This window comes from Heptranchias perlo, unplaced genomic scaffold (genome assembly GCF_035084215.1).
Source record: "Heptranchias perlo isolate sHepPer1 unplaced genomic scaffold, sHepPer1.hap1 HAP1_SCAFFOLD_49, whole genome shotgun sequence".
NCBI lineage: Eukaryota > Metazoa > Chordata > Chondrichthyes > Hexanchiformes > Hexanchidae > Heptranchias > Heptranchias perlo.
Genome location: NW_027139505.1, coordinates 608,889 through 753,067, shown reverse-complemented (window position 1 = coordinate 753,067; position 144,179 = coordinate 608,889). Strand labels below are relative to the sequence as shown.

Sequence of the window (144,179 nt, the reverse complement as noted above, 5' to 3'; positions counted from 1 at the left end):
CTTTGTTCTATTTCCCCTTTCAAATACCTCCTGTTTCCAATTTCTCCTGTTTCCTTTATCACCGGGGAGAGGCCGTTTTACCAAACCAGCCCGTGTTGTTTTATCATAAGCAGTAGTACTAATCACATGTACCCACCGTGTTCCCATATCCCCTTATCCACTTTCCTTCAACCACCTATCACAGTATCATAGCATCATAGTACGTACAGCACAGGAGGAGGGCACTGGGCCCATCGTACATGTGCAGTATCTTTGAAAGAGATATCCAGTTAGTGCCATCCCTTCCTCTTTCCACTTATCCCTATAAATGTTTTCCCTTCAAGTATTTATCCAATTGCCTTTTGAAAGTCACTATTGAACCTGCTTCCAGCACGCTTTCAGGCAGTGCATTCCATATTATTACAACTCGCTGCATAAAAAAATGTTCCCTCAAGTCGCCTCGGGCTCTTTTGCCGATCAACTTAATTCTGTGTCCTTTGGTTACCGACCCTTCTGCCATTGGAAACAGATTCTCCTTATTTACGCTCTCAAAACCGTTCAAGCTTATGTACACCGGTATCAAAACTCTCCTTAACCTTCTCTAAAGAGAACAATCCGAACTTCTCCAGTCTCTCCACACAACTGAAATCCTTCATCCCTTGAAGAATTCTCGTCAATCTCTAAGGTCTTGACATTCTTCCTAAAGTGTGGTGACCAGAATTGAACACAGTACTCCAGCTGAGATCTAAGCAGTGTTTTATAAAGGTTTAGTACAACTTCCTTGCTGTTGTACTCTTTGCCTCTATGAAAGAAGCCCAGGATCACATATGTTTTTTAACAGCATTCTCAACTTCTCCTGCAACCATCAAAGATGTATGTCTGTGCATCCCCAAGTCTCTGTGTGGCTGCACCCCATTTAAATTTGTAACATTTAGTTTATATTGCCTCTCCTCATTCTTCCCACCAAAATATATCACTTCACACTTCTCTGCATTAAGTTTCATGTGCCATGCGTCTGCCCATTTCACCAGTCTGCCTATGTCCTCCTGAAGTCTGTTATTATCCTCCGCATTGTTTACTATTTTTTCCGAGTCTCGTGTCATCTGCAAACTTTGAAATTATACCCTCTATACCCAAGTCCATGGCATTAACTTATATCAAAAAGGGCAATGGTCCTAATACTGACTCCTGGGGAACACCACTGTATACTTATCTCCAGTCTTAAAAACAACCGTTCATCGCCACTCTCTGCGCTCTGTCCTTCAGCCAATTTTGCATCCACGCTGCCACTATCCCTTGAATTCCATGAGCTTTAATTTTGCTAACAAGTCTATTATGTGGTACTTTACCAAATATCGTTTGAAAGTCCATATACACAACATCAACCGCATTATCCTCATCTAGCCTCTCCGATAATTCATCAAAGAACTCAATCAAGTTAGTCAAACACGATTTTCCTTTAACATATCAGTGCGGACTTTCATTTATTGGCCCATACTTTTCCCAGTGCCAATTAATTTTGTCACTGATTATTGTTTCTAAGAGTTTCTGCATCACTGACGTTAGACTGACTGGCCTGTAATTGCCGGGTTTATACCTCTCCGCTTTTTTACACAGAATTGTAACTTTTGCAAACCTCCGCCACCGGCCCCATATCTAATGAGGGTTGGAAGATTGTGGCCAAACCCTCCGCAATTCCCACTCTTACTTCCCTCAGTATCTAACTATCTAATCGATTCTTAAATGTTGGCAATTTTTGATTCATTCTCTGATGTGACCATTTGCTGCCTTTCCAATTTGTCACGTGAAGATGGTGGTGGAACTTCTTGAACCGCTGGTTATAGTTTGATACAACTGAACAGTTTGTTAGGCCTCTTCAAGATCAGTTAACAGACAATTACGTTGATGTGGGACATAAGGCAGTTTGCCTCAGAACGGAATTTCCTTCCCGAACGGACACCAGCGAACGAATTGGAATTTTAACGAAAATCCAGCAGATTCACTTTTAATGATTCCAGCATTTTTTTTTTTCAATTGCAGATTTTGTTTAAAACTGAATTCAAATTCTCACACTACCTTGGTGGGATTTGAATTGACGTTCGCCAAATTATTAGCTCACACATCTGGGTTACCACTCCAGTAACAAAACTACTGCACGACTCTCCTCAATGCACACGGGTTCTGCCTCAATCACTAAACCTGAACCTGCATTCCATGACCTCACAACTCACTTTGCAATAAAAATTCTCCTTTTCTCCCTCCTCACTCCTGAGCATTAAATCTTATATCTATGTCCTCTCATGTCATGCTCTTGAACCAAAAGGAAAATCCCATTTCTATGTGCTCCGTGCAATCTTTTTTCATAACATGAAACATCCCCATTAAATTACGCCATAGTGTGTTCTGTTCGAACGAGAACAGGCCCGATTATTCATGTCATTCTTCGTAGTTGCATTTCTTCATACCAGGCAGAATCCGAATGAATCTGTGCTGTCCCCTCTCAATTGCCTCAACATCCTTCCTATAATGTGTAACCCAAAACTGCACACATTACTCCAGCTGCGGTCTCACTAATCCTTCACGCAGATTCACCATTACATCTGTAATTTTTTTTAGTCTATAACCTCTTGCCATAAAACCCAGTAGTTCTTTAACTTTGTAATGGGTTTATCCAGTTGACGTGATGCTTTGAAGCTCTCCTTGGAATAATCCTCTCCCCCACTCCCTCCAATCCCTCTGTTCTTTCAAATCATCCAGCTTTCCCCAACCAACGAATAATTAGTATTAATTCTTTGACAAATATGCCAGCTTACATTTAAAGACACTGATTTCCATCTGACCCTTTCTTTCCCATTCCGCCATCTTAACAATATCCCTTTACAGCTCCCTATATTTCTCAAATTGATTTACTGTTCTTTCTATTTTAGTATCCAGCACTCTCTCAAGCTCTGTATCCAAATCACTCTGAACGATCCGGATGGACGGCTTTAAGAGCGCTCCTGGGAGCACTGTGCGTCCATGGGAATGGGCATTGCTCCATGTTTTACCTTCACATCGTGATGATTGGAGTAAATCCAGTGTCAGCCCTAGCTCAGTGTAAAGCTTTCACAGCGTGATGATTGGGGTAAATAAGTGTCAGCCCTGTCTCCGTGTCGCCCTTACGCACCGTGATGATTGGAGTAAACACAGTGTCAGTCCTGGCTCAGTGTCGCCCTTTCACACCGTGATGATTGGAGTAAATGCAGTGTCAGTCCTGGCTCAGTCCAGGCGTTTCACACCGTGATGATTGGAGTACATACAGTGTCAGTCCTGGCTCAGTGTAGCTCTTTCAGACCGCGAAGATTGGAGTAAATACAGTATCTTTCCTGGCTTAGTGCAGGCGTTTCTCACCGTGATGACAGGAGTAAATACAGTGTCAGTCCTGGCTCAGTGTAGCCATTTCACACCATAATGATTGGAGTAAATACAGTGTCAGTCCTGGCTCAGTGTAGCTCTTTCAGACCGCGATGATTGGAGTAAATACAGTATCTTTCCTGGCTTAGTGCAGGCGTTTCACACCGTGATGACAGGAGTAAATACAGTGTCAGTCCTGGTTCAGTGTAGCCCTTTCAGACCGTGATGATTGGAGTAAAGACAACGTCAGACTTGGCTCATTGTACCTCAATCACACCGTGATGATAGGAGTAAAGACAATCTCAGGCTTGGCTCAGTGTCGCCCAATCACACCGTGATGATAGGAGTAAAGACAATGTCAGGAGTGGCTCAGTGTAGCTCAATCACACCGTGATGATAAAGTAAACACAGGTCAGGCTGGGCTCAGTGTCGCCTTTTCGCCTCTATCTCAGAAGGGGGTTGGATTCAAGCCCCACTCCAGAGACTTGAGCACAAAATCTAAGCTGTTGGAGCTGCGCTTTATCCGAAGGACTTGAGACCGGCGTTAACATGAATGACATCTCGGCAGGATGTTAAGATCCCACAGCACTGTGTGGAAGAAGACCACGGGTGCTCTCCCCTGCATCCCGGCCAATATTTATCCCTCAACGAACATCATTGAAGCAGATTATCTGGTTATTATCACATTGCTGTTCGTGGGAGTTGCTGAGTGCAAATTGGCAGCCGCGTTTCCTACATTACAGCAATAACTGCAATTCAAAAGCATTTAGTTGGCGGTAAAGCGCTTGGGACGTCCGGATGCCGTGAAAGGCGCTATAATGGAATAATACGAATAAAATACAGAACTGTTGTGGAATTGCATCGGACGGACACGCCTTACAGTGAGCATTTAATGAATGATGATGTGAATGAGGAGAGCTGGTACACTGAGCACTGTGGAGGAGCAACCAAACAAACAGAGGACTGATTTATATCATCCAATCCACATGACCTTTCAGGCTCTCATACCGCAGCTGTGAAGTGAACCAGTGAGGACTGACCCTGGGTACTGACCTGACTTCTCGTCACCCCTGGTAGAAGGGTAGAATCCACCGCCGAGAGCGGGGTGGAAAGGAACCACTCGACCGAGGTCCAGAGTAAAAGGACTTGTCCAGCAGGAAATGACATGGAAAAGTCACATTGTTCAACCTTGAGAGGTGGCGGAAGAACATATAAACAGGGAAATTCCCACAGGTAAAAAAACAACTGGTTCATCAAGCCAGCTCCAAAATCATGATGCCTGCAGCAACCCGACTAAACACTATCTACCTCTCCGAGCCTTGGAATTTCCTGGGTCGGGCAAAATACCAGAAAAATAAACGGCCAACAAGTGGAAAAGGGCTGGAATATCCCGCCTGCACCTCCTCAAGCGATGGAAACCAGTCCAGTGGATGACATGGATCAAGCGTACATTAACTGTTAATCCAATTACCTTCCAAGTGAAGCGATCTCTTCCCCAGCCAAGAACAAGTCCAGCTCCCTATTAAAGGTGTGCCGAGAGTCACCTCACACCGCACAAACTGGGAGCGCATTCCACAGGCTCACTACTCTCTGGGAAAAGTAGAGCCCCCGAACTTAAGCATAATGCAAATGCAAGTCCCCTCGTCCTCCCGAATCTGTCAAACTGAATTAATCTCTCACCAGGCAGGCTATCCAGTCCGTTCATTATTTGATATACCTCATTAAGGTGGCCTCGAACAATCTGGATCCTGTAGATTTAGGCAAAGCACTGGGAGGAGTAAACAAGATTTATCGGAAGCAGGATAAAGGTTAAAGAGGAGTAAAGGGCCAGGTCTTGGACTAGGAGACACTTCTTCATACTTGAGTTGACTGATACCTGAAGTGATATTTTGGGTTGGGGGTGGAGGGGAGAATGTCGAATCATTAAAGGAGCAGTCAGAGGTGGTGATGGAATTGTGGATCCCAGTGAATTGATAAGCTCGATGGACCGAATGTCCTGCCTCATCCTCACTTACCTGAGTGAACTCGGGCATCACCAGAACTCGCAGCACACAAAGGAGAGGTGGAACGTTAGCCATAGGATCACTGGTTATTGCACAGGACGTTGTAGTAAACGGCTAAAAAGAGGTTTGATTACAACTAGTTGATGAATAAACCTGCACCTCTAAGGATTAGCCATAATTTTGATTATAGTTGATAATAACTAGTTACTGTTTTGGACAGAGGACTGTGCTACATTAAGGATTAATACGATTTGTTCTAGTCTCTGTGAGCCTGGGCATTGAAGAATTAATCCTGGATTTCATTTTATCTTTTTAATTAAACACCGATTAATTAACAAAGACTTCAAATGTACCTAGTTACTGAATTCGACATGACAGTAAGGGGTTAATAAATGTTTGGTTACAACAAGCATTAAACAGAATATTGAGAACTGAACAACAGGTTTCGTTTCACCTGCTTCAATTAAACAGAACACAAAGCGTGTTGAACCCAGTCAGCTGCTGGAATGGGGCGCGGGCATTCATGGTCCTGTTGGACAGGGGCCCTGAGGGATTAAACAGATGATATGAGCCGGCTCGCACACATGCTCTGTCACTGACACATGGATTTAAAGCTCCACCTGCTTTACCGAGCGTGCCAGTATTTTGGTCTGGCCAGCTATGATCCTGCCTGTCTCAGGTCAGACTGAAGGATTCTGTGGTGCTCCCAGCACGGACAATGTCAGGAAGCCTGAGGCTGCGATCCTCTTGGAGCCCCTTGGAAAGTGGGAGCCTCTCCATTAATGAGAAGGTCCTCAGGGAAGGTCACTTGCGCCACACGGACTCAAAGCACGGTAAGCGTTTTGGGGGCAGTGTTGAGATGTATTTTCTACACATATTTACAGCGCACAATCCAGTCCCTCCCCGCGTATGTGAAAGGCAGCAACTGACAGGTTTATTTCCATGTTGCTGAGTCATTTGACTCTCAGGTTTCAATCAGCCTGAGTTGGCTCCGATTCAACTTTGAGATGTTGCTTTCAGCGTGACTTTTTCAGATCTATCTCTCAGAGCTCTGTTTGGGTGACACCTTTCTCTTTCAAACATATTTAAAATATCTATAATGCTTTAGTTCCATATATATATATATATATACATCATTTTTTATATATGTATCTATAATATACATTTGAAACCCAAGCTCACTGGTTTACTCCACCTTTAAGGATTATTTTGGCTGACACTGCACTGGCTCCCTCTGGGACAGGGACAGCAGGGCAGCAGAAAGAGGAAGGATCGGAGTGAAATTTACAGTGAGGGAATGGGAGTGAGATTTCCCGAGTGAGATAATGGGAGTGAGATTTACAGAGTGAGAGAATGTGAATGGGATTGAGATTTACAGAGTGAGGGAATAGGAGTGAGATTTGCAGAGTGAGGAAAACGGAGTGAGATTTACAAAGTGAGGGAATAGGAGTGAGATTTGTAGAGTGAGGGAATGGGAGCGATGTTTAGAGCTTGAGAGAATGTGAACGGAAGTGAGATTCAAAGGGTGAAAGAATATGAATGGCATTGAGAGAGTGAGGAATTGGGAATTGGACTGAGTTTGACCGAGTGCGAGAATGGAAATTAAATATAATGATATGAGGGCCTGAAGGGTAGCCTTTTTGCGAGAAGGCCCAGAGGTATAAGTCACATAAATACAGACCAGCCCACCTGTCGTTTCGTGGACCGACTTCCAGTATCACTCCTGAGTTCAAAATTGACGTCAGTGGTAAAGTAAATCGGATGGAGACCGAAGCGGGCTGCTGATTCACTATCGCTCGTTTTGTGAGCGTTTTCTGACGGTGAGACAGTTGGTCGCGGCAGGGGAAACAAGGAGTTAACGCAAATGGGGATTGCTTGGTTTGGAGAAGGGTTGGAAATGTTATACTCCAGGCGGCAGTACTGGGTCCGTCTTTGCTTTCGGTGCATAGAAATGATTTGGAATTGAACATAGGGAGTGCAGTCTCAAAATTTTCTGAGGAGACAATTCCAGCAATTTGGGAAATAGAGAAGGCACAGCGGACATGAATGAAATTTTTGGCACCGCATTACAGGAGTTCATTGAAACGCAGATTCACGAGTATGATGCATTCACTGTGAAGTCTTTTGCATTCGTTCATGGGATGTGGGCGTCGCTGGCGGAGCGAGGAATTATTGCCCATCCCTAATTACCCTTGAGAAGGTGGTGGTGAGCCGCCTTCTTGAACCTCTGCAGTCCGTGTGGTGAAGGTTCTCCCACAGTGCTGTTAGGAAGGGAGTTCCAGGATTTTGGCCCAGCGACGATGATGGAACGGTGATATATTTCCAAGTCGGGATGGTGTGTGACTTGGAGGGGAATGTGCAGGTGGTGTTGTTCCCATGTGCTTGCTGGCCTTGTCCTTCCAGGTTTTAGAGGTCGCGGGTTTGAGAGGTGCTGCCGAAGAAGCCTTGGCGAGTTGCTGCATTGCATCCTGTGGATGGTACACACTGAAGCCACAGTGAGCCGGTGGTGAAGGGAGTGAATGTTTAGGGTGGTGGATGGGGTGCCAATCAAACGGGCTGCTTGGGTGGTGTCCTGGATGGTGTCAAGCTTCTTGAGTGTTGTTGGAGCTGCACACATCCAGGCAAGTGGAGAATATTCCATCACACTCCTTCCTTGTGCCATGTAGATGGTGGAAAGGCTTTGGGGAGTCAGGAGGTAAGTCACTCGCCGCAGAATACACAGCCTCTGACCTGATCTTCTAGCCACAGTATTTATATGGCTGGTCCAGTTCAGTTTCTCGTCAATGGTAACACACAGGATATTAATGGTGGGGGATTCGGCGATGGTAATGCCGTTGAATGTCAAGTGGAGGTGGTTAGAGTCCCTGTTGTTGGAGATGGTCAATGCCTAGCACGTGTCTGGCGCGAATGTTACTTGCCACTTATCAGCTCAAACCTGGATGTTGTCCAGGTCTTGCTACATGCGGGGACGGACAGCTTCATTATCTGAGGGGTTGCAAATGGAACTGAACACTGTGCAATCATCAGCGAACATCCACATTTCTGCCCTTATTTTGGAGGGAAGGTCATTGATGAAGCAGCTGAAGATGGTTTGGCCAATGACACTGCCCTGAGGAACTCCTGCAGCAATGTCCTGAGGCTGAGAGGATTGACCTCCAACAACCACTACCATCTTCCTTTGTGTTACGTGTGACTCCCGCCGCTGGAGTGTTTTCCCCCTAATTCCCATTGACTTCAGTTTTACCAGGGCTCCTTGGTGCCACACTCGGTCAATTGCTGCCTTGATATCAAGGGCAGTCACTCTCACCACACCGATCGAATTCAGCTCTTTCGTCCATGTTTGGACCAAGGCTGCAATGAGGTCTGGTTCCGAGTGGTCCTATCGGAACCCAAACTGACCATCGGTGAGCGGGTTATTGGTAAGTAAGTGGCGCTTCATAGCTCTGTGGAGGACAACTTCTATCACTTTGCTGATGATTGAGAGTGGACTGATGAGGCGGTAATTGGCTTGATTTGATTTGCCCTGCTTTTTGTGGACAGGACATACATGGGCAATTTTCCACATTGTCGGATAGATGCCAGTGTTGTCGCTGTACTGGAACAGTTTGGATTGAGGTGCGTCTAGTTCTGGAGCACAAGATTTCAGCACGACAGCCGGGATGTTGTCGGGGCGCATAGCCTTTGCTGTGTCCAGTGCACTCAGCCGTTTCTTGATATCACGTGGAGAAAATCGAATTGGCTGAAGACTGTCTTCTTTGATGGTGGGGATATCGGGAGGAGGCCGAGAAGGACCATCCTCTCAGCACTTCTGGCTGAAGGTGGTTGCAAACACTTCACCCTTGTCTTTTGTACCCCCGTGCTGGACTCTGCCATCATTGAGGATGGGGATCTTTACAGAGCCTCCTCCTCCCGTTAGTTGTTGACTTGTCCATCACCATTAACGAATGGATGCGGCAGGCCTGCAGAGCTTTGAACTGATCCGTTGATTGTCGAATCGCTTGTCTCTCTCCATAGCATGTTGCTTCCGCTCTTTAGCATGCAGAGAGCCCTGTGTTGTCGCTTCACCAGTTTTGCACCTCCATGTTAGGTAAGCCTGGTGCTGCTCCTGGCATGCTCTAATACACTCCTTGTTGAACCAGGTTTGATCCCGTGGCTTGTTGGTAATCTAGAGTGAGGCCATGATTTGACAGATTGTGCTGGAATACAATTCTGGTGCTGCTGATGGCCCACAGCGCCTCATGGCTGCCCAGTTTTGAGCTGCTAGATCTGTTCTGAATCTATTCCATTTCGCACTGTGTTAAGCCATACAACACGATGGACGGTATCCTCAGTGTGAAGACGTGACTCCATGTCCACAAAGACAGCAGTCACTCCTACCAATACTGTCATGGAGAGATGCATCTGGGACAGGTAGATTGGTGAGGATGAGGTCAAGTAGTTTTTTCCCTAGTGTTGGTTCGCTCACCACCTGCCGCAAGGCCCAGTCTGGCAGTTATATCCTTCAGGACTCGGCATGCTCGGTCAGTAGTGGCGCTACATTGACGTCCTCCACCCAGAATGTATTCTGTGCCCTTGCTACCCTCAATGAGTCCTCCAAGTGGTGCTCAACATGGAGGAGGAATGATTCATCAGCTATGGGAGTGCGGTAGATGGTAATCAGCCAGAGGTTTCCTTGCCCATGTTTGACCAGATGCCATGAGATTTCATAGGGTCCGGAGTCAATGTTGAGGACTCCCAGGGCCGCTCCCTCCTGATTGTACATCACAGTACCGCCACCTCTGGTGGGTCTGTCCTGCCGGTGGGACAGGACATACCCCCCGATGGTGATGGAAGAGTCTGGGACGTTGGCTGCAAGGTATGATTTCGTGAGTATCGCAATGTCAGGATGTTGCTTGACGAGTGTGTGAGACAGACTCTCCCAATTTTGCACAAATCACCTGTTGTTGGTGAGGATGGTCGCCGCGTCGACTGGGCTTGGTTTGCCTTTGTCGTGTCCGGTGCCGAGTGGTCCGATGCCGGCTGGTCCGCCCGGTTTTATTCTCATTATGACTTTTTGTCGTGAGATTTGAACAACTGAGTACAATTATGAATGGGTTTGAGCGGGTAGACATCGAGAAAATGTTTGCGATTGAGGGCACATCCAAAACTAGGAATCATAACCATAAGATAGTCACTAACAATTCCAATTGCTCGTTCAGGAGAAACTTCTTCAGAAGCTCGAATGTGGAACTTGCTGCCACACGGAGTAGTTGAGTCGATTAGCAAAGATACATTTAAGGAGACGGCTGATAAGCACCGACGACCCGTCACGACTCTCGCTCAGTGTTGGGGAAGGTCAAATCAGATATTAACATGTCCGGAGTCAATAAGGGCCCGTGAAGGCAGAGCAGTGGCCCAGCGGTAATTCCTCAGAATAAAGAGCGTGGGTTCAACCCCTGATCGGTCCCCTGTCAGTTTGGAATATTTAAGGCGATGATTGCGCTGCACCCCCTCCAAGACCAATATATCCTTCCTGATGTCCAGTTCCCAATACCGAATGAAGTATTCCTGATGTGGTTTGACAGAGGCTCTGCACAACCGAAGCAATGTTTTGCTCCCCAATGTGTTCCAGACCGTTTCAAATAAAGGCCAATATTCAAGTAGCATTTTAGACTGGGCCGCAAGCAAGTTATTCAACAAACATCAAATCTAATGGGATCCTGCAGGCCACACGGAATTTATTTTTAGCGACTTTAAATGAAGTAGAGTGTGTTCGTAAGTGAGATTTCCACTGTGAGATTTCAATAACAGGACAAGTCTGCTATTTTATTATACTCAGGGCAAAGATAGCGGCTGAGAGATTCCGAATTAAAATATTATCTAAACCACTGAAATTGTTGAATTGTAGCTGACCTTAGCATCAGCGATTTAATTCCCCTTTACGTGGCAAACATTCAGAGGCCCCAGGAATATCCAGGACTTGAGTGTATGCGAGACATTACGGTTACTCCACGAGATAAGGTAAAAAATGACAAGCTGTTTCCCCTTTTCCAGAACAGTAGAACCAGAGGACACGACCTGCGCTTGAACTAATCGGCAGAAACAATATTTCAGTGAGCGAGTGGTCGATCTATGGAACAGGCTCCTTTCCCAATCTATTTAGTTAAAATTAGAGCATAGTGGAATTTAGAGGAACACAGTAACTGCTTGATTGGAAATAGAGGGCAGAGTAATTTAGGGGGACACGAGCTGCTGAATATTAAATGGGAATTTAGGTGGTAAAGTAACGGTTCAGTTAGAAATAGAGAACAGGGGAAGTTAGGGGAACACAGTAACTGATTAATTAGAAATAATGTACAGTGGAATTTAGGGGAATAGAGTACCTGTTAAATTAGAAATGCACAACAAAGGAATTTAGGGGAACTCAGTAACGATTAAATCGGTAATAGAGGTCAACGGAATTAAAGTGACGATGGCAACTGTGTATTTCGAAAATGAGGGAAGATGGAGTATGGGGGAACACAGTAACTGTTCAATTAAAAATTGAATAAAGGGGGAACACAGTAACTGTTCAAGTAAAAGAAAGAATAAAGTGGAATATAGGGGGAACACAGTAACTGTTTAATTAAAGATTGAGACCAGGGAAAATAAGGAGTCTAAAAGAATTCTTTAATTAGTAATGGGGACAAGCGGAACACAACAAACATTTATTTAGAAGTTGACGACACGGGAAGACTATAACTGTTTAATTCGAAATAGAGGAGACAGAAATATCAGAGAAACACAGTAATTGTTCAATTAGAAACAGAGAAATAGAGAAACTCAAGCGGGCACTTCATCACAATTAATAAATGAAGGCCATTCACATTTCAAGTACTCAGGCTATTGTTAGCGAAAGGATTTCAATAAGGTTCTTGAACATTGAAGTGAGGTGTCATGAGTTTATTAAGCACACAGTACATACAATAGCACTCATACATACACTTAAAAAGTTGTACTTCCGACCACACCTGATGATGGTTAGTTGGGGATTCAACCGTTTTACAGTTCTGAGCTCAGTATCTCAGCAATTTACAAATCCGAATACACATTACAAACAGGCAGTTTTTATACATTTTTCTTACTCTTAGACACATTTATGGATCACAGTTGTATCGAAGTTAAAATGGAACTCCACATAATGAAAACGGAATTGACTTATCCTTTATCTATAACGATAGGTTACTTTATAAACCGAGCTCATTTTCTATTTGGCTGACAAGTGTAATTCCCTTAATTCATTATCTCATCGATAGTTTCACTCTTGATCGATGAACATGCAATTCTACCTCTAATAATAAGTCCATTCTTGTTTCTTTATCACTCGTGCCAATTTAATTAGATATTTATGCCCAGATGTTTTCCTTTGAAGTCCTACAAGGTTTCCCACACTGTTCACAAATTATTAAATTTCTCTGAAATTTATGAATCAGTATGTAATGGTCCATCTTCAATTAAGTTTCCTATTATGTCAAACTGAAACTGACCATTGCTGCAGGGTCAGCCCTGGCCAAATAGTCCAGTGGAAGTTTACATTGACGTATACTTCCCTGCTTCATCGGCAAAGGCTAAAGGTTAACATTACCACAATATAATGAGAAACCAATACAGTATCACATTAGCATTCTTCAGAACATTGCGATTTACCATTTCCTTGCACTGCCCCATGTGTTGGCGTTAGAGTATTTAAGGCCAACTCTGAACAATATCTCATCAGCATTATGTATCTGTCTCGGTCTATTCTATTGCACAAATCTCTACTCATTGGTTTTACATATTATGCAGTGCCACCTTAACCATTTTATGTAGTGGTGTTGTCAGCGTGACTGACCATGTCTTGGATCCGTTCTTCAGTGCAGCTTCATCACAGAATTACATAGAATTATATGGAATATGCAGCACAGAAATAGGTCATTCAGCTCAACCGGCACATGGTCTTTATGGTTCACACGAACCTCTTTCAACCCCTCGTCATCGAACCCTTTCAGCTGAAACTTCTATTATTTCCTCCCTCATGTGTTTATCGAGCTTCCCTTTAAATGCATCAATGCATATCGCATGCTGGTTCCTTCACGCTCAACACGTCATTTCTGTGAACACAGCGATAAGTACATTCTTCTCATTGTTCATTATAAGCAAGGACACAAACTTTACCAAGAGTAAGATATCAATTGACTATCTTAACTACACTTTCCTTACTTTCATTAGATTGTGTGTTGATACTAGATTGATATCTTATGGCAAGTTGCGTCCTGGTGATTTAAGATAAGAAGGGACGGGGCCGGATAGATAGATGCAGAATGCAAACATTAGTTGAGGAATCAAGACGTAACAGCCAAAGATACTGGAATAAATGTAAGAGATTGAGAACTGAGGATGGGAGAAACCTCTGGTGGGAGAATTCTCTCTACACGTAGAGTTGTGAAGATGTGGAAATTACAGATTCAGAAATGATGTCAATATTCAAGATGGATGAATAAAAATAGGTTGAAGAGGTTTTGATACAGGGCGGATAAAGTGATTGGATCTATTTTCTCGGAAGAAGGGTAAACGCCAGCAACGACGGGTTGGGTCGAGTGATCTGTTTCCCTGTTAAAACATTCCAACATTTTGATGATCAACTGATATTTTAATAAATACTAATTAACAGAGATGCCTAACGTGACATTAAAAAGTCAAGTTCCTACTGTCTCCATCATTAGTCACTGAGAAGGAGACAGGGCCCCGTTCTTTTTGGCCAGGAGACAATGAGGATCGGTGTCTGATGTGGAGACCAGCGCCTCCAACATTCAAAGCAAGGTTGCAGAATAATTACAAATAACCAAGATGATAACACCCTTCATTGTTTCTGCACTAAAGAAAACTTTATCTATTAATTAAACAGGTAACGCTGACGCCACAGGTTCGACTCCACTGCTTTATCTCAATCATGTCTGTTCGCTTTGAATCTTGAGCGGGAAGTGCTCTGTTTTATCAGGAAATGATGCTGCTCACCTTGGGAAAGCAGCGGACATCAAACACGGGGCACACAATGGAAGATTTTTTTTCTGAACACTGTTCGTTTCCACAACAACAATCCATTTTCATCGTAACAGAAAGACGGCCATTTTAAAATGGAAACCGGACTGTAATTGAGCTCCAGTTAGGACAGGAAGCTTTGGTTTGACTTTTCATTTCTTTCACCAAAATCAGAATAAATGTCCAAGGAGATTTCACCACCTTCTTCAGCTCGTCCCTGAATTTCGTTTGGGTGACTGCATAAATACACGTGTTTGTACATGAACTGAATACATAAGCATATTTCCAATTTCAGTGGCGATAAATGCAGGAGCTGCATAATCGGGTTGGTGATACACGGTCAGACCGGCAGCTAAATTACTCAGGGCAGCTGTCAGCCACAACATTATAAAACATCCAGATACAGTAAACAGTTAAATAATAGATTTCCTTCGGTTCCTCATCTCTGGATCGCTCTGATTCTCACCGCTGTGACTCCGGAGGCCCCTGCGGGCTCTTGCTGGCCACGAAAATGCATCTGACTGTCAAACAAATAAAAAGTAATATTGAAGCAAATGCAATCCATGTAATTAAAATACTTTCGAGCCATGTGTACACAACACCTGCAGGCGATGTAAAAAAGGCCAACCTGGGGCGGAAACCGCACTGAACATCATTAATTATTTGTTTATGTTCAAATGCAAACCAATAGGGAATATTTTCTGAATAGATTAGCAGAGTGACCGTTATTATAACCGCAGCCGCAGTTCTCATTGTGCAATATTTTGTTTTAAACTTCTGACAACATATGGATAAAAATCGGTCAAATGTGAACGAGACTGTAAACCACACCGACCTATCCAGTTTGGTGCAACTAATGTACATCATGAACTTACAAACGGCAGTGTAGGACAGGAATGAAAGTGGAAAGAGATTACTGAACATTTCATACTCTGTCACATTGAAGATGATGACCAGCAGATCTGTTGTTGCCATGGCAACCATATAGATAGAGATACAATTGGAAAGTCCGCAATTTCCTCTGAAGAGAATCACAATTGTCACCAGGTTCGCTGTAAGAAAGAGGGACAAGAGGTAAGTAACGGGGATACTCAGATAAATCACAGAGCATATTGTGGGGAAATGTACCGATGTTTTCCTACTGAGATTGATGCTCGGGGATTCTTGTTTAATTTAGGCAAGCGATGACGCTATTTCCTTCAACGAAAGAAAACATTGAACACTCAATCCTCCGTTCTTCCAACATCCTTAAGTCAAACGTTGTCAAGGCAGCGGAAGGAGCGTCGCTCGGATTCAGTCTGGGGAATGGTAATGTCAAGCGATCCCACTACTACCGACACCCAGGAGATGATGTGTCAACGGGGGTATTTGGACTTTGGGCCAGAGTGTAAAATAGCCGTCCCTCATACATTTCTCCCGTTCATTTCCATCTCTATCGCCACTAACGCTAGATTGAGGTGCCACTCATAAGATAACTGTGCGGTCCAGGCTAACCTGCAAAATCTCGCAGGGACGGTACAGATGCAGATAAAAGCACCTTGAAGGGAAACCTTGGATGGTTCGAGAACTTTTTGATTTTCGGATGTCAATAAATAAATTTCCATCCATATATCCAAAGACACATTTCATTGAAGTGTTGAGCGCTGAAACCATCTCGCCATGAGGCTTGTACCCATCAGATGCACCGACACAATTTTACAAGTTACTGCTGCGGCGTCATTGGACAACAGATTGAAATTTACATTTAGTTCCTTCTGATTCTTTGGCGAGCGGTGTCTCGGGTCCTGCATCAGATGTCAGCAGCATTAAAAATAATTTCACACCAATTACTGGGAAGATATGAATTCAATAAAACATTCAGCTGAGACAAAAACTTCAATTCAGGTCTAAATTGTGACATTTTACTATTTATAATCGCCGGAGGGATCTGCTCGGTAACAAAGCGGCAACTGGTGTCGGTATCAAAGGACGGTAGAATTGTCAATGTTCAAAAAAGTGTCCAAGGATAAGCCCAGCAAGTACTGGCCAATCAGTTTAACCTCGGTGGTGGCGAAGCTTTTAGAAACGATAATCCGGGACAGGGAGGACTATAGTCATAGACTTCAAAAGGATAAAGACAGACTGGCAGAATGGGCGGACAATTGGCAGATGAAATTTAACGCAGAGAAATGTGAACAGATACATTTCAGTGGGAAGAATGGGGAGAGGCATAATAAACTAAATTGTGCAATTTGAAACATGGTGGACGAACAGAGAGACCTGGGGGTGCACATACACGAAGCTTTGACGGTTGCTGGAGACGTTGAGAAGGCTGTTAAAATACACATGTTGGATCCTGGGCTTTATAAATAGAGGCATTGATCACAAAAGCAAGTAACTTATGACGAAAATTTATAAAGCACTGGTTCAGCCACAACTGAAGCATTGTGTCCAGTTCTGGGCTTCACACTTTAGGGCGGAATTGAAGGCCTTGGAGAGGGTAAAGAGGAGATTTAGTAGAATGGTACCAGGGATGAGGAACTTCAGGTACGTGGATAGAATGGAGATGCTGGGGCTGTTTTCCGAAGAGCAGAGGTTGAGAGGAGATGTGATAGAGGTGTTCGAAATCATGAGGGGTCTCGACATGATAGATAGAGAGAAACTCTTGCCATTGGCGGAAGGGTCGAGAACCAGAGCGCACAGATTGCAACTGATTTTTTTTTTTATTCGGCCACGGGATTTGGGCGTCGCTGGCAAGGCCGGCATTTATTGCCCATCCCTAATTGCCCTTGAGAAGGTGGTGGTGAGCCGCCTTCTTGAACCGCTGCAGTCCGTGTGGTGACGGTTCTCCAACAGTGCTGTTAGGAAGGGAGTTCCAGGATTTTGACCCAGCGACAATGAAGGAACGGCGATATATTTCCAAGTCGGGATGGTGTGTGACTTGGAGGGGAACGTGCAGGTGGTGCTGTTCCCATGCGCCTGCTGCTCTTGTCCTTCTAGGTGGTAGAGGTCGCGGGAATGAAATCTTCGTCCACGGGATGCAGGCTCTGTTTGATTGTCCAGGTCCCATAACCCCCTGACCCTGTATTATTGCTGTCTGAATAATGGGCTGTACTCAGAAATAAAACTCACTGCATTGATCACTGTTTCGTATCCGTTTCTTCTTTCTCTTTGGGATCATTGTGTCCCAGGATGTTCAGACTATAATGGGGCTGGGAGAAGACGTGGGAATCGCAGGTAATGGGAAGAGGAGACCACATCAGGGAATCTCTGAAAGTGCCTGATAATACATTCAGAAAGGTACTGAGATAAGACAGGTCTCCCAGAGAGTCAGCACTCTGACCATTCGAGGTTCAAAATATCTCACTTCAACGGTTTTTTTCAGGCAGATTGCAAGGAGACTTACTTTGTATCATGCCCAGCAGACTGTTTGATGGAATATTTAAGAAGGAGCTTTTCTCTGCATCTAACTCATGTTGTACCTGCCCTTGGAATGTTTGATGGGACAGGGTAGACGGAGCTTTATTCGGTATTTAACTCGTATTGTGCCTGACCTGGTGGTGTTTGACCGGACAGTGCAGTTGGAGATTTACTCTGGATCTAATCCGTGCTGTGCCTGCGCTGGAACTGTGTGAAGGGACTGTGTGGAGGGAGATTGACCAGAGACCCATGTGAAGCTGTCAGTATAACTCGGTACTGCTGGATCAACCTGCTCTGACATCATTAACTCTCTCAAAACCACTACATGATAAATAAAACGTTATTGCTTTAAGGTCAGTGATTATAATCCAACAGCGCTATTATTATAGAAGAATAAATAATACAAGAAATATTGAACTTAATAGATACGCAGGAATAAAAAAAATGTCTTTGATTCCCATTCCATCTCTGCCTCTGTCTGAATCCCTCAGTCTCGTTTCTCTCACTCATTCGCTCTTTGACTCATTTCTCCTGTCGCAGCCTCGAAGGAACCCACAATTACTTTTGCTGCTCTCTTCTTTTTTACATACTTGTAAAGCTCTTATAATCTGTGTTTATATTTCTTGCTCGTTTACTTTCATAATATATTTGCTCCCTTCATGTTAATTTCCCAATCTAACTTTGACAACTCGCCCCTCATACCGATGCAATTGGCTTTATTTAAGTTAAAGTCTGCAGTTTCTGACTTCAGAACGTTACTTTCAAACTCAACACGGAATTCTCCCATATAATGATCACTCATCCACAGAGGTTCTTTTACTGTGAGATTACAAATTAACCCTGTCGCATTACATAATACAAGTCTCAAATAGCCTGGTCCCTGATTGGTTCCATGACGTATTGCTCGAGGAAACCATCTCGAATACAATCCGTGAACTCTTCTTCCAAACAACCTTTGCCTATTTGATTTGCCCAGTCTATATGCAGATTGAAGTCCCCCATGATGATTGCATTTCCTTTGTTACACGCTCTCATTATTTCATGGTTAATACTCTGTCCAACGGTATTGCGACTACGAGGGGCCCTATAAACTATTCCCGCCAGGGTTTTCTGCCTCTTGTTATTTGTAATTGCCGCGCAAATTGATTCTACTTCCTGATCTTCTGAGCCAATATCCTTCCTCACCACTGTCCTAATGTCATCCTTTATTATTAGGGCTACACACCCTCTCCTTTTTCATTCTTCCTGTCTTTTCTAAATGTCATGTACCCTGGAATGTTTCGTTTCCAACCTTGGTCATTTTGCAACCATATTTCTGCAATGGCTATTAGGTCAAACCAATTTATCTTTATTTGTGCAATTAATTCATCTATCTTGTTACGAGTTCTCCATGCATTCAGATAAAGAACCTTTAATTTTGCCATTTTACCATTTTTCCTGCTTTGACCTTACTTGTTGTTGCACTATTATTCGTAAACTCTGTCCCTTCCTGCCACACGCTGCTTATCATTCCCAAAGTCACTACACTGTTCTATTGTCTTAACTTTTCGAATTAGATTTCTAAATTTCCCTTGACCTGATCCCTCCCCCTTTTTAGTTTAAAGCCCTATCTACAGCCCTAGTTGTTCGAATCGTCAGGACGCTGGTCCCAGTCCAGTTCAAGTGTAGCTCGTCCCGTCGGAACAGCTCCCTCTTTCCCCAGTACTGGTGCCAGTGCCTCATGAAAGGAAACCCCTTCCTCTCACACCGCTCTTTAAGCCACGCATTTAACTCTATTATCTGTCTGTCCCGATAACAACTTGGATGTGGCTTAGGTAGCATTCCAGAGATTATTCCCTTTGAGGTTCTGCTTATTAATTTAGACACTAGCTCCTCAAACTGTCTCAGCAAACCTCATCCTTAGTCCTACCTATGTCGTTGGTTGCTACGTGGATCACGACAACTGGATCCTCCCCCTCATGCTCCAAGTTATTTTCCAGCCTTGAGGAAATATCCTTAACCCTGGCACCGGGCTGGCAACACAGCCTTCGGGACTCGCGGTCGCGGCTGCACGAAATAATATATATCACCCTGACTATATTGTCACCTATCACTACCACAATCCTTTTTACTCCTCCCACTTGAATGGCCTCCTGTACCACAGTGCCGTGCTCAGTTTGCCCATCTTCCCTGAGGCCTTGCTCTCATCCATACATGTACCAAGTACCTCATGCCTGTTAGACAAGTTAAAGGGCTGAGTCTCCTCCATCACTAGAACCTGGATCTACATGCCTGCCTCACTCGCAGTCACAACATCTTTCCCTCAACGCTGAATGAATCTAAACTACTACCTAATCTATGGGGTGCGACTGCTTCCTGGATCAAAGTGCTCGGGTAACTCTCCCCCGACATGAAGCATCGTAAAGTCTGCAGCTCGGACTCCAGCTCAACAACCCTGAGCTGAAGCTCCTCGAGCTGCAGACACTTACTGCAGATGTGGTTTCCGGGTATCATGCTGCTCTCCACCAACTCCCACATGCTGTAATTACCACACACCACTTGCCCCGTCATTGCTTGTCGAACCAGAAATTATTCATATACCTTATCATGCCTTTAATCTCTAGCTATTCTTAGTTTTATTTACTCATTAATTTATATCGTTGAATCTATTGATTTAAGTTCTTATTTAAGCCCCTGCCATAAGAGAATGAAAGAAAAAAAAGTAATAGTCACCAACCAATCACCGACCTGCTGACCTGTCACACTTTCAATTTCTGCCTGTGGTGAGTTGACTCCAACTGTGTCTCGCCTTCGCTCCACTCTCGGGCTTTCTGCTTCCGCCACTTTATCGTCTCTAATACACATTGCCTATATTAGACATTGTAGCAGAGGTTCGAGGATTTTCAGGCCTATTTCAGGCCTATTATCGGTTTCAGGCCTATTTTATACATTGTTGTACAGATTTGAGATGTTTCAGACCTATTTTAGATATTGCAACAGAGGTTCTCGATATTTCAGGACAAATTTATACATTGCTGTAGAGATTAGAGATGTTCCAGGCCAATATCAGTTATTGTAGCAGAGGTTCGAGATGTTTCAGGCCTAATTTCTGCATTGTTTTAGAGGCTAGGGATGTTTCAGGACTTTTTTAGACATTGTCGCAGAGGTTGGAGTAGTGTCAAATCTATTTTATACAATGTTTTGGAGATTAGAGGTGTCGCAGGCCTAATATGACAGATGTTTCAGATGTATGTTAGAAAGAAATAGGAGCAGGAAAAGGAAAAAAACAGCACCTCAAGCCTGGTCCACCATTCGATAAGACCATGGCTGATCGTTTACCGCAACTCCCCTCTCACGCTCTTTCCCCATATCTCTTGATTCCTTTAGAGTCCAAAAATATATTAATCTCAGCCTTGCATATATTCAGCGACAGCGAATCCACCGCCCGCTGGGTAGAGAATCCCAAACATTAATGAGCCCCTGAGTAATGAAATTCCTCCTCATCTCAGTCCTGAATGTCTGACCCCTGATCCTGAGCCTATGTCCAGTAGTTCCAGACACTCCAGACAGGGGAAACATCCTCTCAGCATCGACCCTGTTAAACCCTCTTAGAATCTTATATGTTTCAATGAGGTCACCTCTCATTCTTCTAAATACATTATTGTAAACGGTAGAGATGCTTCAGGTCTATTTTATGCATGGTGGTAGAGATTAGACATGTTTCGGTTCCACATTGTTGTTGAGATTAGACACGTTTCAGGCCCATGTTATTCATTGTTTTCGAGATTAGAGAGTTTTCCGGCCTATGTTACAGAATGTTGCAGAAATTACAGATGTTTCAGGCATATGTTATACATTGTTGCAAAGATTACAGATGTTTTAGGCCTATGTTCTACTTTTTTGTAGACTTCTTTGGTATCCCTCCCTTGTGTCACTGCATCTTTCCTTTTGTTTTACTTTGTGTCACTTTACTCTCTCAGAGTTAATGTTGTTTCCATTTGACATTAACTTGCAGAGGTCTCTGAACAGTCATTGCTTTGAAGGTGAGTGATTTTTCTTTTAGCAGGTTACAGTTGTTCATGAGATTCATTGTCTGAAACGGAAGAATCTGGGCTGGGAATCGATTTTGTTGTTTCAAACCCCCATTCAAAGCAAAACAAAGTGCGCTAAGGACTTTCTCTACCTGTTTCTTTTGCAACGGACTCGGACCGAGGAGCAGATCTCAGCTCCGCCGAAAGTCTCCTTTTTGCTGTAACAGACGGGGAAGCTGAATTCAAAGCTGCGCCGACGGCTCCAGGTGGTCGGGGAGGGGCGGAGAGTGGACGGGGAGCTCGGTTAGACGCATTACCCAAAGTGCCGAACAACTGATTCCTGCACCGGATATTGAACTAGCCCCTGTGTTTATTTTGCATTAACTGAATGTTGCAAGATGAAGAAATGCTCAGATAAAACGCAGCTGCAATAAAAGCTTTATTCTGAAACAACCAGTGAAATAAACGGCAGCTTTGAAAAGCAACGTCCGATGACAAAATGTGAGCAAATGGAAATTGCACTCTCACAAATCAGTTGGACAAGCAGCAGCCTTCTGGATTGTGCATTGAATTCCCCGGTATTTCCCTCCGGTACGGGCGAAATTATGATTGACAGCTGCTGGCTGTATACTGCAAGAAAAGTGCGGGGATTTATTGTTTACATTGTTGATACCACTGACAGTATCTGTGCTGATTATAGATTTGATATTACCGGCATTATCTGTACTGATTACAGAGCTGATGTTACTGACAACATCTACGATGATTATACAGCTGACATTACTGACAGTGTCATTGTTGCTTGTAGAGCTGTTCTTACTGACTGTATCTGTTCTGAATATAGAGCTGTTATGAATGACATTATCTGTAATGATTATAGAGCTTCTATTTCTATAGTTTATGGGCGGATTATAGAGCTGCCATTAATAGCAGTATCTTTGCTGAATTTCCAGTATCTTTTACTGACCGTATCTGTGTTGCTTGTAGAGCTGCTCTACTGGCAGTATCTGTGCTGATAAAAGAGCTGATATTATTGACAGTATCTGTACTTATTAGAGAGCTGATATTACTGACAGTATTTGAATTGATTATGGAGCTGATATTATTGGCAGTATCTGCACTTATTATCGAGCTGTAATTACTGACAGTATCTGTACTGATTATAGAGCTGATATTATTGACAGTATCTGTACTAATTATAGAGCTGATATTAGTGACAATATCTGTACTGATTATAGAGCTGATATTATTGACAGTATCTGTACTGATTATAGCGCTGATATTACTGACTGCATCCGGGCTCAATATAGCGCTATTATTATTGACAGTATCTCTGCTCAATATAGGGTTGATATTACTGACAGTATCCCTGCTCAATATATGTTTAATATTAATGACACTATCTGCATTGATGAACGAGCTGGTGTAATAAAAATTTTCATTCAATAACATAGAATTGTACAGCTCAGGAACAGCCCACTTTGCCCAACAGGTCTGTGCCTGGATTTATGCTCCACACGAGCGTTCTCCCACATACTTCATCGCACCCTATCAAATTATATTTCAATGCTAGCCCCCTCATGTATATATCTACCTTCCCCTTAAATGCACCTGCACTTTTCGACTCAACCATTCCATGTGGTAACGAGTTGCACATTCTCACCACTCTCTGAGTAAATGTCTCTCCTTAATCCAACCTTGGTTTCATCAGTAACCATTTTAAATTCATGGTCTCTAGTTTTGGACTGCCCCCAAGGTGAAACATGCGCTCTAGGTCTACCCTAAGGAACCCCTTCCGAATATAAAAAACATCTATCAGATCATCTATCAGTCTTCTCCCCAATAGAGAAAAAATCCACAGCCTGTTCAGTCTCTCCTGATATTGTTGCAGAAATAATGCATTACCAAGTGACGCCAGGAATGAAAGGAAATTATTGCCGGACAGGAACAATCCAGGCCATAATCTTCTCCCTTAGGACCGGATTAATGCAGGCAATCTCGGCACATTCCGGTAGAAGGGGTATTTAAATCTGCACTAATAAAATGTCCGGAGCCGGCAGGCTGTATTTGTATATTGCTGCGTTTAAAGCAGATCAGTTAGAAGGACTGCACTGTCAAACTCAACCTTCTGTACAAGTGTTGCCTTGTCCTGCCAGGTGGGTGCGGGAGAACTGCTGTGACTCGCCCGGCAGAGGCGGAGACTCCGAAACGGCGCCAGAGAGTGCGATGTCCTGACCTGTCTCACTGTTAGTCGACTGAACAAGTTTATTATGATAACGTGAGTTTTCGGGGACGAGGAGGTGGTGGGGGGGAGGCGCTTTGGTGGTGAATTGCTGTCCAGAATCCTGAACACATCAGGTTAGCATTTCGGCAGATACAAAAAGCATCAAATTCAGGAACTCAGCATTTAAAATCTGGAGATACAGAATCTCTTGAACTGAACTTTTAACCGTCCCCGAAATAAAGTTGGAGATTGATTACAGGGTTTCACTGTTTAATTCTGACTGGACACAGGGTGGAACAGTGGGTGTGTTTACCAAACTATATTTAACAAACTTTACCTTCCAATCTCTCGTACCGATTATCTGATCTTTACTCCCCTGGAATTCTGCGAAGTTCACCACACGGACTGCAGCAGTTCAAGATGGCGGCTCACCACCACCTTCTCAATGGCAATTAGGGATGGGCAATAAATGCCGGCCCTGCTAGCGATTCCCACATCCCATGAACGAATAAGAAAAATAAAGAACAGATGGAGCTCAGCCTTAAATAAAACCAAGCAGTCACAGCCCATTTGTTTCGGGTACAGTGTAGACACATCCGTCCGAGGAGAAAGGAAAGCCACCCAAAGCTACAATTCCCTGAATGACTAAAGGGATAGAGGTTAAAAGGAAACAGGAAACGGAGGCTTAAGACGAATGTAAGGTTCATGATACAGTTGAGAACCAGGCTGAATACAGAAAGAACAGAGGCGATCTCAAGAAAAGGGAATAAGAGGGGCAAAAAGATAGATTCAGTAGTAACTTTCAAAGGGGAATTGGATATAAACTTGAAGGGAAAATTTAGAGGGCTATGGGGAAAGAGCAGGGGAAAGGGACTAATCGGATAGCTCTTTCAAAGAGCCAGCACAGGCATCATGGGCCGAATGGACTCCTCCTGTGCTGTACCTACTATGAAACTACGATACACCCATTTAAATGCAACGTACACACCATCCAGTGCTGATGCCATTGGACAGAATCTATGGTTAACCGTCACTTTCATCAAATGCTGGAATTCATAATCCAGCACATCTGGGAACATAGGAACAGAAGTAGGCCATTCACCTCCTCGAATCTGTTCTACCATTTTGTTAGATCATGGCTGTTGTGTACCTGAATTCTATTTACCTGCACATTATACATTTCGCTTGATATCCTTACCGAAAAAAATCTGCCTCTTTCAGTCTTCAAAATTTCAGTTGACCCAGAATCCATAACTTATCGGAGGAAGGAAATCCACATTTCCAGTAAACTTTGTGTGAAAAAGTGCGTCACTATTTCACTCCTGAACGGCCGAGCGCTAATTTTAATATTGTGCCTCTTTGTCCTGGACTCCTCCATCAGAGGAAATGCCTTCTCTGTATCTAATGAGTGTGAGGTATTATAGTTTGGTTGGTAAAAAAGGGTCACATACTGCTTGGATAATAAGTGTCTAAATAGGATAGAGGAGCAGAGGGTTCTGGCGGTACAGATATAGAAATCACTAGCTGTTGCGATGCAGGTTAATAAGGCCATAAAAAAGCAAGTTATGCACTGAGTTTTTTTCTCGAAGGATAGACTTTTAAAGCAGAGACGTTAAATTTGTACAGAACCCCGGTTAGGCCACACTTGGATTATTGTGAACAGTTCTGGTCTCCATATTATAAAAATGACATAGGGGCACTGGAGAAAGTGCAAAAAATAACTACTCGGACGACACCAGAACTGAGAAGTTATACCTATCAGGAAAGATTGAGCAACATGGGGCTTTTTTTCCCTTGCAAAAGGAAGATGGAGTGGTGGCCTGTGAGAGGTCTTTAAGATTATCTAAGGGTTTGCGAGGGTGGTCGGAGAGAAGATGAAACCAGAACTCGGGACCATAAATATAAAATAGTCACCAATTAATATAACATGGAATTCAGCGGGAATGTCTTTAACCAGAGAGTGATTGGAATGTGGAACTCACTGCCACAAGGAGTAGTTGGGGCGACTGGCATTTAAACGAAGCTAAATAAAGTCATTGAGGCGAAAGGAATAGCGGGATATGCTGATCGGGGTAGATTAGGGAGGAGGTTCGTGTGGAGCATGGAGCTTTTCTGCCGAATGACCTGTTTCTGTGCTGCACGTTCTATATAATTCTATGAAATTGCATATGGAATCGTTTTATCATTATGGAAATTTCATTTAATGCACTCTGAATCCATGAAAACCCAGAATTGATCCAAATTGTGCATTTAACAATGTATTTAATGATATGTACTGTTCGTTTGAAGATTTTTGTTTGAATGAATAAAACTCCGCTTCAATCAGCGATAGATTGAAACAAGCTGTGGAGGGAGAGTTCACAAGAAGATAAATGTTGGGGATTGTTTGTTTCCGCCGCTTCAGGCTGTGTCTCCGGCCCGAATGAAACCTCAATCCTGGTCAAAAAACAAGAGTGGAATTCGTGAGAAAGGGGGAAATATCGCAATCTATACCTGGGATTGATCACAACAATCCGTCTCTCTGAATTATCACCACAATCTGTCCCTGGGAATGATCACAACAATCCGCCACTCGGAATTATCACCACAATCTGTCCCTGGGATTGATCACTACAATCCGTCCCTCGGAATTATCACCACAATCTATCCCTGTGTTTGATCACAACAATCCGCCCCTCTGAATTATCACCACAATCTGTCCCTGGGATTGATCACAACAATCCGCCCCTCGGAATTAACACCACAATTTGTCATCAAACACTTTCTCTCTTCGGAAACTTCCAACCCGGGGTGGGGCTATTTATTACTGTCTGTGAACCCCCTCAAAATGAGAGCAATCCAATCTTTACACCAGGAATGGTCCATTCCGGATTTAATAACGTAACTGGTGTATCTGCTGAATATTTACTGTGATCAATTTAACTGTTGAAAGTCAGTACTCATTCCCCCAGTGAATGAGGTGATTGATGCTCAACGATAGTTTAATTCGGCGGTTAAATTGTTAATGTCCTCACTTGCAGAAACAGCCTCTCCTCAGCTCACTGACGAAACACTGGCTCTTTGCCCCAGGGTTGAAGCCCAAATATTAGAAAATCGATGGATCTTCAGTAAACAATGTCCCTGATGCAAATATAACAATTTATTTCCAACAAAGTATCTGTTTTACTGAACTTCCCTGGAACAAGATGAGAAAAAGTATAATTTAAAACAGACTTTGTTCACAATTGACTTTGCAGCGAATTGTCAACTTGGTTCGATTTGATTCAACCAGAAAAGCCGCTCCCTGTTCTGAAACAAATGAGGAATGTTTGTGTTGAAATCCATCCTGATGTCTGGCAGCAGCTTTCACGGAGGGCGGAGCTCTGAATCTCACATAACAAGGATCAGTTCAAATTCCCAAGTTGTGAACTGCTAAAATGAAGCAAAGAACGTGTGCTCGATTGATTACAATGAAATAACAAGGATATAATTTGAAAATCTACACCGACATTGCGGGACGGAAAATACTTGCGGGGTCAAGGTAAGGTTAATATAGTGTCAATTTGTTTTTTAATAAACTTTTTCTGCCCCTTCCTCTTTTCTAAAGCCGATTTCCCGCGGTCAGATATGTTCCCTGGCGTCGGGAGCTCTCGATTCCTCGCGGATGGAACAATTCACTAATTGTTCGCTCAGACACTGACTGAAGGCCCGGTATTTCACACAGCGAATTTCAGGGCTTATCCCTTGATGCACCCCACCAATCTCCCCACAGACACATTTTAAAGCGGTTACAGGAGAGAAAGCCGGAACACGAACTCTGGAGATTTGCACCATCCCAGTCCAGCGGTGCCTCCACCCCATGTTAGAATTTCAATTTCAGTAAACAGGGGTGCGAAACTGTCCGTTCTCACTCTATATGCATTTATTTTTAAGTGTAACACTGGCTCTTTTTACTCACTGAGCTGTTTTGTGCCCGGGACAATTTATTGAACTGATCAAAGAGTGATCGAACACACAGTTCAGCTCAGGAAAGGGTTAACACATTCGCAATGGCCGATTCTTGCTCTCCGTCTGGCACCTGGAAAATCAGCCAATGGTTACCCGAGGCCAGGACTGAACGTGATCCAATCAGAGGATAGGAGCAACGTCGGAGCGAACACGTGTGCCTGATTAATTATAATTAATTGGTTTAATGCGAATTAGATGGGAGAATGGAGCAGGGACTTCTGCTTTCTCGAAAATATTTTATTGAGTATGTTAATTGTTAAACTGGCTCAATTGAAGAAGGAAAGGCCGCAACCTTCAGACAGAAACAAAGTTCAGGAATGTTTTAAAGGGAAACCTGTTCAGGGCTGAAACCATCTTTCACACAGATCGGTGCTTCCTGATCGTTAATCTTGGTAATTTGAGATGTTAATTTTAATATCAACAGTTCGGAGGGTCCGATCAGAAAACTTTAAATTAAAAAAAAACTAAATTTCCCAGCAGTCGGTAGCCCCATTACTAATCTTTATATCAAAAGTAACCACTGAAATTACCAACAGGGAGGAGAGTCCATCACTAATCTTTCCATAAAAAGTAACAACTCAGTTTACCAACAGGTAGGAGGGTCCATCACTAATCTTTAGATAAAAACTAATTACTGAAATTACCGACAGGTTAGAGGGCCCCATTACTAATCTTTATATAAAAAGCAACGATTGAAATTACCAACGGGGAGGAGGGTCCATCACTAATCTATATATAAACAGTAACCACTTACATTACCAACAGCGAGGATGGTCCATCACTAATCTTTATATAAAAAGTAATTACTGAAATTACCAACACTAATTTTTATACAAAAAAGTAACTACTGCATTTACCAACAGGTAGAGGGTCCATCATTGATTTTTTTTTATCGAAAGTAAACACAGAAATTACCAACCGTAAGGAAGGTCCATCACTCATCTTTAAATAAAATGTAACCACTGAAATTACCAATATGGAAGCGGGTCCAACAATAAACGTTATATAAAAAGTAACCACCAAGATTACCAACAGGGAGGATTTTCCATCACTATTTTTATACAAAAGTTTCAACTGGAATTACCAATAGGAAGGAGGGTCCATTACTAAACGTTATATAAAAAGTAACGACTGAAATTACCAATATGAAGGAGGGTCCGACAATAAACTTTATAAAAAAAGTAACCACTAATGTTACCAACAGGTAGGAGTGTCCATCACTAATTTTTATATAAAAGTAACAACTGGAATTACCAATAGGAAGGAGGGTCCATCACTAATCTTTATTAAAAAAGTAACAGCTGAAATTACCAACAGGGAGGAGGGTCCATCACAATTTTTTTTCTAAAAAGTAACTGCTCAAATTTCCAACAGGTGGAAGAGTCCATATTAATCTTTATATAAAAAGTAACAACTCAATTTACCAACTGGTATGAGGGTTCATTACTAAAATTTAAATAAAAAGTAACTACTGAAATTAACAACATGGAGGAGGGCCCATCATTAATTTTCATATGGAAAGTAACCACGGAAATTATCAAAAGGAAGGAGGGTCCTATACTTTTATTTCAAAGGTTGCAAGTGAGATTACCAACAAGTAGGAGGGTCCATCACTAATCTTTATACATGAAGTACAAAGTCAAATTACCAACAGGTCGTCGGGTCCATCACTAATCTTTATATATAAAGTATATGGGGATAGAGCAGGATAAAGGGTCTAATTGGATCGCTCTTTCAAAGAGCCAGCACAGGCATCAAGGGCAGAATGGACTCTGCTGTGCTGTACGAACGGTCATACTACAATACACACATTTCAAGGCACTGTACAAACCATCCAGTGATGATGCCATTGTGCAGAACCTATGGTTAACCTTCACATTCACCAAATGCTGGAATTCATAATCCAGCACATATGCGAACATAGGAACAGGAGTAGGCCATTCAGCCCCTCGAATCTGTGCTCCCATTGAATTAGATTATGGCTGCTCTGCACCTGAATTCTATTTACCTGCCCTTTATCCATTTCGCTTGATAACCTTACCTGAATAAAATCTGCCGCTTTCAGTCTTCAAAATTTCAGTTGACCCAAAATCCATAACCTATCGGAGGAAGGAATTCCACATTTCCAGTAAACTTTGCGCGAAAAAGTGCGTCACTATTTCACTCCTGAACGGCCGAGCGCTAATTTTAATATTGTGCCTCTTTGTCCTGGACTCCTCCATCAGAGGAAATGCCTTCTCTGTATCTAATGATTGTGAGGTATTATTTTTTGGTTGGTAAAAGAGGGCCACATACTGCTTGGAGAATAAGTGTCTAAATAGGATCGAGGAGCAGAGGGTTCTGGTGGTACAGATATAGAAATCACTAGCTGTAGCTATGCAGGTTAATAAGGCCATAAAACAGCAAATCAAGCACTGAGTTTGTTCTCGAAGGATAGACTTATAAAGCAGGCAAGTTAACTTAAATTTGCACAGAACCCCGGTTAGGCCACACTTGGATTATTGTGAACAGTTCTGGTCTCCATATTATAAAACTGACATAGAGGCACTGGAGAAAGTGCAAAAAATGACGACTCGGACGACACCAGAAATGAGAAGTTATACCTATCAGGAAGGATTGGGCAACATGGGGCTCCTTTCCCTTGCAAAAGTAAGATGGAGTTGTGGCCTGTGAGAGGTCTTTAAGATTATCTAAGGGTTTGCGAGGGTGGACGGAGCGAAGATGAAACCAGAACTCGGGACCATAAATATAAGATAGTCACTAATAAATCCAATATGGAATTCAGAAGGAATGTCTTCAACCAGAGAGTGGTTGGAATGTGGAACTCACTGCCACAAGGAGTAGTTGAGGCGACTCGCATTTAAAGGAAGCGAAATTAAGTCATTGAGTCGAAAGGAATAGAGGGTCATGCTGATAGGGGTAGATGAAGGGCGGAGGTTAGTGTGGAGCATGGACCTTTTCTGCCGAATGACCTGTTTCTGTGCTGCACGTTCTATATAATTCTATGAAATTGCATATGGAATCCTTTTATCATTATGGAAATTTCATTTAATGCACTCTGACTCCATGAAAACCCAGAATTGATCCAAATGGTCCATTTAACAATGTATTTAATGACATGTACTGTTCGTTTGAAGCTTTTTGTTGGAATGAATAAAACTCCGCTTCAATCAGCGATAGATTGAAACAAGCTGTGGAGGGAGAGTTCACATGAAGATAAATGTTGGGGATTGTTTGTTTCCGCCGCTTCAGGCTGTGTCTCCGGCCCGAATGAATCCTCAATCCTGGTAAAAAAACAAGGGGGGAATTAGAGAGAAAAGGGTAAATATCACAATCTATCTCTGGGATTGATCACAACAATCAGTCTCTTTGAATTATCACCACAATCTGTCCCTGGGATTGATCACAACAATCCGCCCCTCCGAATTATCACCACAATCTGTCCTTGGGATTGATCACAACAATCCGCCCCTCGGAATTATCACCACAATCTGTCCATGGGACTGATCATAACAATCTGTCCCTCGGAATTATCACCGCAATCTATCCCTGGGATTGATCACAACAATCCGTCCCTCGGAATTATCACCACAATCTGTCGCTGGGATTGATCACAACAATCCGTCCCTCTGAATTATCACCACAATCTATCCCTGGGATTGATCACAACAATCCGTCCCTCTGAATTATCACCACAATCTGTCCCTGGGATTGATCACAACAATCCGCCACTCGCAATTATCATCACAATCTGTCCCTTGGATTGATCACCACAATCCGTCCCCCTGATTTATCACCACCATCTGTCCCAGAGATTCATCATGACAATCCGCCCCTCGGAATTATCACCACAATCTGTCCCTGGGATTGATCACAACAATCTGTCCCTCTGAATTATCACCACAATCTGTCCCTGGGATTGTTCACAACAATCCGTCCCTCGGAATTATCACCACAATCTGTCCCTGGGATTGATCACAACAATCCGCCCCTCGGAATTATCACCACAATCTGTCCCTGGGATTGATCACCACAATCTGTCCCTGGGATTGTTCACAACAATCCGTCCCTCGGAATTATCACCACAATCTGTCCCTGGGATTGATCACAACAATCCGTCCCTCGGAATTATCACCACAATCTGTCCCTGGGATTGATCACCACAATCTGTCCCTGGGATTGTTCACAACAATCCGTCCCTCGGAATTATCACCACAATCTGTCCCTGGGATTGATCACAACAATCCGCCCCTCGGAATTATTACCACAATCTGTCATCAAACACTTTCTCTCTTCGGAAACTTCCAACCCGGGGAGGGGCTAATCATTACCGTCTGTGAACCCCATCAAAATGAGGGCAATCCAATCGTTATACGAGGAATGGTCCTTTTCCGGATTTAACAATGTAACTGGTGTAACTGCTGAATATTTACTGTGATAAATGTAACTGTTGAAACGCAGTACTCATTCCCCCAGTGATTGAGGTGATAGTTTAATTCGGCGGTTAAATGGTTAATGTCCTCACTTCCAGAAACAGCCTCTCCTCAGCTCACTGACGAAACACTCGCTCTTGGCCCCAGGGTGGAAGCGCAATCATTAGAAAATCGATGGGTCTTCAGTAAACAATGACACTGATACAAATGTAACAATTTATTTCTGACAAAGTATCCGTTTTACTGAACTTCCCCGGAACAAGAAGAGAAAAAGTAAAATTTATAGCTGACTTTGTTCACAATTGACTTTGCAGCGAATTGTCAACCCGGTTCGATTTGATTCAACCAGAAAGGCCGCTCCCTGTTCTGAAACAAATGAGGAATGTTTGTGTTGAAATCCATCCTGATGTCTGACAGCAGCTTTCACGGAGGGCGGAGCTCTGACACTCACATAACAAGGATCAGATCAAATTCCCAAGTTGTGAACTGCTAAAATGAAGCAAAGGACGTGTACTTGATTGATTACAATGAAATGACAAGGATATTGTTTGCAAAATCGACACGGACATTGAGGGATGAAAAATCTTGTGTCAATTTGTTTTTTAATTAATTTTTTCTGCCCCTTCCTCTTTTCTAAAGCCGATTTCCCGCGATCAGATATGTTCCCCTGGCGTACGGAACTCTCGATTCCTCGCGGATGGAACAATTCACTAATTGTTCGCTCAGACACTGACTGAAGGCCGGCAATTTTTCACCGGTAATTTCAGGCTTTATCCCTTCATACCCCACCAATCTCCCCACAGACACATTTTAAAGCGGTTACAGGACAGAAAGCAGGAACACGAACTCTGGAGATTTACACCATCCGAGTCCAGCGCTGCCTGCTCCACATGTTAATATTTGATATTCACTAAACAGGGGTGAGAAACTGTCCGTTCACACTCTATATGCATTTATTTTTAACTGTGACAATGGCTCTTTTTACTCACTGAACTGTTTTGTGCCCGGTACAACTTGTTGAACTGATCAAAGACTGATCGAACACACAGTTCAGCTCAGTGAATTGTTAACACATTCGCAATGGCCGATTATTGCTCTCTGCCGGGCACCTGGAAAATCAGCCTATGGTTACCCGAGGCCGGACTGAACGTGATCCAATCACAGGATAGGAGCAAAGGAGGAGATAAAACTTGTTCCTGATTAATTTCTCATTCATTCATTTAATGCGAATTAGATGGGAGAATGGAGCAGGGACTTCTGTTTTTTTCGAAAATATGTTATTGAAGATGTTATTTGTTAAACTGGCTCAACTGAAGAAAGAGACGCTGCTCCCTTCAGACAGAAACACACTTCAGGAATGTTTTGAAGGGAAATCTGTTCAGGGCTGAAACCATCTTTCACACAGATCGGTGTTTCCTGATCGTTAATCTTGGGAAGTTGAGATGTTGCTTTTAATATCAACAGTTAGGAGGGTCCGATCACAAAACTTTATATAAAAAGTAACAACTCAATTTACCAGCAGTAGGTCGCCCCATCACTAATCTTTATATAAAAAGTAACTACTGAAATTACCAACAGGTATGAGGGTCCATCACTGGTCTATACATAAAAAGTAACAACTCAATTTACCAACAGGTAGGAGGGTCGATTACTAATCTTTATATAAAAAGTAACGACTGAAATTAACAACATGGAGGAGGGTCCATCACTCGTCTTTATAGAAAAAGCAAATGCTGAAATTACCAACAGGGAGAAGGGTCCATCACTAATCTTTGACTAAACAGTAACCACTTTCATTTCCAACAGGGAGGATGGCCCATCATTAATCTTTATATAAAAAGTAATTACTGAAATTGGCAACACTAATTTTGATATAAAAAATAACTACTGCATTTGCCAACAGGTAGAGGGTCCATCATTGATCTTTTTAAAGAAAGTAAACACCGAAATTACCAACAATTAGGAAGGTCCATCACTAATCATTATATGAAAAGTAAGGACTGAAATTACCAACATTGACGAGGGTCCAACGATAAACTTTATATAAAAAGTAACCACTAAGAATACCAACAGGTACGAGTGTCCATCACTAATTTTTGAATGAAAGAAACAACTGGAATTACCAATAGGAAGGAGACTCCATCACTAATCTTGATATAAAAAGTCACTGCTGAAAATGCCAACAGGTCAGAGCATCCATCACTAATCTTTATCCAAAAAAGTAACTACTGAAATTACCAACAGGCAGAAGAGTCCACACTAAACTTTTTATAAAAAATAACAATTCAATTTACCAACAGGTAGGTGCGTCCATCACTAATCTTTAAATAAAAATTAAGTATTGAAATTACCAACAGGCAGAAGGATCCATCACTAATCTTTATATAAAAAGTAACTACTGAAATTGCCACCAGGTATTGGGTGCATCACTTATATTAATATAAAAAGTAACTCCGCAAAATACCAACAAGGAGGAGGGTCCATCACTATTTTTTGTTTAAAAAGTAACTGCTCATATAACAAACAGCTCGGAGTGACCATCACCAATCTCTATATAAAAAGCATCGACTGAAAATACCAACAGGTCGGATGGTCCATCATTAAACCTTATATAAAAAGTAACTATTGAAATTATAAAAAGTTAGGAAAGTCCATCAATAATTTCGCAAAAAGAGCAACTTCACAATTTAATCTGACACTAGTGTCAGCGAATAACTTCAACTAGTTTGAAGAAATTACTGACTGAGATTAATCGTTTTTACATTTCCACAGTGTGGTAACGATAATACAGTGACTGACTAATAGTTTGATTAGTTGCTCTTGCCTGTGCGCACACAGAGGGAGGCACACGCACAAGTGGACTATTATGATTGTAAAATTGCCGTCGAATCTACAACTTATATATTTGTGCTTTTTTCTGAGATTGTAAGACCCCTACAAACAGTACAACAATCAATGTGCAGCACCTGTTTAAAGTTACACAATTCATAACATTATACATTAGTGTTAATATTCGTAGAACGGTGGAAAATTCCTCACCTCCAACATTAATCAGGTCCTGATACCATGAGAGATATGGTAAATATATCCAAATGGAAGCACCAACCAAAACACATCTCCATGAACATACGGACAATGTCAGTACCCATCGAGAGCAGAGAAATCATACCAAGCTCCATTTGGGTGTGTAGATAGATATCAGGTTCATAAAATAACAGAAATTAATATCAAAACTCAACAAATCAAAAATATTTAAAAAACAAATCTGTGAATAAAATAATACAAAAGCGCCAGACTGGGTAAAACTGAGTGAAGGATCATTTAATTCATCACCTCGCTCCATATTGCCCTCCAGAATATTCACTTCCTCAGGAATAAGTCTGGTGCTGGCCTGCACCGTAAGTAAATCTTACTAAATGGTGCTCCCAGTGCAGAATCTCGGCCGTCGAGAACTGGGTTGTGGAGATCAGCGGGACTCATTGGGTTTCACTGGGCAGCTGTCTGCGCCGCACCTGATGTGGAGAGTTGATCGTAACAGTCGGAAAATGCTCGATCCTAGAGCTAACACCTGTTGTACTAATGGGGAAGGAGGGACTTGATATCACTTTTAACAAGGCAACGTTGCTCCTTCTCATTTTAATATTTCAGTCTAACCCTCCTATTAATATATTTATTACAGAGCATCACAATCTTGGAACGCCTGTCACCACCGAGGCTGAAGGTCCAAACAGGGGTGAAGATCCAACATCTTCAACAAGAATGAGAATAGAAACCGGTAGGCTAAGAACAATCTTTCAAATATCAATTGTGTCCTGATAAACGGTCCAGATCATGAACAAGATCCTATTGCTCAAACAAGAAGAAGAAACCGAGCATATAGAGTGCAGATAAACGAAAGTGAGTGAACTTCTACCGGGCCAGTGCAGACACAGTTGGAGGAATCTCATGACTGGAACTGTCCAATAGACACCTGATGTTATGGACTGTAAGGCGAATAGAAACAGTCACGCAGATTGGTCTTCCTGAGTAACAGCTTGAAACCAGGGAGCAGTGGGAGGCAGGCCGAGCGGGAGAGAGGTGAGAGGCATGTGGGGCACAGGAATAGGAGAGCGAGAGTGGTGCGAGATTCTATAGTCAGGGGAATAAACAGACTCTTCTGCAGCCGTGAGCAGGTCCAAATGATACGTTGCCGCCCTGGTGCCAGAGGGAAGAACTTCCTGGAACAGGTGTGACCATCTCTGGAAAGGAAAGGAGAGCGGAAAATAGTCATGGTCGGAATCAATAACACGGTTATAATTACGTTTTTAAAAGGAATATTAAGATTTGAGTTCTGTACTGAAAAACAAGGCCACAGTGTGGTGATCTCCGAATTGTTTTGCACTGGGCCCTTACTGAGGACAACATGAGTCTGGTGAATTTGTGGCAGCGGGGCTGGAGCAGGAGTGAAGGGTTCATGTTCTTGGGACACTAGGGTGAGTTCAGGAAGAAGGGAAGGGACGGTTACGATCTGAACCAACCAGCAAAAACGGTTTGACAGACTGGGTATATGGAGCAGTGGGAGGGTTTCACCTGATAAGACTGGAGCGTGTGAAATATCCGGATCTGAGACTAGAGAGTGGAAATAATAAAACTGTTGGAGCAGGAACAGATGATTTATGAAATAGTGAAAAGAGATCACCAAGAAAAAAGGAAGGAGGTATTTGAAGTAGTGACAGAAGATGTAACTTGATATCTAAAAATTTAAAAAAACGAGAACGTGTCAACATTCCAGTGAATTGGAGTTCAGATTGTGTGTTATGCCTGTGAATCTCAAATCATTCCAAACACGTTTGGAAAGTCAGACTCTTGAGGGATGTGATCTGGTATCTATCAGACAGGGTTGGATTGGATGAACTTTTGGGACGATATAAATTATTTTCTTCAGTTTCTAAAAATGATGGCAGATGTGAAAATGTTGGTTTCAATGAATCAAGGTATCACAGTAACAAACTAGCTGCAGTAAAAGTATTCCATACAAAGGTGTCGATACAGCATCTTCAGCGAGACTGAGGAGGATGTGGAGCCATATTTCGAGACAACTGTGGAGAAGGATTTGGCTCTGAATTTAATAGCCGAGGTGGATTAATCACTGAGCTCAGAGATAACGCACCCGAGGCTGTGAAAAGGAAGTGAGAGGGCAGATCTGAGGTACTCTGACCACAATTTTTCAAAACTCACAATTTTTGACAACACAATTGTTAATGAAAATATCCAGGTGGACTGAAAGAGACCAAGTAATGTCTGTGTTAAAACAGGGAGAATGTGGCAATCAGATAACTAGAGACCAATTAGACAACGTCATTTGTGGGCAAACTTCTCGAATCTGCAATTTCACGCCGAATCATTTAAGATTCAGTCATGGCTGGAACGGATTAACTGTAGACATTTGACATTGTCTTTGACAAATATGATACAGCCTTTTTGAGACGTGACTATATAGATCAATGGATTGTAAAACCTGCGGTATATATGGGTTTTCAGAAGGTATTTGATAACGTGGCTCACAGGAGGCGTCAACCGTTTGGTGCAAGAGGAAATGTAACCGCCCGGATAGAAGGTCGATAATGTGTTTAGTTTTCTCCATTGTTGTTCACAGACCGAACACTGCGATCACTGAGGTCTTGACAAAGTGCGACGGTTACCAACTGTTCCAGTTGAGGAAATTCTACCGGGACAGACCAGAACAGGCAGTTGAAGAAGGGATGGACGGAGTCAGCACATTGTCAACACTCGAAAGACATTTCAGTGGACAAGAACATCGGGTAAGTGGGAGGGGAACGGGAAGAGTTTGGATTATTTAAACATCACAGAACTAACAGGATATTAGAAATTAGAATCATAGAAGGTAACAGAACAGAAACAGGCCAAACGGTGAAGAAATGTATCAAACTGCAATTATAGTGAATCTGAAACAATGAAAGGCAGTGGTGAAAATGCCCAGCGGATCCGTCAGTATCTGCACAAAGGACAGGGTAATGGTTCGGATACAACTCTTGAGTGGACCGAAAAGAAAATGAAACTCTTTTAGTGGAACTGGGAAAAGGGCAGATCGGAGGCGACAACCAGGAGTCTGAGGGAATTTCATGATTTGACTGAACTGGAATGTAGTTCAGGAAATTAAGGATCTGAGAGGTGAAAAAAATCCCTGCGGAGTAAATGAGAGACATTTCAAGAACAAAAATGTTGAAATGGTTAAAATGTCTAAGATCCGAACAGGGAAACTAATCAAACAAACTGTGGAGAGCGCGAAACAAAGGCCGTGGAGGGTTTTGTTCTCCCCCATTCATCACCGGAGTTTAATTCTGCCTTCAGCGGACTCACAATCCGGGCAGTAGAACTTGCGGTGGAGCGTCACTCCCCGGGAGAGCACTTTAGCAAATTGCATTCCATCAGTCCATAATATTCTGTCAATTACTTTTAATGGAATCGAGGTAAATAGAAGTGAAAATGTGTCAGGATTGTAATGGACGGACGATCTGACACCACCTGCTGAAGGTGGAAATCGAGGCAACCGAGTCACAGAGTTGTGGTAAAGAGGAGCAGGAGGAGGCCATTCGGCCCTTCGAGCCAACTCTGCATTCAATAGGATCATGGCTTGTCCTCCATCTCAATACCATATGCCCGCTTGTCTAAATTTTTACAGTCCGCTTTTATGTTCCATGCAAGTTCACTCTCATAATCTATTTTTCCCTCACAATCAATGTGTCTATGCGCAATATAGCGCTGATATTACTGACAGTATCTGTGCGCAATATAGCGCTGATATTACTGACGGTATCTGTGTTGCTTGTGGAGCTGATATTACTGACAGTGTCTGTGCTCAATATAGCGCTGATATTACTGACAGTGCTTGTACTGATTATGGAGCTGATGTTACTGACAGTATCTTTACTGATTATGGAGCTGATATTATCGACAGTATCTATGCTGATTCTATGCAGCTTAATGACGACAGTATTTGTGAGAATTATCGGGTTCTTACACTGACGGCGACTGTTTTGATTATATAGCTGGTATTACTGACAGAATCTGTGCTTAATATAGGGCTGATATTACTGACAATACCTCTGCTCAATATAACCCTGTTATTACTGACAGTATCCCTGCTCAATATAGGGCTCATAATTCTGGCAATATCTGTGTTGATGAAAGAGCTGGTGTAATGAAAATATTCATTCAATTACATAGAATTTTACAATTCAGGAACAGCTCATTTGCGCAACAGGTCTTTGCCTGGATTTATGCTCCACACGAGCGTTCTCCCACACTATTTCATCGCACCCTATCAACTTATATTTCTATTGCTAGCCCCCTCATGTATTTATCTGCCTTCCCCTTCAATGCATCTGCACTTTTCGCCTCAACCATTCCATGTGGTAACGAGTTGCAGATTCTCACCACTCTCTGAGTAAGATGTCTCTCCTGAATACCATCTTGGTTTCATCAGTCAGTATTTGAAATTCATGGCCTCTAGTTTTGCACTGCCGTCAAGGTGAAACATGCTCTCTAGTTTTACCCTAAGGAACCCCTTCCGAATATGAAAAATAACATCCATCAGATCATCTATCAGTCTTCTCCTTAATAGAGAAAAGAGCCACAGCCTGTTCAGTCTCTCCTGATATTGTTAAATAAATAATGCATTAAACAAGTGACGACAGGAATGAAAGGAAAGCAATGCCGGACAGGAACAATCCAGGCCATAATCATCTGCCTTCGGACCGGATTAATGCATGCAATCTCGGCACAATTTCGAGCACGGTAGAGAGGGAACTTAAAAATGCAGTAATAAAATGCCAGGAGCCGGCAGGCTGTGTTTGTGCACTGCTGCGGTTGAAGCAGATCAGTTAGAAGGACTGCACTGTCAAACTCACATATTAATCAAAACAACCTTCTGTACAAGTGTTGCCTTGTCCTGCCAGGTGGGTGCGGGTGAACTGCTGTGACTCGCCCGGCAGAGGCGGAGACTCCAAAACGGCGCCAGAGAGTGCGATGTCCTGACCTGTCTCACTGTTTATCCACTGAACAAGATTATTCTGATAAAGTGGGTTTTCAGCGGCGAGGTGGGAGGTGTTGGTGGTCAATTGCTATCCAGAATCCTGGACACATCAGGTTAGCATCCCGGCAGATACAAAAATCATCAAATTCAGGAACTTAGTATTTAAAATCTCGAGATACAGAATCTCTTGTACTGAACTTTTAACCATCCACGAAATAAAATCGGAGATTGGATTCAGGGTTTCAGTGTTTAATTCTGACTGGACACAGGTTGGAACAGTGGGTGTGTTTCCGAAACTATATTTAAGAAAGTTTACCTTCGATTCTCTCGCACCGATTATCTGATCTTTTCTCCCCTGGAATTCTGCGAAGTTCACCACACGGACTGCAGCAGTTCAAGAAGGCGGCTCACCACCACCTTCTCAAGGGCAATTCGAGATGGGCAATAAATGCAGGCCCTGCCAGCGTTGCCCACATCCCATGAACGAATAAGAAAACTTAAGAACAGATGGAGCTCAGCCTTAAATAAAACCAGCCAGTCACAGCACATTTGGTTCGGGTACAGTGCAGGCACATCCAACCGAGTAGAAAGGAAAGCCACCCAAAGCTAGAGTTCCCTGGATGACTAAAGGGATAGAGGTTATAATGAAACAGGAAACGGAGGCTTACGACGAATGTAAGGTTCATAATACAGTTGAGAACCAGGCTGAATACAGAAAGAACAGTGGAGATCTAAAGAAAAGGGAATAAGAGGGGCAAAATGAGAGATTCAATAATAACTTTCAAAGGGGAATTGGATAAAAACTTGAAGGGAAAAATTTACAGGGCTATGGGGAAAGAGCAGGGGAAAGGGACTAATTAGATAGCTCTTTCAAAGTGCCAGCACAGGCATCAAGGGCAGAACGGACTCCTCCTTTGCTGCACTTAATGTCATACTACGATACACCCATTTAAAAGCAAAGTACAAACCATCCAGTGATGATGCCATTGTGCAGAATCTATGGTTATCCTTAACATTCACGAAATGCCGGAATTCATAATCCAGCACAGACACGAACATAGGAACAAGAGTAGGCCATTCAGCCCCTCGAATCTGTTCTCCCATTGAATTAGATCATGGCTGCTCTATACCTGAATTCTATTTACCTGCCCTTTATCCATTTCGCTTGATAACCTTACCTAAATAAAAAATCTGCCGCTTTCAGTCTTCAAAATTTCAGTTGACCCAAAATCCATGACGGATCGGAGGAAGGAATTCGACATTTCCAGTAAACTTTGTGCGAAAAAGTGCGTCATTATTTCACTCCTGAACAGCCGAGCGCTAATTTTAATATTGTGTCTCTTTGTTCTGGACTCCTCCATCAGAGGAAATGCCTTCTCTGTATCTAATGAGTGTGAGGTATTATATTTTGGTTGTTAAAAAAAGGGCCACATACTGCTTGGATAATAAGTGTCTAAATAGGGAAGAGGAGCACAGGGTTCTGGTGGTACAGATATAGAAATCACTAGCTGTAGCGATGCAGGTAAATAAGGCCATAAAACAGCAAATCAAGCACTGAGTATTTTCTCGAAGGACAGACTTGTGAAGCAGAGAAGTTAAGTTTAATTTGTGCAGAACCCCGGTTAGGCCACACTTGGATTATTGTGAACAGTTCTGGTCTCCATATGATAAAAATGACATAGAGGCACTGGAGAAAGTGCAAAAAATAACTGCTCGGACGACACCAGAACTGTGAAGTTATACCTATCAGGAAAGATTGAGCAACATGGGGCTCTTTTCCCTTGCAAAAGGAAGATGGAGTGGTGGCCTGTGAGAGGTCTTTAAGATTATCTAAGGGTTTGCCACGTTGGACGGAGAGAAGATGAAACCAGAACTCGGGACCATAAATATAAGATAGTCACCAATAAATATAATATGGAATTCAGCAGGAATGTCTTTAACCAGAGAGTGGTTGGAATGTGGAACTCACTGCCACAAGGAGTAGTTGAGGCGACTAGCATTTAATGGAAGCTAAATAAAGTCATTGAGGCGAAAGGAATAGAGGGATATGCTGATAGGGGTAAATGAAGGGAGGATGTTCGTGTGGAGCATGGACCTTTTCTGCCGAATGAATTGTTTCTGTGCTGCACGTTCTATATAATTCTATGAAATTGCATATGGAATTCTTTTATCATTATGGAAATTTCAATTAATGCACTCTGACTCCATGAAAACCCAGAATTGACCCAAATTGTCCATTTAACAATGTATTTAATGAAATGATTCGTTCGTTGAAGGTTTTTGTTAGAATGAATAAAACTCCGCTTCAATCAGCGATAGATTAAAACAAGCAGTGGAAGGAGATTTCACATGAATATAAATGTTGGGGATTGTTTATTTCCTCCGCTTCAGGCTGTGTCTCCGTCCCGAATGAATCCTCAATCCTGGACAAAAAACAAGGGGGGAAATAGAGAGAAAAAGGGAAATATCACAATCTATCCCTGGGATTGATCACAACAATCAGTCTCTTTGAATTATCACCACAATCTATCCCTGGGATTGATCACAACAATCCGCCCCTCGGAATTATCACCACAATCTGTCCCTGGGATTGATCACAACAATCCGCCCCTCGGAATTATCACCACAATCTGTCCCTGGGATTGATCACAACAATCCGTCCCTCCGAATTATCACCACAATCTATTCCTGGGATTGCTCAGAACAATCCGTCCATCGGAATTATCACCACAATCTGTCCCTTGGATTGAAAACAACAATCCGCCCCTCGGAATTATCACCACAATCTATCCCTGGGATTGATCACAACAATCCGCCCCTCGGAATTATCACCACAATCTGTCCCTTGGATTGAAAACAACAGTCCGTCCCTCGGAATTATCACCACAATCTGTCCATGGAATTGATCAAAACAATCCGCCCCTCGGAATTATCACCACAATCTGTCCCTGGGATTGATCACAACAATCTGTCCCTCGGAATTATCACCACAATCTGTCCCTGGGATTGATCACAACAATCTGTCCCTCGGAATTATCACCACAATCTGTCCCTGGGATTGATCACAACAATCCTTCCCTCGGAATTATCACCACAATCTGTCCCTGGGATTGATCACAACAATCCGTCCCTCGGAATTATCACCACAATCTGTCATCAAACACTTTCTCTCTTCGGAAACTTCCAACCCGGGGAGGGGCTAATCATTACCGTCTGTGAACCGCATCAAAATGAGGGAAATCCAATCGTTATACGAGGAATGTTCCTTTTCCGGATTTAACAATGTAACTGGTGTAACTGCTGAATATTTACTTTGAAAAATGTAACTGTTGAAACGCAGTACTCATTCCCCCAGTGATTGAGGTGATAGTTTAATTCGGCGGTTAAATGGTTAATGTCCTCACTTCCAGAAACAGCCTCTCCTCAGCTCACTGACGAAACACTCGCTCTTGGCCCCAGGGTGGAAGCGTAAACATTAGAAAATCGATGGGTCTTCAGTAAACAATGACACTGATACAAATGTAACAATTTATTTCTGACAAAGTATCCGTTTTACTGAACTTCCCCGGAACAAGAAGAGGAAAAGTAAAATTTATAGCTGACTTTGTTCACAATTGACTTTGCAGCGAATTGTCAACCCGGTTCGAATTGATTCAACCAGAAAGGCCGCTCCCTGTTCTGAAACAAATGTGGAATGTTTGTGTTGAAATCCATCCTGATGTCTGACAGCAGCTTTCACGGAGGGCGGAGCTCTGACTCTCACATAACAAGGATCAGATCAAATTCCCAAGTTGTGAACTGCTAAAAGGAAGCAAAGGACGTGTACTCGATTGATTGCAATGAAATGACAAGGATATAATTTGCAAAATCGACACGGACATTGAGGGATGAAAAATCCTTGCGGTATCAAGGTAAGGTTGATCTTGTGACAATTTGTTTTTTAATTAATTTTTTATGCCCCTTCCTCTTTTCTAAAGCCGATTTCCCGCGATCAGATATGTTCCCCTGGCGTACGGAACTCTCGATTCCTCGCGGATGGAACAATTCACTAATTGTTCGCGCAGACACTGACTGAAGGCCGGCTATTTTACACCGGTAATTGCAGGGTTCATCCATTCATACCCCACCAATCTCCCCACAGACACATTTTAAAGCGGTTCCGGGACAGAAAGCAGGAACACGAACTCTGGAGATTTACACCATCCGACTCCAGCGCTGCCTGCTCCACATGTTAAAATTTGATATTTAGTTAACAGGGGTGGGAAACTGTCCGTTCTCACTCCATATGCATTTATTTTTAACTGTAACAGTGGCTCTTTTTACTCACTGAACTGTTTTGTGCCCGGTACAATTTATTGAACTGATCAAAGACTGATCGAACACACAGTTCAGCTCAGGAAAGGGTTAACACATTCGCAATGGCCGATTATTGCTCTCTGCCGGGCACCTGGAAAATCAGCCCATGGTGACCCGAGGCCGGACTGAACGTGAACCAATCACAGGATAGGAGCAAAGGAGGAGATAAAACTTGTTCCTGATTAATTTCTCATTCATTCATTTAATGCGAATTAGATGGGAGAATGGAGCAGGGACTTCTGTTTTTTTCTAAAATATGTTATTGAGGATGTTATTTGTTAAACTGGCTCAACTGAAGAAAGAGGCGCTGCTCCCTTCAGACAGAAACACACTTCAGGAATGTTTTAAAGGGAAATCTGTTCAGGGCTGAAACCATCTTTCACACAGTTCGGTGTTTCCTGATCGTTCATCTTGGGAAGTTGAGATGTTGCTTTTAATATCAACAGTTAGGAGGGTCCGATCACAAAACTTTATATAAAAAGTAACAACTCAATTTACCAGCAGTCGGTCGCCCCATCACTAATCTTTATATAAAAAGTAACTACTGAAATTACCAACAGGTATGAGGGTCCATCACTAGTCTATACATAAAAAGTAACAACTCAATTTACCAACAGGTAGGAGGGTCGATCACTAATCTTTATATAAAAAGTAACGACTGAAATTAACAACATGGAGGAGGGTCCATCACTCGTCTTTATAGAAAAAGCAAATGCTGAAATTACCAACAGGGAGAATGGTCCATCACTAATCTTTGACTAAACAGTAACCACTTTCATTTCCAACAGGGAGGATGGCCCATCATTAATCTTTATATAAAAAGTAATTACTGAAATTGGCAACACTAATTTTGATATAAAAATAACTACTGCATTTGCCAACAGGTAGAGGGTCCATCATTGATCTTTTAAAAGAAAGTAAACACCGAAATTACCAACAATTATGAAGGTCCATCACTAATCATTATATGAAAAGTAAGGACTGAAATTACCAACATTGACGAGGGTCCAAAGATAAACTTTATATAAAAAGTAACCACGAAGAATACCAACAGGTAGGAGTGTCCATCACTAATTTTTGAATGAAAGAAACAACTGGAATTACCAATAGGAAGGAGACTCCATCACTAATCTTTATATAAAAATTCCCTGCTGAAATTACCAACAGGTCAGAGCATCCATCACTAATCTTTATCCAAAAAAGTAACTACTGAAATTACCAACAGGCAGAAGAGTCCACACTAAACTTTTTATAAAAAGTAACAATTCCATTTACCAACAGGTTGGAGCGTCCATCACTAATCTTTAAATAAAAATTAAGTATTGAAATTACCAACAGGCAGAATTATCCATCACTAATCTTTATATAAAAAGTAACCACTGAAATTATCACCAGGTTTTGGGTGCATCACTTATATTAATATAAAAAGTAACTCCTCAAAATACCAACAAGGAGGAGGGTCCATCACTATTCTTTGTTTAAAAAGTAACTGCTCATATAACAAACAGCTAGGAGTGACCATCACTAATCTCGAAATAAAAAGCATCGACTGAAATTACCAACAGGTCGGATGGTCCATCATTAAACCTTATATAAAAAGTAACTATTGAAATTACCAAAAGTTAGGAAAGTCCATCACTAATTTGGCAAAAAGAGTAACTGCACAATTTAATCTTGTTATCACACTAGTGTCAGCGAATAACTTCAACTCGTTTGAAGAAATTACTGACTGAGATTAATCGCTTTTACATTTCCACAGTGTGGAAAGGATAATACAGTGATTGATAGTTTGATGAGTTGCTCTTGCCTGTGCGCACACAGAGGGAGGCACACGCACAAGGGGACAATTATGATTGTAAAATTGCCGTCGAATCTACAACTTATATATTTGTGTTTTTTTCTGAGATTGTAAGACCCCTACAAACAGTCCAACAATCAATGTGCAGCACCTGTTTAAAGTTACACAATTCATAACATTATACATTGGTGTTAATATTCGTAGAACGGTGTAAAATGCCTCACCTCCTACATTAATCAGGTCCTGATACCATGAGAGATATGGTAAATATATCCAAATGGAAGCACCAACCAAAACACATCTCCATGAACATACGGACAATGTCACTACCCATCGAGAGAAGAGAAATCATACCAAGCACCATTTGGATGTGTAGATCGACATCAGGTTCATAAAATAACAGAAATTAATATCAAAACTCCACAAATCAAAAATATTTAAAAAACAAATCTGTGAATAAAATAATACAATAGCGCCAGACTTGGTAAAACTGAGTGAAGGATCATTTAATTCATCACCTCGCTCCATATTGCCCTCCAGAATATTCACTACCTCAGGAATAAGTCTGGTGCTGGCCTGCACCGTAAGTAAATCTTACTAATTGGTGCTCCCAGTGCAGAATCTCGGCCGTCGAGAACTGGGTTGTGGAGATCAGCGGGACTCATTGGGTTTCACTGGGCAGCTGTCTGCGCCGCACCTGATGTGGAGAGTTGATCGGAACAGTCGGAAAATGCTCGATCCGAGAGCTAACAGCTGTTGTACTAATGGGGAAGGAGGGACTTGATTTCACTTTTAACAAGGCGACGTTGCTCCTTCTCATTTTAATATTTCAGTCTAACCCTCCTATTAATATATTTATTACAGAGCATCACAATCTTGGAACGCCTGTCACCACCATGGGTGAAGGTCCAAACAGGGGAGAAGATCGAACATCTTCAACAAGAATGAGAGTAGACACCGGTAGGTTCAGAACAATCTTTAAAATATCAATTGTGTCCTGATAAACGGTCCAGATCATGAACAAGATCCTATTGCTCAAACAGGAAGAATAAACCGAGCATATAGAGTGCAGATAAACGAAAGTGAGTGACCATCCACCGGGCCAGTGCAGTCACAGTTGGAGGAATCTCATTACTGGAACTGTCCAATAGACACCTGATGTTATGGACTGTAAGGCGGATAGAAACAGTCACGCAGATTGGTCTTTCTGAGTAACAGCTTGAAACCAGGGAGCAGTGGGAGGCAGCCCGAGTGGGAGAGAGGTGAGTGGCAGGTGGGGCACAGGAATAGGAGAGCGAGATTGGTGCGAGATTCTATAGTCAGGGGAATAAACAGACTCTTCTGCAGCCGTGAGCAGGTCCAAATGATACGTTGCCGCCCTGGTGCCAGAGGGAAGAACTTCCTGGAACAGGTGTGACCATCTCTGGAAAGGAAAGGAGAGCGGAAAATAGTCATGGTCGGAATCAATAACACGGTTATAATTACGTTTTTAAAAGGAATATTAAAATTTGAGTTCTGTACTGATAAACAAGGCCACAGGGTGGTGATCTCCGAATTGTATTGCACTGGGCCCTTACTGAGGACAACATGAGTCTGGTGAATTTGTGGCAGCGGGGCTGGAGCAGGAGTGAAGGGTTCATGTTCTTGGGACACTAGGATGAGTTCAGGAAGAAGGGAATGGACGGGTACGATCTGAACCAACCAGCAAAAACGGTTTGACAGACTGGGTATATGGAGCAGTGGGAGGGTTTCACCTGATGAGACTGGAGCGTGTGAAATATCCGGATCTGAGACTAGAGAGTGGAAATAATAAAACTGTTGGAGCAGGATCAGATGATTTATGAAATAGTGAAAAGAGATCACCAAGAAAAAAGGAAGGAGGTATTTGAAGAAGTGACAGAAGATGTAACTTGATATCTAAAAATTTAACAAAACGAGAACGTGTCAACATTCCAGTGAATTGGAGTTCAGATTGTGCGTTATGCCTGTGAATCTCAAAATCATTCCAAACACGTTTGGAAAGTCAGACTCTTGAGGGATGTGATCTGGTATCTATCAGACAGGGCTGGATTGGATGAACTTTTGGGACGATATAAATTATTTTCTTCAGTTTCTAAAAATGATGGCAGATGTGAAAATGTTGGTTTCAATGAATCAAGGTATCACAGGATCAAACCAGCTGCAGGAAAATATTCCATACAAAGGTGTCGATACAGCATCTTCAGCGAGACTGAGGAGGATTTGGAGCCATATTTCGAGACAACTGTAGAGAAGGATTTGGCTCTGAATTTAATAGCCGAGGTGGATTAGTCACTGAGCTCAGAGATAACGCACCCGAGGTTGTTAAAGGAATGGAGAGAGCAGATCGGAGGGACTCTGACCACAATTTTTCAAAACTCACAATTTTTGAGAACACAATTGGTAATGAAAATATCCAGGTGGACTGAAAGAGACCAAGTAATGTCTGTGTTAAAACAGGGAGAATGTGGCAATCGGATAACGAGAGACCAATTAGACAACGTCATTTGTGGGCAAACTTCTCGAATCTGCAATTTCACGCCGAATCATTTAAGATTCAGTCATGGCTGGAACGGATTAACTGTAGACATTTGAAACAATGAAAGGCAGTGGTGAAAATACCCAGCGGATCGGTCAGTATCTGCACAAAGGACAGGGTAATGGTTCGGATACCACTCTTGATTGGAACTGAGAAAAGGGCTGATCGGAGGCGACAACCAGGAGTTAGAGGGAATTTCATGAGTTGACTGAACTGGAATGTAGTTCAGGAAATTAAGGATCTGAGAGTTGAAAAAATTCCCTGCGGAGTAAATGAGAGACATTTCAAGAACAAAAATGTTGAAATGGTGAAAATGTCTAAGACCCGAACAGGGAAACTAATCAAACAAACTGTGGAGAGCGCGAAACAAAGGCCGTGGAGGGTTTTGTTCCTCCCCATTCATCACCGAGGTTTCATTTTGCCTTCAGCGGACTCACAATCCGGGCAGTAGAACTTGCGGTGGAGCGTCACTCCCCGGGAGAGCACTTTAGCAAATTGCATTCCATCAGTCCATAATATTCTGTCAATTACTTTTAATGGAATCGAGGTAAATGGAAGTGAAAATGTGGCAGGGTTGTAATGGACGGACGATCTGACACCACCTGCTGAAGGTGGAAATCTCGGCAACCGAGTCACAGAGTCGTGGTGAAGAGGAGCAGGAGGAGGCCATTCGGCCCTTCGAGCCATCTCTGCATTCAATAGGATCATGGCTTGTCCTCCATCTCAATACCATATTCCCGCTTGTCTAAATTTTTACATTCCGCTTTTATGTTCCATGCAAGTTCACTCTCATAATCTATTTTTCCCTCTCAATCAATGTGTCTATGCGCAATATAGCGCTGATATTACTGACTGTATCTGTGCGCAATATAGCGCTGATATTACTGACGGTATCTGTGTTGCTTGTGGAGCTGATATTACTGACAGTGTCTGTGCTCAATATAGCGCTGATATTACTGACAGTGCTTGTACTGATTATGGAGCTGATGTTACTGACAGTATCTATACTGATTATGGAGCTGATATTATCGACAGTATCTATGCTGATTCTATACAGCTTAATGACGACAGTATTTGTGAGAATTATCGGGTTCTTACACTGACGGCGACTGTTTTGATTATATAGCTGGTATTACTGACAGAATATGTGCTTAATATAGGGCTGATATTACTGACACTACCTCTGCTCAATATCGCCCTGTTATTACTGACAGTATCCCTGCTCAATATTGGGCTCATAATTCTGGCACTATCTGTGTTGATGAAAGAGCTGGTGTAATGAAAATATTCATTCAATTACATAGAATTTTACAGTTCAGGAACAGCTAATTTGCCCAACAGGTCTTTGCCTGGATTTATGCTCCACACAAGCGTTCTCCCACACTACTGCATCGCACCCTATCAACTTATATTTCTATTGCTAGCCCCCTCATGTATTTATCTGCCTTCCCCATAAATGCATCTGCACTTTTCGCCTCAACCATTCCATGTGGTAACGAGTTGCAGATTCTCACCACTCTCTGAGTAAGATGTCTCTCCTGAATACCATCTTGGTTTCATCAGTAAGTATTTGAAATTCATGGCCTCTAGTTTTGCACTGCCGTCAAGGTGATACATGCTCTCTAGGTTTACCCAAAGGAACCCCTTCCGAATATGAAAAATAACATCTATCAGGTCATCTATCAGTCTTCTCCTTAATAAAGAAAAGAGCCACAGCCTGTTCAGTCTCTCCTGATATTGTTACATAAATAATGCATTAAACAAGTGACGACTGGAATGAAAGGAAAGCAATGCCGGACAGGAACAATCCAGGCCATAATCATCTGCCTTAGGACCGGATTAAGGCATGCAATCTCGGTACAATATAGAGCACGGTCGAGGGGGAACTTAAAAATGCAGTAATAAAATGCCAGGAGCCGGCAGGCTGTGTTTGTGCACTGCTGCGGTTAAAGCAGATCAGTTGGAAGGACTGCACTGTCAAACTCACATATTAATCAATACAACCTTCTGTACAAGTGTTGCCTTGTCCTGCCAGTTGGGTGCGGGAGAACTGCTGTGACTCGCCCGGCAGGGGCGGAGACTCCGAAACGGCGCCAGAGAGTGCGATGTCCTGACCTGTCTCACTGGTTATCCACTGAACAAGATTATTCTGATAAAGTGGGTTTTCAGGGGCGAGGGGGGAGGTGTTGGTGGTGAATTGATATCCAGAATCCTGAACACATCACGTTAGCATCCCGGCAGGTACAAAAATCATCAAATTCAGGAACTTAGTATTTAAAATCTCGAGACACAGAATCTCTTGTACTGAACTTTTAACCATCCCTGAAATAAAATCGGAGATTGGATTCAGTGTTTCAATGTTTAATTCTTACTGGACACAGGTTGGAACAGCAGGTGTGTTTACTAAACTATATTTAAGAAAGTTTACCTTCGATTCTCTCGCACCGATTATCTGATCTTTACTCCCCTGGAATTCTGCGAAGTTCACCACACGGACTGCAGCGCTTCAAGAAGGCGGCTCACCAGCACCTTCTCAAAGGCAATTTGAGATGGGCAATAAGTGCCGGCCCTGCCAGCGTTGCCCACATCCCATGAACGAATAAGAACAATTAAGAACAGATGGAGCTCAGCATTAAATAAAACCAGCCAGTCACAGCCCATTTGGTGCGGGTACAGTGTGGACACATCCAACCGAGGAGAAAGGAAAGCCACCCAAACTGGACTTCCCTGGATGACTAAAGGGATAGAGGTTAAAATGAAAAAGGAAACGGAGGCTTGTAACGAATGTCAGGTTCATAATACAGTTGAGAACCAGGCTGAATACAGAAAGAACAGAGGAGATCGAAAGAAAAGGGAATAAGAGGGGCAAAAGGAGAGATTCAACAATAACTTTCAAAGGGGAATTGGATAAAAACTTGAAGGGAAAAATTTACAGGGCTATGGGGAAAGAGCAGGGGAAAGGGACTAATTGGATAGCTCTTTCAAAGAGCCAGCACAGGCATCAAGGGCAGAATGGACTCCTCCTTTGCTGCACTTACTGTCATACTACGATACACCCATTTAAAGGCAAAGTACAAACCATCCAGTGATGAAGCCATTGTGCAGAATCCATTGGTTAACCTTAACATTCACGAAATGCCGGAATTCATAATCCAGCACATATACGAACATAGGAACAGGAGTAGGCCATTCAGCCCCTCGAATCTGTTCTCCCATTGAATTAGATCATGGCTGCTCTATACCTGAATTCTATTCATCTGCCCTTTATACATTCCGCTTGATAACCTTACCTAAAAAAAAAATCTGCCGCTTTCAGTCTTCAAAATTTCAGTTGACCCAAAATCCATGACGGATCGGAGGAAGGAATTCCACATTTCCAGTAAACTTTGTGCGACAAAGTGCGTCATTATTTCACTGCTGAACAGCCGAGCGCTAATTTTAATATTGTGCCTCTTTGTCCTGGACTCCTCCATCAGAGGAAATGCCTTCTCTGTATCTAATGAGTGTGAGGTATTATATTTTGTTTGATAAAAAAAGGGCCACATGCTGCTTGGATAATAAGTGTCTAAATAGGGTTGAGAAGCAGAGGGTTCTGGCGGTACAGATATAGAAATCATTAGCTGCAGCGATGCAGGTTAATAAGGCCATAAAACAGCAAATCAAGCACTGAGTTTGTTCTCGAAGGATAAACTTGTAAAGCAGAGAAGTTAAGTTAAATTTGTACAGAACCCCGGTTAGGCCACACTTGGATTATTGTGAAAAGTTCTGGTCTCCATATTATAAAAATGACACAGAGGCACTGGAGAAAGTGCAAAAAATAACTACTTGGACGACACCAGAACTGAGAAGTTATACCTATCAGGAATGATTGAGCAACATGGGGCTCTTTTCCCTTGCAAAAGTAAGATGGAGTGGTGGCCTGTGAGAGGTCTTTAAGATTATCTAACGGTTTGCGACGGTGGACGGAGAGAAGATGAAACCAGAACTCGGGGCCATAAATATAAGATAGTCACGAATAAATCCAATATGGAATTCAGCAGGAATGTCTTTAACCAGAGAGTGGTTGGAATGTGGAACTCACTGCCACAAGGAGTAGTTGAGGCGACTTGCATTGAATGGAAGTTAAATAAAGTCATTGAGGCGAAAGGAATAGAGGGATATGCTGATAGGGGTAGATGAAGGGAGGAGGTTCGTGTGGAGCATGGACCATTTCTGCCGAATGACCTGTTTCTGTGCTGCACGTTCTATATAATTCTATGAAATTGCATATGGAATCCTTTTATCATTATGGAAATTTCATTTAATGCACTCTGACTCCATGAAAACCCAGAATTGACCCAAATTGTCCATTTAACAATGTATTTAATTATATGAATCGTTCATTTGAAGGTTTTTGTCAGAATGAATAAAACTCCGCTTCAATCAGCGATAGATTGAAACAAGCTGTGGAGGGAGAGTTCACATGAAGATAAATGTTGGGGATTGATTGTTTCCTCCGCTTCAGGCTGTGTCTCCGGCCCGAATGAATCCTCAATCCTGGTCAAAAAACAAGGGGTGAATTTGAGACAAAAGGGGAAATATCGCAATATATCCCTGGGATTGATCACAACAATCAGTCCCTCTGAATTATCACCACAATCTATCACAGGGATTGATAACAACAATCCGCCGCATGGAATTATCACCACAATCTCTCCCTGGGATTGATCACAACAATCCGCCCCTCGGAATTATCATCACAATCTGACCCTGGGAATGATCACAACAATCCGTCCCTCGGAATTATCACCACAATCTGTCCCTGGGATTGATCACAACAATCCGTCCCTCGGAATTATCATCACAATCTGTCCCTGGGATTCATCACAACAATCCGCCCCTCGCAATTATCACCACAATCTGTCCCTGGGATTGCTCGCAACAATCCGTCCCTCGGAATTATCACCACAATCTGTCATCAAACACACTCTCTCTTCGGAAACTTCCATCCCGGGGAGTGGCTATTTATTACTGTCTGTGAAAACCCTCAAAATGAGGGCAATCCAATCTTTCTTCCAAGAATGGTCCTTTTTTCGGATTTAAAAATGTAACTGGTGTATCTGCTGAACATTTACTGTGATAAATGTCACTGTTGAAACTCAGTACTCATTCCCCCAGTGATTGAGGTGATAGTTTAATTCGGCGGTTAAATGGTTAATGTCCTCACTTGCAGAAACAGCCTCTCCTCAGCTCACTGACGAAACACTGGCTCTTGGCCCCAGGGTGGAAGCGCAAACATTAGAAAATCGATGGGTCTTCAGCAAACAATGTCACTGATACAAATATAACAATTTATTTCTGAGAAAGTATCTGTTTTACTGAATTTCCCTGGAACAAGAAGAGAAAAAGTAAAATTTATAGCTGACTTTGTTCACAATTGACTTTGCAGCGAATTGTCAACCCGGTTCGAATTGATTCAACCAAAAAGGCCGCTCCCTGTTCTGAAAGAAATGTGGAATGTTTGTGTTGAAACACATCCTGATGTCTGGCAGCTGCTTTCACGGAGGGCGGAGCCCTGAATCTCACATAACAAGGATCAGATCAAACTCCCAAGTTGTGAACTGAAGAAATGATGCAAAGAACGTGTGCTCGATTGATTACAATGAAATGACAAGGATATGATTTGCAAAATCGACACGGACATTGATGGAAGGAAAATCCTTGCGGTATCAAGGTAAGGTTGATCTTGTGACAATTTGTTTTTTAATTAATTTTTTATGCCCCTTCCTCTTTTCTAAAGCCGATTTCCCGCGATCAGATATGTTCCCCTGGCGTACGGAACTCTCGATTCCTCGCGGATGGAACAATTCACTCATTGTTCGCGCAGACACTGACTGAAGGCCGGCTATTTTACACCGGTAATTGCAGGGTTCATCCATTCATACCCCACCAATCTCCCCACAGACACATTTTAAAGCGGTTACAGGACAGAAAGCAGGAACACGAACTCTGGAGATTTACACCATCCGACTCCAGCGCTGCCTGCTCCACATGTTAAAATTTGATATTTAGTTAACAGGGGTGGGAAACTGTCCGTTCTCACTCCATATGCATTTATTTTTAACTGTAACAGTGGCTCTCTTTACTCACTGAACTGTTTTGTGCCCGGTGCAATTTATTGAACTGATCAAAGACTGATGGAACACACAGTTCAGCTCAGGAAAGGGTTAACACATTCGCAATGGCCGATTATTGCTCTCTGCCGGGCACCTGGAAAATCAGCCTATGGTGACCCGAGGCCGGACTGAACGTGAACCAATCACAGGATAGGAGCAAAGGAGGAGATAAAACTTGTTCCTGATTAATTTCTCATTCATTCATTTAATGCAAATTAGATGGGAGAATGGAGCAGGGACTTCTGTTTTTTTCTAAAATATGTTATTGAGGATGTTATTTGTTAAACTGGCTCAACTGAAGAAAGAGGCGCTGCTCCCTTCAGACAGAAACACACTTCAGGAATGTTTTAAAGGGAAATCTGTTCAGGGCTGAAACCATCTTTCACACAGTTCGGTGTTTCCTGATCGTTCATCTTGGGAAGTTGAGATGTTGCTTTTAATATCAACAGTTAGGAGGGTCCGATCACAAAACTTTATATAAAAAGTAACAACTCAATTTACCAGCAGTCGGTCGCCCCATCACTAATCTTTATATAAAAAGTAACTACTGAAATTACCAACAGGTATGAGGGTCCATCACTGGTCTATACATAAAAAGTAACAACTCAATTTACCAACAGGTAGGAGGGTCGATCACTAATCTTTATATAAAAAGTAACGACTGAAATTAACAACATGGCGGAGGGTCCATCACTCGTCTTTATAGAAAAAGCAAATGCTGAAATTACCAACAGGGAGAATGGTCCATCACAAATCTTTGACTAAACAGTAACCACTTTCATTTCCAACAGGGAGGATGGCCCATCATTAATCTTTATATAAAAAGTAATTACTGAAATTGGCAACACTAATTTTGATATAAAAATAACTACTGCATTTGCCAACAGGTAGAGGGTCCATCATTGATCTTTTAAAAGAAAGTAAACACCGAAATTACCAACAATTATGAAGGTCCATCACTAATCATTATATGAAAAGTAAGGACTGAAATTACCAACATTGACGAGGGTCCAAAGATAAACTTTATATAAAAAGTAACCACGAAGAATACCAACAGGTAGGAGTGTCCATCACTAATTTTTGAATGAAAGAAACAACTGGAATTACCAATAGGAAGGAGACTCCATCACTAATCTTTAAATAAAAATTAAGTATTGAAATTACCAACAGGCAGAATTATCCATCACTAATCTTTATATAAAAAGGAACCACTGAAATTATCACCAGGTTTTGGGTGCATCACTTATATTAATATAAAAAGTAACTCCTCAAAATACCAACAAGGAGGAGGGTCCATCACTATTCTTTGTTTAAAAAGTAACTGCTCATATAACAAACAGCGAGGAGTGACCATCACTAATCTCGAAATAAAAAGCATCGACTGAAATTACCAACAGGTCGGATGGTCCATCATTAAACCTTATATAAAAAGTAACTATTGAAATTACCAAAAGTTAGGAAAGTCCATCACTAATTTGGCAAAAAGAGTAACTGCACAATTTAATCTTGTTATCACACTAGTGTCAGCGAATAACTTCAACTCGTTTGAAGAAATTACTGACTGAGATTAATCGCTTTTACATTTCCACAGTGTGGAAAGGATAATACAGTGATTGATAGTTTGATGAGTTGCTCTTGCCTGTGCGCACACAGAGGGAGGCACACGCACAAGGGGACAATTATGATTGTAAAATTGCCGTCGAATCTACAACTTATATATTTGTGTTTTTTTCTGAGATTGTAAGACCCCTACAAACAGTCCAACAATCAATGTGCAGCACCTGTTTAAAGTTACACAATTCATAACATTATACATTGGTGTTAATATTCGTAGAACGGTGTAAAATTCCTCACCTCCTACATTAATCAGGTCCTGATACCATGAGAGATATGGTAAATATATCCAAATGGAAGCACCAACCAAAACACATCTCCATGAACATACGGACAATGTCACTACCCATCGAGAGAAGAGAAATCATACCAAGCACCATTTGGATGTGTAGATAGACATCAGGTTCATAAAATAACAGAAATTAATATCAAAACTCCACAAATCAAAAATATTTAAAAAACAAATCTGTGAATAAAATAATACAATAGCGCCAGACTTGGTAAAACTGAGTGAAGAATCATTTAATTCATCACCTCGCTCCATATTGCCCTCCAGAATATTCACTACCTCAGGAATAAGTCTGGTGCTGGCCTGCACCGTAAGTACATCTTACTAATTGGTGCTCCCAGTGCAGAATCTCGGCCGTCGAGAACTGGGTTGTGGAGATCAGCGGGACTCATTGGGTTTCACTGGGCAGCTGTCTGCGCCGCACCTGATGTGGAGAGTTGATCGGAACAGTCGGAAAATGCTCGATCCGAGAGCTAACAGCTGTTGTACTAATGGGGAAGGAGGGACTTGATTTCACTTTTAACAAGGCGACGTTGCTCCTTCTCATTTTAATATTTCAGTCTAACCCTCCTATTAATATATTTATTACAGAGCATCACAATCTTGGAACGCCTGTCACCACCATGGGTGAAGGTCCAAACAGGGGAGAAGATCGAACATCTTCAACAAGAATGAGAGTAGACACCGGTAGGTTCAGAACAATCTTTAAAATATCAATTGTGTCCTGATAAACGGTCCAGATCATGAACAAGATCCTATTGCTCAAACAGGAAGAATAAACCGAGCATATGGAGTGCAGATAAACGAAAGTGAGTGACCATCCACCGGGCCAGTGCAGTCACAGTTGGAGGAATCTCATTACTGGAACTGTCCAATAGACACCTGATGTTATGGACTGTAAGGCGGATAGAAACAGTCACGCAGATTGGTCTTTCTGAGTAACAGCTTGAAACCAGGGAGCAGTGGGAGGCAGCCCGAGTGGGAGAGAGGTGAATGGCAGGTGGGGCACAGGAATAGGAGAGCGAGAGTGGTGCGAGAATCTATAGTCAGGGGAATAAACAGACTCTTCTGCAGCCGTGAGCAGGTCCAAATGATACGTTGCCGCCCTGGTGCCAGAGGGAAGAACTTCCTGGAACAGGTGTGACCATCTCTGGAAAGGAAAGGAGAGCGGAAAATAGTCATGGTCGGAATCAATAACACGGTTATAATTACGTTTTTAAAAGGAATATTAAAATTTGAGTTCTGTACTGATAAACAAGGCCACAGTGTGGTGATCTCCGAATTGTTTTGCACTGGGCCCTGACTGAGGACAACATGAGTCTGGTGAATGTGTGGCAGCGGGGCTGGAGCAGGAGTGAAGGGTTCATGTTCTTGGGACACTAGGGTGATTTCAGGAAGAAGGGAAGGGACGGTTACGATCTGAACCAACCAGCAAAAACGGTTTGACAGACTGGGTATATGGAGCAGTGGGAGGGTTTCACCTGATTAGACTGGAGCGTGTGAAATATCCGGATCTGAGACTAGAGAGTGGAAATAATAAAACTGTTGGAGCAGGATCAGATGATTTATGAAATAGTGAAAAGAGATCACCAAGAAAAAAGGAAGGAGGTATTTGAAGAAGTGACAGAAGATGAAACTTGATATCTAAAAATTTAAAAAAACGAGAACGTGTCAACATTCCAGTGAATTGGAGTTCAGATTGTGCGTTATGACTGTGAATCTAAAAATCATTCCAAACACGTTTGGAAAGTCAGACTCTTGAGGGAAGTGATCTGGTATCTATCAGACAGGGCTGGATTGGATGAACTTTTGGGACGATATAAATTACTTTCTTCAGTTTCTAAAAATGATGGCAGATGTGAAAATGTTGGTTTCAATGAATCAAGGTATCACAGTATCAAACCAGCTGCAGGAAAAGTATTCCATACAAAGGTGTCGATACAGCTTCTTCAGCGAGACTGAGGAGGATGTGGAGCCATATTTCGAGACAACTGTGGAGAAGGATTTAGCTCTGAATTTAATAGCCGAGGTGGATTAGTCACTGAGCTCAGAGATAACGCACCCGAGGTTGTTAAAGGAATGGAGAGAGCAGATCGGAGGGACTCTGACCACAATTTTTCAAAACTCACAATTTTTGAGAACACAATTGGTAATGAAAATATCCAGGTGGACTGAAAGAGACCAAGTAATGTCTGTGTTAAAACAGGGAGAATGTGGCAATCGGATAACGAGAGACCAATTAGACAACGTCATTTGTGGGCAAACTTCTCGAATCTGCAATTTCACGCCGAATCATTTAAGATTCAGTCATGGCTGGAACGGATTAACTGTAGACATTTGAAACAATGAAAGGCAGTGGTGAAAATACCCAGCGGATCGGTCAGTATCTGCACAAAGGACAGGGTAATGGTTCGGATACCACTCTTGAGTGGAACGAAAAGAAAGTGAAACAGTTTTAGTGGAACTGGGAAAAGGGCTGATCGGAGGCGACAACCAGGAGTTAGAGGGAATTTCATGAGTTGACTGAACTGGAATGTAGTTCAGGAAATTAAGGATCTGAGAGGTGAAAAAATTCCCTGCGGAGTAAATGAGATACATTTCAAGAACAAAAATGTTGAAATGGTGAAAATGTCTAAGACCCGAACAGGGAAACGAATCAAACAAACTGTGGAGAGCGCGAAACAAAGGCCGTGGAGGGTTTTGTTCTTCCCCATTCATCACCGTGGTTTAATTCTGCCTTCAGCGGACTCACAATCCGGGCAGTAGAACTTGCGGTGGAGCGTCACTCCCCGGGAGAGCACTTTAGCAAATTGCATTCCATCAGTCCATAATATTCTGTCAATTACTTTTAATGGAATCGAGGTAAATGGAAGTGAAAATGTGGCAGGGTTGTAATGGACGGACGATCTGATACCACCTGCTGAAGGTGGAAATCTAGGCAACCGAGTCACAGAGTCGTGGTAAAGAGGAGCAGGAGGAGGCCATTCGGCCCTTCGAGCCATCTCTGCATTCAATAGGATCATGGCTTGTCCTCCATCTCAATACCATATTCCCGCTTGTCTAAATTTTTACATTCCGCTTTTATGTTCCATGCAAGTTCACTCTCATAATCTATTTTTCCCTCTCAATCAATGTGTCTATGCGCAATATAGCGCTGATATTACTGACTGTATCTGTGCGCAATATAGCGCTGATATTACTGACGGTATCTGTGTTGCTTGTGGAGCTGATATTACTGACAGTGTCTGTGCTCAATATAGCGCTGATATTACTGACAGTGCTTGTACTGATTATGGAGCTGATGTTACTGACAGTATCTATGCTGATTCTATACAGCTTAATGACGACAGTATTTGTGAGAATTATAGGGTTCTTACACTGACGGCGACTGTTTTGATTATATAGCTGGTATTACTGACAGAATCTGTGCTTAATATAGGGCTGATATTACTGACACTACCTCTGCTCAATATCGCCCTGTTATTACTGACAGTATCCCTGCTCAATATTGGGCTCATAATTCTGGCACTATCTGTGTTGATGAAAGAGCTGGTGTAATGAAAATATTCATTCAATTACATAGAATTTTACAGTTCAGGAACAGCTAATTTGCCCAACAGGTCTTTGCCTGGATTTATGCTCCACACGAGCGTTCTCCCACACTACTGCATCGCACCCTATCAACTTATATTTCTATTGCTAGCCCCCTCATGTATTTATCTGCCTTCCCCATAAATGCATCTGCACTTTTCGCCTCAACCATTCCATGTGGTAACGAGTTGCAGATTCTCACCACTCTCTGAGTAAGATGTCTCTCCTGAATACCATCTTGGTTTCATCAGTAAGTATTTGAAATTCATGGCCTCTAGTTTTGCACTGCCGTCAAGGTGATACATGCTCTCTAGGTTTACCCAAAGGAACCCCTTCCGAATATGAAAAATAACATCTATCAGGTCATCTATCAGTCTTCTCCTTAATAAAGAAAAGAGCCACAGCCTGTTCAGTCTCTCCTGATATTGTTACATAAATAATGCATTAAACAAGTGACGACTGGAATGAAAGGAAAGCAATGCCGGACAGGAACAATCCAGGCCATAATCATCTGCCTTAGGACCGGATTAAGGCATGCAATCTCGGTACAATATAGAGCACGGTCGAGGGGGAACTTAAAAATGCAGTAATAAAATGCCAGGAGCCGGCAGGCTGTGTTTGTGCACTGCTGCGGTTAAAGCAGATCAGTTGGAAGGACTGCACTGTCAAACTCACATATTAATCAATACAACCTTCTGTACAAGTGTTGCCTTGTCCTGCCAGTTGGGTGCGGGAGAACTGCTGTGACTCGCCCGGCAGGGGCGGAGACTCCGAAACGGCGCCAGAGAGTGCGATGTCCTGACCTGTCTCACTGGTTATCCACTGAACAAGATTATTCTGATAAAGTGGGTTTTCAGGGGCGAGGGGGGAGGTGTTGGTGGTGAATTGATATCCAGAATCCTGAACACATCACGTTAGCATCCCGGCAGGTACAAAAATCATCAAATTCAGGAACTTAGTATTTAAAATCTCGAGATACAGAATCTCTTGTACTGAACTTTTAACCATCCCTGAAATAAAATCGGAGATTGGATTCAGTGTTTCAATGTTTAATTCTTACTGGACACAGGTTGGAACAGCAGGTGTGTTTACTAAACTATATTTAAGAAAGTTTACCTTCGATTCTCTCGCACCGATTATCTGATCTTTACTCCCCTGGAATTCTGCGAAGTTCACCACACGGATTGCAGCGCTTCAAGAAGGCGGCTCACCAGCACCTTCTCAAAGGCAATTTGAGATGGGCAATAAGTGCCGGCCCTGCCAGCGTTGCCCACATCCCATGAACGAATAAGAACAATTAAGAACAGATGGAGCTCAGCATTAAATAAAACCAGCCAGTCACAGCCCATTTGGTGCGGGTACAGTGTGGACACATCCAACCGAGGAGAAAGGAAAGCCACCCAAACTGGACTTCCCTGGATGACTAAAGGGATAGAGGTTAAAATGAAAAAGGAAACGGAGGCTTGTAACGAATGTCAGGTTCATAATACAGTTGAGAACCAGGCTGAATACAGAAAGAACAGAGGAGATCGAAAGAAAAGGGAATAAGAGGGGCAAAAGGAGAGATTCAACAATAACTTTCAAAGGGGAATTGGATAAAAACTTGAAGGGAAAAATTTACAGGGCTATGGGGAAAGAGCAGGGGAAAGGGACTAATTGGATAGCTCTTTCAAAGAGCCAGCACAGGCATCAAGGGCAGAATGGACTCCTCCTTTGCTGCACTTACTGTCATACTACGATACACCCATTTAAAGGCAAAGTACAAACCATCCAGTGATGAAGCCATTGTGCAGAATCCATTGGTTAACCTTAACATTCACGAAATGCCGGAATTCATAATCCAGCACATATACGAACATAGGAACAGGAGTAGGCCATTCAGCCGCTCGAATCTGTTCTCCCATTGAATTAGATCATGGCTGCTCTATACCTGAATTCTATTCATCTGCCCTTTATACATTCCGCTTGATAACCTTACCTAAAAAAAAAATCTGCCGCTTTCAGTCTTCAAAATTTCAGTTGACCCAAAATCCATGACGGATCGGAGGAAGGAATTCCACATTTCCAGTAAATTTTGTGCGACAAAGTGCGTCATTATTTCACTGCTGAACAGCCGAGCGCTAATTTTAATATTGTGCCTCTTTGTCCTGGACTCCTCCATCAGAGGAAATGCCTTCTCTGTATCTAATGATTGTGAGGTATTATATTTTGTTTGATAAAAAAAGGGCCACATGCTGCTTGGATAATAAGTGTCTAAATAGGGTTGAGAAGCAGAGGGTTCTGGCGGTACAGATATAGAAATCACTAGCTGCAGCGATGCAGGTTAATAAGGCCATAAAACAGCAAATCAAGCACTGAGTTTGTTCTCGAAGGATAAACTTGTAAAGCAGAGAAGTTAAGTTAAATTTGTACAGAACCCCGGTTAGGCCACACTTGGATTATTGTGAAAAGTTCTGGTCTCCATATTATAAAAATGACACAGAGGCACTGGAGAAAGATGCAAAAAATAACTACTTGGACGACACCAGAACTGAGAAGTTATACCTATCAGGAATGATTGAGCAACATGGGGCTCTTTTCCCTTGCAAAAGTAAGATGGAGTGGTGGCCTGTGAGAGGTCTTTAAGATTATCTAACGGTTTGCGACGGTGGACGGAGAGAAGATGAAACCAGAACTCGGGGCCATAAATATAAGATAGTCACGAATAAATCCAATATGGAATTCAGCAGGAATGTCTTTAACCAGAGAGTGGTTGGAATGTGGAACTCACTGCCACAAGGAGTAGTTGAGGCGACTTGCATTGAATGGAAGTTAAATAAAGTCATTGAGGCGAAAGGAATAGAGGGATATGCTGATAGGGGTAGATGAAGGGAGGAGGTTCGTGTGGAGCATGGACCATTTCTGCCGAATGACCTGTTTCTGTGCTGCACGTTCTATATAATTCTATGAAATTGCATATGGAATCCTTTTATCATTATGGAAATTTCATGTAATGCACTCTGACTCCATGAAAACCCAGAATTGACCCAAATTGTCCACTTAACAATGTTTTTAATTATATGAATCGTTCATTTGAAGGTTTTTGTCAGAATGAATAAAACTCCGCTTCAATCAGCGATAGATTGAAACAAGCTGTGGAGGGAGAGTTCACATGAAGATAACTGTTGGGGATTGATTGTTTCCTCCGTTTCAGGCTGTGTCTCCGGCCCGAATGAATCCTCAATCCTGGTCAAAAAACAAGGGGTGAATTTGAGAGAAAAGGGGAAATATCGCAATATATCCCTGGGATTGATCACAACAATCAGTCCCTCTGAATTATCACCACAATCTATCACAGGGATTGATAACAACAATCCGCCGCATGGAATTATCTCCACAATCTATCCCTGGGATTGATCACAACAATCCGTCACTCGGAATTATCATCACAATCTGACCCTGGGAATGATCACAACAATCCGCCACTCGGAATTATCATCACAATCTGACCCTGGGAATGATCACAACAATCCGCCACTCGGAATTATCACCACAATCTGTCCCTGGGATTGATCACAACAATCCGTCCCTCGTAATAATCACCACAATCTGTCCCTGGGATTGCTCGCAACAATCCGTCCCTCGGAATTATCACCACAATCTGTCCCTGGGATTGCTCGCAACAATCCGTCCCTCGCAATTATCACCACAATCTGTCATCAAACACTTTCTCTCTTCGGAAACTTCCATCCCGGGGAGTGGCTATTTATTACTGTCTGTGAAACCCCTCAAAATGAGGGCAATCCAATCTTTCTTCCAAGAATGGTCCTTTTTTCGGATTTAAAAATGTAACTGGTGTATCTGCTGAACATTTACTGTGATAAATGTCACTGTTGAAACTCAGTACTCATTCCCCCAGTGATTGAGGTGATAGTTTAATTCGGCGGTTAAATGGTTAATGTCCTCACTTGCAGAAACAGCCTCTCCTCAGCTCACTGACGAAACACCGGCTCTTGGCCCCAGGGTGGAAGCGCAAACATTAGAAAATCGATGGGTCTTCAGCAAACAATGTCACTGATACAAATATAACAATTTATTTCTGAGAAAGTATCTGTTTTACTGAATTTCCCTGGAACAAGAAGAGAAAAAGTAAAATTTATAGCTGACTTTGTTCACAATTGACTTTGCAGCGAATTGTCAACCCGGTTCGAATTGATTCAACCAGAAAGGCCGCTCCCTGTTCTGAAAGAAATGTGGAATGTTTGTGTTGAAACACATCCTGATGTCTGGCAGCTGCTTTCACGGAGGGCGGAGCCCTGAATCTCACATAACAAGGATCAGATCAAACTCCCAAGTTGTGAACTGAAGAAATGATGCAAAGAACGTGTGCTCGATTGATTACAATGAAATGACAAGGATATGATTTGCAAAATCGACACGGACATTGATGGAAGGAAAATCCTTGCGGTATCAAGGTAAGGTTAATATAGTGTCAATTTGTTTTTAATTAACTTTTTCTGCCCCTTCTTCTTTTCTAAAGTCGATTTCCCGCGGTCAGATATGTTCCCCTGTCGTCCTGAGCTCTCGATTCCTCGCGGATGGAACAATTCACTAATTGTTCGCTCAGACACTGACTGAAGGCCGGCTATTTTACACCGGTAATTGCAGGGTTTATCCCTTCATACCCCACCAATCTGCCCACAGGCACATTTTAAAGCGGTTATAGGAAAAGAAAGCAGGAACACGAATTCTGGAGATTTGCACCATCCGAGTCCAGCGCTGCCTACTCCACATGTTAAAATTTGATATTCAGTAAACAGGGGTGGTAAACTGTCCGTTCTCACTCCATATGCATTTATTTTTAACTGTAACAGTGGCTCTCTTTACTCACTGAACTGTTTTGTGCCCGGTGCAATTTATTGAACTGATCAAAGACTGATGGAACACACAGTTCAGCTCAGGAAAGGGTTAACACATTCGCAATGGCCGATTATTGCTCTCTGCCGGGCACCTGGAAAATCAGCCTATGGTTACCCGAGGCCGAACTGAACGTGATCCAATCACAGGATAGGAGCAAAGTTGGAGCGAACACTTGTTCCTGATTCATTATAATTAATTCGTTTAATGCGAATTCGATGGGAGAATGGAGCAGGGACTTCTGTTTTTTTCTAAATTTTTTTATTGAGGATGTTATTTGTTAAACTGGCTCAACTGAAGAAAGAGACGCCGCTCCTTCAGACAGAAACACACTTCGGGAATGTTTTAAAGGTAAACCTGTTCAGGGCTGAAACCATCTCTCACACAGATCGGTGTTTCCTGATCGTTAATCGTGGTAATTTGAGATGTTGCTTTTAATATCAACAGTTAGGAAGGTCCGATCACAAAACTTTGTATAAAAAGTAACAACTCAATTTACCAACAGGTAGGAGACTCCATCACTAATCTTTATATAAAAAGTAACTGCTGAAATTAACAACATGGAAGAGGGTCCATCACTCGTCGTTAAAGAAAATGCAAATGCTGAAATTACCAACAGGGAGAAGGGTCCATCACTAATCTTTGTCCAAACAGGAACCACTTACATTACGAACAGGGAGTATGGTCCATCACTAATCTTTATATGAAAAGTAATTACTGAAATTGCCAACACTAATTATGATATAAAAAATAACTACTGCATTTGCCAACAGGTGGAGGGTCCATCATTGATCTTTTTATGGAAAGTAAACACTGAAATTACCAACAATTAGGAAGGTCCATCACGTATCTTTATATAAAAAGTAGCTACTGAAATTACCAACAGGGATGAGGGCCCATCATTAATTTTCATATGGAAAGTAACCAATGAAATTATCAAAAGGTAGGAGGGTCCAACATTAACTTTAATTTCAAAGGTTGCTAGTGAAATTACCAAAAAGTAGGAGGGTCCATCACTAATCTTTATATATAAAGTGCAAAGTCAAATTACTAACAGGTAGCAGGATCCATCACTAATCTTTATATAACAAGTAACTCCTGAAATTGCCAACATATTGTGGGGTCCATCACTAATCTTTACGTAATTGTAACGACTGAAATTAACAACAGGAAGGAGGGTCCAACACTAAACCTTATATAAAACGTTACTACTAAAGTTACCAAAAGCTAGGAGCATCAATTACTAATCTTTATATAAAAAGTATGAAGTAAAATTACCAACAGGGAGGGTGGTCCATCACTAATCTTTATTTTTTTTCTAAAAAGTAACTACTGAAATAAACAACAGGTCGGAGGATCCATCACTAATTTTTAGATAAAAAAGCAACGACTGAAATTACCAATATGGAGGAGGGTCCATCACGAAGCATAATATAAAAAGTAACCACTAAAATTACCAACAGGGAGGAGGGTCCATCACTAAACTTCAGATAAAAAGTAAATCCTGAAATTACCAACAGGGAGGAGGGTCCATCACGAATCTTTATCCAAAAAAGTAACAACTGAAATTACCAACAGGCAGAAGAGTCAACACTAAACTTTTTATGAAAAGTAACAGTAATTTACCAACAGGTAGGAGCGTCACTTGTGTGCATCACTTATTTTAATATAAAGGTAACTCCTCAAAATACCAACAAGGAGGAGGGTCCATCACTATTCTTTATATAGAAGTAACGACTGAAATTACAAACAGCTAGGAGTGACCATCACAATCTCTATATAAAAAGCATCGACTGAAATTACCAACAGGTCGGATGGTCCATCATTAATCTTTATATAAAAGTAACTATTGAAATTACCAAAAGTTAGGAAAGTCCATCACTAATTTGACAAAAGAGTAACTGCACAATTTAATCTTGTTATCACACAACTGTCAGCGAATAACTTCAACCATAGTTTGAAGAAATTACTGACTGAGATTAATCGCTTTTACATTTCCACAGTGTGGAAAGGATAGTACAGTGACTGATAGTTTGATTAGTTGCTCTTGCCTGTGCGCACACAGAGGGAGGCACACGCACAAGTGGACAATTATGATAGTAAAATAACAGTCGAATCCACAACTTATATATTTGTGCTTTTTCTGAGATTGTAAGACCCCGACAAACAGTCCAACAATCAATGTGCAGCACCTGTTTAAAGTTACACAATTCATAACATTATACATTAGTGTTAATATTCGTAGAACGGTGTAAAATTCCTCACCTCCTGCAGTGCTCTTTAGTCAGGTCCTGATACCATGAGAGATATGGTAAATATATCCAAATGGAACCACCAACCAAAACACATCTCCATGAATATACGGACAATGTCAGTACCCATCGAGAGTTGAGAAATCACACCCAGCTCCATTTGGGTGTGTCGATAGATATCAGATGCATGAAATCACAGAATTTAACATCAAAACTCAACAAATCAAAACTATTAAAAACAAATCTGTGAATAAAATATTACAATAGCGCCAGACTGGGTAAAACTGAGTGAAGGATCATTTAGTTCATCACCTCGCTCCATATTGCCCTCCAGAATATTCACTACCTCAGGAATAAGTCTGGTGCTGGCCTGCAACGTAAGTAAATCTTACCAATTGGTGCTCCCAGTGCAGAATCTCGGCCGTCGAGAACTGGGTTGTGGAGATCAGCGGGACTCATTGGGTTTCACTGGGCAGCTGTCTGCGCCGCACCTGATGTGGAGAGTTGATCGTAACAGTCGGAAAATGCTCGATCCCAGAGCTAACAGCTGTTGTACTAATGGGGAAGGAGGGACTTGATATCACTTTTAACAACGCAACGTTCCTCCCTCTCATTTTAATATTTCAGTCTAACCCTCCAATTAATATATTTATTACAGAGCATCACATTTTTGGAACGCCTGTCAACACCATGGCTGAAGGTCCAAACAGGGGAGAAGATCCAAAATCTTCAACAAGAATGAGAATAGACACCGGTAGGTTCAGAACAATCTTTAAAATATCAATTGTGTCCTGATGAACGGTCCAGATCATGAACAAGATCCTGTTGCTCAAACAGGAAGTAGAAACCGAGCATATGGTGCGTTGATAAACGAAAGTGAGTGAACATCTGCCGGGCCAGTGCAGTCACAGTTGGAGGGATCTCATTATTGGAACTGTCCAATAGACACCTGATTTTATGGACTGTAAGGTGGATAGAAACAGTCACTCAGATTGGTCTTCCTGAGTAACAGTGTGAAACCAGGGAGCAGTGGGAGGCAGCCCGAGTGGGAGAGAGGTGAGAGGCAGGTGGGGCACAGGAATAGTAGAGCGAGAGTGGTGCGAGATTCCATAGTCAGGGGAATACACAGACTCTTCTGCAGACCTGAGCAGGTCCAAATGATACGTTGCCGCCCTGGTGCCAGAGGGAAGAACTTCCTGGAACAGGTGGTACCATCTCGAGAAAGGAAAGGAGAGAGGAAAATTGTCATGGTCGAATGTATAACACGGTTAGAATTACGTTTATAAAGGGAAAATTAAAATTTGAGCTCTGGGCTGAAAAACAAGGCCACAGGGTGGTGAACTCCGAATTGTTTTGAACTGGGCACTTACTGAGAACAACATGAGTCTGGTGAATGTGTGGCAGCGGGGCTGGAGAAGGAGTGAAGGGTTCATGTTCTTGGGACACTAGGGTGATTTCAGGAAGAAGGGAAGGGACGGTTACGATCTGAACCAACCAGCAAAAACGGTTTGACAGACTGGGTATATGGAGCAGTGGGAGGGTTTCACCTGATAAGACTGGAGCGTGTGAAATATCCGGATCTGAGACGAGAGAGTGGAAATAATAAAACTGTTGGAGCAGGAATAGATGTTTTATGAAATAGTGAAAAGTTATTAGCAAGAAAAAAGGAAGGAGGTTTTTGAAGTAGTGACAGAAGATGTAACTTGATATCTAAAAATTAAAAAAAAACGAGACCGTGTCAACATTCCAGTGAATTGGAGTTCAGATTGTGTGTTGTGACTGTGAATCTAAAAATCATTCCAAACACGTTTGGAAAGTCAGACTCTTGAGAGATGTGATCTGGTATCAATCAGACAGGGCTGGATTGGATGAACTTTTGGGGCGAAATAAAATATTTCCTTCAGTTTCTAAAAATGATGGCAGATGTGAAAATGTTGGTTTCAATGAATCAAGGTATCACAGTATCAAACTATCTGCAGTAAAAGTATTCCATACAAAGGTGTCGATACAGCATCTTCAGCGAGACTGAGGAGGATGTGGAGCCATATTTCGAGACAATTGTGGAGAAGGATTTGGCTCTGAATTTAATAGCCGAGGTGGATTAATCACTGAGCTCAGAGATAACGCACCCGAGGCTGTTAAAGGAAGTCACAGAGCAGATCGGAGGGACTCTGACCACAATTTTTCAAAACTCACAATTTTTGAGAACACAATTGTTAATGAAAATATCCAGGTGGACTGAAAGTGACCAAGTCATGTCTGTGTTAAAACAGGGAGAATGTGGCAATCAGATAACTAGAGACCAATTAGACAACGTCATTTGTGGGCAAACTTCTCGAATCTGTAATTTCACGACGAATCATTTAAGATTCAGTCAAGGCTGGAACGGATTATCTAGACATTTGACATTGTAGTTGACAAATTTGATACCGCCTTATTGAGACGTGACTATATAGATCAATGGATTGTAACACATGCGGTACATCTTCAGGCCAGAAGTGCCGAGTGGATAATCCATCTCAGCCTCCTCCCGATATCCCCACCATCACGGAAGCCAGTCTTCGGCCAATTCGATTCACTCCACGTGATATCAAGAAACGGCTGAGTGCACTGGATACAGCAAAGGCTATGGGCCCCGACAACATCCCAGCTGTAGTGCTGAAGACTTGTGCTCCAGAACTAGCTGCGCCTCTAGCCAAGCTGTTCCAGTACAGCTACAACACTGGCATCCACCCGACAATGTGGAAAATTGCCCAGGTATGTCCTGTCCACAAAAAGCAGGACAAATCCAATCCGGCCAATTACCGCCCCATCAGTCTACTCTCAATCATCAGCAAAGTGATGGAAGGTTTCGTCGACTGTGCTATCAAGCGGCACTTACTCACCAATAACCTGCTCACCGATGCTCAGTTTGGGTTCCGCCAGGACCACTCGGCTCCAGACCTCATTACAGCCTTGGTCCGAACATGGACAAAAGAGCTGAATTCCAGAGGTGAGGTGAGAGTGGCTGCCCTTGACATCAAGGCAGCATTTGACCGAGTGTGGCACGAAGGAGCCCGAGTAAAATTGAAGTCAATGGGAATCAGGGCGAAAACTCTCCAGTGGCTGAAGTCATACCGAGCACAAAGGAAGATGGTAGTGGTTGTTGGAGGCCAATCATCTCAGCCCCAGGGCATTGCTGCAGGAGTTCCTCAGGGCAGTGTCCTCGGCCCAACCATCTTCAGTTGCTTCATCAATGACCTTCCCTCCATCATAAGGTCAGAAATGGGGATGTTCGCTGATGACTGAACAGTGTTCAGTTCCATTCGCAACACATCAGATAATGAAGCAGTCCGAGCCTGCATGCAGCAAGACCTGGACAACATCCAGGCTTGGGCTGATAAGTGGCAAGTAACATTCGCGCCAGATAAGTGCCAGGCAATGACCATCTCCAACAAGAGAGAGTCTAACCACCTCCCCTTGACATTCAACGGCATTACCATCGCCGAATCCCCCACCATCAACATCCTGCGGGTCACCATTGACCAGAAACTTAACTGGACCAGCCATATAAATACTGTGGCTACGAGAGCAGGTCAGAGGCTGGGTATTCTGCGGCGAGTGACTCACCTCCTGACTCCCCAAAGCCTTTCCACCATCTGCAAGGCACAAGTCAGGAGTGTGATGGAATACTCTCCACTTGCCTGGATGAGTGCAGCTCGAACAACACTCAAGAAGCTCGACACCATCCAAGATAAAGCAGCCCGCTTGATTGGCACCCCATCCACCACCAGAAACATTCACTCCCTTCACCACCGGCGCACTGTGGCTGCAGTGTGCACCATCCACAGGATGCACTGCAGCAACTCGCCAAGGCATCTTCGACAGCACCTCCTAAACCCGCGACCTCTACCACCTAGAAGGACAAGGGCAGCAGGCGCATGGGAACAACACCACCTGCACGTTCCCCTCCAAGTCACCATCCCGACTTGGAAATATATCGCCGTTCCTTCATTGTCGCTGGGTCAAAATCCTGGAACTCCCTTCCGAACAGCACTGTGGGAGAACCTTCACCACACGGACTGCAGCGGTTCAAGAAGGCGGCTCACCACCACCTTCTCGAGGGCAATTAGGGATGGGCAATAAATGCCGGCCTTGCCAGCGACACCCACATCCCGTGACCGAATAAAAAAAATAAAAAAAATATGGGTTTTCAGAAGATATTTGATAACGTGGCTCACAGGAGGCGGCACCCGTTTGGTGTAAGAGGAAATGTAACCGACCGGATGGAAGGTCGATAATGTGTTTAGTTTTCTCCATTGTTGTTCACAGACCGAACACTGCGATCACTGAGGTCTTGACAAAGTGTGACCGTTACCAACTGTTCCAGTTGACGAAATTCTATCGGGACAGACCAGAACAGGCAGTTGAAGAAGGGGTGGACGGAGTCAGCACGTTGTCAACATACGAGAGGCATTTCAGTGTACAAGAACATCGGGTAAGTAGGAGGAGAACGGGATGAGTTTGGATTATTTAAACATCACAGAACTAACAGGATATCAAAACTTAGAATCATAGAAGGTAACAGAAGAGAAACGGGCCAAACGGTAAATAAATGGATCAAACTGCATTTATGGTGAATCTGAAACAATGAAAGGCAGCGGTGAAAATACCCAGCGGATCGGTCAGTATCTGCACACAGGACAGGGTAATGGTTCGGATACAACTCTTGAGTGAACCGAAAACAAAGTAAAACAGTTTTAGTGGAACTGGGAAAAGGGCAGATCGGAGGCGACACACAGGAGTTGAAGGGAATTTCATGAGTTGACTGAACTGGAATCCAGTTCATGAAATTAAGGAACTGAGAGGTGACATGAAAATGTCTGCGGAGTAAATGAGAGACATTTCAAGAACAAAAATGTTAAAATGCCTAAGACCCGAACAGGGAAACTAACCAAACAAACTGTGGAGAGCGCGCAACCGAGGCAGGGCAGGGTTTTGTTCTCCCCCATGCATCACCGGGGGTTTATTCGACCTTCAGCGGACTCACAATCCGGGCAGTGGAACTTGCGGTGGAGCGTCACTCCCCGGGAGAGCACTTTCGGAAATTGCATGCCATCAGCCCATAAAATTCTGTCAATTACTTTTAATGGAATCGAGGTGAATGGACGTGAAAATGTGGCAGGGTTGTAATGGACGGTCGAACTAACACCACCTGCAGAAGGTGGAAATCTTGGCCATAGCCCTGTCGGTTGCGGCACTTCAACTGCTCATCCAAGTGATTTTAAATACAGGCACATACACACGTACACACGCATATACACACATAGAAAGGAACAGACACACACATAAGTGCACAAACACAAATATACACATATACACATATGCACATAAAGTCACATAGGGAGTAGGGAAAAACCGGGGAACTACAGGCCAGTGAGACGAACATCAGTGGTCGGAAAATTATTGGAAAAAATTCTGAAGGACACAATTAGTCTCCACTTGGAGAAGCAAGGATGAATCAGGTATAGTCAACATGGCTTTGTCAAGGGAAGATCATGTCTGACTAATTTGATTGAATTTTTTGAGGGGGTGACTAGGCGTGTGGATGAGGGTAACGCAGTGGATGTGGTATACATGGATTTCAGTAAGGCCTTCGATAAAGTCCCCCACAGGAGACTGGTCAAGAAGGTACGAGCCCATGGAATCCAGGGTGCCTTGGCACTTTGGATACAAAACTGGCTTAGTGGCAGAAGGCAGAGGGTGATGGTCGAAGGTTGTTTTTGTGACTGGAAGCCTGTGGCCAGTGGGGTACCACAGGGTTCGGTGCTGGGTCCCTTGCTGTTTGTGGTCTACATTAATGACTTGGATATGAAAGTAAAAGGTATAATCAGTAAGTTCGCTGATGATACAAAAATTGGTAGGATGGTAAATAGTGAGGAGGATAGCCTCAGTCTGCAGGACGATATAGATGGGTTGGTCAGATGGGCGGAACAGTGGCAAATGGAATTTAACCCGGAAAAGTGCGAGGTGATGCACTTTGGAGGGACTAACAAGGCAAGGGAATACACAATGAATGGGAGGACCCTAGGCAAAACAGAGGGTCAGAGGGATCTTGGTGTGCAAGTTCACAGATCCCTGAAGGCGGCGGAACAGGTAGATAAGGTGGTAAAGAAGGCATATGGGATACTTGCCTTTATTAGCCGAGGCATAGAATACAAGAGCAAGGAGGTTATGATGGAGCTGTATAAAACACTGGTTAGGCCACAGCTGGAGTAATGTGTGCAGTTCTGGTCGCCACACTACAGGAAGGATGTGATCGCTTTGGAGAGGGTGCAGAGGAGATTCACCAGGATGTTACCAGGGCTGGAGCGCTTCAGCTATGAAGAGAGACTGTGAAGATTGGGTTTGTTTTCCTTGGAGCAGAGGAGGCTGAGGGGAGACATGATTGAGGTGTACAAAATTATGAGGGGCACAGATAGGATGGATACTAAGGAGCTTTTTCCCTTCGTTGAGGGTTCTATAACAAGGGGACATAGATTGAAGGTAAATGGCGGGAGGTTTAGAGGGGATTTGAGAAAGAACTTTTTCACCCAGAGGGTGGTTGGTGTCTGGAATTCACTGCCTGAATGGGTTGTGGAGGCAGGAACCCTCACAACATTCAAGAAGCATTTGGATGAGCACTTGAAATGCCATAGCATACAAGGCTACGGACCAAATGCTGGAATATGGGATTAGAGCAGACAGGGCTTGATGGCCGGCGCGGACACGAAGGGCCTCTATCCGTGCTGTATAACTCTATGACTCTATGACATACACTTGCACACAAACATGCACTCATACAGGCACATACACACACATAAAGGCACATACACACATACGGGCACATACACACATATACACAAACATAAAGCCACATATACGCATACACATACAAACACATAAAGGGACATACACACACATACACATACATACACATACAGGCAAACACACACATAAAGGCACATACACACATAAAGGCACATACACATACATCAAGGCACATTTGCAGACAAACACATACACAAACATAAAGGTATAGAATCATAGAAAGTTAAAGCACTGAAGGAGGTCGTTCGGCCCATTGAGCCTGTGCCGGGCGGCAAAGAGATATCCAGCATAATCCAACTTTCTAGCAGTTTGTCCATAGCCCTGTAGGTTGCGGCACTTCAAGTGCTCATCCAAGTGATTTTAAATGAGTTGAGAGTTTCTGCCTCTACCACCGTTTCAGGCAGTGAGGTCCAGATCCCTACCACCCTCTCGGTGAAGTCTTTTGTCCTCAACTCCACTCTAATCCTTCCACCAATTGCTTTAAATCTATGTCTCCTGGCACTGACATCTCTGCTGATGGAAATAAGTAATCTCCATCCAGTCTATTTGGTCCCATCATTATATTACATACCTCAATTAAAACTCCCCTCAGCCTCCTTTGTTCCAAAGAAAACAATCCCAGTCGATCCAATCTTTTCTCATGACTAAAATTTTCAAGCCATGTCAATATCCTCATAAATCTCCTTTGTCCCCTCTCTAGTGCAATCACATCTTTCCTGTAATGTGTGACCTGAACTGTATGCAGTATTCAAGCTGTGGCCTAATCAATGATTGATACATTCTATCATAACGTCCCTGATCTAATATTCTATGCCTCTGCTAATAAAGAAATGTATTCCATATGTCTTCTTAACCACCTTATCTACCTTCAGGGATCTTTGGATATGCACTCCAAGGTCCCTTTGTTCCCCTAAAACTCTCAGTATCCTCCCATTTATTGTTTATTCCCTTATTATGTTTGCCTTCCCCAAATGCATTATTTCACACTTCGCTGCATTGAATTCAATTTGCCATTTTTCTGCCCACCTTTCCAGTCCATTGATATCATCCTGCACTCGAAAGCTTTTCTCCTCACTGACAACTACAATTTATGTATCACCTGCAAACTTCTTGATCAAGCCCACCACATTCAAGTCCAAACCATTACTATACACTACAAAAAGCAACGGTCCTATTACTGAGCCTTGCGGAACACCACTGGAAACAGCCTTCGAGTACCAAGAACACCCGTCCACCATCACCCTCCACTTCCTGCGACCGAGCGAATTTTGGATCCAATCAATCACTCTCCATGGGATCACATGGGTTTGTACTTTTTCGACCAGTCTGCCATGTGGGACTTTGTCAAAAGCTTTGCTGAAATCCATGTACACGAGATCAAACGTGTTACCCTCATCGACCTTCCTTGTGACCTGCTCAAAAAATTCAATCAAGTTAGTCAGACACGACCCTACCTTAACAAATACATGCTGAATGCCCTTCATTAACCCATGCCTTTGTAAATGACGGTTTATGTTATCCCTCAGAATCGATTCCAATAATTTGCCCATCACCGATGTTAGACTGACTGGATATATTATTCTCTCTATCTCTTTCTCCCTTTTTAAACAATGGTACAGCGTTAGCAGTCCTCCAATCCTCTGGCACACACCTGTAGCCAGGGACGATTGGAAAATGATGGTTCGAACCTCCGCTATTGCCTCCCTTGTTTCTCTTAACAGACTGGGATACAATTCATCCGGGTCTAGTGATTATCTACTTTCAAAGATGTCACTCTCCTGAATATTTCCTCTCTCACTATGTTTATCCCATCCAATATTTCACACTCCTCCTCCTTAACTTCAATTCCTGCATCATTCCTCTCCTTTGTGAAGACACAAGCAATGTATTTATTAAGAACCAGTCCCACATTTTCCACCTCCACACAAAGGTACCTTTTTGATCTCGAGTAGTCCGTACTTTTTCCTTCGTTATCCTCTTGCTCTTTATGCATTTGTAAAATATTATTGGGTTTTCCTTAATTTTAATTGCCGCTATTTTTCTTTGCTTTCCGAATTTCCTTTCTAATTTCACCTATTTAATTTCATTTTACTTTCTATACTCCTCTGGGCTTTCTGCAGTATTGAGGTCTTGGTGTCTGACATAAGCTTCCCTTTTTTGCTTTATCTTACCCTGTATGCTCCTTGTCATCCAGGAGGCTCTTGATTTGGCAGTCCCACCCTTTATCTTTGTGGCGACACATTTAATCTGAAACCCTTGAATCTCCCCTTTTATTGTCTCCGACTGCTCTGACACTGATTTACCTTCAATTAGCTGTTTCCATTCCACTTTTGCTAAATCACTTCTCAGCTTAGTAAAATTGGCCTTAACCCAATTTTAAACTTTAACTCCTGTTCTATCTCTCCTCCACCCTGCTTCATCTAACCCGATCAGCATACACTTCTATTCATTTCTCCCTCGTGTGCTTATATAGGCATTTAAAAGTGATTTGGGTGTCCTTGTAGGTGAATCATAGTAAGTAAGCATGCAGGTACGACTATCAATTAGGAAGGCAAATGATATGTTAGCCTTTATTGCAAGGGGGATGGATTAAAATAGTATGGAGGACTTGCTGCTATTGTAAAGGGCTCTGGCGAGATCACACCTGGAGTACTATGTGTAGTTTTGGTCTCCTTACCTCAGGAAATATACACATGCCTTAGAGGAGGTGCAATGAACGATGAGTAGGTTAATTCCTGCTCCCTTGATTCATCTCTGTTTGTGGAAATACGCTTCGCAGAACAGCAGGTATTGTTTGCGAGCTGTTCAAAAAATTCAAATTCGAAAATGAATAAACAGATTCAGTTACAGAGACAAGCAGTCAAAAATAAGGAAAAAAAAGGTCCAGAAGATTTACAGAGAGAAGCAAATCAGAGGCATGGATAATTCATGGATAAAGAAGAGTGTGTATATGTCACTTGAAAATGGAAGGCAATAAAAATAGTTCAGGAATCGAGGCGGCATGAGATGTGGAGGCAGAGGTGCAGCAGAAGTTAGAACCAAAAGCAGGCTTCCCTCTCGAGCAATGGCACAATCTTGCAAGTTTCCAGCCCACTGGTGGGCCTTGCACATCCTGAGCAGCTCATTTGCGAACTAGGTTTGCAGAAACTGTGATCAGCTCATGAAAAGTACAGGCTGGGCTCAGTGCGAAAGTGTTTGTGTTGGGATAGTCTTGTTGCATCAGGGATCTTAACTTAGAATGAAGACATGGACAGAGAGAGAAAGTGGGTAAGTGACAGACAGATTGGAAACAGTGACAGGTGGAAATAAGTGAGAGAGAGAGAGACTTCGAGAGAGAGAAGAGAGGGTAGGAGAGAGAGAATGAGGCAGAGTGATAAAAAGAAGGGAGGGAAGGTATTGCAGCAGAGATGGAAAGGAAAAGAATGAGGCAGAGAGAGAAAGAGGAGTGAGAGACAGGAAAGCGGCATAGGTGGTGAGAGGCAAAGAGGCAGAGAGAAGAGAGAGGAGCGATACAGATGGAGTGAGGGGGAATAAAAGCTAGGCAAAAAGGAGGAATGGGTGATGGAGAAGAGAGGAAGGCAGGAAGTGTTGGAGAGACCAGGCAGAGTGAAATAAGCGAGAGGTAGAGAGAGAGAGAGATTGAGAGAAAGAAAAGAGAGATCCTGTAAAGGTGAATGAAAGAGAGAGAACGAGGCAGGGAGTGACAGGGCCAGAGATAAATAAACAGAGGCAGAGAATTCAGAGGCAGAGAAATCAGAGGCAGAGAAAGATGAATTTGTCAAAGAGAGAAATAGTGAGAGAAAACGATACTTCGGGATGAGGCAGAGGCAGAGAGAGAGACAGAAGGTGGAACATGTTTTATCACTGCTTCCCGACACAGTTAAATATTTCTTATATTGTTTTTATTCTTCTATAATAAGAGCGATGTTTGGATTATAATCACAGATTTTGAACCGAAACAATTTTGTTCAGTAAGTACTGATTTTGAGACAGTTACTAATGCCAGAGCAGGTTCATCCAGCAGCATCGAATTATACTGCCAGCTTCACATGGGTCTCTGGTCAATCGACCTCTGCACTGTCCCATCAAACTCTCCCAGGGCAGTTACAGCAAGGTTTAGATGGAGAGTAAAGCTCCCTCTACACTGTCACCAACAAATAATCCCAGGGCAGGAGCAGGACGGATTGGATGCAGAGTAAAGGTTCCACGAGACTGTCCCATCAAACATTCCCAGGGCAGGAACAGCATGGGTTTGATTCAGATAAAGCTCCCGCTTCAATGTCCGATCCAGCAATCTGATGGGCCTGATGTAATGTGTGTCTCCTTCCAATCTGCCTGAAAAAAACCCGTTCAATTGAGATATCTTCAACACTGAACGGTGAGAGTGCTGAAACTCTGGGACAAGTAACTTTCTGAATGTGGTATCAAGCACCTTCTGAGATTCCCTGCTGTGGTCTCCTCTTCCCATTACCTACGATTCCCACATCTTCCCGCAGCTTCATTATAACCCTGAACACCCTATCCTCGGACTCAATGGTCTTAAATAGAAACAAGACACGATATGAAGCAATGATCAATGCAGTGAGTTTTATTTCTGAGTACAGCCCATTATTCAGACAGCAGTAATACAGGGTCAGGGGGTTATGGGATCGACACAATCAAACAGAGTCTGCTTCCCGTGAACGATGGTTTCATTCAGTGAGAACTTGGAGAGCTCGGGCTGATGAGATTCCATCATGGATCTTTCACTACTTCGGTCTGCAACATTGGAACCCATCCGGCAAGAATCTCCGCAGTGTCTCCTCGTTTGTGTTACAGGGGCCCTCATGCCACTTTCCTCCAAGATATCTGCAGTAGAAGATCAAATCTAAAACCCAAAATGAAGAGTTAATTAATTGAACGTTCAGGACAGAGAGGCAGGAAGAACAATGAGAAAACATGAAGATGAGACTGTCTGTGTTACTGGGACTGACTCTGGACCACACGTGAACCTCAGCTCATTTGTACTTCATTAAACCTCACACTGACCCCTCCCCCGCCTGCAGAGTCTCAATCTTTGTTCTCAAGCGCAGCCCAATAGGTTTTCCACAGAATGAAGCCCACCATTCCCGCTATCTGAGATGAGAGACGAAGAAAACAAATATCTGACATTTATATGCAGCCTGTCCCGTCAACGGAAGGGCCCAAAGAGTTTCACAGACAAAGGATTATTTCTCAAGTGCCGACACTGTTTTGTAGACAAATTGAACACAGCAAAGTCCCACAAACAGCAAATGAGATTTGAGACTGTGCGGGGATTCTCGTTATGTTAGTCGAGAGAGTGATGTTGGTCCAAGACACCAGGAGAACTCCCAACTCTTCAAATAATTCCACCAAATGTTTCCTGCTCCATGAACAGGTGGACAGGGTCTCCGTTCAACGATTCATCCAAAAGTTGACACCTCCAACAGTGCAGCACTCCCCCAGTGCATGGATGTATGTACTGCAGTGGGACATCAACCCAAAACTTGTTCACTCAACTCCCAACTGAGGCAAACTTACACCCGGCGACTGAAAATTGATAGTTTCACCGCTTGACTCCTCTACTTAGTTCTTGTCCTCATATTCAGATCACTATGAACGCTGCAGAATTATTAGGATTCAGAAACCTGTTTTGAAACCCTTTTGATCCAATCCCCTCCCCTCTTGTTATGAAAATCTGACTCATGTCTGAGGACCGGTTCCACAGACGCCTCCAGTATCGCTCCCAATTCACCATTCTTCATCTGTGGGTCTGAGCAGTGAGTGTGGGAGAAATGGGCTGAAGCAGTTCCTGATCCCGTTCGCACGCTCACACTTTGTAGCAGGTAGCACTGATCGGGAGCAGCAAATGTGAGTTTCCCCTTCCGTAGTAGCTGGGTACTGAGGCCAAATACAGATTCTCCCAAACAGGCCAAAGCGCCGGCTGAGATCCACTAACTCGGCACCGGCCAGTAATTTGTGTTTTAATTCCTGGTCTGTTAAGATCATCACACAACACCCACCATTCCCAATACCTGCTCAGGTGCGTTGGAAACAATCGGTGGATTTAAATATGCAACTGGTTCAGGTTAAATTCTTCAATCATTCTTACAATAAAATTCAATTAACCAATCAAACCGTGAGCTTCAGTCAGAGAATAAAATAATTTAAACAAAACTTGGTGCTGAGAGATCAGAGAAACTTACATTGGTTAGTTCCGAGACTATTGTAAACTCTGATGGACCTCTGTTCAGCATTGATGGACTGAGTCAACACCAGGACTCCAAATACCAAGAGCAGGACTTTCATCATCTTCCGCTGAGTTCCTCAGAGTCAGGATCAGACAACTGGAGTGCACAAGTTCTGTATCTCGACTCAGAGAGTTTGCTGCATTTATTATCACATACACAGGGAGGGGCTCTGAAAATATACGGACAAAACGAATTTCCCTTCTGTGCGACTGTGAATCAGTTGGCAGCTTGCCTCAGTTGGCAGTTCTCTATCTTTCAGATCACAAGGATGTGTTTTTGTCACCACTTCAGGTTTTAAAACATGAGCTCATCTGACAGGATGTGCCACGCACACAAGCAGGACATTTAACCCTTAACTCCACCCGAAGTCTCTGAAAATATCCTGGGAAAAGTTGTTTGCTTTCTGTGTGACTGTTGATCAGTTGGCAGCTGGACTAAGTTGGCAGTTCTCTATCTACCAGATCACAAGGTTGTGAGCTGTGGCCCAACTAATAGGCTTAACATTTGAGATCAGGTGACAGAATGTGACAGGTACACGAACAGGACATTTAACCCATCAACTCCAACTACAATATTCTCTCCATCTGAATTCTAGAGATAACCCGTCGCTCCTGCTCGCTCCCCTTGCTCGATTATATTTCGCAGTCTGATCTCGGTTCCACCGGTGAATAGACACAGAATGTTCCTGGACTGACTGCACATCGCTTTTAAACGGACACAGAATGTCCCGGGACTGACAAAACACCACTATTAAACAGACACAGAATGATCCGGGACTGACAGCACATCCCTTTAAAATAGACACAGAATGATCCGGGACTGACAGCACATCCCTTTTAAATAGACATTGAATGATCCGGGACTGACAGCACACACCTTTTAAACATACACAGAATGATCCGGGACTGACAGCACATCCCTTTTAAACATACACAGAATGATCCGGGGCTGACAGCACATCCCTTTTAAACAGACACAGAATGATCCGGGACTGACAGCACATTCCATTTAAACAGACACAGAATGATGCAGGACTGATAGCACACCACTTTTAAACAGACACAGAATGATCCGGGACTGATCGCACACCACTTTTAAACAGACACAGAATGATCCGGGACTGACAGCACATCCCTTTTAAATCGACACAGAATGATTCGGGACTAACTGCCCACACCTTTCAAACAGACACAAATGATCCGGAACTGACAGCACATCCCTTTTAAATAGACACAGAATAGTTCGGGACTGACTGCGCACACCTTTTAAACAGACACAGAATGATCCAGGACTGACAGCACACACCTTTTAAATGGACACTGAATGATCCGGGATTGAATTTAAGGAGGAGTGTGAAATATTGAATTTTATAAATGTAGTGAGAGAGGAAGTACTCAGGGGATTAGCATCTTTAAAAATGGATAAATCACCAGGGCCGGATGAAATGTATCCCAGGCTGTGAAAAGAAACCTGGGAGGAAATAGCGGAGGCTTTAACAATCATTTTCCAAACTAGACTGGATACGGGCGTCGTGCGGGAGTATTTGAGGACTGCTAACGTTGTACCGCTGTTTAAAAGGGAGCGAGGGATAGACCGATTATTACAGGCCAATCAGCCTAACCTCAGTGGTTGGCAAATTATTGGTATCAATTCTGAGGGACGTGATAAACTGTCACTTCGAAAGGCATGGATTAATCAAGGAGAGTCAGCATTGATTTGTTCAGGGGAGGTCGTGTCTGACTAACTTGATGGATTGTTTCGATGAGGTGACAAGGAGGGTCGATGAGACCAGCGCAATTGATGTCGTCCACATGGATTTGATCAAGGCTTTTGACAAGGTCCCACATGGCAGATTGGTCAAAAAAGTAAAGGCCCATGGGATCAAAGGGAATGTGGGAAATTGAATCCAAAATTCACTCAGTGGCAGGAAGCCAAGTGTAATGATCGACAGGTGTTTTTGCGACTTTAAGGCTGTTTCCAGCGTGGTGCCGTCGGGCCCGGTACTGGGCCCTTTGCTTTGTGTCGAATTCATTAACGATTTGGACTTGAACGTAGGGGTCATGATTAAGAAATTTGCGGATGACACAAAGATCGGCTGTATGGTTGACAGTGAGGAGGAAAGCTGTTGACTGCAGGAAGATATCAGTGTACTATTCAGGTGGGCAGAAAAGTGGCAAATGGAATTCAATCTGGACAAGTGTGAGGTAATGCATTTGGGGAGAGCAAACAATGCAAGGGAATAGAGAAATAATGAAAGGATACTGAGAGGTTTCGAGGAAGTCAGGGAACTTGGAGTGCATGTCCACAGATCCCTGAAGGGAGCAGGACAGGTAGATAAGTTGGATAAGAAGGCATACGGGATACTTTCCTTTATCAGCCGAAGCATAGAATATAAAAGCAGGGATGTTATGCTGGAACTGTAAACACACAAGTTAGGCCACAGCTTGAGCACTGCGCACAATTCTGGTCACCACATTACAGGAAGGATGTAATTGCACTGGAGAGGTTCCAGAGGAGATTTACGAGAAAGTTGCTAGGACTCGGGAATTTTAGCTATGATGACAGATTGGATAGGCTGGGGTTGTTTTCATTGGAACAGAGGAGGCTGGGCAGTGCTTGCCCCCATTTTGTCCGGGCCGGACTCCCCGCTGGCCTCCATTTCGTCCAAGCCGGCTGCCGTAACTGCAGCCGTGCTGCCCCTGTGCAAATACACTTAAAAATATATAAATACATCATAAATATATAGGTAAAATATATATATATTATAAATACAAGTTGTTGTTGATGGTGGTGGTGATTTTCTGAAGATAAAGACCGCCACTCTGGCATCATTTTGGCATGACTGGATGCAACTTGGGAACCCTGGCTGCACCATGGCATCATTCTGGGTTCACTGAGGGATCACTGGGGACACTCTGTTGGATACTTGCCGCCATCTGACCAAGATGGTGGCGGCGCACCCGCCATTTTTCCAAAATGTTGTCCGCGCTGTCCTCCATTGTGTCCAAGGTGGTGGCCAAGCTGTCCTCCATTTTGTCCAAGGTGGTGGCCAAGCTGGCCTCCATTCTGTCCAAGATTGTGGCTATGCTGGTCTCCATTTTGTGCGGCATGGCAGCCGCGCCAGCGGCGCTTTTTCCAAAATGGTGGTCGCGCTTGCCTCCATTTTGACCGGGCCGGACTACCTGCTGGACTCCATTTCGTCCATGCCGGCTGCCGTACCTGCAGCCGTGCTGCCCCTGTGCAAATACACATCAAAATATATAAATACGTCATAAATATATAGGTAATATATATATTATAAATACAAGTTGTTGTTGTTGTTGGTGGTGGTGATGTTCTGAAGATAAAGACCAGCACTCTGGCATCACTCTGGCATGGCTGGCTGTAACTGGGAACCCTTGCTGCAAACTGGCATCATTCTGGGTTCACTGCAGGATCACTGGGCCATTCGGTTGTCCAGTTGCCGCCATCTGACCAAGATGGTGGCGGCGCTGCCGCCTTTTTTCCAACATGTTGGCTGCGCTGTCCTCCATTTTGTCCAAGGTGCTGGCCAAGCTGTCCGTCATTCTGTCCAAGATGGTGGTTACACTGCCTTCCTTTTCGTCGGGCATGGCAGCCGCGGCAGCGGCGCTGTTTCCAAAATGGTGTTCGCGCTTGCTCCCATTTTGTACGGGCCGGACTTCCTGCTGGCCTCCATTTCGTCCATGCCGGCTGACATACCTGCAGCCGCACTGCCCCTGTGCAAATACACTTCAAAATATATAAATACATCATAAATATGTAGGAAATATATATATATATATATATTATAAATACAAGTTGTTTTTGTTGTTTTGGGTGGTGGTGATGGTCTGAAGATAAAGACCGCCAATCTGGCATCACTCTGGCATGACTGGGTGCAACCTGGGAACCCTGGCTGCACCCTGGCATCATTCTGGGTTCACTGCGGGATCACTGTGGACACTCTGTTGGATGCTTGCCGCCATCTGACCAAGATGGCGGCGGCGCAGCAGCCTTTTTTCCAAAATGTTGGCCGCGCTGTCCTCCATTTTGTCCAAGGTAGTGGCCAAGCTGTCCGCCATTTTGTCCAAGCTGGCGGCCAAGCTGGCCTCCATTTTGTCCAAGGTGACGGCCAAGCTGGCCTCCATTTTGTCAAAGGTGGTGGCCAAGCTGGCCTCCATTTTGTCCAAGATGGTGGCTACGCTGACCTCCATTTCGTCCGGCATGGCAATCGCTGCCGGTGCTTTTTCCAAAATGGTGGTCGCGCTTGCCCCCATTTTGTCCGGGCCGGACTCCCCGCTGGCCTCCATTTCGTACAAGCCGGCTGCCGGACCTGCAGCCGTGCTGCCCCTTTGCAAATACACTTCAAAATAGAAAGAAATATCATAAATATATAGATAATATATATATATTACAATTACAACTTGTTGTTGTTGGTGGTGGTGATGTGATGATGAGGACCGCCACTCTGGCATCACTCTGGCATGTCTGTGTGCAACCTGGGAACCCTGGCTGCAACCTGGCACCATTCAGGGTTCACTGCCGGATCACTGGGGACACTCTGTTGGCTACTTGCCGCCATCTGACCAAGATGGCGGCGGCTCAGCCGCCTTCTTTCCAAAATGTTGGCCGCGCTGTCCACCATTTTGTCCAAGGTGGTGGCCAAGCTGTCCTCCATTTTGTCCAAGGTTTTGGCCAAGCTGGCCGGCATTTTGTCCAAGGTGTTGGCCAAGCTGGCCTCCATTTTTTCCAAGATGGTGGCTACGCTGGCCTCCATTTCGTCCGGCATGGCAACCGCGCCAACGGCGCTTTTTCAAAAATGGTGGTCGCGCTTGCCCCCATTATGTCCGGGCCGGACTACCCGCTGGCCTCCATTTCGACCAAGCCTGCGGCCATACCTGCAGCCGTGCTGCCCCTCTGCAAATACACTTCAAAATATATAAATACATCATAAATATATAGGCAATATATATATATATATATCATAAATACAAGTTGTTGTTGTCGGTGGTGGTGGTGGTCTGAAGATAAAGACCGCCACTCTGGCATGACAGGGTGCAACCTGGGAACCCTGGCTACACCCAGGCATCATTCTGGGTTCACTGCGGGGTAACTGTGGACACTCTTTTGGCTACTTGCCGCCATCTGACCAAGATGGCGGCAGCGCAGCCGTCTTTTTTCCTAATTGTTGGCCGCACTGACCTCCATTTTGTCCAAGGTGGTGGCCAAGCTGTCCTCCATTTTGTCCAAGGTTTTGGCCAAGCTGGCCTCCATTTTTTCCAAGATGTTGGCTACACTGGCCTCCATTTCGTCCGGCATTGCAACCGCGCCAACGGCGCTTTTTCAAAAATGGTGGTCGCGCTTGCCCCCATTTTGTCCGGGCCGGACTCCCGCTGGCCTCCATTTTGTCCAAACCGGCTGCCGAACCTGAAGCCGTGCTGCCCCTGTGCAAATGCACTTCAAAATATATAAATACATCATAAATATAGAGGTAATATATAAATATTATAAATACAAGTTGTTGTTGGTGGTGGTGGTCTGATGATAAAGACCGCCACTCTGGCATCACTCTGGCATGACTGGGTGCAACCTTGGAACCCTGGCTGCACCCTGGCATCATTCTGGGTTCACAGCGGGATCACTGGGGACACTCGTTTGGCGACTTGCCACCATCTGACCAAGATGGCGGCGGCGCAGCACCCTTTTTTCCAAAATGTTGGTCATGCTGTCCTCGATTTTGTCAAGGTGGTGGACAAGCTGGTCTGCATTCTATCCAAGGTTGTGGCCAAGCTGGCCTCCATTTTGTCCAAGATGGTGGCTAACCTGTCCTCCATTTCGTCCGGTATGGGAGCAGCGGCAGCGGTGCTTTTTCCAAAATGGTAGTCGCGCTTGACCGCATTTTGTCCGGGCCGGACTCCCCGCTGGCTTCCATTTCGTCCAAGCCGGCTGCCCTACCTGCAGCCGTGCTGCCCCTGTGCAAATACAACTCAAAATATATAAATACCTCATAAATATATAGGTAATATATATTTATATATACATATATATTTTAAATACAAGTTGTTGGTGCTGGTGGTCTGAAGATAAAGACCGCCACTCTGCCAACACTCTGGCATGACTGGGTGCATCCTGGGAACCCTGGCTGCACCCTGGCATCATTTTGGGTTCACTGTGGGATCACTGGAGTCAATCTGTTGGCGACTTGCCGCCATCTGACTAAGATGGTGGCGGCGCAACCGTCATTTTACCAAAATGTTAGCCGCGCTGTCCTCCATTTTGTCCAAGGTGGTGGCCAAGCTGGCCTCCGTTTTGTCCAAGGTGGTGGCCAAGCTGGCCTCCGTTTTGTCCAAGTTGGTGGCAACGCTGGCCTCCCTTTCGTCCTGCATGGCAACCACGCCAGCGGCGGTTTTTCAAAAATAGTTGTCGGGCTTGCCAACATTTTGTCCGGGCTGGACACCCCGCTGCCCTCCATTTCGTCAAAGCCGGCTGTCGGACCTGCAGCCGAGCTGCCCCTGTGCAAATACACTTCAAAATATGTAAGTACATCATAAATATATAGGTAATATATATGTGATATAAATACAAGTTGTTGTTGGTGCTGATGGTCTGAAGATAAAGACCGCCACTCTGGCATCACTCTGGCATGACTGGGTGCAACCTGGGAACCCTGGCTGCACCCTGGCATCATACTGGGTTCTCTGCGGGATCACTGGGGACAATCTTTTGGCTCCTTGCCGCCATCTGACCAAGATGGTGGCGGCGCAGACGCCTTTTTTTTCCAAAATGTTGGCCGCGCTGTCCTCCATTTTGTCCAAGGTGGTGGCCAAGCTGGCCTCCGTTTTGTCCAAGGTGGTGGCCAAGCTGGCCTCCGTTTTGTCCAAGTTGGTGGCAACGCTGGCCTCCGTTTTGTCCAAGTTGGTGGCAACGCTGGCCTCCCTTTCGTCCTGCATGGCAGCCACGCCAGCGGCGCTTTTTCAAAAATAGTTGTCGGGCTTGCCAACATTTTGTCCGGGCTGGACACCCCGCTGCCCTCCATTTCGTCAAAGCCGGCTGTCGTACCTGCAGCCGAGCTGCCCCTGTGCAAATACACTTCAAAATATGTAAGTACATCATAAATATATAGGTAATATATATATGATATAAATACAAGATGTTGGTGGTGGAGGTGGTCTGAAGATAAAGACCGCCACTCTGGCATCACTCTGGCAAGACTGGGTGCAACCTGAGAACCATGGCTGCACCCGAGCATCATTCTGGGTTCACTGCAGGATCACTGAGGACACTCTGTTGGATACTTGCCGCCATCTGACCAAGATGGTGGCGGCTCAGCCGCCTTTTTTCCAAAATGTTGGCCAAGCTGGCCTCCATTTTGTCCAAGGTGGTGGCCAAGCTGCCCTCCATTTTGTCCAAGATGGTGGCTACGCTGGCCTCCATTGTGTCCGGCATGGCAGCCGCGCCAGCGGCGCTTTTATAAAAGGTCTTCGCGCTTTCCCCATTTTGTCCGGTCCGGACTCCACGCTGGCCTCCATTTCGTCCAAGCCGGCTGCCGTACCTGCAGCCATGCTGCCTCTGTGAAAATACACTTCAAAATATATAAATACATCACAAATATGCAGGTAATATATATATATATTTTATAAACACAAGTTGTTGTTGTTGGTGGTGGCATTCTGATGGTAATGACCGCCACTCTGGCATCACTCTGGCATGACTGGATGCAACCTGGGAACCCTGGCTGCACCCTGGCATCATGTTGGGTTCACTGCAGGATAACTGGAGACACTCTGTTGGCTGCTTGCCGCCATCTGACCAAGATGGTGGCGGCGCAGACGCATTTTTTCCAAAATTTTGTCCGCGCTGTCCTCCATTTTATCCAAGGTGGTGGCCAAGCTGTCCTCCATTTTGTCCAAGGTGGTGGCCAAGCTGCCCTCCATTTTGTCCAAGGTGGTGGCCAAGCTGGCCTCCATTTTGTCCAAGGTGGTGGCCAAGCTGGCCTCCATTTTGTCCAAGGTGTTGGCCAAGCTGGCCTCCATTTTGTCCAAGATGGTGGCTACGTTCGCCTCCATTTTGTCCGGCATTTCAGCCGCGCCAGCGGCGCTTTTTCCAAAATGGAGGTCGAGCTTGCCCCCGTTTTTTCCGTGCCGGACTCCCAGCTCGCATCCAATTCGTCCAAGCCGGCTTCCGTACCTGCAGCCGTGCTGCCCCTGTGTAAATGCACTTCAAAATATATAAATACATGATAAATATATAGGTAATATATGTATATTATAAATACAAGTTGTTGGTGGTTGTGGTGGTGGTCTGAAGAAAAAGACCGCCACTCTGGCATCACTCTGGCATGACTGGGTGCAACCTGGGAACTCGGGCTTCACCCTGCCATCATTCTGGGTACAATGCAGCATCACTGGGGACACGCTGTTGGCTACTTGCCGCCATCTGACCAAGATGATAGCGGCGCAGATGGCTTTTTTCCAAAATGTTGACCGCGCTGTCCTCCAATTTGTCCAAGGTGGTGGCCAAGCTGGCCTACATTTTGTCCAAGATGGTGGCAACGCTGGCCTCCATTTGGTCCGGCATGGCAGCCGCGCCAGCGGCGCTTTTTCCAAAATGGTGGTCGAGCTTGCCTCCATTTTGTCCGGGCCGGACTCCCAGCTGGCCTCCATTTCGTCCAAGCCGGCTGCCAGACCTGCAGCCGTGCTGCCCCTGTGCAAATACACTTCAAAATATATAAATACTTAATAAATATATAGGTAATATATGTATATTATGAACACAAGGTGTTGTACAATACAAGGTGGGGTGGACTCAGGACATATCTTATATTACATTCTGTATAATACAAGTTGGGCTGGACTCAGTAAAAATCTAAAATTACTTTCTGTACAATACAAGGTGGGGTGGAGTCAGTACATATCTCATTTTACATTCTGTACAATACAAGGTGGGGTGGACTCAGTACATATCTCATTTTACATTCTGTACAATACAAGGTGGGTTGGACTCAATGCATATCAGATATAACATTCTGAATAGTACAAGGTGGGGTGGACTCAGTACATATCTTATATTACATTCTGTACATTACAAGGTGGGGTGGACTCAGTCCATATGTAACATAACATTCTGTATAAAACAAGGTGAGTTGGACACAGTCCATATCTTATATTACATTCTGAACAATACAAGGTGGTTTGGACCCCGAACATATCTTATATTACATTCTGTACATTGCAAGGTGGTGTGTTCTCAGCACATATCTTGTGTTACATTCTGTACAATACAAGGTTGGGTGTATTCCGTACATATCTTATATTACATTCTGTACAATACAAGGTGAGATGGACTCAGTCCATATCTTAAATTACATTCTGTGCACTACAAGGTGAGGTGGACACAGTACATATCTTATTTTACATTCTGTACATTACAAGGAGGGGAGGACTCAGTGCATATATTATATTACATTTTGTACAATACAAGGTGGGGTGTAATCAGTACATGTCTATTGTTACATTCTGTATATTACAAGGAGGGTTCGACTCAGTACATATGTTATATTACATTCTGTACAATAGAAGGAGGGGTGTATTCAGTACACATCTAGATTATATTCTGTACAATACTAGCTGGGGTGGACTCCTGACATATATTATATTACATTCTGTAGAATACAAGTTGGGGTGTACTCATTACATATCTTATTTGACATTCCGTACAATACAAGGTGGGGTGTACTCATTACATATCTTATTTGACATTCCGTACAATACAAGGTGGGGTAGACTCAGTACATATCTTATTTCACATTCTGTACAATACAAGGTGGGGTGGATTCGATACATATCTTATATTACATTCTGTATAAGACAAGCTGGGGTAGACTCATAATATATGTAAAATTGCATTCTATACATTACAAAGGTGGTGCGCACTCATTGCATATCTTATATTAAATTCTGTACAATACAAGCTGGGATGGACTGCTTACATATCTCATATTACATTCTGTACAATGCAAGGTGGGTTGGACTCCGTACATATCTTATATAAAATTATGTACATTGCAAGGAGGTGTGTTCTCAGCACATATCTTATATTACATTCTGTATAAGACAAGCTGGGGTCGACTCATAATATATGTAAAATTGCATTCTGTACATTACAAGGTGGTGTGTACTCATTGCATATCTCATATTACATTCTGTAAAATGCAAAGTGGGTTGGACTCCGTACATATCTTATATTAAAAATTATGTACATTGCAAGGAGGTGTGTTCTCAGCACATATCTTATATTACATTCTGTACAGAATAAGGTGGGGTGGACTCAGTGCATATCTTATTTAACATTTTGTACAGTACAAGGTTGGATGTACTCAGTACATATCTTATATTACATTGTGCACAATAAAAGGAGGGTTGGAATCCATACATATCTTATATTACATTCTGTATAGTACAAGGTGAGCTGGACACTGTACATATCTTATATTACATTCTGTACATTACAAGGAGGGGTGGACTCACAACATATCTTATATTACATTCTGTACATTACAAGGTGGGGTGGACTCAGTTCATATCTTATATTACATTCTGTATAATGCAAGTTGGGGCAGACTCATTACACATATAATATACAATTCTGTATAATACAAGGCCAGTTGGACTCAGTACATATTATATAATGCATTCTGTACATTACAAGTTATGGTGGACTCAATACATATCGTATATTACATTCTGAAAAATATAAGGTCAGGTGGACTCAGCACATATCTTATATTACGTCCTGTACAATACAAAATACAAGTTGGTGTGGACTCAGCACACATCTTATGTTACGTTCAGTATAATACAAGTTTGGGTGGACTCATTACATATCTTATGCTGCATTCAGAACATTACAAGGTGCGGTGGACTGAGTATATATCTTACAATAAATATTGTACAATACAAGGTGGGGTAGACTCAGTACATACCTTATGTTACGTTCTGTTCCATTCAAGGTTGGGTGGACTCATTTCTTATCTTATCTTGCATTCTATACATTACAAGGTGGGGTGGACTCAATCCATATCTTATATTACATTCTGTATAATACAAGGTGAGGTGGACTCAGTACATATCTTACATTACATTCAGTATCAGACAAGGTGAGATGGACTCAGTCCATATCTTATATTACATTCTGTAAAGTACAAGGTGAGGTGGACACGGTACATATCTCATATTACATTTTGTACAATAGAAGTTGGTGTGGACTCAGTACATATCTTTTATTTCATTCTGTACAATACAACGTGCGGTGGACTCAGTACATAGCTTATATTACATTCTGTATAATATTTGGAGGGGTGAACTCAATACATATCTTGTATTACATTCTGTACATTACAAGGTGGGGTGGACTCAGTACATATCTTATATTACGTTCTCTATAATAGAAAGTGGGGTGGGCTCAGTACATATCTTAAGTACCATTCTGTTCAATACAAGGTTGGGTGGACTCAGAACATATCTTTTATTACAATCGGTACAATACAAGGTGGGGTGGAATAAGTGCATATCTTACATTGCATTCTGTATGATACAAGGTGGGGTGGACTCATTACATATCATATACTTCATTCTGTACATTACAATTTATGGTGGACTCAATATATATCTTATATTACATTCTGTAAAATACAAGGTGGGATGGACTCAGCAAATATCTTATATTACATTCTGTATAATACAAGGTGAGGTAGACTCAGCACATATCTTATATTACATTCTGTATAATACAAGGTGAGGTAGACTCAGGAGATATCTTATATTACATTCTGTACAATACAAGGTGGGGTGTACTCAGTATATATCTTATAATACATACTGTACAATACAAGGTGGGGTGGACTCAGTATATATCTTATGTTGCATTCAGTACATTGCAAGGTGGGGTGGACTCAGTCCATATCTCACATTACATTCTGTACAAAACAAGGTGGGGTGGACTCAGCACATATCTCATATTAAATACTGTACAATACATGGTGGGGTGTACTCATTGCATATCTCATATTACATTCTGTACAATACAAGCTGGGTGGACTGCTTACATATCTCTTGTTACATTCTGTACAATAAAGTTCGGGTGGACTCAGTACATATCACATATTACATTCTGTACAATACAAGGTGAGGTGGACTCAGTCCATATGTTATATTACATTCTGTATAGTACAAGGTGAGGTGGGCACTGTACATATCTAACATTACATTCTGTACATTACAAGGAGGGGTGGACTCAGTACACATCTTAGATTATATACTGTACAATACGAGGTGGGGTGGACTCAGTGCATATCTTATATTACATTCTGCATAATACAAGGTGGGGTGGACTCAGTGCATATCTTATATTGCATTCTGTACAATACAAGGTGGGGTGTACTCATTGCATATCTTTATTTACATTCTGTACAATACAAGCTGGGGTGGACTCAGTTCATACCTTAAATTATATTGTGCAAAATACAAGGTGGGTTGGACTCCGTACTTATTTCATGTTACATTCTTTATATAACAAGGTGAGGTGGACTCAGTCCATATCTTATATTACGTTCTGTATAATACAAGGTGGGGTGGACTCAGCACATATCTAATATACCATTCTGAACAATACAAGGTGGGGTGGACTCAGCACATATCTTGTATTACATTATGTACATTACAAGGTGGGGTGGGCTCAGTACATATCTTATATTACGTTCTGTATAATAAAAGGTGGGGTGGACTCAGCACATATCTAATATACCATTCTGAACAATACAAGGTGGGGTGGACTCAGTACATATCTTATATTGCATTCTGTATAATACAAGGTGGGGTGGACTCAGTACATATCTAAAATTACATTCTGTACAATACAAGGTGGGGTGGACTCATTGCATATCATGTATTACATTCTCTACAATACAAGCTGGGGTGGACTGCTTAAATATCTCATATTACATTCTGTACAATACAAGTTGGGCTGGACTCAGTGCATATCTTGGACTACATTGTGCACAATGCAAGGTGAGGTGGACACCGTACATATCTTTTATTACATTCTGGTCCGTACAAGGTGGGGTGGACCCAATACATATCTGATGTTACATTCTGCACATTACAAGGTGGGGTGGACTCAGTACATATCTTATATTACATTCTGTATAATATAAGGTGAGGTGGACTCAGTCCATCTCTTGTATTACATTCTATATATTACAAGGTGAGGTGGACTCAGTACATATCTTATGTTACATTCTGTACATTACTAGGAGGGTTGGACTCAGGACATATATTATATTTCATTCTGTGCATTAGAAGGTGGGGTGGACTCAGTACACATCTTTTATCACATAATGTACAATACAAGCTGGGGTGGACTCCTGAAATTTCCTATTTTACATTCTGTACAATACAAGGTGAGGTGGACTCAGTACATATCTTACATTACATTCTGTATAATACAAGGTGAGGTGGACATGGTGCATATCTGCTGTTACGTTCGAAACATTACAAGACGTGGTGGACTCAGTCCATATCTTAAATTACATTCTGTACAATACAAGGTGAGGTGGACTCCGTTCATATCTTATGTTACGTTCTGTAAATTCTAAGGTGGGGTGGAATCTGTACAAATCTCATATTACATTCTGTACATTACAGGGTGAGTTGGACTCCGGACATATCTTATATTACATTCTGCACATTACAAGGTGGGCTGGACTCAGTGCATATCTTAGATGAAATTCTGTACATTACAAGGTGAGGTGGACTCAGTAAATATCTTATATTACAATGTGTGCATTACAAGGTGGGTTGGACTCAGTACATATCTTACATTGCATTCTGCGCAATATAAGGTGAGATGGACACAGTCCATATCTGAAATTAATTTTTGTACATTTCAAGGTGGGGTGAACTCAGAACATATCTTATATTACATTCTGTATAATGCAAGGTGGGTGGACTCAGTACATATCTTATTTCACATTCTGTACAATACAAGGTGTGATGCACTCAGTATAATCTAAAATTACATTCTGTACAATCCAAGGTGGTGTGAACTCAGGACATATCTCCTGTTAAATTCTGCACAATACAAGGTGGGGTGCACTCATTGCATATCTTATATTACATTCTGTACAATACAAGCTGGGGTGGACTGCTTCCATATCTCATCTTACATTCTGTACAATACAAGTTGGGGTGGACTCAGAACATTTCTTATATTACATTGTGCACAATACAAGGTGAGATGTGCTCAGTACATATCTCATATTACATTCAGTACAAAACAAGGTGAGGTGGACTCAGTCCATATCTTATATTACATTCTGTATAGTACAAGCTGAGGTGGGCACTGTACATATCTTATATTACATTCTGTACATTACAAGGAGGAGTGGACTCAGTACACATCTTATCTTGCATTCTGTACATTACAGGGTGCGGTGGACTCAGTACATATCTTACATTACAGTCTGTATAATATAAGGTGGGGTGGACTCAGCACATATCTCATTTTATATTCTGTGCAATACAAGTTGGGCTGGACTCAGTTCATAACTTATATTACATTGTGCACAATGCAAGGTGGTGTGTACTCAGTACATATCTTATATTACATTCTGTACAGTACAAGGTGAGGTGGACACCGGACATAACTTATCTTTCATTCTGTACAATGAAAGGTGGGGTGGACTCAGTGCATATATTATATCACATTTTGTACAATACAAGGTGGGGTGTAATCAGTACATATCTAATATTACATTCTGTATATTACAAGGAGGGTTCGATTCAGTACATATGTTATATTACATTCTGTATAATACAAGGTGGGGTGTACTCAGTACACATCTAGATTATATTCTGTGCAATACAAGCTGGGGTGGACTCCTGACATATATTATATTACATTCTGTAGAATACAAGTTGGGGTGTACTCATTACATATCTTATTTAACATTCCGTACAATACAAGGTGGGGTGGACTCAGTACATATCTTATATTACATTCTGTACTTTACAAGGTGGGGTGAACTCAGTACATATCTTAAATTACATTCTGTATAATGCAAGGTGTGGTGGACTCAGTACATATCTTATATTACATTCTGTACAATACAAGGTGTGGTGCACTCACTACATATCTTATATTACATTCTGTACAATAGAAAATGGAGTGGATTCGATACATATCTTATATTACATTCTGTATAATACAAGCTGGGGTAGACTCAGAATATATGTAAAATTGCATTCTGTACATTACAAGGTGGTGTGTACTCATTGCGTATCTCATATTACATTCTGTAAAATGCAAAGTGGGTTGGACTCCGTACATATCTTATATTAAAAATTATGTACATTGCAAGGAGGTGTGTTCTCAGCACATATCTTATATTACATTCTGTGCAGAATCAGGTGGGGTGGACTCAGTACATATCTTATTTAAAATTTTGTACAATACAAGGTGGGGTGTACTCAGTACATATCTTACATTACATTGTGCACAATACAAGGAGGGTTGGACCTCGTACATATCTTATATTACATTCTGTATAGTACAAGGTGAGCTGGACACTGTACATATCTTATATTACATTCTGTTCATTACAAGGAGGGGTGGACTCACAAAATATCTTATTTTACATTCTGTACATTACAAGGAGGGTTGGACTCAGTTCATATCTTATATTACATTCTGTATAATGCAAGGTGGGGCGGACTCAGTACATATATAATATACCATTCTGTAAAATACAAGGCTAGTTGGACTCAGGACATATTATATAATGCATTCTGTACATTACAAGTTATGGTGGACTCAGTACATATCTTATGTTACATTCTGAAAAATATAAGGTCAGGTGGACTCAGCACATATCTTATATTACGTTCTGTATAATACAAGGTTGGGTGGACTTATTACATATCTTATGCTGCATTCAGAACATTACAAGGTGCGGTGGACTTAGTATATATCTTATAATAAATATTGTACGATACAAGGTGGGGTGGACTCAGTACATACCTTATGTTACGTTCTGTTCCATTCAAGGTTGGGTGGACTCATTACTTATCTCATCTTGCGTTCTGTACATGACAAGGTGGGGTGGACTCAATCCATATCTTATGTTACATTCTGTACAATACAAGGTGAGGTGGACTCAGTACATATCTTACATTACATTCAGCATCAGACAAGGTGAGATGGACTCAGTCCATATCTTATATTACATTCTGTAAAGTACAAGGTGAGGTGGACACGGTGCATATCTCACATTACATTTTGTACAATAGAAGGTGGAGTGGACTCAGTACATATCTTTTATTTCATTCTGTGCAATACAAGGTGAGGTGGACTCAGTACATAGCTTATATTACATTCTGTATAATATTTGGAGGGGTGAACTCAATACATATCTTATATTACATTCTGTACATTACAAGGTGGGGTGGACTCAGTACAAATCTTATATTACATTCTTTATAATAGAAAGTGGGTTGGGCTCAGTACATAGCTTATGTACCATTCTGTACAATACAAGGTTGGGTGGACTCAGAACATATCTTTTATTACAATCGGTACAATACAAGGTGGGATGGACTCAGCACATATCTTATATTACATTCTGTATAATACAAGGTGAGGTGGACTCAGTATATATCTTATGTTGCATTCTGTACATTTCAAGTTGGTGTGGACTCAGTACATATCTCATATTAAATACTGTACAATACAAGGTGAGGTGGGCACTGTACATATCTAACATTACATTCCGTACATTACAAGGAGGGGTGGACTCAGTACACATCTTATATTACATTCTGCATAATACAAGGTGGGGTGGACTCAGTGCATATCTTTTATTACATTCTGTACAATACAACCGGGGTGGACTGCTTACATATCTCATATTACATTCTGTAACAATACAAGTTGGGGTGGACTCAGTTCATACCTGATATTATATTGTGCACAATACTAGGTGGGTTGGACGACGTACTTATCTTATGTTACATTCTTTATAAAACAAGGTGTGGTGGACTCAGTCCATATCTTATATTATATTCTGTACATTACAAGGAGGGGTGGACTCAGCACATATCTTATATTACATTCTGTACAATACAAGGTGGGGTGGACTCAGTACATATCTTATATTACATTCTGTGGAATACAAGGTGGGGTGGACTCAGTGCATATCTTAGATTAAATTCTGTACATTACAAGGTGAGGTGGACTCAGTACATATCTTGTATTACAATGTGTGCATTACAAGGTGGGTTGGACTCAGTACATATCTTACATTGCATTCTGCGCAATATAAGGTGAGATGGACACAGTCCATATCTGAAATTACTTTCTGTACATTACAAGGTGGGGTGAACTCAGAAAATATCTTACATTACATTCTGTATAATACAAGGTGGGTGGACTCAGTACATATCTTATATCACATTCTGTACAATGCAAGGTGTGATGCACTCAGTATAATCTAAAATTACATTCTGTACAATCCAAGGTGGTGTGAACTCAGTACATATCTCATGTTAAATTCTGCACAATACAAGGTGGGGTGTACTCATTGCATATCTTATATTACATTCTGTACAATACAAGCTGGGGTGGACTGCTTACAGATCTCATTTACATTCTGTACAATACAAGTTGGGGTGGACTCAGAACATGTCTTATATTACATTGTGCACAATACAAGGTGGGATGGACTCAGTACATATCTTATATTACATTCTGTACAAAACAAGGTGAGGTGGACTCAGTCCATATCTTATATTACATTCTGTACAGTACAAGCTGAGGTGGGCACTGTACATATCTTATATTACATTCTGAACATTACAAGGAGGAGTGGACTCAGTACACATCTTATCTTACATTCTGTACATTACAAGGTGGGGTGGACTCAGTACATTTCTTACATTACAGTCTGTATAATACAAGGTGGGGTGGACTCAGCACATATCTCATTTTATATTCTGTGCGATACAAGTTGGGCTGGACTCAGTTCATAACTTATATTACATTGTGCACAATGCAAGGTGGGTTGGACTCCCTACATATCTTATCTTACATTCTGTACAATTCAAGGTGGTGTGTACTCAGTACATATCTTATAGTACATTCTGTATAGTACAAGGTGAGGTGGAGACCGGACATAACTTATCTTTCATTCTGTACAATAAAAGGTGGGGTGGACTCAGTGCATATATTATATTACATTTTGTACAAAACAAGGTGTGGTGTAATCAGTACATATCTAATATTACATTCTGTATATTACAAGGAGGGTTCGATTCAGTACATATGTTATATTGCATTCTGTACAATACAAGGAGGGGTGTACTCAGTACACATCTAGATTATATTCTGTACAATACAAGCTGGGGTGGACTCCTGACATATATTATATTACATTCTGTAGAATACAAGTTGGGGTGTACTCATTACATATCTTATTTGACATTCCGTACAATACAAGGTGGGGTGGACTCAGTACATATCTTATATTACATTCTGTACTTTACAAGGTGGGGTTAACTCAGTACATATCTTACATTACATTCTGTATAATGCAAGGTGGGGTGGACTCAGTACATATCTTATTTCACATTCTGTGCAATACAAGGTGTGGTGCACTCAGTACATATCTGATATTACATTCTGTACAATAGAAAATGGGGTGGATTCGAAACATATCTTATATTACATTCTGTATAATACAAGCTGGGGTGGACTCAGAATATATGTAAAATTGCATTCTGTACATTACAAGGTGGTGTGTACTCATTGCATATCTTATATTAAATTCTGTACAATACAAGCTGGGGTGGACTGCTTACATATCTCATATAACATTCTTTACAATGAAAGGTGGGTTGGACTCCGTACATATCTTATATTAAATTATGTACATTGAAAGGAGGTGTGTTCTCAGCACATATCTTATATTACATTCTGTACAGAATAAGGTGGGGTGGACTCAGTATATATCTTATTTCACATTTTGTACAATACAAGGTGGGGTGTACTCAGTACATATCTTACGTTACATTGTGCACAATACAAGGAGGGTTGGACCTCGTACATATCTTATATTACATTCTGTATAGTACAAGGTGAGCTGGACACTGTACATATCTTATATTACATTCTGTACATTACAAGGTGGGGTGGACCCAGTTCATATCTTATATTACATTCTGTACAATGCAAGGTGGGGCGGACTCAGTACACATATAATATACCATTCTGTAAAATACAAGGCCAGTTGGACTCAGTACATATTATATTATGCAATCTGTACATTACAAGTTATGGTGGACTCAGTACATATCTTATGTTGCATTCTGAAAAATATAAGGTCAGGTGGACTCAGCACATATCTTATATTACGTCCTGTACAATACAAAATACAAGTTGGTGTGGACTCAGCACATATTTTATGTTACGTTCTGTATAATACAAGGTTGGGTGGACTCAATACATATCTTATCTTGCATTCTGTACATTACAAGGTGGGGTGGACTCAATCCATATCTTATATTACATTCTGTGCAATACAAGGTGAGGTGGACTCAGTGCATATCTTACATTACATTCAGTATCAGACAAGGTGAGATAGACTCAGTCCATATCTTATATTACATTCTGTAAAGTACAAGGTGAGGTGGACACGGTGCATATCTCACATTACATTTTGTACAATAGAAGGTGGAGTGGACTCAGTACATATCTTTTATTTCATTCTGTACAATACAAGGTGAGGTGGACTCAGTACATAGCTTATATTACATTCTGTATAATATTTGGAGGGATGAACTCAATACATATCTTGTATTACATTCTGTATATTACATGGAGGGTTGGACTCAGTACATGTCTTATATTACGTCCTGTACAATACAAAATACAAGTTGGTGTGGACTCAGCACATATTTTATGTTACGTTCTGTATAATACACGGTTGGGTGGACTCAATACATATCTTATCTTGCATTCTGTACATTACAAGGTGGGGTGGACTCAATCCATATCTTATATTACATTCTGTGCAATACAAGGTGAGGTGGACTCAGTGCATATCTTACATTACATTCAGTATCAGACAAGGTGAGATAGACTCAGTCCATATCTTATATTACATTCTGTAAAGTACAAGGTGAGGTGGACACGGTACATATCTCATATTACATTCTGTACATTACAAGGTGGGGTGGACTCAGTCAATATCTTACATTACATTCTGTACATTACAAGGTGGGGTGGACTCAGTGTATATCTTATGTTGCATTCTGTACATTGCAAGTTGGGGTGGACTCAGTCCATATCTTACATTACATTCTGTACAAAACAAGGTGGGGTGGACTCAGTACATATGTAAAATTACATTCTGTACAATACAAGCTGGGTGGACGGCTTACATATCTCATATTACATTCTGTACAATAAAGTTGGGGTGGACTCAGTACATATCATATATTACATTCTGTACAAGACAAGGTGAGGTGGACTAAGTCCAAATGTTAAATTTCATTCTGTATAGTACAAGGTGAGGTGGGCACTGTACATATCTCACGTTACATTCTGTACATTACAAGGAGGGGTGGACTCAGTACACATCTTAAATTATATACTGTACAATACGAGGTGGGGTGGACTCATTGCATATCTTACATTACATTCTGCATAATACAAGGTGGGGTGGATTCAGTACATATCTTATATTGCATTCTGTACAATACAAGGTGGGTTGTACTCATTGCATATATTTTATTACATTCTATACAATACAAGCTGGGGTGGACTGCTTACATATCTCATATTACATTCTGTACAATACAAGTTGGGGTGGACTCAGTTCATACCTGATATTATATTGTGCACAATACAAGGTGGGTTGGACTACGTACTTATCTTATGTTACATTCTTTATAAAACAAGGTGAGCTGGACTCAGTCCATATCTTATATTACTTTCTGTACATTACAAGGAGGGTTGGACTCAGCACATATCTTATATTACATTCTGTACATTGCAAGTTGGGGTGGACTCAGTACATATCTTATATTACATTCTTTATAATACAAGGCCAGTTGGACTCAGTACATATCATATATTGCATTCTGTACATTACAAGTTATGGTGGACTCAGTGCATAACTTTTATTGCATTCTGTACAATACAAGGTGAGGTGGGCTCAGTACATATCTTATATTACATATTGTATACTACAAGGAGGGTTGGAATCAGTGCACATCTTATTTTACATTCTGTACATTACAAGGTGGGGTGGACTCAGTACATATCTTATATTACATTCTGTGGAATACAAGGTGGGTTGGACTCAGTACATATCTTGTGTACCATTCTGTATAATACAAGACCAGTTGGACTCAGTACATATCATATATTGCATTCTGTACATTCCAAGTTATGGTGGACTCAGTGCATAACTTTTATTTCATTCTGTACAATACAAGGTGAGGTGGGCTCAGTACATATCTTATATTACATTCTGTATATTACAAGGAGGGTTGGAATCAGTACACATCTTATTTTACATTCTGTATATTACAAGATGGGGTGGACTCAGTACATATCTTATATTACGTTCTGTATAATACAAGGTGGGGTGGACTCATTGCATATCAAATATTACATTCTGTACAATACAAGCTGTGGTGGACTTCTTACATATCTCATATTACATTCTGTACAATACAAGTTGGGCTGGACTCAGTGCATATCTTGTATTACATTGTGCACAATGCAAGGTGGGTTGGTCTCCGTACATATCTTATGTTACATTTTGTACATTTCAATGTGGTGTGTACTTATTACATATCTTATATTACATTCTGTATGGTACAAGGTGAGGTGGACACCGTACATATCTTTTATTACATTCTGGTCAGTACAAGGTGGGGTGGACTCAGTACATATCTGATGTTACATTCTGCACATTACAAGGAGGGGTGGACTCAGTACATATCTTATATTACATTCTGTATAATATAAGGTGAGGTGGACTCAGTCCATCTCTTGTATTACATTCTATATATTACAAGGTGAGGTGGACACTGTACATATCTTATATTACATTCTGTAAATTACAAGGAGGGGTGGACTCAGTACATATCTTATGTTACATTCTGTGCATTACTAGGGGGGTTGGACTCAGGACATATCTTATATTTCATTCTGCACAATACAAGGTGGGGTGGAATCAGTACACATCTTATATTACATAATGTACAATACAAGCTGGGGTGGACTCCTGACATTTCCTATTTTACATTCTGTACAATACAAGGTGAGGTGGACTCAGTACATATCTTATATTACATTCTGTATAATACAAGTTGAGGTGGACTCAGTATTACATTCTGTATCTTATAAGGTGAGGTTGAATCAGTACATATCTTACATTACATTCTGTATAATACAAGGTGAGGTGGACATGGTGCATATCTGCTGTTACGTTCGAAGCATTACAAGACGTGGTGGACTCAGTCCATATCTTATATTACATTCTGTACAATACAAGGTGAGGTGGACTCCGTTCATACCTTATGTTACGTTCTGTAAATTATAAGGTGGGGTGGATTCTGTACAAATCTTATATTACATTCTGTACATTGCAAGGTGGTGTGTTCTCAGTCCATATCTTATATTACATTCTGCACATTACAAGGTGGGCTGGACTCAGTGCATATCTTAGATTAAATTCTGTACATTACAAGGTGAGGTGGACTCAGTACATATCTTGTATTACAATGTGTGCATTACAAGGTTGGTTGGACTCAGTACATATCTTACATTGCATTCTGCGCAATATAAGGTGAGATGGACACAGTCCATATCTGAAATTACTTTCTGTACATTACAAGGTGGGGTGAACTCAGAACATATCTTATATTACATTCTGTATAATGCAAGGTGGGTGGCATTATACAGAATGTAATATAAGATATGTATATTTTATATACATATCTTATATCACATTCTGTACAATACAAGGTGTGATGCACTCAGTATAATCTAAAATTACATTCTGTACAATCCAAGGTGGTGTGAACTCAGTACATATCTCATGTTAAATTCTGCACAATACAAGGTGGGGTGTACTCATTGCATATCTTACATTACATTCTGTACAATACAAGCTGGGGTGGACTGCTCACATATCTGATCTTATATTCTGTACAATACAAGTTGGGGTGGACTCAGAACATTTCTTATATTACATTGTGCACAATACAAGGTGGGATGGACTCAGTACATAGCTTATATTACATTCTGTACAAAACAAGGTGAGGTGGACCCAGTCCATATCTTATATTACATTCTGTACAGTACAAGCTGAGGTGGGCACTGTACATATCTTATATTACATTCTGTACATTACAAGGTGGGGTGGACTCAGTACATTTCTTACATTACAGTCTGTATAATACAAGGTGGGGTGGACTCAGCACATATCTCATTTTATATTCTGTGCGATACAAGTTGGGCTGGACTCAGTTCATAACTTATATTACATTGTGAACAATGCAAGGTAGGTTGGTCTCCGTACATATCTTATCTTACATTCTGTACAATTCAAGGTGGTGTGTACTCAGCACATATCTTATAGTACATTCTGTATAGTACAAGGTGAGGTGGAGACCGGACATAACTTATCTTTCATTCTGTACAATAAAAGGTGGGGTGGACTCAGTGCATATATTATATTACATTTTGTACAATACAAGGTGGGGTGTAATCAGTACATATCTAATATTACATTCTGTATATTACACGGAGGGTTCGATTCAGTACATATGTTATAATACATTCTGTACAATACAAGGAGGGGTGTACTCAGTACACATCTAGATTATATTCTGTACAATACAAGCTGGGGTGGACTCCTGACATATATTATATTACATTCTGTAGAATACAAGTTGGGGTGTACTCATTACATATCTTATTTGACATTCCGTACAATACAAGGTGGGGTGGACTCAGTACATATCTTATATTACATTCTGTACTTTACAAGGTGGGGTGAACTCATTACATATCTTACATTACATTCTGTATAATGCAAGGTGGGGTGGACTCAGTACATATCTTATTTCACATTCTGTACAATACAAGGTGTGGTGCACTCAGTACATATCTTATATTACATTCTGTACAATAGAAAATGGGGTGGATTCGAAACATATCTTATATTACATTCTGTATAATACAAGCTGGGGTGGACTCAGAATATATGTAAAATTGCATTCTGTACATTACAAGGTGGTGTGTACTCATTGCATATCTTATATTAAATTCTGTACAATACAAGCTGGGGTGTACTGATTACATATCTCATATAACATTCTGTACAATGCAAGGTGGGTTGGACTCCGTACATATCTTATATTAAATTATGTACATTGCAAGGAGCTGTGTTCTCAGCACATATCTTATATTACATTCTGCACAGAATAAGGTGGGGTGGACTCTATATATCTTATTTCACATTTTATACAATACAAGGTGGGGTGTACTCAGTACATATCTTACATTACATTGTGCACAATACAAGGAGGGTTGGACCTCGTACATATCTTTATTACATTCTGTATAGTACAAGGTGAGCTGGACACTGTACATATCTTATGTTACATTCTGTACATTACAAGGTGGGGTGGACCCAGTTCATATCTTATATTACATTCTGTACAATGCAAGGTGGGGCGGACTCAGTACACATATAATATACCATTCTGTAAAATACAAGGCCAGTTGGACTCAGTACATATTATATTATGCAATCTGTACATTACAAGTTATGGTGGATTCAGTACATATCTTATGTTGCATTCTGAAAAATATAAGGTCAGGTGGACTCAGCACATATCTTATATTACGTCCTGTACATTACAAAATACAAGTTGGTGTGGACTCAGCACATATTTTATGTTACGTTCTGTATAATACAAGGTTGGGTGGACTCATTACATATCTTATCTTGCATTCTGTACATTACAAGGTGGGGTGGACTCAATCCATATCTTATATTACATTCTGTGCAATACAAGGTGAGGTGGACTCAGTGCATATCTTACATTACATTCAGTATCAGACAAGGTGAGATAGACTCAGTCCATATCTTATATGACATTCTGTAAAGTACAAGGTGAGGTGGACACGGTACATATCTCATATTACATTTTGTACAATAGAAGGTGGAGTAGGCTCAGTACATATCTTATATTACATTCTGTATATTACAAGGAGGGTTGGAATCAGTACACATCTTATTTTACATTCTGCACATTACAAGGTGGGGTGGACTCAGTACATATCTTATATTACGTTCTGTATAATACAAGGTGGGGTGGACTCAGAACATATCTTTTATTACATTCGGTACAATACAAGGTGGGGTGGACTCAGTACATATCTTATATTGCATTCTGTATAATACAAGGTGGGGTGGACTCAGTACATATCTAAAATTACATTCTGTACAATACAAGGTGGGGTGGACTCAGTATATACCTCATGTTACATTCTGTACAATACAAGGCAGGGTGTACTCATTGCATATAATGTATTACATTCTGTACAATACAAGCTGGGGTGGACTGCTTACATATCTCATATTACATTCTGTACAATACAAGTTGGGCTGGACTCAGTGCATATATTGTATTACATTGTGCACAATGCAAGGTGGGTTGGTCTCCGTACATATCTTATGTTACATTCTGGACATTTCAATTTGATGTGTACTTAGTACATATCTTATATTACATTCTGCATAGTACAAGGTGAGGTGGACACCGTACAGATCTTTTATTACATTCTGGTCAGTACAAGGTGAAGTGGACCCAGTACATATCTGATGTTACATTCTGCACATTACAAGGTGGGGTGGACTCAGTACATATCTTATATTACATTCTGTATAATATAAGGTGAGGTGGACTCAGTCCATCTCTTGTATTACATTCTATATATTTCAAGGTGTGGTGGACATGATGCATATCTGCTGTTACGTTAGAAACATTACAAGACGTGGTGGACTCAGTCCATATCTTAAATTACATTCTGTACAATACAAGGTGAGGTAGACTCCGTTCATATCTTATGTTACGTTCTGTAAATTATAAGGTGGGGTGGACTCTGTACAAATCTTATATTACATTCTGTACATTATAGGGTGGGTTGAACTCCGGACTTATCTTATGTTACATTCTGTACATTGCAAGGTGGTGTGTTCTCAGTCCATATCTTATATTACATTCTGCACATTACAAGGTGGGCTGGACTCAGTGCATATCTTAGATTAAATTCTGTACATTACAAGGTGAGGTGGACTCAGTACATATCTTATATTACAATGTGTGCATTACAAGGTGGGTTGGACTCTGCACATATCTTACATTGCATTCTGCGCAATATAAGGTGAGATGGACACAGTGCATATCTGAAATCACTTTCTGTACATTACAAGGTGGGGTGAACTCAGAACATATCTTATATCACATTCTCTACAATACAAGGTGTGATGCACTCATGTTTAATCTAAAATTACATTCTGTACAATCCAAGGTGGTGTGAACTCAGTACATATCTCATGTTAAATTCTGCACAATACAAGGTGGGGTGTACTCATTGCATATCTTACATTACATTCTGTACAATACAAGCTGGGGTGGACTGCTCACATATCTGATCTTATATTCTGTACAATACAAGTTGGGGTGGACTCAGAACTTTTCTTATATTACATTGTGCACAATACAAAGTGGGATGGCCTCAGTACATATCTTATATTGCATTCTGTACAAAACAAGGTGAGGTGGACTCAGTCCATATCTTATATTACATTCTGTATAGTACAAGATGAGGTGGGCACTGTACATATCTTATATTACATTCTGTACATTACAAGGAGGAGTGGACTCAGTACACATCTTATCTTACATTATGTACATTACAAGGTGGGGTGGACTCAGTACATATCTTACATTACAGTCTGTATAATACAAGGTGGGGTGGACTCAGCACATATCTCATTTTATATTCTGAGCAATACAAGTTGGGCTGGACTCAGTTCATAACTTATATTACATTGTGCACAATGCAAGGTGGGTTGGTCTCCGTACATATCTTATCCTACATTCTGTACAATTCAAGGTGGTGTGTACTCAGTACATATCTTATATTACATTCTGTATAGTACAAGGTGAGGTGGAAACCGGATATAACTTATCTTTCATTCTGTACAGTAAAAGGTGGGGTGGACTCAGTGCACACCATTAGGTGCATTGCAAGCTGGGGTGGACTCCTGACAGATCCTATTTTACCTTTTGTATTAGTCAAGGCGAGTTGGAATCAGTACATACCTTCGATTACATCCTGTACAATACAACTTTGGGTGGACTCAGTACATGTCTAATGTTACGTTCTGCATAACACAAGTTGAGTGGACTCTGCACCAATCTTATATTACATTCTGTACATTACAAGGTGGGGTGGACTCAGTACATATATTATTTTACATTCTCAACAATACAAGGTGAGGTGTACTCATTACATATCATATATTACATTCTGTACAATACAAACTGGGGTGGACTGCTTACGTATCATATATTACATTCTGTACAATACAAACTGGGGTGGACTGCTTACATGTCTCATATTACATTGTGCGCAATACAAGGTGGGTTGGATTCCGTACATATCTTATATTACATTCTGTACATTTCAAGGTAGTTTGTACCCAGTACAAATCTTATTTTACATTCTGTACAGTACAAGGTGAGGTCGACTCAGTAAATATCTTCTCTTACATTCTGTAAAGTACCAGGTGAGGTGGAATCAGTACATATCTTAACTTACATTCTGTAACATACAAGGTGAAGTGAACACAGTCCATCTCTTACATTACATTCTGCATAGTACAAGGTGAGGTGGACATGTACATATCTTATGTTACATTCTGTACATTACAAGGAGGAGTGGACTCAGTACACATCTTATCTTACATTCTGTACATTACAAGGTGGGGTGGACTCAATACATATCTTACATTACAGTCTGTATAATACAAGGTGGGGTGGACTCAGCACATATCTCATTTTATATTCTGTGCAATACAAGTTGGGCTGGACTCAGTTCATAACTTATATTATATTGTGCACAATGCAAGGTGGGTTGGTCTCCGTTCATATCTTATCTTACATTCTGTACAATTCATGGTGGTGTGTACTCAGTACATATCTTATATTACATTCTGTATCGGACAAGGTGATTTGGACACCGGATATAACTTATCTTTCATTCTATACAGTAGAAGGTGGGGTGGACTCAGTGCACAACATTATGTCAATGCAAGCTGGGGTGGACTCCTGACAGATCCTATTTTACATTCTGTATTATTCAAGGCGAGTTGGAATCAGTACATACCTTCGATTACATTCTGTACATTACAAGGTGGGGTGGACTCAGTACATATCATATGTTACATTCTGTACATTTCAAGGTGGTTTGTACCCAGTACAAATCTTATTTTACATTCTGAACAGTACAAGGTGAGGTAGACTCAGTAAATATCTTATATTACATTCTGTAAAGTACAAGGTGAGGTGGAATCAGTACATTACTTATCTTACATTCTGTAACATACAAGGTGAAGTGAACACAGTCCATCTCTTATATTACATTCTGCATAGTACAAGGTGAGGTGGACATGTACATATCTTATGTTACATTCTGTACATTACAAGAAGTGGTGGACTCAGCACGTATCTTCTATTTCGTTCTTTACAAAAAAAGGTGGGGTGGACTCAGTGCACATCTTATATTACATTCTGTACATTACAAGGTGGGTTGGACTCAGTAGATATCTTACATTGCATTCTGCACAATACAAGGTTGGGTGGACTCAGTATATATCTTATGTTACGTTCTGTATAACACAAGGTGAGTGGACTCTGCACAAATCTTATATTACATTCTGTGCATTACAAGGTGGGGTGGACTCAGTACATATATTATTTTACATTCTGAACAATACAAGGTGAGGTGTACTCATTGCAGATCATATATTACATTCTGTAGAATAAAACTGGGGTGGACTGCTTACATATCATATATTACATTCTGTACAATACAAACTGGGGTGGACTGCTTACATATCTCATATTACATTGTGCTCAATACAAGGTGGGTTGGATTCCGTACATATCTTATATTACATTCTGTACATTTCAAGGTGGTTTGTACCCAGTACAAATCTTATTTTACATTCTGTACATTGCAAGGTGGTGTGTTCTCAGTCCATATCTTATATTACATTCTGCACATTACAAGGTGTGCTGGACTCAGTGCATATCTTATATTACAATGTGTGCATTACAAGGTGGGTTGGACTCAGTACATATCTTATATTACAATGTGTGCATTACAAGGTGGGTTGGACTCAGTACATATCTTACAATGCATTCTGCGCAATATAAGGTGAGATGGACACAGTCCATATCTGAAATTACTTTCAGTTCATTTCAAGGTGGGGTGAACTCAGAACATATCTTATATTACATTCTGTATAATGCATGGTGGGTTGGACGCAGTACATATCTTATTTCACATTCTGTACAATACAAGGTGTGGTGCACTCAGTATAATCTAAAATTACATTCTGTCCAATCCAAGGTGATTTGAACTCAGTACATACCTCATGTTAAATTCTGCACAACACAAGGTGTTGTGTACTCATTGCATATCTTATATTACATTCTGTACGATACAAGCTGGGGTGGACTGCTTACATATCTCATATTACATTCTGTACAATACAAGTTGGGGTGGACTCAGTACATGTCTGATATTACATTGTGCACAATACAATTTGGGATGGACTCCGTACATATTTTATATTAGATTCTGTATAAAACATGGTGAGGTGGACTGCTTACATATCTCATATTACATTCTGTACATTACAAGGTGGGGTGGACTCAGTACATATCTTATGTTACGTTCTGTATAACACAAGGTGAGTGGACTCTGCACAAATCTTATATTACATTCTGTGCATTACAAGGTGGGGTGGACTCAGTCCATATATTATTTTACATTTTGAACAATACAAGGTGAGGTGTACTCATTGCAGATCATATATTACATTCTGTAGAATAAAACAGGGGTGGACTGCTTACATATCATATATTACATTCTGTACAATACAAACTGGGGTGGACTGCTTACATATCTCATATTACATTGTGCTCAATACAAGGTGGGTTGGATTCCGTACATATCTTATATTACATTCTGTACATTTCAAGGTGGTTTGTACCCAGTACAAATCTTATTTTACATTCTGTACATTGCAAGGTGGTGTGTTCTCAGTCCATATCTTATATTACATTCTGCACATTACAAGGTGTGCTGGACTCAGTGCATATCTTATATTACAATGTGTGCATTACAAGGTGGGTTGGACTCAGTACATATCTTATATTACAATGTGTGCATTACAAGGTGGGTTGGACTCAGTACATATCTTACAATGCATTCTGCGCAATATAAGGTGAGATGGACACAGTCCATATCTGAAATTACTTTCTGTTCATTTCAAGGTGGGGTGAACTCAGAACATATCTTATATTACATTCTGTATAATGCATGGTGGGTTGGACGCAGTACATATCTTATTTCACATTCTGTAAAATACAAGGTGTGGTGCACTCAGTATAATCTAAAATTACATTCTGTCCAATCCAAGGTGATTTGAACTCAGTACATACCTCATGTTAAATTCTGCACAACACAAGGTGTTGTGTACTCATTGCATATCTTATATTACATTCTGTACGATACAAGCTGGGGTGGACTGCTTACATATCTCATATTACATTCTGTACAATACAAGTTGGGGTGGACTCAGTACATATCTGATATTACATTGTGCACAATACAATGTGGGATGGACTCCGTACATATTTTATATTAGATTCTGTATAAAACATGGTGAGGTGGACTGCTTACATATCTCATATTACATTCTGTACATTACAAGGTGGGGTGGACTCAGTACATATCTTACAGTACATTCTGTTTAATACAAGGTGGGTTGGACTCAGCACATATCTCATTTTATATTCTGTACAATACAATTTTGGCTGGACTCAGTTCATAACTTATATTATATTGTGCACAATGCAAGGTGGGTTGGTCTCCGTACATATCTTATGTTACATTCTGTACATTTCAAGGTTTTGTGTACTCAGTACATATCTTATGTTACGTTCTGTATAACACAAGGTGAGTGGACTCTGCACACATCTTATATTACATGCTATACATTACAAGGTGGGGTGGACTCGGTACATATATTATTTTACATTCTGAACAATACAAGGTGAGGTGTACTCATTACATATCATATATTACATTCTGTACAATACAAACTGGGGTGGACTGCTTACATATCATATATTACATTCTGTACAATACAAACTGGGGTGGACTGCTTACATATCTCATATTACATTGTGCGCAATACAAGGTGGGTTGGATTCCGTACATATCTTATATTACATTCTGTACATTTCAAGGTGGTTTGTACCCAGTACAAATCTTATTTTACATTCTGTACAGTACAAGGTGAGGTAGACTCAGTACATATCTTATATTCTATTCTGTAAAGTACAAGGTGAGGTGGAATCAGTACATATCTTATCTTACATTCTGTACAGTACAAGGTGAGGTGGAATCAGTACATATCTTATCTTACATTCTGTAACATACAAGGTGAAGTGAACACAGTCCATCTCTTACATTACATTCTGCATAGTACATGGTGAGGTGGACATGTACATATCTTATGTTACATTCTGTACATTACAAGAAGTGGTGGACTCAGCACCTATCTTCTATTTCGTTCTGTACAAAAAAAGGTGGGGTGCACTCAGTACATATCTTATATTACATTCTGTACATTACAAGGTGGGGTGGACTCAGTGCATATCATATATTACATTCTGTATAATACAAGGTGAAGTGGATTCAGCACATATCTTATCTTTTATTCTGTCCAATACAAGGTGGGGTGCACTCAGTACATATCTTATATTACATTCTGTGTCATAGAAGATGAGGTGGACTCAGTCCGTATCATAAATTACATTCTGTACGATATGAGGTGGGCTGCACTCAGTACATATCTTATGTCACGTTCTGTATAATACAAGGTGGGGTGGACTCAGTACATACGTTATATTGCATTTTGTACATTACAAGGTGGGGTGGACTCAGTAGATATATTATATGACATTCTGTACAATACAAGGTGGTTTGGACTCAGTAAATATCTAAAATTACTTTCCATACAATACAATGTGGGGTGGACTCTGTACCTATCTCATATTACATCCTGTACAATTCAACGAGGGTTGTACTCATTACATATCTTATAGTACATTCTGTACATTACAAGTTGGAGTGGGCTCAGTCCATATCTTATGTTACATTTTGCACAATACCAGGTGGGGTGGACTCAGTACATAACTTTTAATTACATTCTGTACAATTCTAGGTGGGGTGGATTCAGTACATATCTTATATTACATTCTGTACATTACAAGGTGGGGTGGACTCAGTCCATATCTTATATTACATTCTGTACGTTGCAAGGAGGGGTGGACTCAGTCAATATCTTGTTTTATATTCTGTGCATTTCAAGGTGGGGTGCACTCAGCACATATCTGAAATTACATTCTGTACATTACAAGGTGGGTTGGACTCAGTACATATCTTTGATTACATTCTGTGCAATACTCGGTGGGTTGGACTCAGTGCATATCTAAAATTACATTCTCTGCAATACAAGGTGGGGTGGACTTACAACCTATCTCATATTACATCCTGTACAATAGAAGGAGGGGTGTACTCAGTTCATATCTTATATTATATTCTGTATAATACAAGTTGACGTGGACTCAGTCCATCTCTTATATTACATTCTGTATAGTACAAGGTGGGGTGGACTCAGTACATGTGATATATTACATTCTGAGCATTACAAGGTGGGGTGGACTCAGTACATCTCTTATATTACATTCTGTACAATACAAACTGGGGTGGACTGCTTACATATCTCTTTTTACATTGTGCGCAATACAAGGTGGGTTGGATTCTGTACATATCTTATATTACATTCTGTACATTTCAAGATGGTTTGTACCCAGTACAAATCTTTTTTTTACATTCTGTACAGTACAAGTTGAGGTGGACTCAGTACATATCTTATATTACATTCTGTACAGTACAAGGTGAGGTGGAATCAGTACATATCTTATCTTACATTCTGTAACATACAAGGTGAAGTGAACACAGTCCATCTCTTATATTACATTCTGCATAGTACAAGGTGAGGTGGACATGTACATATCTTATGTTACATTCTCTACATTGCAAGGAGCGGTGGATTCAGTACATATCTTACATTAAATTCTGTACATTACAAGAAGTGGTGGACTCAGCACATATCTTCTATTTCGTTCTGTACAAAAAAGGTGGGGTGGACTCAGTGCAAATCTTATATTACATTATGTACAATACAAGTTGGGGTGGACTCCTGACATATCTTATTTTACATTCTGTACAATACAAGGCAGGGTGCACTCAGTACATATCTTATATTACATTCGGTACATTACAAGGTGGGTTGGACTCAGTAGATATCTTACATTACATTTTGTACATTACCAGGTGGGGTGGACACAGTACATATCTTGGGTTAGATTCTGTACAATACAAGGTGGGGTGGACTCAGCACCTATCTTATATTACATTCTGTGCAATACAAGGTGGGGTGTACTCAGTATAAATCTAACATTACATCCTGTACAATACAAGGTGGGGTCGACTCAGTGCATATCTTATGTTACATTATGTACAATACGAGGTGGGCTGTACTCAGTACATATCTTATGTTACATTCTGTATAATACAAGGTGGGGTGGACTCAGTACATACCTTATATTGCATTCTGTACATTACAAGGTGGGGTGGACTCAGTAGATATATTATATTACATGCTGTACAATACAACGTGAGGTGGATTCAGTACATAGCTTCTAATACATTCTGTATAATACAAGGTGGTTTGGACTCAGTACATATCTAAAATTACATTCTGTACAATACAATGTAGGGTGGAGTCAGTACCTATCTCATATTACATCCTGTACAATTCAAGGAGGTGTGTACTCATTACATATCTTATAGTACATTCTGTCCAATGCAAGGTGGCGTGGACTCAGTCCATATCTTATATTACATTCTGTACATTACAAGTTGGAGTGGGCTCAGTCCATATCTTCTGTTACATTTTGCACAATACCAGGTGGGGTGGACTCAGTACATAACTTTTATTACATTCTGTACAATACAAGGTGGGGTGGATTCAGTACATATCTTACATTACATTCTGTACGTTACAAGGAGTGGTGGACTCAGTCCATATCTTGTATTAAATTCTGTGCATGACAAGGTGGGGTGCACTCAGCACATATCTTATATTACATTTTGTACATTACAAGGTGGGTTGGACTCAGTTAATATATTTGATTACATTCCATAGAATACAAGGTGGGGTGGACTGAGAACCTATCACATATTACATCCTGTACACTAGAAGGAGGGGTGTACTCAGTTCATATCTTATATTAAATTCTGTATAATACAAGGTGACGTGGACTCAGTCCATCTCTTATATTACATTCTGTTTTGTACAAGGTGGGGTGGACTCAGTACATGTGACATATTACATTCTGAACATTACAAGGTGGGGTGGACTCAGTGCATCTCTTATATTATATTCTGTACAATACAAGGTGGTGTGGACTCAGTGCATATCTTATGTTGCATTCTATACATTACAAGTTGGGGTGGACTCAGTCCATATATTATATTACATTATGTACAATACAAGGTGGGGTGGACTCATTACACATCTTATATTACATAATGTACATTAAAAGGTGGGGTGGACACAGTACGTATCATATGTTACGTTCCGTAAATTATAAGGTGGGGTGGACTCAGTACATATCTTATATTACATTCTGAACAATACAAGGTGAGGTGTACTCATTACATATCATATTTTACATTCTGTAAAATACAAGCTGGGTTGGACTGCTTACATATCTCATATTTCATTCTGTACAATACAAGGTGGGGTGGACTCAGTACATATCTTTTATTACATTCTGTACAATACAAGGTGGGGTGGACTCAGTACACATCTTATGTTACATTCTGTACAGTACAAGCTGGGGTTGACTGCTTACATATCTTATGTTACATTCTGTACAATACAAGTTGGGGTGGAGTCAGTACATATCTTATATTACATTCTGTGCATTAAAAGGTGCTGTATGCTCAGTACATATCTTACATTACATTCTGCATAGTACATGGTGAGGTGGACACTGTCCATATCTTATATTACATTCTGTACATTACAAGTTGGAGAGGACTGCTGACATATCTTATGTTACATTCTGTACTGTACAAGATGGGGTGGACTCAGTAAATGTCTTATATTACATTGTGCACAATACAAGGTGGGTTGGACTCCGTGCATATCTTATTTTACATTCTGTACATTGCAAGGTGGTGTGTTCTCAGCACATATCTTTTATGATATTCTGCACAATACAAGGTGGAATGGACTCAGGACATATCTTATATTACATTCTGTAGAATACAAGGTGGGGTGGACTCAGTACATATCTTATATTACATTCTGTACAATACAACGTGGGGTGGACTCAGTACATATCTGAAATTACATTCTGTGCAATACAAGGTTGGATGGACTGCTTAAATATCTTATATTACATTCTGTTCTATATAAGATGGGGTGGACTCGGTACATATCTTATGTTACATTCTGTACAATACAAGGTGGGATGGACTGCTTACATATCTTGTATTACATTCTGTACAATACAAGGTGGGGTGGACTCAGTACACATCTTATATTACATTCTGTACAGTACAAGCTGGGGTTGACTGCTTACATATCTTATGTTACATTCTGTACAATACAAGTTGGGGTGGAGTCAGTACATATCTTATATTACATTCTGTGCATTACAAGGTGCTGTATGCTCAGAACATATCTTACATTACATTCTGCATAGTACATGGTGAGGTGGACACTGTCCATATCTTATATTACATTCTGTACATTACAAGTTGGGGAGGACTGCTTACATATCTTATGTTACATTCTGTACTGTACAAGATGTGGTGGACTCAGTAAATGTCTTATATTACATTGTGCACAATACAAGGTGGGTTGGACTCCGTGCATAACTTATTTTACATTCTGTACATTGCAAGGTGGTGTGTTCTCAGCACATATCTTTTATGATATTCTGCACAATACAAGGTGGAATGGACTCAGGACATATCTTATATTACATTCTGTAGAATACAAGGTGGGGTGGACTCAGTACATATCTTATATTACATTGTGTATAATACAAGGGGGGTGGACTCAGTACATATCTTATATTACATTCTGTACAATGCAAGCTGGGTTGGACTGATTACATGTCTCATCTTACATTCTGTACAATACAAGGTGGGGAGGACTCAGTACATATCTCATATTACATTCTGTACAAAACAAGGTGGGGTGACTCATCACATATCTTACATTACATTCTACCAATACGAGGTGGGGTGGACTCAGTACATATCTTAGATTACATTCTCTCCAATACAAGGTGAGGTGGACTCAGTACATTTCTTATATTACATACTGTACAATACAAGGTGAGGTGTACTCAGTACATAACTAAAATTACATTCTGTACAATACAAGCTGGGGTGGACTCCTGACATATCTTATTTTACATTCTGTACAACACAAGGCGGGGTGTTTTCAGTACATATCTTAAATTACATTCTGCCAATACGAGGTGGGGTGGACTCAGAACATATCTTATGTTACATTCTGAACAATACAAGCTGGGGTGGACTCCTGACATATCTTATTTTACATTCTGTACAGTACAAGGCTGGGTGTTTTCAGTACATATCTTAAATTACATTCTGCCAATACGAGGTGGGGTGGACTCGGAACATATCTTATGTTACATTCTGTACATTACAAGATGGGGTGGACTCAGTACATGTCTTACATTACATTGTGCACAATGCAAGGTGGGTTGGACTCCGTGCATATCTTATATTACATTCTGTGCATTACAAGGTGGGGTGGACTCAGGACATATCTTACATTACATTCTGTAGAATACAAGGTGGGGTGGACTCAGTACATATCTTATATTACATTCTGTACAATACAACGTGGGGTGGACTCAGTACATATCTAAAATTACATTCTGTGCAATACAAGGTTGGATGGACTGCTTAAATATCTTATATTACATTCTGTTCTATATAAGATGGGGTGGACTCGGTACATATCTTATGTTACATTCTGTACAATACAAGGTGGGATGGACTGCTTACATATCTTGTATTACATTCTGTACAATACAAGGTGGGGTGGACTCAGTACACATCTTATATTACATTCTGTACAGTACAAGCTGGGGTTGACTGCTTACATATCTTATGTTACATTCTGTACAATACAAGTTGGGGTGGAGTCAGTACATATCTTATATTACATTCTGTGCATTACAAGGTGCTGTATGCTCAGAACATATCTTACATTACATTCTGCATAGTACATGGTGAGGTGGACACTGTCCATATCTTATATTACATTCTGTACATTACAAGTTGGGGAGGACTGCTTACATATCTTATGTTACATTCTGTACTGTACAAGATGTGGTGGACTCAGTAAATGTCTTATATTACATTGTGCACAATACAAGGTGGGTTGGACTCCGTGCATAACTTATTTTACATTCTGTACATTGCAAGGTGGTGTGTTCTCAGCACATATCTTTTATGATATTCTGCACAATACAAGGTGGAATGGACTCAGGACATATCTTATATTACATTCTGTAGAATACAAGGTGGGGTGGACTCAGTACATATCTTATATTACATTGTGTATAATACAAGGGGGGTGGACTCAGTACATATCTTATATTACATTCTGTACAATGCAAGCTGGGTTGGACTGATTACATGTCTCATCTTACATTCTGTACAATACAAGGTGGGGAGGACTCAGTACATATCTCATATTACATTCTGTACAAAACAAGGTGGGGTGACTCATCACATATCTTACATTACATTCTACCAATACGAGGTGGGGTGGACTCAGTACATATCTTAGATTACATTCTCTCCAATACAAGGTGAGGTGGACTCAGTACATTTCTTATATTACATACTGTACAATACAAGGTGAGGTGTACTCAGTACATAACTAAAATTACATTCTGTACAATACAAGCTGGGGTGGACTCCTGACATATCTTATTTTACATTCTGTACAACACAAGGCGGGGTGTTTTCAGTACATATCTTAAATTACATTCTGCCAATACGAGGTGGGGTGGACTCAGAACATATCTTATGTTACATTCTGAACAATACAAGCTGGGGTGGACTCCTGACATATCTTATTTTACATTCTGTACAGTACAAGGCTGGGTGTTTTCAGTACATATCTTAAATTACATTCTGCCAATACGAGGTGGGGTGGACTCGGAACATATCTTATGTTACATTCTGTACATTACAAGATGGGGTGGACTCAGTACATGTCTTACATTACATTGTGCACAATGCAAGGTGGGTTGGACTCCGTGCATATCTTATATTACATTCTGTGCATTACAAGGTGGGGTGGACTCAGGACATATCTTACATTACATTCTGTACATTACAAGGTTGGGTGGACTGAGTACATATCTTACATTACATTCTGTACAATACAAGGTGGGGTGGACTCAATCAATATCTTATGTTCCATTCTGTATAATACAAGGCGAGGTGGACTCAGTTCATATCTTATATTACATTCTGTACATTACAAGGTGGGGTGGACTCAGTACATATCTTAGATTACATTCTGTACAATACAAGGTGGGGTGGACTCAGTACATATCTTATATTACATTCTGTACATTATAATTTGGGGTGGACTCAGAACATATCTTATGTTACGTTCTGTTTCATACAAGGTGGGTTGGACTCAGTGCATATCTATGTTATATTCTGCACATTATAAGGTGGGGTGGACTTAGTCCATATCTTATATTACATTCTGTACTATACAAGGTGGGTGGACTCAGTGCATATCTTATGTTACATTCGGTACTTACCAAGGTGGTATGTGCTCAGTACTTATCTTACATAACATTCTGCATAGTACAAGGTGAGGTGGACACTGTAGATATCTTATATTACATTCTGTACATTACAAGGAGGGGTGGACTCAGTAAATATCATATATTACATTCTGTACATTGCATACAGGTGTGGACTCAGCCCATATCTTATTTTACATTCTGTACAATACAACGTGGTGTGGAGTCAGTATACATCTGCTATTACATTCTGTCCAATGCAAGCTGGGGTGGACTCCTGACAGAACTCATTTTACATTCTGTACAATACAAGGCGAGGTGTTCTCAGTACATATCTGATATTACATTCTGCCAATACTAGGTGGGGTGGTCTCACTAAATATCTTATGTTCCATTCTGTATAATACAAGTTCAGGTGGACTCAGTACACATCTTATATTACATTCTGTACATTACAAGGTCGGGTGGACTCAGTACATACCTTGGATTACATTCTGTACAATAAAAGGTGGGGTTGGCTCAGTAAATATCTTATATTACATCCTGTACAATACAAGGTGGGGTGGACTCAGTACATATCTTATGTTACGTTCTTTATATTATAAGGTGGGTTGGACTGCTTGCATATCTTATTTTACATTCTGTACAATACAAGATGGGGTGGACTCAGAACATGTCTTATATTACATTGTGCACAATACAAGGTGAGTTGGACTCCGTGCATATCATCGATTACATTATGTGCATTACAAGGTGCGGTGGACTCAGGACATACCTTATATTACATTCTGTACATTAATAGGTTTGGTGGACTCAGAACATATCTTATATTACATTCTGTACAATACAAGTTGGGGTGGACTCAGTAAATATCTTATATTACATTCTGTTTGATACAAGGTGGCTTGGGCTCAGTACATATCTAAAATTACATTCTGTACAATACAAGGTGGGGTGAGCTCAGTACATATCTCATATTACATTCTGTATTAAAAACGGTGGGGTGTACTCATCACATATCTTATATTACATTCAGTATCGTACAAGGTGAGGAGGACACTGTACATATCTTATATTACATTCTGTACATTACAAGTAGGAGTGGAATCAGTACATATCTTATATTGCATTCTGCACAATACAAGGTGGGGTGGACTCAGTACATATCTTATGTTACATTCTGCACATTACAAGTTGGGGTGGACTCAGTACACATCTTATATTACATGCTGTACAGTACAAGCTGGGGTTGACTGCTTACATATCTTACATTTCATTCTGTACAATACAAGTTGGGATGGACTCAGTACATGTCTTACATTACATTGTGCACAATGCAAGGTGGGTTGGACTCCGTGCATATCTTATATTACATTCTGTGCATTACAATGTGGGGTGGACTCAGGACATATCTTACATTACATTCTGTACATTACAAGGTTGGGTGGACTGAGTACATATCTTACATTACATTCTGTACAACACAAGATGGGGTGGACTCCTGACATATCTTATTTTACATTCTGTACAATACAAGGTGGATGGACTCAGTAAATATCTTATATTACATTCTGTACATTACAAGGTGGGGTGGACTCAGTACATATCTTACATTTTATTCTTTATAGTACAAGGTGGGGTGGACACTGTACCTATCTTATATTACTTTCTGTACATTACATGGAGGGGTGGACTCAGTACATATCTTATATTACATTCTGTACATTACAAGGAGGTGTGGATACAGTACATATCTTATATTACATTCTGCACAATACAAGGTGGGGTGGACTCAGTATACATCTGATATTACATTCTGTACAATACAAGGTGGGGTGGACTCCGTACATATCTTACATTTCATTCTTTATAGTACAAGGTGGGGTGGACACTGTACATATCTTATATTACTTTCTGTACATTACATGGAGGGGTGGACTCAGTACATATCTTATATTACATTCTGTACATTACAAGGAGGTGTGGACTCAGTACATATCTTATATTACATTCTGCACAATACAAGGTGTGGTGGACTCAGTACTTGTCTTATATTACATTGTGCACAATACATGGTGGTTTGGAATCAGTACATATCTTCTATTACATTCTGTATAATAAAAGGTGGGGTGGACTCAGTACATATCTTATGTTACATTCTGTACATTACAAGTTGAGTTGGACTCAGTACACAACTTTTCTTACATTCTGTACAGTACAAGCTGGGGTTGACTGCTTACATATCTTATATTTCATTCTGTACAATACAAGTTGGGGTGGAATCAGGACATATCTTATATTACATTCTGTACATTACAAGGTAGTGTGTACTCAACCCATATCTTACATTTCATTCTTTATAGTACAAGGTGAGGTGGACACTGTACATATCTTATATTACATTCTGTACATAACATGGAGGGATGGACTCAGTACATATCTTAAATTACATTCTGTACTTTACAAGGAGGTGTGGACTCAGTACATATCTTATATTACATTCTGTACAATACAAGGTGGGGTGGACTCAGTATACATCTGATATTACATTCTGTACAATACAAGGTGGCTTGGATTCAGTACTTGTCTTATATTACATTGTGCACAATACAAGGTGGGTTGGACTCAGTACATATCTAAAATTACATTCTGTGCAATACAAGGTTGGATGGACTGCTTACATATCTTATATTACATTCTGTTCTGTATAAGATGGGGTGGACTCGGTACATATCTTAAGTTACATTCTGTACAATACAAGGTGGGATGGACTCAGTACCTATCTAAAATTACATTCTTACAATAGAAGGTGGGATGTACTCATTACATATCTTATATTACATTCTGTAAAATACACGCTGGGTTGGACTGCTTACATATCTCATATTTCATTCTGTACAATACAAGGTGGGGTGGACTCAGCACATATATTTTATTACATTCTGTACAATACAAGGTGGGGTGGACTCAGTATAAATCTGACATTACATTCTGTACAATACAAGGTGGGTGGACTCAGTGCATGTCTTGTATTATATTGTGCACAATACAAGGTGGGTTGGACTCCGTGCATATCTTATTTTACATTCTGTACATTGCAAGGTGGTGTGTTCTCAGCACATATCTTTTATGATATTCTGCACAATCCAAGGTGGAATGGACTCAGGACATATCTTATATTACATTCTGTAGAATACAAGGTGGGGTGGACTCAGTACATATCTTATATTACATTGTGTATAATACAAGGGGGGTGGACTCAGTCCATATCTTACATTACATTCTGTACAATACAAGGTGGGGTGGACTCAGCACATATCTTCTATTACATTCGGTATAATACAACGTGGGGTGGACTCAGTACATATCTAAAATTACATTCTGTGCAATACAAGGTTGGATGGACTGCTTAAATATCTTATATTACATTCTGTTCTATATAAGATGGGGTGGACTCGGTACATATCTTATATTACATTCTGTAAAATACACGCTGGGTTGGACTGCTTACATATCTCATATTTCATTCTGTACAATACAAGGTGGGGTGGACTCAGTACATATATTTTATTACATTCTGTACAATACAAGGTGGGGTGGACTCAGTATAAATCTGACATTACATTCTGTACAATACAAGGTGGGTGGACTCAGTGCATGTCTTGTATTATATTGTGCACAATACAAGGTGGGTTGGACTCCGTGGATATCTTATATTACATTCTGTACATTGCAAGGTGATTTGTTCTCAGTACATATCTTATATCATATTCTGTACGATACAAGGTGGAATGGACTCAGTACATATGTTATATTACATTCCTTGCATTACAAGGTGTGGTTGTCTCAGGACATATCTTATATTACATTCTGTACATTACAAGGTTGAGTGGACTCAGTACATATCTTATATTACATTCTGTACAATACAAGGTGGGGTGGACTCAGTACTTATCTAAAATTACTTTCTGTACAATACAAGGTGGGATAGACTCAGTGCATATCTCATATTACATTCTGTATAAAACATGGTGGGGTGTCCTCATCAAATATCTTATATTACGTTCTGTACAATACAAGCTGGGTTGGACTGCTTACATTTCTCATTTTACATTCTGTACAATACAAGGTGGGGTGGACACATTGCACATCTTATATTACATTCTGTACAATACAAGCTGTGGTGGACTCAGTACATATCTTATATTACATTGTGAACATTACAAGGTGGGTTGGACTCCGTACATATCTTATATTACATTCTTTACATTACAAGGTGGTGTGTACTCAGTACATATCTTATATTGCATTCTGTATCATGCAAGGTGAGGTGGCCACTGTACATATCTTATATTACATTCTGTACATTACAAGAAGGATTGGAATCAGTACATATCTTATATTACATTCTGTACAATACAAGGTGGGGTGAACTCAGAATGGGCGACTATTACACGGAGAGGGAATATTACACAGAGGGCAATATTACAGAGTGTGGAATATTGCAGAGAGGGGGAATATTTCACAGATGTAACATTACACAGGGCGGGGGGAATATTACACAGAGGGGAATATTACACAGAGTGTGGGAGAAATTGAACAGGGAGGGGGAGAGATTGTACAGGGAGGGGGAGAGATTGAACAGGTCGGGGCGAGCTGCTAATTCAATCAAGAGAAAACAGTTAAGGGATAAGCTGTTGACATTTCGCTCACAGCAACTGACAGAACATAAGTTGCAAAATGTCCAGAGCAGGTGTGTGCGGGCCCAGGGACAGGAGAGAAAACAAACCCAGGGGAGGTTTGGAGCCTGCAACAAACACCGAGCAGCGCAGACAGATAGTGCGTCACCGGTTCGAGGCATTCAGAGGAAAGGCAGGGGTGAAACAAGCTGCAGACTTGGATTAGGGAGAGATTCTGTGCAACTGGGGGAGTGTGAGAGAGGGGGAGAGAGAGGGAGGGAGAGAGAGGGAGGGAAAGAGAGGGAGGGAGAGAGAGGGAGGGAGAGAGAGGGGGGAGAGAGAGGGAGGGAGAGAGAGGGGGGAGAGAGGTGGAGAGAGGGAGAGAGAGGGCGGGGGAGAGAGAGAGAGGGAGAGAGAGGGCGGGGGAGAGAGAGAGAGGGAGAGAGAGAGGGGGTTGAGAGAGAGTGGGGGGAGAGAGAGGGGGTGAGAGAGAGAGGGAGGGAGGTAAAAAGAGAGAGTGAGAGAGGGAGTGGGAGGGACGGAGTTCTGGGCTCTTGCTGTGCCTTTTTAATCCCTTACATTTGTATTTTAATCAATTCTCTCTCTCTCTCTCTCCCCTCAGGAATATTTTTGATGAAATGCTGCAAGGGGATGATCCAGAAAGAGACATTTTGTGAGGAAGAGTAGGAGTGGGAAAAATCCTGGGCCAAGAATAGTTCTCTCCGCTGCGGACTGACTGACTGAGACCTTCACCGCAGCCTGGACCCGATGGGGGGCACGTGAGTGATGTCTGGCTTACTCTGGGGTCACTGGGTGCACACTGGGATCACTGGGATATTCAGGGGACACTGGGGGGATCACTGGGACATTCAACGGACACTCGTGGGGGTGGTCACTGGGACATTGTTGTGCCAGTTCTTGTTGTTGTGTTTGTGGTCTGAACATCAAGACCACCACTCTGGCATCACTCTGGGCTGACTGGGTGCACCCTGACATCATTCTGGGTTCACTGCGGGATCACTGGGGACACTCTGTTTGCTACTTGCCGCCATCTGACGAAGGTGGTAACCACACTGTCCATTTAACAGTGTATTTAATTATATATAAACCCACCATTTACCCACACTGTCCATTTAACAGTGTATTTAATGATGTATAAACCCACCATTTACCCACACTGTCCATTTAACTGTGTATTTAATGATAAATAAACCTACCATTTACCCACGTTGTCCAATTAAAAGTATAATTAATTACATATAAACACTCCATTGACCCACACGATCCATTTAACAGTGTATTTAATGATATATAAACCCACCATTTACCCACACTCTCCATTTAACAGTGTATTTAATGATATATGAACCCACCATTTACCCACACTGTCCACTTAACAGTGTATTTAATGATATATAAACCCAACATTTACCCACACTCTCCATTTAACAGTGTATTTAATGATATATGAACCCACCATTTACCCACACTGTCCACTTAACAGTGTATTTAATGATATTTCAACCCACCATTGACCCAAATTGTCCAATTACCAGTATATTTAATTATATGAATCATTCGTCTGAAGGTTTTGGTTCGAATGAATAAAACTCCGCTTCAATCAGCGATAGATTGAAACAAGCTGTGGAGGGAGAGTTCACATGAAGATAAATGTTGGGGATTGTTTGTTGCCGCCGCTTCAGGCTGTGTCTCTGGCCCGAATGAATCCTCAATCCTGGTCAAAAAACAAGCGGGGAATTAGTGAGAAAGGGGGAAATATCGCAATCTATCCCAGGGATTGATTACAACAATCCCCCCCTCAGAATTATCACCACAATCTATCCCCGGGATTGATCACAGCAATCCGTCCCTCGGAATTATCACCAGAATCTGTCCCTGGGATTGATCACAACAATCCGTCCCTCGGAATTATCATCACAATCTGTCCTCAAACACTTTCTCTCTTCGGAAACTTTCAACCCGGGGAGGGGCTATGTATTACCGTCTGTGAACCTCCTCAAAATGTGAGCAATCCAATCTTCATATCAGGAATGATCCATTCCGGATTTAACAATGCAACTGGTGAATCTGCTGAATATTTACTATGATATTAAGCGGAACGGATAGGGTGGATAGAGAGAAACTCTTTTCGCTGGTTGGGGATTTTAGGAGTCGGGGGCACAGTCTAAAAATTAGAGCCAGACCTTTCAGGAGCGAGATTAGGAAACATTTCTACACACAAAGGGTTGTCGAAGTTTGGAGCGCTCTTCAGCAAATGGCAATTGATACTAGCTCAATTGCTAAATTTAAATCTGAGATAGATAGCTTTTTGGCAACCAAAGGTATTAAGGGATATGGGCCAAAGGCAGGTATGTGGAGTTAGATCAAAGATCAGCCATGATCTTATCAAATGGCGGAGTAGGCACGAGGGGCTTGATGGCCAACTCCTGTTTCTCTGTTCCTTTGCTCCTAAATGTAACTTTGGAAAGTCAGTACTGATTCTCCCACTGATTGAGGTGATTGATGCTCAGCGGTAGTTTAATTCGGCGGTTAAATGGTTAATGTCCTCACCGACAGACACAGCCTCTCCTCAGCTCACTGACGAAACACTGGCTATTGGCCCCTGGGTTGAAGCGCAAACATTAGAAAATCGATGGGTCTTCAGTAAACAATGTCCCTGAAGCAAATGTAACAATTTATTTCGAACCAAATATCTGTTTTACTGAACTGCCCTGGAACAAGAAGAGAAAAGGTAAAATGTACAACTGACTTTGTTCACAATTGACTTGGCAGCGAATTGTCAACCCGGTTCGATTTGATTCCACCAGAAGGGCCGCTCCCTGTTCTGAAACAAATGAGGAATGTTTGTGTTGAAATCCATCCTGATGTTTGGCAGTGGCTTTCATGGAGGGCGGAGCTCTGAATCTCACATAAGAAGGAGCAGATCAAACTCCCTAGTTTTGAACTGTTAAAATAAAGCAAAGAACTTGTACTCGATTGATTACAATGAAATAACAAGGATATAATTTGCAAAATCTGCACGGACATTGAGGGACGGAAAATCCTTGCGGGATCAAGGTGAGGTTAATGTGGTGTCAATGTCTTTTTAATTAACTTTTTCTGCCTCTTCCTCTTTTCCAAAGCCAATTTCCCGCGGTCAGATATGTTCCCCTGGCGGAGGGAGCTCTCTAATCCTCGCGGATGGAAAAATTCACTAATTGTTCGCTCAGACACTGACTGAAGGCCCGCTATTTCACACAGCGAATTTGAGGGCTTATCCCTTTATGGACTCCTCCAATCTCCCCACAGACACATTTTAAAGCGGTTACAGGAGAGAAAGCAGGAAAACGAACTCTGGAGATTTACACCTTCCTTGTCCAGCGGTGCCTACTTCCCATGTCAGGTGTGGGAAACTGTCCGTTTTCACTCCATATGCATTTATTTTTAACTGTGACACTGGCTCTTCTTACTCACTGAGCCGTTTTGTGCCTGGTACAATATATTGATTTGATCAAAGACTGATCGAACACACAGTTCAGCTCAGGAAAGGGTTAACACATTCGCAATGGCCGAATATTGCTCTCTGCTGGTCACCTGGAAAATCAGCCCATGGTTACCCGAGGCCGGACTGAAGGTGATCCAATCGCAGGATAGGAGCAAAGTAGGAGATAAATCTTGTTCCTGATTAATTATAATTAATTCGTGTCATGCGAATTAGATGGGGAAAATGGAGCAGGGACTACTGTTTTCTCTAAAATATGTTGTTGAGGATGTTATTTGTTAAACTGGCTCAACTGAAGAAAGAGAGGCCGCTCCCTTCAGACAGAAACAAACTTCAGGAATGTTTTAACGGGAAACTTGCTCCGGGCTGAAACCATCTTTCACACAGATCGGTGCTTCCTGATCGATAACCTTGGTAATTTGAGAAGTTACTTTTAACATCAACAGGTAGGAGGGTCCGTTCACTAATCTTTACAAAAAAAGTAACAATTCAATTTACCAACAGTAGGTAGACCCATCACTAATCTTTATATGAAAAATAACAACTCAATTTACCAACAGTTGGTAGTCCCTTCGCTAATCTTTATATAAAAAATAACTACTGAAATTACCAACAGGCAGGAGGGTCCATCAATTATCTTTATATAAAAAGTAACGATTGAAATTACGAACAGGGAGCAGAGCCCATCACTAATCTTTATACAAAATGTAACTACTGAATTACCAACAAGTAGAAGAGTCCATACAATAATTATATAAAATGTAACAACTCGATTTAACAAGTGGTAGGAGTGTCCATCACTAATCTTTATACAAAAAGTAACGACTGAAGTTATCAACAGGGAGGTGTGTCCATCATTAATCTTCATATGGAAAGTAACAACTCAATTTACCAACTGAAAGGAGGGTCCATCACTAATCTTTATATGAAAAGTAACTACTGAAAATACCAAAAGGTCGGAGCATTCATCCCTGATCTTTATATAAATAGTAACGACTGAAATTACCAACAGGTAGCAGAGGCCATACAAACCTTTATATAAAAATAACAACTCAATTTACCAACTGGTAGGAGGGTCCATCACTAATCTTTATATAAAAAGTAACCACTGAAATTAACAACAGGTAGAAGAGTCCATCACTAATCTTTACATAAAAAGTAACGACTGAAATCACCAACAGGGAGGAGGCTCCATCACTAAACTTTATATAAAATGTAACGACTGAAATTACCAACAGATTGGAGGCTCCATCACTAATCTTTATCGAAAAATTAACCACTGAAATTAACAACAGGGAGGAGAGTCCATCACTAATCTTTATATAAAAACGAACAACACAATTTACGATCCGGTCGGAGGGTCCATCACTAATCTTTTATAAAAAGTAACCACTGAAATTGACAACAGGGAGGAGGGTCCATCACTAATCGTTATATAGAACGTAACTATTGAATTATCAACAAGTAGAAGAGACCATACTAATCTTTTGTTGAATATTAACAACTCAATTTACCATCTGGTAGGAGAGTCCATAATTAATGTTTAAATAAAAACTGAAATTAACAACAGAGTGGAGCATGCATCATTTATCTCTATAAAGCATGGAAACAATGAAATTACCAAGAGGTAGGAGGGTCCATCCCAAATCTTTATATAACACGTAACAACAGAAATCACGAAGAGGTAGGAAGGTCCATCACTAATCTTTATGTCCAAACTAACTGCTGAAATTACCAACAGGTATGAAGGTCCATCACTAATCTTTATATTAAAATTAACCACAGAAATTACCAAAAGGGAAGAGTGTCCAACACTAATCCTTATATAAGAAGTTACTACTCAAGTAACCAAGAGGTAGGAGGGTCCATCACTACTTTCCATATCGGAAGTAACCACTGCATTACCAAGAGGTAGGAGTGTCAATCACTCGTCTTGATATGAAACGTAACAACTCAAATTACCAACACGGAGGAGGGTCCATCATTAATTATTGAATAAAAAGTAGCAACTGAAATTACCTACAGGTTGGAGGGTCCATCACTAATCCTTATATAAAAAGTAGCTACTCAAATTTCCAACAGGAAGTAGGGACCATTATTAATCGTTTTATGAAAAGTAACTATTGAAATTACCAACAGGCAGAAGGGTCCATCACTTATCTTTATATAAAATGTAACGACTGAATGACCAACAAGTAGAAGAGTCCATACAATCATTATATGAAAAGTAACAACTCAATTTACCAAGTGGTAGGAGGGTCTATCACTAATCCTTATATAAAAAGTAACTACTGAAATTTACAACAGGGAGGAGGGTCGATCATTAATCTTTATATAAAACGTATCAACTCAATTTTCCAACAGGTAGGAGGGTCCATCATATTTTTTATATAAAGAGTAACTGAAATTACCAAAAGGCAGGAGGGCCCATCACTAATCTTTATTTAAAAAGTGACAACTCACATTTCCAACGGGGAGCAGGGTCCATCACCAATCTTTATATAAAAAGTATCTGCTGAAATTAACAACAGGGTGGTGGGTCCAGCCCTAATATTTCTATAGAATGTAACCACTGAAATTACCAACAGGTAGGAGGGTCCAACACCAATCTTTATATAAAACGTTACTACTGAAAATGCCAAAAGTTCGGAGCATCCATCACTGATCTTTATATAAAAATTAACTACTGAAATTAACAACAGATAGGAGGGTCCATCACTAATCTTTATATAAAAAGTAACTAATCAAATTGCCAATAGGTAGAAGAGTCCATCACTAATCTGTACATAAAAAAATAACTACTGAAATCACCAACAGGGAGGAGGGTCCATCACTAATCTTCATATGAAAATCAACGACTGAAATTACCAACATGTCGGTGGGTCCATCACTCATCTTTATATAAGAAGAAACTACTGAATTTACAAACAAGGAAGAGGGTCCATCACTAATCTTTATTTTAAAAAACATCTACTGAAATTACCACCTTGCAGGTGGGTCCATCACTAATTTTCATATAAAAAGTAACTATTGAAATTATCAAAAGGGAGGAAGGTCCATCACTAATTTACATAAAGTGTAACTGCACAATTTAATTTTGTTATTAAATTAGTGCCAGCGAATAACTTCAACTATAGTTTGATGAAACTACTAACTGAGATTAATCGCGTTTACATTTCCACAGTGTGGAAAGGATAATACAGTGACTGATAGTTTGATTAGTTGCTCTTGCCTGTGTGCACACACAGAAGGAGGCACACGCACACGTGGAGAATTATGATTTTAAAATTGCCGTCAAATCTACAACTTATATATTTGTGGTGTTTGCTGAGATTGTAAGACCCCTAAGAATAATCCAAAAATAAATGTGCAGCATCTGTTTAAAGTTACACAATTCATAAATTATACATTAATGTTCAATTAGTAAAATTCCTGACCTCCTACAGTGCTCATTAGTCAGGTGCTGATACCATGAGAGATAAGGTAAATATATTCAAAAGGAAGTACCAACCAAAACGCATCTCCCTGAACACACGGACAATGTCACTACCCATCGAGAGCAGAGAAATCACACCCAGCTCCATATTGTGTTTGTCGATAATTATCAGGTTCACAAAATAAAAAAAATTAATATAAAAACTCAACAAATCAAAAGAATTAAAAAAACAAATCTGTGAATAAAATAATACAATAGCGCCAGACTGAGTAAAACTGAGTGAAGGATCATTTAATTCATCACCTCGATCCATATCACCCTTCAGAATATTCACTACCTCAGGAATAAGTATGGTGCTGGCCTGCACTGCAAGTAAATCTTACCAACTGGTGCTCCCAGTGCAGAATTTCGGACATCCAGAACTGGGTTGTGGAAATCAGCGGGACTCATTGAGTTTCACTGGGCAGCTGTCTGTGCCGCACCTGATGTGGAGAGTTGATCGTAACAGTCGAGAAGTGCCCGATCCCAGAGCTAACAGCTGTTGTACTGATGGGGAAGGAGGGACTTGATATCACATTTAACAAGCCAACGTTCCTCCCTCTCATTTTAATATTTCAATCTAACCCTCCTATTAATATACTTATTACAGAGCATCACAATCTTGGAACGCCTGTCACCACCATGGTTGAAGGTCCAAACAGGGGAGAAGATCCAACATCATCAACAAGAATGAGAATAGACACCGGTAGGTTCAGAACAATCTTTCAAATATCAATTGTGTCCGGATAAAGGGTCCAGATCATGAAAAATATCCTGTTGTTCAAACAGGAAGAAGAAACCGAGCATATAATGTGTAGATAAAAGAATGTGAGTGACCATCTACCGGACCCTGCGGTCACAGTTGGAGGGATCTCAGTATTGGAACTGTCCAATAGACAACTGATGTTATGGACTGTAAGGCGGATAGAAACAGTCACTCAGATTGGTCTTCCTGAGTAACAGTGTGAAACCAGGGAGCAGTGGGAGGCAGCCCGAGTGGGAGATAGGTGAGAGGAGGTGGGACACAGGAATAGGAGAGCGAGAGTGGTGCGAGATTCTATAGTCAGGGGAATAGACAGACTCTTCTGCAGACCTGAGCAGGTCCAAGTGATACGTTGCCGCCCTGGTGCCAGGGGGAAGAACTTCCTGGAACAGGTGGGACCATATCTGGAAAGGAACGGAGAGCGGAAAATAGTCATGGTCGGAATCAATAACACGGTTCGAATTACGTTTATAAAGGGAATATTAAAATTTGAGCTCTGGACTGAAAAGCATGGCCACAGGTTGGTGATCTCCGAATTGTTGTGCACTGGGCCCTTACTGAGGACAACATGACGCTGGTGAATGTGTGGCTGGAGGGCTGGAGCAGGAGTGAAGGGTTCATGTTCTTGGGACACGAGGGAGAGTTCAGGAAGAAGGGAAGGGACGGTTACGATCTCAAGCAACCAGCAAAAACGGTTTGACAGACTGGGTATATGGAGCAGTGGGAGGGTTTCACCTGATAAGACTGGAGCGTGTGAAATATCCGGAACTGAGACTAGAGAGTGGAAATAATAAAACTGTTGGAGCAGGAACAGAAGATTTATGAATTTTTGAAAAGAGATTACCATGAAAAAAGGAAGGAGTTTTTTGAAGTAGTGACAGAAGATGTAACTTGATATCTAAAAATTAAAAAAAACGAGAACGTGTCAACATTCCAGTGAATTGGAGTTCAGATTGTGTGTTATGTCTGTGAATCTAAAAATCATTCCAAACACGTTTGGAAAGTTAGACTCTTGAGGGATGTGATATGGTATCGATCAGACAGGGCTGGATTGGATGAACTTTTGGCGAGATACAAAATATTGCCTACAGTTTCTAAAAATGATGGCAGACATGAAAATGATGGTTTCAAAGAATCAACGTATCACAGTATCAAACTATCGACAGTAAAAGTATTCCATACAAAGATGTCGATACAGCATCTTCAGCGAGAGTGAGGAGGGTGTGGAGCCATATTTCGAGACAACTGTCGAGAAGGATTTGGCTCTGAATGTAATAGCCGAGGTGGATTAGTCACTGAGCTCAGAGATAACGTACCCGAGGCTGTTAAAGGAAGTCAGAGAACAGATAGGAGGGACTCTGACCATATTTTTTCAAAACTCACAATTTTTGAACACGCAATTGTTAATGAAAATATCCAGGTGGACTGAAAGAGACCAAGTACTGTCTGTGTTAAAACAGGGAGAATGTGGCAATCAGATAACCAGAGACTTATTAGACAACGTGAGAGGGGAGATATACAAAAGGGTCCAGAGGGTCCAGAGGGGCAATTTTTTCACTCAAAGGGTGGTGAGTGTCTGGAACGAGCTGCCAGAGGCAGTAGTAGAGGCGGGTACAATTTTCTCTTTTAAAAAGCATTTGGACAGTTACATGGGTAAGATGGGTATAGAGGGATATGGGCCAAGTGCAGGCAATTGGGACTAGCTTAGTGGTATAAACTGGGCGACATGGACATGTTGGGCCGAAGGGCCTGTTTCCATGTTGTAACTTCTATGATTCTATGATTCAATGATTCTATAACGTCATTTGTGGGCAAACTTCTCGAATCTGTAATTTCACGTCGAATCATTTATGATTCAGTGAAGGCTGGAACGGATTATCTGCAGACATTTGACATTGTAGTTGACAAATTTGATACAGCCTTATTGAGACGTGACTATATAGATAAATGGATTGTAACACATGCGGTATATATGAGTTTTCAGAAGGTATTTGATAACGTGGCTCACAGGAGGCGGCACCCGTTTGGTGTAAGAGGAAATTTAACCGCCCGGATGGAAGGTCGATAATATGTTTAGTTTTCTCCATTGTTGTTCACAGACCGAACACTGCGATCACTGAGGTCTTGACAAAGTCTGCCGGTTAACAACTGTTCCAGTTGACGAAATTCTATTGGGACAGACGAGAACAGGCAGTTAAAGAAGGGATGGACGGAGTTAGCTCATTGTCAACACACGAGTGACATTTCAGTGGACAAGAACATCGGGTAAGTGGGAGGGGAACGTGATGAGTTTGCATTATTTAAACATTACAGAACCAACAGGATATCAGAACTGGTTGTCGTGGTCCATATTGGTACCAACGATATAGGTAAAAAAGGAAAGAGGTCTGGAAGGTGAATTTAAGGAGTTAGGAGATAAATTAAAAAGCAGGACTTCAAAGTTAGTAATCTCAGGATTAGTACCGTTGCCACGTGCTATTGAGTATAGGAACAGGAGAATAGACAGGGTGAATGCGTGGCTGCAGGGATGGTGTAGGAGGGAGGGATTCCGATTCCTGCGACATTGGGACCGGTTCTTGGGAAGGTGGGACCTGTACAAGCGTGACGGGTTAGACCCGAGCAGGACCGGGACCAATGTCCTCGCGGGGGTTTTTGCTAGTGCTGTTGGGGAAGGTTTAAACTAGAGTGGCAGGGGGATGGAAATCTGAGCGCGGAGTCAGAAGGGAATAAAATTGAGAGCAGCAAGAGAGGCGAAGACCCAGGGGAAATCTACAATACAATTTGGACAAATAGTTGTTCAAGAACAAGTGAGAGGGAAAAGCGTAGAGCAGCGGAAAGGAAGTGTACGACAGATTAATTAACAACGAGAAAGCGTATGGTGATTAACACAGCATCAAAGCTGTGGCAGGGGGTTGGGAACCTGAGCAGGGAGACAGAGGAAAGCTTGTCAGGAAGGGGCACAATGTATGGAGTAAAAGGTAAAGTGTTAAAAAAGGAAAAAGCAGGAACTACGTGTCACAAAACATATTTGAAAGTTCTTTATCTGAAAGCACGTAGCATTCGTAACAAAATGGACGAGTTAACGGCACAAATAACTACATATGGGTATGATCTTGTGGCTATTACAGAAACATGGCTGCACGGTGACAACGACTGGGAATTAAATATGCCAGGGTATTTAACAATCCGGAAGGACAGGCAGGAAGGAAGGGGATGTGGGGTGGCTATGATAATAAAGGAAGGATTCACTGTAATACAGAGAAATGATATTGGAACAAAGGATCAGGATAATGAAACAGTTTGGGTGGAGATAAGGAATAATAAGGGGAAAAGAACACTAGAGGGCGTAGTATATAGGCCTCCAAATGGTAGCAACTCTGCTGGAAGAAGTATTAATCAGGAAATAGTCGGGGCATGTAACAAGGGAACAGCTATAAGTATGGGGTATTTTAACTATCATATTAACTGGACAAATCAAATTGGGCAGGGCAGCCTTGAGGAAGAGTTTATTGAGTGTATTAGGGATGGATTTCTTGAGCAGTCTGTAACTGAACCTACAAGGGGGCAAGGAACCTTGGACCAATCCTGTGTAATGAACCAGGATTAATTAATAATGTCCGAGTGAAGGATCCCCTTGGAATGAGTGACCATAACATGGTTACATTCCATATCCAAGTAGAGAGTGAGAAGATTGGTTCTCAAACAAGCGGACTGAGCTTGAATAAAGGAGACTATGATGGTATGAGAGCGGAATTGATTAAAGTGGACAGGGAAAATAGATTAAAGTGTAAGGCGGTACATGAGCAATGGTGTTCATTCAAGGAGTTATTTTACAACTTTCAAAAAAATATATATTCCACTGAGGAAAAAAGGGTGTAAAAAAATGATAGCCATCCGTGGCGAAGTAAAGAAATTAAGGGTAATATCCGACTAAAAGCAAGGACATATAAGGTAGCCAAACTTAGTGGGAGGATAGAAGATTGGGAAGTCTTCAAAAGACAGCAAAAAGTAACTAAAGGATTGATTAAGAAAGGGAAGATAGATTATGAAAATAATTTAGCTAAAAAATATAAAAACCGATAGCAAGAGATTCTATTGTTGTATCAAGAGAAAAAGGGTGGCTAAGGCAAACGGGGGTCCCTTAGAGGATGAGACCGGGAAATTAATGGTGGGAAACATGGAGATGGCAAAAATGCTGAACAAATATTTTGTTTCAGTCTTTACGGTAGAGGACACTAAGAATATCCCAACACTGGACAAACCGGCGTCTCGAGGCGGGGAGGAGCGAAATACGATTAAAGTCACCAAGGAATTGGTACTCAGTAAATTAATGGGACTCAAGGCGGATAAATCCCCTGGACCTGATGGCTTACATCGGAGGGTCTTGAGGGAAGTGGCAGTAAGGATTGTGGATGCTTTGGTAACAATTTTCTAAAATACACTGGACTCGGAAAAGGTCCCGGAAGATTGGAAAACTGCTAATGTAACACCCTTATTTAAAAAGGGTAGTAGGCAGAAGGCTGGAAATTATAGACCAGTTAGCCACACATCTGTGGTAGGTAACATTTTGGAGACAGTAGCAGAACATTTGGATAAACATAATTTAATAGGACAAAGTCAGCATGGCTTTACGAAGGGGAATTCATGTCTGACAAATTTGCTTCAGTTCTTTGAGGTCATAACGTACAGGGTGGATGAAGGGGAACCAATGGACATAATGTATTCAGACTTCCAGAAGGCATTCGAAAAGGTGCCACAAATAAGATTATTCCTCAAGATAAAGAATCACTGAATTGGGGGTAATATTCTGGAATGGGTGGTGATTGGTTATCTAACAGGAAGCAGAGAGTTGGGATAAATGGTTCATTCTCGGACTGGCAACCAGTAGCCAGTGGTGTTCCGCAGGGGTCGGTGCTGGGTCCCCAATTCTTTACAATCTATATTAACGATTTGGAGGATGGGACCGAGTGTAACGTATCAAAGTTTGCAGATGATACAAAGATGGGAGGGAAAGTGGAGAGTGAGGAGGACATAAAAAACCGACAGGGGGATATTGACAGGCTGGGTGAGTGGGCGGAGATTTGGCAGATGGAATACAATATTGGAAAATGTGAGGTTATGCACTTTGGCAGGAAAAATCAGAGAACAAGTTATTATCTTAATGGCGAGAAACTGGAAAGTACTGCAGTACAAAGGGATCTGGGGGTCCTCGTGCAAGGAAATCAAAAAGTTCGTATGAAGGTGCAGCAGGTGATCAAGAAGGCCAACGGAATGTTGGCTTTTATTGCTAGGGGGATAGAATATAAAAACAGGGAAGTATTGCTGCAGTTATATAAGGTATTGGTGAGACCGCACCTGGAACACTGCATACAGATTTGGTGTCCAGACTTAAGAAAAGACATACTTGCTCTCGAGGCAGTACAAAGAAGGTTCACTCGGTTAATCCCGGGGATGAGGGGGCGGACATATGAGAAGAGGTTGAGTAGATTGGGACTCTACTCATTGGATTTCAGAAGAATGAGAGGCGATCTTATTGAAACATAAAAGATTGTGAAGGGTCTTGATCGGGTGGATGCTGGAAGGATGTTCCCAAGGATGGGTGAAACTAGAACGAGGGGGCATAATCTTCGAATAAGGGGCTGCTCTTTCAAAACTGAGATGAGGATAAACTTCTTCACTCAGAGGGTAGTAGGTCTGTGGAACTTGCTGCCCCAGGAAGCTGTGGAAGCTACATCATTGAATAAATTTAAAACAGAAATCGACAGTTTCCAAGAAGTAAAGAAATTAGGGGTTCCGGGAAGCGGGCAGGAAATTGGACATGAATTTAGATTTGAGGTTTGGATCAGATCAGCCATAATCTTATTGAATGGCGGAGCAGGCTCGAGTGGCCGATTGGCCTACTCCTGCTCCTATTTCTTATGTTCTTATGTAACTTAGAATCATAGAAGGTAACAGAAGAGAAACAGGCCAAACGGTAAAAAAAATGGATCAAACTGCAATTATAGTGAATTTGAAACAATGAAAGGCAGTGGTGAAAATACCCAGCGGATCGGTCAGTATCTGTACAAAGGACAGGGTAATGGTTCGGATACAACTCTTGAGTGGACCGAAAACAAAGTAAAACAGTTTTAGTGGAACTGGGAAAAGGGCAGATCGGAGGCGACAAACAGGAGTTCGATGGAATTTCATGAGTTGACTGAACTGGAATGTCCTTCAGGAAATTAAGGAACTGAGAGGTGACAAAAATTCCCTGCGGAGTAAATGAGAGACATTTCACGAACAAAAATGTTAAAATGGTGAAAATGTCAAAGATCCGAACAGGGAAACTAACCAAACAAACTGTGGAGAGCGCGAAACCGAAGCCGTGGAGGGTTTTATTCTCCCCCATTCATCACCGGGGGTTAATTCTCCCTTCAGCGGACTCACAATCCGGGCAGTAGAACTTGCGGTGGAGCGTCACTCCCCGGGAGAGCACTTTAGGAAATTGCATGCCATCAGCCCATAAAATGCTGTCAATTACTTTTAATGGAATCCAGGTAAATAGAAGTGAAAATGTGGCAGGGTTGGAATGGACGGGCGATCTGACACCACCTGCTGAAGGTGGAAATCTCGGCAATCGACTCACAGAGTCATGGTAAAGAGGAGCAGGAGTAGGCCATTCGGCCCTTCGAGCCTACTCCGCCATTCAATAGGATCATGGCTGGTCCTCGATCTCAATACCATATTCCCGCTTGCAGAAGTTTTTACAGTCTGCTTTTTTGTTCCATGCAAGTAATCTATTTTTCCCTCTTAATCAATGTGTCTGGGCGCAACATAGCGCTGATATTACTGACTGTTTCTGTGCGCAGAATAACGCTGATATTACTGACTGTATCTGTGTTGCTTGTAGAGCTGATATTACTGAAAGTGTCTGTGCTCAATATAGCGCTGATATTACTGACAGTGCTTGTCCTGAATTTGGAGCTGATATTTCTGACAGTATCTATGGTGATACTATACAGCTTAATGATGACAGTATGTGTGAGAATTATAGGGTTCTTACACTGACGGTGTCTGTTTTGATTCCATAGCTGGTATTACTGACAGTATCTGTGCTTAATATAGGGCTGATATTACTGACTCTAACTCTGCTCAATTTCGCCCTGTTATTACTGACAGGACCCCTGCTCAATATAGGGCTCATGATTCTGGCACTATCTGTGTTGATGAAAGAGCTGGTGTAATAAAAATATTCATTCAATTACATAGAATTGTACAGCTCAGGAACAGCCCACTTTGCCCAACAGGTCTTTGCCTGGATTTATGCTCCACACGAGCGTTCTCCCACATACTTCATCGCACCCTATCAACTTATATTTCTATTGCTCGCCCCCTCACGTATTTAACTGTCTTCCCCTGAAATGCATCTGCACTTTTCGCCATAACCATTCCATGTGGTAACGAGTTGCACATTCTCACCACTCTCTGAGTAAGCTGTATCTCCTGAATACTATCTTGGATTCATCAGTAATATTTGAAATTCATGGCCTCTAGTTTTGGACTGCCCTCATGGGGAAACATCTTCTCTCGGTCTACCCGAAGGAACCCCTTCCGAATATAAAAAAAAATCAGGTAATCGATCAGTCTTCTCCTTAATAGAGAAAATAGACACAGCCTGTTCAGCCTCTCCTGATATTGTTACAGAAATAATGCATTAAACAAGTAACGACAGGAATGAAAGGAACGCAATGCCGGACAGGAACAATCCAGGCCATAATCTTCTCCCTTAGGACCGGATTAATGCAGGCAATCTCGTCACAATAAGAACATAAGAACATAAGAAATAGGAGCAGGAGGAGACCAATCGGCCCCTCGCGCCTGCTCCGCCATTCAATAAGATCATGGCTGATCTGATCCTAACCTCAAATCTAAATTATGTCCAATTTCCTGCCCGCACCCCGTAACCCCTAATTCCCTTTACTTCCAGGAAACTGTCTCTAAATATAGAGCACAGTTTAATTCTGACTGGACACAGGTTGGAACAGTGGGTTTGTTTACTAAACTATATTTAACAAAGTTTATCTTCGATTCTCTCGCATCGATTATCTGATCTTTACTCCCCTGGAATTCTGCGAAGTTCACCACACGGACTGCAGCGCTTCAAGAAGGCGGCTCACCACCACCTTCTCAAGGGCAATTCGGGATGGGCAATAAATGCCGGCCCTGCCAGCGATGCCCACATCCCATGAACGAATAAGAAAAATAAAGAACAGATGGAGCTCAGCCTTAAATAAAACCAACCAGTCACAGCCCATTTGGTTCGGGTACAGTGCAGACACATCCGTCCGAGGAGAAAGTGAAGCCACCCAAAGCGAGACTTCCATGGATGACTAAAGGGATAGAACTTAAAATTAAACAGGAAACGGAGGCTCATGGCGAATATAAGGTTCATAATACAGTTGAGAACCAGGCTGAATACAGAAAGAAGAGATGAGATCTAAACAAAAGGTAATAAGAGGAGCAAAAAGACAGATTCAATAGTAACTTTCAAAGGGGAATTGAATAAAAAACTTGAAGGGAAAAATTTACAGGGCAATGGGGAAAGAGCAGGGGAAAGGGACTAATTGGATCGCACTTTCAAAAAGCCAGCACAGGCATCGAGGGCCGAATGGACTCTTCCTGTGCTGTAATTACTGTGATACTACGATACACCCATTTAAAGGCAACGTTCAAACCATCCAGTGATGAAGCCATTGTGCAGAATTTATGGTTAACCTTCACATTCACCAAATGCCGGAATTCATAATCCAGCACATAAACGAACATAGGAACAGGAGTAGGCCATTCAGCCCCTCGATTCTGTTCTCCCATTTAATTAGATCATGGCTGCTCTGTACCTGAAATCTATTTACCTGCCCTTTATCCATTTCGCTTGATAACCTTACCTAAAAAAAACTGCCGCTTTCAGTCTTCAAAATTTCAGTTGACCCAAAATCCATAACCTATCGGAGTATGGAATTCCACATTTCCAGTAAACTTTGTGCGAAAAAGTGCGTCACTATTTCACTCCTGAACGGCCGAGCGCTAATTTTAATATTGTGCCTCTTTGTCCTGGACTCCTCCATCAGAGGAAATGCCTTCTCTGTATCTAATGAGTGTGAGGTGTTATATTTTGGTTCGTAAAAAAAGGGTCACATACTGCTTGGATAATAAGTGTCTAAATAGGGTTGAGGAGCAGAGGGTTCTGGTGGTACAGATATAGAAATCACTAGCTGTAGCGATGCAGGTTAATAAGGCCACAAAAAAGCAAATCAAGCACTGAGTTTTTTCTAGACTTGTTAAGCAGAGAAGTTAAGTTAAGTTTGTACAGAACCTCGATTAGGCCACACTTGGATTATTGTGAACAGTTCTGGCCTCCATATTATAAAAAGGATATAGAGGCACTGGAGAAGGTGCAAAACATAATTGCTCGGATGATACCAGAACTGAGAACGTATACCTGTCAGGAAAGATTGAGCAACATGGGGCTCTTTTCCATTGCAAAAGGAAGATGGAGTGGTGGCCTGTGAGAGGTCTTTAAGATTATGTAAGGGTTTGAGAGTATGGACTTAGTGAACATGTTTCCACTTGCGGGAGAAACCAGAACTCTGGACCATAAATATAAGATAGTCACGAATAAATCCAATATGGAATTCAGCAGGAATGTTGTTAACCAGAGAGTGGTTGGAATGTGGAACTCACTACCACAAGGAGTAGTTGAGGCGACTGGCATTTAATGGAAGTTAAATAAAGTCATTGTGGCGAAAGGAATAGAGGGGTATGCTGATAGGGGGAGATGAAGGGAGGAGGTTCGTGTGGAGCATGGACCTTTTCTGCCGAACGACCTGTTTCTGAGCTGTTCGTTCTTTAAAATTCTATATAATTGCTTGTGGAATCTTTTATCATTTTAGAAATTTCATTTAATGCACTCTGACTACATGTGTCTCCGGCCCGAATGAATCTTCAATCCTTGTCAACAAACATGGGCGGGGGGAGGGGGGGATTAGAGAGAAATGGGGACATATCGCAATCTGTCCCTGGGATTGATCACGACAATACGCCCCTCGGAATTATCACCACGATCTGTCGCTGGAATTGATCACAACAATCCGTCCCTCGGAATTATCACCACAATCTGTCCCTGGGATTGATCACAACAATCCGTCCCTCGGAATTATCACCACGATCTGTCGCTGGAATTGATCACAACAATCCGTCCCTCGGAATTATCACCACAATCTGTCATCAAAATCTTTCTCTCTTCGGAAACTTCCAACCCGGGGAGGGGCTATTTATTACTGTCAGTGAAGCCCCTCAAAATGAGGGCAATCCAATCTTTATACCAGGAATGGTCCATTCCGGATTTAGCAATGTAACTGGTGTATCTGCTGAATTTTTACTGTGATCAATTTAACTGTTAAAAATCAGTACTCATTCCCACATTGAATGAGGTGATTGATGCTCAACGATAGTTTAATTCGGCGGTTAAATGGTTAATGTCCTCTCTTGCAGAAACAGCCTCTCCTCAGCTCACTGACGAAATACTGGCTCTTGGCCCCAGGGTTGAAGCGCAAACATTAGAAAATCGATGGGTCTTCAGTAAACAATGTGCCTGATGCAAATATAACAATTTATTTCTAACAAAGTATCTGTTTTACTGAACTTCCCTGGAACAAGAAGAGAAAAAGTAAAATTTACAACTGACTTTGTTCACAATTGACTTGGCAGCGAATTGTCAACCCGGTTCGATTTGATTCAACCAGAAAGGCCGCTCCCTGTTCTGAAAAAAATGAGGAATGTTTGTGTTGAAATCCATCCTGTTGTCTGGAAGCAGCTTTCACGGAGGGAGAAACTCTGAATCTCACATAACAAGGATCAGATCAAATTCCGAAGTTGTGAACTGCCGAAATGAAGCAAAGAACGTGTGCTCGATTGATTACAATGAAATAACAAGGATATAATTTGCAAAATCTACACGGACATTGCGGGACGGAAATTCCTTGCGGTATCAAGGTAAGGTTAATACAGTGTCAATTTGTTTTTTAATTAACTTTATCTGCCCGTTCCTCTTTTCTAAAGCCGATTTCCCGCGGTCAGATATGTTCCCTGGCATCGGGAGCTCTCTATTCCTCGCGGATGGAACAATTCACTAATTGTTCGCTCACACACTGAATGGAGGCCCGCTATTTCACACAGCGAATTTCAGGGCTTATCCCTTCATGGACCCCACCAATCTCCCC

The 144,179-nt window shown here is 41.6% G+C and overlaps 2 long non-coding RNA genes across 4 annotated transcripts; both read left to right on the top strand.

The window, feature by feature from the left end:
- Positions 1-27,473: 27,473 nt before the first annotated feature.
- LOC137313897 (uncharacterized) lies at positions 27,474-38,266 on the top strand. Its single transcript, XR_010961109.1, has 3 exons — positions 27,474-27,564; positions 36,144-36,239; positions 38,100-38,266. It is a non-coding gene; the product is annotated as an uncharacterized lncRNA (long non-coding RNA).
- A 5,814-nt stretch (positions 38,267-44,080) lies between these two features.
- On the top strand, positions 44,081-143,661 carry LOC137313858 (uncharacterized). 3 transcript variants are annotated; one of them, XR_010961099.1, is made up of 12 exons: positions 44,081-44,410; positions 47,518-47,613; positions 54,639-54,923; positions 57,860-57,955; positions 65,029-65,313; positions 68,666-68,761; positions 72,319-72,484; positions 125,804-125,960; positions 127,975-128,259; positions 132,769-132,864; positions 135,021-135,186; positions 143,452-143,661. It is a non-coding gene; the product is annotated as an uncharacterized lncRNA (long non-coding RNA). The 3 variants fall into 3 exon arrangements; XR_010961100.1 differs by lacking the exon at positions 72,319-72,484; XR_010961101.1 differs by lacking the exons at positions 127,975-128,259; positions 132,769-132,864; positions 135,021-135,186; positions 143,452-143,661 and adding an exon at positions 128,325-128,355.
- The last annotated feature ends 518 nt before the right edge of the window (positions 143,662-144,179 follow it).